The sequence below is a fragment of the Musca domestica genome, unplaced genomic scaffold (genome assembly GCF_030504385.1).
Source record: "Musca domestica strain aabys unplaced genomic scaffold, Musca_domestica.polishedcontigs.V.1.1 3, whole genome shotgun sequence".
Lineage (NCBI taxonomy): Eukaryota > Metazoa > Arthropoda > Insecta > Diptera > Muscidae > Musca > Musca domestica.
The window spans coordinates 16,433,507-16,547,375 of NW_026712299.1; the positions used below are offsets into that span (position 1 = coordinate 16,433,507).

General features: G+C 36.3%; 2 protein-coding genes across 6 annotated transcripts in view; one reads left to right on the plus strand and one right to left on the minus strand.

Annotated features, from left to right (window-relative positions):
* Nucleotides 1–6,707, minus strand: part of LOC101893008 (protein grindelwald) — a 17,440-nt gene extending 10,733 nt beyond the window's left edge. The window contains exons 1-2 of the mRNA XM_005179679.4: nucleotides 6,690–6,707; nucleotides 5,551–6,388 (exon numbers count right to left, since the gene is read on the minus strand). Coding sequence (XP_005179736.1) covers nucleotides 5,551–5,803 — 253 coding nt within the window. The 5' untranslated portion in view covers nucleotides 5,804–6,388; nucleotides 6,690–6,707. The remainder of the gene's footprint in view (nucleotides 1–5,550; nucleotides 6,389–6,689) is intronic.
* Nucleotides 6,708–14,511: 7,804 nt separating this feature from the next.
* Nucleotides 14,512–106,055, plus strand: LOC101893188 (putative mediator of RNA polymerase II transcription subunit 26). Of its 5 annotated transcripts, XM_059124564.1 has the most exons (11): nucleotides 14,512–16,446; nucleotides 97,987–98,049; nucleotides 98,109–98,247; nucleotides 98,313–98,424; nucleotides 98,511–98,828; nucleotides 98,910–99,680; nucleotides 99,838–99,957; nucleotides 102,690–102,830; nucleotides 104,243–104,769; nucleotides 104,835–104,919; nucleotides 104,989–106,055. In XM_059124564.1, exons 1-11 carry the CDS (start codon nucleotides 16,368–16,370, stop codon nucleotides 105,118–105,120), a joined length of 2,487 nt encoding a protein of 828 aa, XP_058980547.1. In that variant the 5' UTR covers nucleotides 14,512–16,367; the 3' UTR covers nucleotides 105,121–106,055. The 5 variants fall into 5 exon arrangements, with proteins under 5 accessions (XP_058980547.1, XP_058980545.1, XP_058980546.1 ...); XM_059124562.1 differs by having other exon boundaries at nucleotides 98,511–99,680; XM_059124563.1 differs by having other exon boundaries at nucleotides 98,511–99,680; nucleotides 104,835–104,911.
* The last annotated feature ends 7,814 nt before the right edge of the window (nucleotides 106,056–113,869 follow it).

A 113,869-nucleotide genomic window follows, 5' to 3' on the forward strand; every position in this document is an offset into this window, starting at 1 on the left:
ATGAAACGGAAACCAGTTCCAGCTAAATTCATGCAAAATGAACAAGTCAATAATAATTTGCAATACCATTCAATATTTACAACTCGAAATAAGTGAATGCAATGAATGAAACTAGTAATGACGTCATTGCAAAGCTGAGTAGCAGCAAGTTAAAATAAAAAACACCAACAACAATTAAATGGGCAATGTAATTGGAGAGAGAAAAAATAATTTCATTGAATCGAAGCTAAAATCCAAACAAGCATCACCTGAACTTTGATTCGGTAAATATGGGAAAGTTTTAGTTTTTCAATTTTGTTATCTAAGACCACAAAATTAATAATATTATTTAAAAAAAATACAAATTAAGTAAATAATAAAAACAAACATTTATAAAACTCGATAATATGTAAGGATTGGAAACGTTTAGAACCGACATTGAGGCACCTCCCCAACAAAATGCTGTATGAACCGATTAACCCATTAAAGGGTAGTGTTAGCAAAGTACATTCTACAATACCAAAACCATTAAAGAAAGTCTAAAGGTTGGGCGAAGCCCACTTTATGATACCCTACATCCCTTTGCATATTTAGTAGAGCTTCATATAAAAAATAAAAAAATTTAACAAATCGGATGAACAATATCTATCGGATTTTCACAAATTTTGTCATACTTGTTTCTAGACTCAATTTTATCGTTAGTGCCAAATTCCATCCAATTTGGGCTAATATGACAATATATATGGGAGCAATAGCTATATCTGAACCGATTTCGATCAAATTTGGTGTATTTATTTCCAAGCTTAATTTGGTCGTATATGCAAAATTCCATACTATTTTGGCTGATATTACACGTTTGGTGCACAAAAAAAGGCAAATCTGACGAAGGTATATATGGAAGCTATATCTAAATTTTGACCGATCATCTCCAGTTTCAATAAGATTCGTCCATGGGTCAAACAAATTACTTGTGCAGTATTTCATCTAAATCAGGCAATAAATGCGACCCTTTATTTTTTTACAAAAATACATGGACGAACTGAAATGAATAAATTGACTAAGAATGTGATTCTATGCAGATCATCAAAACTAACTATGGGTCTATCTCGTTTCCTTTTGCCTGTAACGAACAAATACACAAAGACATAATACCCTGACCACCTTGTGGTGAAGGGTATAAAAATAAGTACTTACATGCCCTCGGAGAAATAATGACTTAGTATGTTGATTTGTAGGTAATTACGATTGCCAAAAATTGAGAGCAATACTCTCTTTCTTTCAAGGATTTGAGAATATTCGTGGATTTTAGGGGCAAACTAAAGAATGTTTCGACAAAACTCGAAGATTTTAAGGGTTAAATTTGGGAAACGATAATCATTGATTGTTAAAAGGGTATATTTTAGCACCGAAGTACACCCTAAAAAAATTACCAATTCGGATGGGCCAGGGCGGCCCCCTGCCTGGCCGCGTCTATGAGTTTTAGTGACCAAATTTTCAGGTGCAACTTCGAGCTTTTTGCTTTTTCAAAAAATATTTTACTGCGAAGAAAAATAAAGGATAATCCGATTTTCCTCCAACTTTGCAAATTCTAATATTTGCATCAGTGCTATGTTAGGTGCATAAATCGACAATACCGGTCCTCTCCACTAAGTACCTCCCCCACAAAGGGTCGAAATTTTTAATAATTACAACTCTTATAAAATGTTATATAAGAGGCCGATTGCCTTCAAATTACACACATCACAATATTTTTATTAACCCAAGGTGGTGTGAAGATGAAATATATCGGTCCACTCCTTCTGGTACCTCCCCCTCAAAAGGTCGAAATTAAAAAAAAATGTTTTTTTTTTTGTACAGAAAGAGAAACGTTGATCCGATTTTGCTCCAACTTTGCAAATCGTAATATTTTTATCAGTGATACGCCAGGTAAAATGGACAATATCGGTCCACTGCATCAAGTACCTCTCCCACAAAGAGTCAACATTTTGAATAATTACAACTCTTATAAAATTTGATTTAAGAGTCCGATTGTCTTAAATTTTCACACATCGCAATAATTTTATTAACCCAAGGTCTGGTGTGAAGATTTAAGAGTCCGATTGTCTTAAATTTTCACACATCGCAATAATTTTATTAACCCAAGGTCTGGTGTGAAGATGGGATACATCGGTCCACTCATTCTGATACCTCACCCACAAAAGTTCAAAATTTTCAAAAATAAAAAAAAAAAAAACAAAAAAGAAACATTTTCTGCACAGAAAGATAAGCAATAATCCGATTTTGCTCTAACTTTGTAAATCCTAATATTTGCGTCAGGTCTGGTGTAAAAATGAATAATATCGATCCACTCCATCAAGTCCTTCTGGTACCTCTCCCACAAAGGGTCAAATTTTTGAATAACCAAAAGTTTTATAAAATCAGAAATAAGCATCATGTTCTCTTTATATTTCACACATCCCATTATTTTCACTAACATTCAAGATCTGTTGTGAAGATGGGATATATCGGTCCACTTCTTCTGGTACCTCCCCCTCAAAGAAAGCGAAATAAGCATTAAACTCTCCTCAAATTTCACAAATACAAACATTTTTGGTAATACAATATATGTTGTGCAGATGATATACATCTGTGAACCCCTTTTGGTACCTCATTTACAAAGGGTCAACATTTTCAATATTTTTATCTGTCATAATTTGCGAAACAAGTCAGCGATTCTTTACAACTTGCTATATCTAAATATATCTCTCTCTTTGCCAGAATCCTGAGGCGAATATGGAATTTATGATTTTCCATAAATTGGATATAAATGTTCGATTATCTGGGAATTTTGCCCATACCAATAATTTTATCTGTATTAGATGAAGCATGAAAATGGAATGCTTCAATCGACTATATCTGGTAGAACGTTAACATTTTCTAAAAATTATCATATATGTCATGTATAATGAAGGAAGTTACCAATGTAGTCCAAACCTGGCACGTCGCAATATTTATTTCATATTAATTTAGGTCCGATACAAAATGGTCAATATTGGCCCATTCTTTCGGAACCTACTCCATAGAAGGTCAACAATTTGAATAACCATACCAGAAGTCAAAATATATTTAAAACAAGTAAGCAAAGGCTACAGTCGAGCGGTGCCGACCGTTGAATACCCTACAACACTATAATAAACGATACAGTTTATATAGGCGAGATACTCGAAAGAATTCCACAAGATATTGTGACAAATAATAAAAGAAAACCATCAGGTTTCGTTCTCTAATTTTCCAATAATAGCAACTTAAACTAATTTGCTCATTTCCAATTTATTGGTAGATGTTACACGTAAATGGTCTTCCTAGATCTGGAACCAATATTTCCCAAAGACCTATAATCTCTCAGAAGTGGCAAAAGATTAACATTTATTATTGGTTTTTGACTGAAACGCATCTATATGAGATTCTTCATCGAAATCAGCGTTAACGAAATAGTCAGAAGTGTGTCCTTCCTGTATTTGTGAATTCTCCAAAAAGTCACCGGAATGGACATTTTCGTATTTTGTCTACAAAAGTTGGCAAACTATTTCACACATTGAATATTTTTGGATGGCCATCCAAAACTGCTTGGCTTTTGCAATGTCCGGTAACCCCCATTCAAATGTGCGTGAGGATCGGACGATAATTACGACCTGCAGACAATTTTGCACTTTTTGGTCCATTTCAACCCCTAAATATATGGCGATCATCTCCAAAAAGAGTAGGCTTCTATTCTGACCCTCATCTTATCCCCATGCAAAATTTCGTATGGATCGGGAAATAAATTCGGTCCGTATATGATATCCTGAAATCCTAACTACTTAGTTTTGTTAGCTGTAGAAACATTACCAAATGTTTAATTCAAAATGAAAATATGCCAAAAATATGACAAAATTGAAAAAATATGAGAAAATGTTAGAAAATCAATATTTTCATCTTTAGAGAGATATTTTTATGCGATTTTTTTAGACGTTTTTTCTTTCCTGCCAAGAGGCCATTCTGAATTAATGAGAACTGTGGAAATCAGTTCAGTCGTTCTCGACATATAAGAGATTTTTGAAGCATATCTTCTTTGATAAACATATATATCGCACATATTTTGCTATATATCCGTTTTGTTGGATGTTAACATCAATGTAACGGTCAGAAGTAACCTTGTCATGGCTTTGTGATTTCGCCGGGATTTAAAATATTCGCGGTTTAATGAAAAATTTTTAATTTTTCAACACAAAAGATATGGTATATATATTTTACCCGCTAAATATTATCCGATGACCACCCAAATTAGTAGGCTTCTTCCCCGCCCTAAACTCGAGCTACATGCGAAAATCGTCGATTGGTCTATAATTGCAACCTGTATAGCTACTGCAAAATCCGACATTTTTTCAGTATTTGGTCTATTTCAACCCTTAACATTTGGCAATCATCTCCAAAAGAAATAGGCTTCTGTTCTGACCCTAACCCCACCTTCGTGCAAAATTTCGTAAGGATCGGGCAATAATTGCGACCTGTAGCGTGATTACAAATTAACATGGACAGACGGACGGACGAACATACATAGCTAAATCGACTCAGCTCGGCGAGCTAGGAAGATCCATATAAACTTTCCTATATGGGAAACCAATATTTCGAGGTGTTACATAAATTCTGGCCCAATCAAACTTATAATACCCCCAACACATAGTGTTGTAGGGTATAAAAACGAACATTTTCTGAGGTTATACAACTGTCAGGTAAACCGACTGATACCTTTTAACCCTCCACCATAGCATGGAGGGTATATTAAGTGTGTCATTCCGTTTGTAACACCTTGAAATATACGTTTTAGACTTCACAAAGTATATATATTCTTGATCAACATAAAATTCTATGTCGATTTCGCTATGTCCGTCCCTAGAAATAACTCTAGCTTCAGAACGAAATGAAGTAGGTTGATAACATTTTATTCAAATGTATATTATGTCTGCAGGACTTTTGGTATAGAAAATGGGCCAGGTAGGTGCACGTTTTGGTATAGCCCCCATATAACGGTACCTCCCGATATTCGATATTTTCATAATTTTAACAACATTATTCACTGGAATTGTATCAAATTTGGTATTGGAAATTCGTAATGAGTACTACAATCTGTGAAAGAAAATTGTCTGTGCAGGTCCACGTCTAGATATAGCCCCCATATTACGGTACCTCCCGATATTGGGTATTTAGATGATTTTAGCGACATTAATCACCGGAATTGTTTTAAATTTGGTATTGGAAATTCGTAATGGATACTACAGTCTATGACAAAAAATTGTCTGTGCAGATCCACGTCTTCATATAGCCCCCATGGAACGGTACCTCCCTATATTCGGTATTTTGATGATTTTAGCTACATTATTCACCGAATTTTTTTTATTCAAGTTTCGCATTTGAATATTGTAATGACAAAAGTTTTTTTTTTTTGTTAAATCTTCCATTAAAAGAAAATACCTTCGGAAGGTATCATCCCCGTATGATGTTCTTTCATAGCTCTTTGTATGTCTTATCAACCATATCATCTAATCAACTTACCCCCACATTCCCTTGTACATTCCACCGGTTTATAATTCAAATCTTGTGGATCACAGGCCGTCGAACAATTTACACAGGCAACTTCAAAGTGAGAGCAAAATTGTTCCACTGGATTGCATACTTGGCCGTGGCAGTCGGTGCCAGTTGCCGCTGAGTCGGCCGTCATTGCTAGAGCGTCAACGGTTTTGTGTAGAGCTGCGGGAAGGGTTAAAATTGTGGCGGCAGTTGTTCTCAAGGCGCTAAAGTTGAACATTTTCTTTGTATGGCGTTTGATTTTCGTTTTTTTTTTTTTTCTTTTTCAAAAAATTGCAGTCGTTACAAAAAAGGTTTGGAACGTGATTTAATTGAAAAATTCAGTTTTTGTTGTCATTCACACCAACGTGGAGAATATCTGAGTGGTGAAGTAGAATTTTTATTTTTTATTAAATTGGAAAAATTGTTGCTATTTGTTTGTGCGTTTTTTTTAAATAAATTTCTTTAGTTTTTTTTCATTTGTTGTTAACTTCTTTGATTGTTCAACTGTTTTAGGCCATGAGAAGTTGTTGATGACTCATCTGGTATCTCTACCAATTGACGACGTTGGCTCTCAAAAGATCCCGTATTGCTGTTGTTGCTGTTGCTTTAACTCTTCTTTGCGTGTTGTTGTTGTTGTCGAAGATTGTTTTGTTGGCCAAGACGCCAGTCGTCGTCAGTTCATAACATTTGTGGCTAATTTTTCTGGTTATTATTGGAATGGGTTGGTCGGTTCCGTGGTTGATTGGTAGCTGCTTTGTGCCTCAGAAACAGGTTTTCACTGGGTTGATGTTTCTCCTTTTTGTTTTGTTTTGCGCATTTAAGCCTTTACAAATTTTGTAAAATTAATTTTCTACTTTTTCTACATTAATTATTATTTTTATTGTTATTTCGAACGCAAAAAAAAACACTCTCATTCACACTGCAACCACAAAAAAATCAGTTATTTATTTTTAATTTGAGCTTTTTTCGAAGCAAGCCGTTTTGTGTGCGTTTTGTTTGTACCTATTTCTTTTAATAGACCATCACCTCAGTCAACGTTAACGGCTGTTCAAATAACCCAACCGAACTCTCGATATTCACAACTCATCCGCCTAACAAGCACTTAAACACTAAACTAAATTCACCCATTGCTCTGTGTGCATCTCTCCAGGCCAGAACAGCGGCCGTCACCAAGTCACTGCGTAAGAGCGTTCATAGCGAATGTACGAACCACCGACCGACTGACCGGTTCCACTGAAGTAAATAACCGCTGATATTCCCACCACAATTGTGAGCGAAGTGAGAGAGAGAAAATATCTTTTTTGAGTCATAGCTATGTTCTCTCCTTATTACCTGTTTCAGGTTGAGTGGTTGCTTGGAAAGGTTCAGGTGAGTTGTATGGCTTGGTGAGAGTTAGTAGTAAGCACGAATAAGGCTTTAACCCACTAAGGGGACTTCTGTGTGTAGACCCCCTGTAAATGGTAATGAATACATCTGCCAATCTATCTATAAAAGACCATTAATGGATATGAAGTCTATAGATGGCCCTGTTTTGATGGAAATCGTTTTGATACTTCTTTCAAAAGGTATACTATCTAAAAATGACCTGCAGGAAACTTTTATCAGTTGAAGACTTGCAAAATTTCGTTTTATTACTTTCTACCATAAATAGTATGGAGGGTATATTAAGTTCGTCATTCCGTTTGTGACTCATAGAAATAATTATTTAATACCTAACAAAGTACAAGGTGAGATGAAAAAACTGCAACCAACTTCAGACTGCTGTTATTTCTAAGCCACGCCCGACAGCTGTTGAAATTATTCCAGTGACAGTTCATTGCATTGTTTACAAGCATTTTAGTGCGATTTTTGCAGATAAAAAGTTATTCGTGATGGAATTCAAGCGTGATACTGTGATTTCTTTATATTTGGCTGGAAAACCACAAGTGGCTATCGTTAGAGCACTCCAGTATTTAAATGTGAATAAATCTTTTGTGTCTCGTACCATCGCTCGTTACCGTGATAATAGTTCGAAAAGTAAAGAAGCGATTTGATCGAAAACCGCGTCGCATTGGCCGGAAAATGGCTCGTGAGCTGAACATATCGCAATATTCCATTCGGTAAATATTAAAAAATGAGCTCGGGCTAAAGCCATTGAAATTCCAAAAAGTGCGAAAGAGGTCTAGTGAAAATGTCCACCTTCGGTTGGCCACCAGAACTCAAGCGCCGGCCATGGTGATGGTGTAGTCCGCCATAACAGCAGACCGTGGCATCAGAATAAATGCCGAATATTATCGTGAAAATATTCTGGAGGGTGTATGGACACGCAAGCATTTTTGCCGCAGACCTTGGACATTTCGACAGGACTCAGCACGCGCCACCCAATAATGGTTACAAAATGAGATTCTTCTTTCTTTCAGCGCACAATTGCCACCAAAATCTCCAGATACCAATGCGTTGGACTATTGTGTCTAGAGTATTTTGGAAAGCAAGGTTGGCACTAAAAAATACCAAAGTTTCGATCACCTCATGCAAGCGCTTCGCCGGGAATGGGCCAAAATACCGCAGAGCAACATTTTGGCAGAGTGTGACGGTTACATTGGCCGGTTGAACGCCTTAATTCGTGCCAAAGGTGACCAGTTCGAACAAATTTAAACTTATTCTAAAATTTGATTCTATTTCCGACATTTTTTCCTTTCATTAAAAAAAAATTAAAAAAAAGTGAAAATTATGGCGTTTGACTTTGTTGCAGTTTTTTATCTCATCCTGTAGCCTGCATTCCCCGTTTTACTTTTACATTTAACGGACCTTCATATATTTGGTATTTTACAAATTTATATTTATAGTTCGTAATGGGTTCTATCTTCCGTAGCTGAACATTGTATATGTAGGTCCACGTTTTTCTACAGCGCCCATATTACGATATCTCCCGGTATTCGGTATTTTAATGATTTTAGCGATATCAATCACCGGAATTTTTTTAATTTTCCTATTTCAAATTCCTGATGGGTGCTACAGCCTGAGACAAAAAATTGACTATGCAGGTCCACGTCTTCGAATAGCCCCCTTATAACGGTAACTTTCAGTATTCGGTATTTTGCCGACATTATTCATCGAAATTGTTTAATTTGTTTAATGATTATTTATGATTTGTTGTAATGATTCTAGTTCTATAAGTATATAATTCCGCTCATAAACAGTTATGCCTTTCGAAACCATTTTAGTGGGTGGTTTTAACCGATTAAAATAATAGACTTTCAAGCTCCTCAGCATAAGATGGCACCATGTCTTTCAATATATCACGATACATAAAACGATCCAGAATTCTGTCAATTTTATTTATCAGTCCAATTCCTTGTCCCAAGCCATTATGCTGCCGCCTCCATGTTTTACAGTGCCTTTGCAATATTTAGGATTTAAACGTTAGAAATTTAGTCTACGTATATGTTTATGCCATTCTGAACTCTTTAAATTGAACTTAGATTCATCGGCAATCAGCACAATCCTCCATTTTTGAACACTCAAGTTGAGATGAGCCTAGGCGAATTTAAATCTGAATTTTTTTGGCTGGACTTCGACTGAATAACTTGTCCTTTAGTACTTTTCTGTGAATCGTTCTTTATCTAATTGTTCAATGTAAGCAATTTTAAATCTGACTATAACATGCTGTAGAATGATCACTACTACTGCTTCAAGAAGCTTCCCACAAAAGGTAACATTTTCAATAAGAACTCTCGTAATACTTGAGATTACTGTCGATTTATTTTCAAACATTGCACCTTTTATTATTTTGTGGTGTGGAGTGTACAAATCAGATATATCGGTCCACTCTTTCTGCTACCTCCCCCAAACCTCAAGAATAAATATAAATAAATAGAAACATCAACATCTCATTTTGAGAGAAGAGAGGGCACTCGATCTTAATATTTCGATAAAACTTAGGTCAGGTGAAAAATTGGACTCCACTTATTCATGTACTACCCCATAAAAGATCTATATTTTTAAAGAAAGCCAAAAAGAGGATAGGAGTTCGTCCAAACTTAGTACATCTTAATATTTTAATTAGCCTTAGATCATTTATAGGTTGATGGTTGACAAAGCGACATCTACATTTTGTACTGTAGACTATGATATACTGGTGTATGTCTGTAATACTCCCCCCAATAAAACTTGGCATCACCTAAAATGTGTTTCAAAACGTTATTTATATGGACAATTTTTTGCTATCTTGTTAGGTTAGCAGCATTTTAAGCAAAATCAAGTCAAGCCAGATTTAAGACGGGCAACAGACAGAGTAATAAGTAATATAATATATATAATATAAGAGTAATAACAAGTTAGAAATGATCAGCCGATTTTGCGTTACGATTATTTAAATGTTGTTGTTGGGTTGGTACCCAAGGAATGTGCCAATATTTCCCAAATATTTTTGAATATTACAACATGCCAGATTTGGACTATATCAAGTACTTCCTGCATTTGAAATATTTGATAATTTTTGTAAAATGCTGAAATATTCTTGATGTTGCAGATATAGTGGACCGATGTATTAATTTCCTCTAATACTGATAAAAGTATTGAGATGTACAAAATTTAAAGAAATAATCGCCGACTGCTTTCGCAAGTTATGACAGATATAAGTATTAAAAATTGTAACCCTTAGTGGGCAAGGTACCAGTAGGGGTTGCCAGATATATATCATCCTCACAATAGATCTTGTGTCAGCAAATAAATTTGGATGTCGAAAATTGGAAGAGAGTTGGATGCTTATTTCACGTTCTTTGAGCGTTTTCTTTTTCAAAAATCATGAACCCTATGTGGGAAGGTAGAACGATATATCCTATTTTCACACCAGACCTTGGGTTCATAAAAATATTGTGATGTGTGTAATTTAAAGAGAACCGGATGCATTTCGAATTTTATAATCGTTTTTTTTTTTTTATTCAAAACTTTGACCCTCTGTGGGGGAGGTATCAAAAGAAATGGTCCGATCTGTACCATCTTATTAACAAGTCCTGCGTTTATGGTAATATTGAGATGTGCCAAGTCTGAATGAAGTCGGATGTTAATATCGTGCTTCTTGAATATTTAAAATACCCTTTGTGGGGGAGATACCAGAAGCAGTGGACCGATATATCCCAACTTCACACCAGATCTTGGGTTAATAAAAATACTGTGATGTGTGTAATTTGAAGACAATCGGACACCAGCATCACATTTTATAAGAGTTATAATTATTCAAAATTTTGACCCTTTGTAGGGGAGGTACTTGATGAAGTGGACCGATATTGTCCATTTTTCGCACCTGACCTAACACTGACGCGAATATTATTATTTGTAACGTTGGAGCAAAATCGGTGTATCCTTTCTCTTTCTGTGCAGTAAATTATTTTCTTTGAAATATTTGACATTTTGTGGGGGAGATACAAGATGGAGTGGACCGATATTTTTCATCCAGAGCACGACCTAAATTTGACAATAATATTACATTGCTAGATCGACTCTAAATGTCCTTAAAAGTATATGATCCAAAGAGGCCTAGGGTCTAAAACCATTATTTCGATGAGTCACGTTTTCGATTTTGCGGGAAGGTACCAGAAGGAGTGGACCGATATTGGCCATCTCTGAACACAATCTAAGTTTGACAATAATATCACATCGCTAGGTCGATTCCAAATGTCCTGAAACGGACATGGCCCAAAGAGACCTAGCGTCTAAACCCATTATTTCAATGAGTCACGTTTTGGCCTTATCAAAAGATATATACCCTCTTTAACCCTATCTAAAGGGGATAAATATTAGGTTTTGCCAAGTTTGAACAAAATCTGTTGCGGCTTTCTCTTTGTATGAGGTAAATTATTTCATTTACTTGTTTTTTTTTTTTTTTTTTTTTTTTTTTTTGAAAATTTTGACTTTTTGTGGGCGAGGTACCAAAAGGAGTTAAGCGATGTTGTCCATCTCCGAATTCGATCTAAGTTTGACAATAATATTACGATGCATTAAGTTTGGACCAAATCGGATACTCCCTTCGAGAGTTATTGTGCGCACTAGCCAGACAGACGGACCCCCTAGATCGACTCCAAGTGTCCTGAAATGGATTTGATCGAAACAGTGTATTAATATTTCTAAAACAGTTGTTGCAGGATTATTTCATAAATAAACATGTTATAATCGTTTGACCTTCGATTTTTCAAAAAAAAAAAAACTGTCTTATACGCAAATAAATGCTGTTTTTTGGCAATCCCAGTATTACAACAGTTTTTTTTAATTCTACTATTTAAAACTGGTTTATACTCATATTGGACTAAACAATTATGTTTCCAATTATGGACTTTCACAAAATTTAAATCTCAATATCTATGCAATTAAGATTTTCTCCCCTAGCAATGGCTTGGCCCTCGTATTTATGAAAAAAAGGTAATTTTCTTATTTGTATGCCAAGATTTAAAATATATTACATATTGAATAAATTAGCTATCGAAAATCCTATTGGTAATTTTTCTAGGGAAAAGTCATGGAAATTTCACCTAATTAATGTTACAAACGCTTGTAGCCACAAACATTTACCTGAAGTTGAAGAGGATCGGCATAATTGCGTGAATTGTGGGTTGTGGGGATTTCCCTACACAATTTATAACAAAATCCCAATAAATTTAATATGGAAATCCCTGGAAACAGGCAACGCATTTCTGGTTTTGTTAGGTTTTGTTGTCACTGTTTATATTCCTCTCTCTCTGACTCTTAGGGAGAGAAAAATGAGATAAATTTGCATCAAATATAGATAATAATGTCAATTTAGCGTTTTTACAGCAGAGGGCCTCAATTTAAATGGAAAAATATAATGTAATGTTTTTCATTTCTTTCTGTAAATTCGAATTACTATTATTATTAATAAATATGTCATTTAAAAGATATTTTATTTTTGCTCTTTGCTGAAAGATAGGATTTATAAGGTTAGACCGAAAATAAATACCACATTAACGACCAGGCGCTAAAAACTAAATTGAATTTTTCATTATAGACAATTATTTCAACAGGAATAGTGATAATGTAAACTTAAGCCAATTCCTTTATTTGATGTCCCATGAATCTCAAAAATTTTCAAAGGCCAATATTAATTAGAGCAATAGATATACCAGACCGAGTTTCACCCAATGGAAAAATTCGGTTGAATATAAAAAAATCTAAACAATTTGGGCTGAAATTACATATATGGTGGACAATAACCGTAAATACGGATGAAGATGTATGACGAAGGTATGTAAAAATCTGAATCGATCTCGATAAAATTTGGCAGAGGAATTTTCGAGTTGTATCTTATTTCCGGTATCAAATATCATTGTTGTAAAGTGCATATTACGCATGTTAGGGCCTTAAAAGCCCAAACAGGATGAAACATATACAGGGCGAGAAAAAAAACACTGCAACAAATTCAAACGCCATAATTTTTATTTATTTTTTTTTAATTTTATTAAACAAAATCAAAATATGTCGGAAATTGCTTCAAATTTTAGAATAAGTTTAGATTTGTTTGATTTGGTCACCTTTGACACGAATTAGGGCCTTCAAACGGCCAATGAAACCATCACACGCTCCCCGAATGATTCTCTGCGGTATTCTGGTCCATTCCCGGCGAAGCGCTTGCTTGAGGTGATCGAAACTTTCATATTTTTTAGTTCCAACCGTGCTTTCTAAAATACTCCAGACACCATAATCCAACGGATGGTATCCGGAGATTTTGGTTGCCATCGTGCCCTGGAAATGAAGCGAGGAACCTCATTTTGCAATCATTCTTGGGTGGCTCTTGCTGAATGCAATAGCGCTGAGTCCTGTTGGAATGTACAAGGTCTGCGGCCAAAATGTTTTGCGTCCCCAAAACATTAATATACCCTCCAGAATATTTTTGCGATTATATTCGGCATTTATTCTGATACCACGGTCGATTAAAACGAGCGGAGAGCGACCATCAGTTCTTATGGCGGCCTACACCATCACCATGGCCGGCGTTTGATTTCTGGTGGCCAACCGAAGGCCCACATTTGTTTGTTTACAAACTGCTGGACAACGAATATTTTCTCATCGGAGAAAACCACATTCGGTAGTTAACCACTTTCGGCCAAGCGAAGCCACTCTTTAACTCGTTTGAGTCTATTTTCTTTCTGTTGCGGTGTAAGTTCTTGCACTTTTGGGATTTCAATGACTTTACTCCAAGCTCATTTTTCAATATTTGCCGAACTAAATATTGCGATATGTTCAGCTCACGAGCCATTTTTCGGCACCTGCGACGCGATTTTCGATCAAGTCGCTTCTTTACTTTTCGAACCATTTCTGCTGTAGTTTCTGTTTTCTTCCACTCCACTTCCTTCGTCGGGCTACGCTATCAGTATCACGGTAACGCGCGATGGTACGAGACACAAAAGATTTATTTACATTTAAATGCTGGAGTCTCTAACGATAGTCACTTGTGATTTTCCAGCCACATATAAAGAAATCACACTATCACGCTTGAATTCCATCACGAATAACTTTTTTCTGGAAAATTCTCACCAAAAAGCTTTAGTGCGCTTGTAAACAATATAATGAACTGTCACTGGAATAATTTTAACAGCTGTCGGACGAATGGCTTGGAATTACAGCAGGTTGTAGTTGGTTGTAGTTTTTTCATCTCGACCTGTACAAATAAAATTAGGTATAGAAAAACGCAACACAACTGTCAATCTTTCTTTACAGAGATATTCCCGGAAAAAATATTTTTTTGCGATTTTTCCTCCGCCAAATTGACAACACTAACATTGAGATTCATGTTTACAGAATAAAATGTATCTGAGAGATACATTTGTGTATGGTATCCGCTAGCTCTCTCCCTCTCTCTTTTACACGCATACCAACACACCCATTCGTGTTGGTAGAAATAAGAAAACATGCATACACAGATACTTTTCTTGTTGCAGCGGCAAATTTCGGTCTTAGCTCAAATGCCGATTTTGTTTTCAATGAGCAGCGAAAGCATGCGAACGTGAGCGGAGAAATAAAATTTCAATTAGACGAGCAGTAATAACGGAACGGTACGGTGTTACGATAATGCGTTTTGCGTTTTTCTTGTTACGGGACGGCACAAATTGAAATGAAATATTGAAAAGAATAAGAAAAGAAAAATTGTTTTCAATAAGAAAGTGTTGGTAGAATTTTCGATGGAAATTTGAAAAAGAAAAAAGTAAAAAGTGAAAATTTTTGGCAGAAAATTAAGTGTTAGAATATATTAATAAGTGATAATTTGTGTATTGATTTTCCTTTAAAGTGCAAAGAAGAAATTTTAAAAATTGAAACAAAATTAACTAAGGGATGGAAGTGAAAATCACCGGAACGCAGCATAATTTTTTGTATACGCTTGATAAATGAAGCATAAAAGGCCAGCAGCCAGCCAGCCAGCCTGTATGGAATACCCAATCAATATCTCATCCGTAGACGGCCATAATTGTTCATGAGCAAACCCACAAGAACACAAAAAAACAGTAGCAGCAAAAATTTCGAAAGGCCATTTGGAACTGCCGAACCACCAATTCGCTGAGGATTTTAGAACAAATGTTTGCATGTTTTTACAACAAGAGGGCATGAAATTACAATTATAAGCCCGGCACTTCAAGTGTAGACTTCCCCTTTTTTAAGCGACACAAAATAATTTAGTTCTCCTGCTGCAGCTGAAAAATGTTGATGAAATACCTTTGACAACTTTGAGAAAAAAAGATACACGACAAACGACATTCATCAGGGCAGCGGAATAGCTGATACATATTTTTCTTTGGGCCCGACCCCTACCTCATTTATCCTTCTTGCCCAACCGGCCTGTTAACCAAACAACCCAACCAGCCAGCCAGCCAACCTAACCAACTACATTCACAACATTACACATTCTCACAGATACAGATAATTGAGCTCTCCGGCTTAGCCACATACAAAAGTTGTACTGGCATCCGAACCAACCGACCACAAACCATAATTGAGAAGAAAAAAAAGGTTCAAGGAACAAACATACAACAATTTTGGTCAAAGATTACGGTACATTTTTTACCTCAACAAGTATTGTTTTCAAAAGTAAATCTCAAAAAAAAATCTACCGCTCCCCGAAAACTAAACAAGAGAATCAAAACAGAACCCAGAAAAAAGAACCACAACAAAAGATATTCGATATTTGATTTTGTCAGCAAAAATCAAAACAAACAACATAAATACAGGTTTGGCGAGCACTAAGAGCGACAACAACACAAATCTCAGAGTGCCAAATTTCGAGAGCAACCAAAAAGAAAACCACGACCTCTACGAGACAGCACCACTAGTTTGATGACAAACTCCGCAGGTTATCAGCGTCATTCTTAAAATCAACAACAACACCAACACCAGAACACCGAATTCCATCAGCGAACGAGACCTACGACGACAGCTGCATTTTCGTTTTTTGTCGTCCTTGAGTCACATACCGCACTCTATCTCTCACCCTAAGTGATACGTCCGTCCGGCTCTAAGACCTCAACATCAACAGCCTGATTCTTGTGAATTTGCAACAAACAAAACGATCAACGAGCAGAGCTGTTCGTACTTGAACAACAGCAACAACAAATAACTCTTTTTATTGTCTTAATCGGGTTTTTGTTCACAACGCTTATGTTGTTGTTTTTTTATTACGCTGCACATTTTTGAACCTGTTTTAATCTCCCCGTGTGTGTAAGCGCCCATAGTGCAGTCGTTCTCCGTACCCGCTGAAAGGTGACTGCTTTTGTTTTGTTTTTCTTGTCCAGTGGTGTTCGTCCAGTGCCGTTTCTGTTTCTATGAGTGCAAAAATGAATAATTTTCCAGCGGCGACAACAACAACTGAAACGCTACCAAAGAGTGGCCATGTCAATGAAGGTAAGTCACCGTTTTGTTTTATATTATAGTTTATCTTTCTCCTAAGTGTAATTACGGTGGGACCTCCATCAGCTGGAAAAGGTTTAAAGACGGGTACTCCACTAGGGCCGAGTTGTCATCTTTTTTGGACTGAACTCTAGCTTAGTAAAATCACTCGGATTTCTCAGAAATTGTTTCCAGAGGTAGATATTTGCATCCCTGATTCCGGGAAAGTATTTTTTTTTTTTTTTTTTTTTTTTTTTTTTTTTTTTGGGGACGGACACAAATACCCGGACTCGGTCAACGCGAAATAATGTCTTTTATACTCGTCCCGGTTCAAGGACCCATATCTCCGGATTCAAGAAAGATAATAATACATATTGTAGTATTTTGGAAAGGCTATAGTTTCGAATATAAATTAGCATGCATTTTATGGACTCCAAAAATTGGACTTTTTTGACTTTTGGTGGATTTTTTAAAAAATCCGGGTCCAAAAAAATCAATAATTTTGATACAACTTCGGAACCGTTTTATATAACCAACCGTGTGACCAGTTGTTGTATAGACATTGATATGATTGTCCATATCGGCTCAGGAGGTCCAGGACTTTGGTCAAATGTTCGGCTATCCGGGTCAGTCCTCTAAGAAAAAAATACTTTTCTGGAAAAAATGTCAAATAAATCTGTGAGTTTTTACTAAACTAGAGCTATTCCCTTTTTATACCCTCCACCATAGTATGGAGGGTATAATAAGTTTGTCATTCCGTTTGTAGCACCTCAAAATATACATTTTAGACCATACATATATATTCTTGATCTGCATAACATTCAATGTCGAATTAGGGATGTCCATGTATACGTCGGTGGAAACCACTCTAGCTTCCGAACGAAATTAAGTAGGTTGATAAAATTTAACTCAAATGTATATTATGTCTGCAGGACTTTTGGTATTAAAAATGGGTCATGTAGATCCACGTTTTGGTATAGCCCCCATATAATAGTACCTCCCAAATTTCGATTTAAACGACATTATTCACCGGAAATATTTCAAATTTGGTATTTGAAGTTCATAATGGATACTGCAGCCTTTGACAGAAAATTGTCTGTGCAGGTCTTCGTCCCCCCATATAACGGTACCTCCCGATATTCGGTATTTTGATTATTTTAGCGACATTATTCACCGAAATAGTTTCAAATTTGGTATTTGAAGTTCGTAATGGATTCTACAGCCTATGACACATTTTTTTTTTTCGTTCCAAACGGTGGAGGGTATCGGCCCGGCCGAACTTACAGCTTTCTTGCCTGTTTGCCATCAACTTTACAGGTCACAGTTATTATCCGACCCTCACGAAAATTTGCATGGAGTTAGGCTTAGAATCAAAATGAAAGCCAACTATGGAGATGTTCGCAAAATATTTAAAATATGATTTTATCCAAAAACAAAAATTTTTCCGACCAAAAATCAAAATTTTGTCAAAATTTTTAAAGCTGAAAGTCACATCTAGACGAAATTATACCAAAACAAGTATAAGAGTATCAGTCGGTTTTGCCGATAGATGTATATCTCCAGCCTTAAGTTATGACTATTCAAAATGTTGACCCTTTCGAAACAGTTGGGCAACATTCGAATCTGACCTAAGACTGATATAAATATTGCAACGTGACAGATTTAGACTATATCGACTACTTTCTTTACAAATTTTTCCTATGTGCACATTTTTGGAAAATGTGAAAATATGGGTGAGATAACAGATATAGCGGACCAAAGTATTCCAATTTCATACTTCATCTAATACAGATATATTAGACTGTGCAAAATTTGAAGGAAATCGAACATTTATATCCAATTTTATGCTAAATCATAAATTTCGATAAATTACATATTCATATCCGAAGTCTGGTTAAGAGAAATATTTAGATATATCAATTTGTAAAGAGTCGCTGACTTATTTCGCAAGTTCTGACAAACAAAAGAATTGAAAATTGTGACACTTTGTGGGTGAGGTAACAGAAGTGGTTCCCAGATATATATATATATATATATATATATATATATATATATATATATATATATATATATATATATATATATATATATATATATATATATATATATATATATATATATTGATAACACAAGAGATTTTGTGTTAGCAACAGTGTTTGTATTTGTGAAATTTGAAGATAGTTGAATGCTTATTTTGCTTTCTTTGAACGTTTTGTTTTTCAAAATCTTGAAGCCTATGTGGGGGAGGTATCAGAAGGATTGGTCCGATCTCTACAACCTTTATAGCAGATCTTGTGTTGATAAAAATATTGAGATGTACCAAGTCAAATGGAATCGGGTGATAATTTCATGTTTTATGAGTTTCATGAATATTCAAAATTGTGATCCTTTGTGGGGTAGGTACCAGAAGAAATGGAAAGATATATCCCATCTTCACAGCAGATCTTGTATTAGCAGAAGTATTGTGATGTTTGAAGAGAATCAGATGTTTATGTCGGATTTTATAATCGTTTTTGTTATTCAAAATTTTGACCGTTTGTGGGGAAGATTCCTTCTTGTACCTTCCAAACTACCTTCCAAAATATTCCATCTTCACACCAGACCTTGGGTCAATAAAAATATTGTGATGTGTGTAATTTGAAGATAATCGAACTCTTATATTACATTTTATAAAAGTTATAATTATTCAAAATTTTACCCATTTGTGGGGAGGTACTTGATGAAGTGGACCGATATTTTCCATTTCCGCACCTAGCACTGATGCAAATATCACGATTTGCAATGTTTGAACAAAATGAGATTATCCGTTCTCTTCCTATGACGTAAATTTTTATACCCTCCACCATACTATGGAGGGTATATTCATTTTGTCATTCCGTTTGTAACTCCTCGAAATACTCATGTCAGACCCAACAAAGTATATATATTCTTGATCAGCGTAAAATTCTAAGACGATTTAGCCATGTCCGTCCGTCTGTCTGTCTGTCCGTCTGTTGTAATCACGCTATCTTTCGAACGAATTGAGATAGAAGGCTAAAATTTTGCACACATGTATATTTTGCCAGTAGGCAGGTTAAGTTCGAAAATGGGCCATGTAGGTCCAAGTTATCATATAGCCCCCATATAATGGTACCTCCCGATATTCGGTATTTTGATGATTTTAGCGACATTATTCATCGGAATTGTTTCAAATTTGGCATTTGAAGTTCGTAATGGATACTACATCGTAAGTCAAAAAATGAGCCATGTAGATCCACGTCTTAATATAGTCCCCATATAACGGTACCCCCCGATATTCGGGATTTTAATGATTTTAGCGACATTGTTTACCGGAATCGTTTCAAATTTGGTATTCGAAGTTTGTAATGGATACTAAATCCTAAGTCAAAAAATGAGCCATGTAGGTCCACGTCTTCGTATAGCCCCCATATAAGGGTACCCCCCGATTTTCGGTATTTTGATGATTTAAGCGACATTATTTAGCGAAATCGTTCCAAATTTGGTATTTGAAGTTCGTAATGGATACTACGGCTTAAGACAGAAAATTTTCTGTGCAGGTTCACATCTTCATATAGCCCCATATACCCCCCGATATTCGGTATTTTGATGATTTTAGGGACATTATTTATTGTTTCAAATTTCGCATGTGAAGTTCGTAATGGATACTTCAGCCCATGCCAGAAAATTGTCTGTGCAGGTCCACGTTTTCGAATAGCCCCCATATAACGGTACCCCCCCCCCCCCCCCCATATTCGGTATTTTAATGATTTTAACTACATTATAAACAGATTTTTCTTCAAGTTTCACATTTAAATTATTGTAACAACTTATGACAAAATATGCCTATGCAGGCCCACGTCATCGTATAAGCACTCGGTATTCTTAAGATTTTAAAAGAATTTTTAACGGATTTTATTTTTTGGAAATTGCCAAATTTGTACCAAATGGTGGAGGGTATTAAAAGTTCGGCCCGGTCGAACTTACAGCTTTTTTACTTGTTTTCTATGAAAATGTTGACCTTCTGTGGGGGAGGTAAAAGAAGGAGTGGACCGATATCACGATGTAGCAAATTTCTACAAAATCCTATACGCTCTTCAGCACCAGCCAGGAAGACAGACGGACGGATCGACTCCAAAGAGACCTAGGGTCTAAAACCGTTTGTACTTATCAAATGATACATACCCACTTTAGCTGACGGTATTTTTATGCTGGAGGATTGTCGCCGAATTTATTTTATCTAGTCTTTTGAAAGTCCCTCTCGTTTACATTTAAAAATATCTTCGTGTAAATGTTATCAAAACGAAAACGTAAACCTGGATAGATAATTGCCTATTTCGAATTGAAAATACCAACTTTGAGAAAGATTACCAGTTTTTAACTAGGATGTTTTCTGTCGCGGGAACTCAAACTGCCGGTTTAAGAATATGACTAAAATCCCAAAAATACCTTAAATCTGGTCTTACCGTTATAAGGGGGCTATAAAATATCGTGGACCAAAAAATTCTTCGGACCTAATATATATTTCAATAAAATTTCATACACCTATTTTTAGAGAGCTGGAGTGATTTTCACAGACAGGCAGATAAATAGTAGGACGAACATGCCTAAATCAATATTAGATTTTATCCTGTAACATTATACTTTCTTGGGTCTAAAATGCCTATTTCGAGGAGTTACAAACAGAGGAGTTACATATTTAGTTTTGGAGGACATACAAAAGTAGACAATAAGTGGGGGTAAACGATCTGGATACCCAATAAAAATAATCGATAGCTACCTAGAAAATCAAGTTCTGGCGACACTGACTTGAAAGTTATTTTACTTACAAATAGTTATTTAAAGATTGAGATGATTTAAAAAAAAATTGAAATGGTCTTCTGTCTACAGAATTTCTTTGTGCCATTTGTTAGGAAAACATAGATAACATAACATTTAAAAGGTCTTCTCTTTATGGTATATTTGAAAGGTTTTCTCTATCAAAGACATTTACAGACTACCTTCCAGTAGAGAATACCTAATGACATGTATGTGAAATGTCAATCAAGCAATCATTATTTGCAGAACCATAAATATAACCCATAGACTTTATAATCTGTATCGTTATGTTAGTCTGCCACAAATTTGAAAAACTCAAACTCAAATTCATAAAGCAAACAATTTTGAAAATTGCAAAACTATTAGAGTCTTGCAGGTTTTAGAACAGAGATCAGTGTAAAACTGAAGCTAACGAAATAGCTTCGTGTTATATTGGTAACGAGTTTTGCAAATTTTCTTTTCTGTCCACCCAACATTTTCTTAATTTCCCACCCAACATGTCTGTATATATGTATTTATGTTTTATTCTCTAGTTAAGATTAACTACAGCCTCAATTAAATAACCTAGAATTTAAAACCTAGGCAATGGACGTGTGAAATATTTTAGACCATAGTAAAGATTTTGTCTTTCAAAACAAGAATTTAAATTTAAAAGAACATTTGACATTTAATTACCATGCTAGAATATGTATTACCAGTTTTTTTAGACAATGAAATGTGTTTTACTGGTCTACTGGATTGTGGTTTATTCTTGTTTGTGATTCAAAACTGTTGGGTAAATTTTTAACATTTCGCAACATCAACTTGATTTTCCCAAAAATTTACTACAAATATGAGCATGGGATGTACCTTTAGTAGCTAGGAAATTTTTATACCCTACACCAAAAAAAGTATGGAGGGTCATTCCGTTTGTAACTCATCGAAATAATCATTTTAGACCCAACAAAGTATATATATTCTTGATCAGCGTAAAATTCTAAGAAGATTTAGGCCTGTCCGTCCGTCTGTCCGTCTGTTGTATTCACGCTACAGTCTAAACGAATTAAGATAGGAAGCTAAAATTTTGCACAGATCTATCTTTTGTCTGCAGGCAGGTTAAGTTCGAAGATGGGCTATATCGGTCCACGATATCGTATATCCCTCATATTCGGTATTTTGATGTTTTTAGCCATTTTTTTTCAACGGAATGGTCACAAGGGGTTCTTTGTGAGCACTTTACCTCCCGACAGAGAATTCTCTATATAGGTTAACGATATCGTATAGCTCCCATATAACGGTACCCCGAGATATTCGGTATTTTGATGATTTTAGCCACATTTTCCAATCGATTTGTCTGAAAATCCACACACGGAGTTCTTTGTGAGCACTTTACCCCTGAAACGGAATTGTCTATATAGGTCCACAATATCGTATATCCCCCATATAACGGTACTCCCCTATATTCGGTATTTTAATGATTTTAGAGACTTTTTCCAATGGAATTATCTGAAAATCCACACAAGGAGTTCCTTGTGAGTACTTTACACGCAGACATAGATTTGACTTTATAGGTCCACAATATCGTATATCCCCCCATATATCGGCACCTTCCTATATTAGATATTTTAAAGATTTTAAAAGAATTTTTAATGGATTTTATTTTTTTGAAAATTTTCTAATTCGTTCCAAATGGTGGAGGGTATTCAAAGTTCGGCCCATCCAAACTTACTGCTTTTTTACTTGTTTGCTCTTCTTTCTATTTTTAACGACATTTTTATGCGTTCCTCCATTATACAATGAAAACAGTGAAAAATGTGACCGAATGCATCCTTTTCAATTTTTTTTTTTATTTGAAAAATATAAAAATTTGGCGCAACTTTAATGAAGACGAACGGACATCCCTAAATCGACATAGCATTTATGCTGATCAAGAATATCTATACTTTCTTTATATTTTTATCTGGAAAACCACAAGTGGCTGTCGTTAGAGCACTCCAGCATTTAAATGTGAATAAATCTTTTATGTCTCGTACCATCGCTCGTTACCGTGATACTGGTAGCGTAGCCCGACACCAAGGAAGTGGACGAAAGAAAACAGCAACATCAGCAGAAATAGTTCGAAAAGTAAAGAAGCGACTTGATCGAACCCCTCGTCGCTGTGGCCGAAAAAAGGCTCGTGAGCTGAACACATCGCAATATTCCATTTGGCGAATATTGAAAAATGACCTCGGGGTAAAGCCATTAAAATTTCAAAAAATTGCAAGAACTTTCACCGCAACAGAAAGAAAATAAACTCAAAAGAGCTAAAGAGTTGCTTCGCTTGGCCGAAAGTGGTGAACTGCCGAATTTCGTTTTTTCCGATGAGAAAACATTCGTAGTCCAGCAGTTTGTAAACAAACAAAATGATCGTGTTTACTTGCCAAAGAGGTCAGCTGAAAATGTGCACCTTCGGTTGGCCACCTTAAAAGCCAATGGTCGCTCTTGGGCACGCAAACATCATGGCCACAGACCTTGCACATTCTAATAGGACTCAGCAACTTCGCACTCAGCGTCAGCGCCACCCAAGAATGGTTACAAAATGAGATACCAGCGCACAATGGCCAACAAAATCTCCGGATACCAAACCGTTGGACTATTGTGTCTGGAGTATTTTGGAAAGCAAGGTTGGCACTTAAAAATACCAAAGTGTCGATCACCTCTAGTAAGCGCTTCGCTGGGAATGGATTTAAATACCGCAGAGCAACATTCGGGCAGCTTGTGACGGTTTCATTGGCCTTTTGAAGGCCATAATTCGTGCCAAAGTGGCCAATTCGAACAAATCTAAACTTATTCTAAAATTTGATGCTGTTTCCGACAATTTTTGCTTTCATTCAATGAAATTAAAAAAATGTAAATATAATGGCGTTTGACTTAGTTGCAGTTTTTTTTATCTCATCCTGTACGTCTGCGTGTTCGTCCGTCTGTCTGTTGAGATCAGGTTTAGGTTAGTCCCCATTTAAGGGTATCTCCTTATTTTCTGTAGTTTGAAGGTCTCTATCACAACTTCGGACCAAATTAGCTGAAACTTGACAAGGTTGAGGTTCTCAGTAGGTCAGTTCTCTCTTTGACAAAATATTATCTACAGGTTCATTAACTAGTATGATCCCCAGGTTTCTGCCACAATTTCCAACCAAATTAGATGAAACTTGACGAGTATAAAATGGAAAAAATCGGGCTGGGTCTACCTTATTGGTCTAATAAATCTATCAAAACGTGGTGCAGTTTCAATCCTCGTTAATCTCATGAATAATATATTTAAAGTCTTCAATCGACGTTGATCTACTTTTTCGCGTGGCGCCCAAGAACTGGATTCCGGTGGCCAATTGTGATCATATTTCCCAATTTCCTAATTTTGGAGGAAGTTAAAAGTTCGAATTGAACCATATTTTTACCTACTCTGGTTAGGTCCATATTTTTGCTATCTCGACTTTGTGACACCCGTTTTCGTGTATGTCGTTAATAGGCAGAAATCACACTTTCCAGCCCCGTTCTAGCTTGGTCTTTTTATTTGTTGTTATTGTTACAATAAAATTATTTTCGTATGTGAACAAATGTCATTCATTTCCCCTCCCTTTGATTGATTCCCCAATTCAATTGGCCACTCTTATATTGATTGACATGGAATTAATGTCACCTGCTGTTGGTGAGTGATTCATGTTTGCATGCATTTTCCCTTTCAAATTGAGTTTTCAACCACCCCCCTCCATTAAGGTTCTAATCAAATTGTATGGAATTTTCTATCTAGTGCAGCTGCAGCCGGAGCACCCCGTAAATGATATTTAAATAACTTCTTATGTTGCGTTTTTTGTCGTTTCTCTTTTTTTCTTCTTTACAAAAAAAGAGGTCACATTTCAAAGGAGTCTGCTGCTGCTGCTGTTGTGTCCCAACGAGGCAACCATCCACCATCATCTGAAACAAAGATGTCTCAGTATCGGCCATTGTGTGCGAGTGCGTGTATCCAACATTCTAATGCACTTTTTCCTCGTGTGTGTGTTTGTGTAGCCTATACCACTTACAATTTAGCCAAGGTGGATGGGAGCCGAAACAACAAAGGCGTCTAAGTTCCTGTGGTCCATTTAGGATGACAGTCTGTTTCTTCTTCCCTGTATTCGGTGGAAAAGGGTGTTTTGCTGCTTTTATTGCAGTTTCTTTAATGAATCATCCCGATTCCAGATGATGATGATGATGGAAGTGATGATGATGGTAATCATCAACTAACACCAACATCATTATCATCTTCTCCATTGCCATAAAATAAGTCCCTATATTTTGTTGTTGTTCTTGTTTTTTTTTTTTTCTCCGTTCTACAATAAAAATGAACTCAAACTGTCATTCAAACGTCAGTGAATGTTTTGTTGGTGTGTGTGCGTTTTTTTTCTCCTGAAGTTCTTTCCCTTTTTTTGTTGGGCATTCTGCACATTTTAGTTGTTGCAAATATAACTGCAACACCAGCACAGTCATACACACACACACATTTAATTTATAGTCTAGAGATGTGAAATGGTAAAGTCGGGTATAATAGCAAGAGTTTCCATGGGCGTGGCTAGTTTTCGTTTTTTAAGGGGATTTTAGGGAGAAAATCTTCGTTCCATCCTTCTCGGACACAGGTATTCCATAGATAGAAGACCTTCCACAAGTCTTTCATATATAGAATACCTGTCTCATGTCTTTGGTAGATAAAAGACCGTCCACAGGTCTTCTACTGATAGAAGACCTTCCACAGGACTTCTATAGATAGAAGACCTTCCACAGGTCTTCTATAGATAGAAGAGATCTTCTATAGACGGAAGACCTTCCACGGGTCTCCTATAGATAAAAGACCTTCCACAGGTCTTCTTTAGTTAGAAAACCGTCCGAAGGTCTTCTATAGACAGAAGATTTTCCACAGGTCTTCTTTAGATAGAAGACCCTCCACAGGTCTTCTATAGACGGAAGACCTTCCACAGGTCTTCTTTAGATAGAAGACCTTCCACAGGTCTTCTTTAGATAGAAGACCGTCCACAGGTCTTCTATAGACAGAAGACCTTCCACAGTTCTTCTTTTGTTAGAAAACCGTCCACAGGTCTTCTATAGACAGAAGACTTTCCACAGGTCTTCTATAGATATAAGACCTTCCACTGGCCTTCTATAGATAGAAGACCTTCCATAGGTCTTCTATATATAGAAAACCTTCCACAGGTCATCTATAGATAGAAGAGATCTTCTATAGACGGAAGACCTTCCACAGGTCTCCTATAGATAGAAGACCTTCCACAGATGTTCCATAGACAGAAGACCTTCCACAGATGTTCTATAGACATAAGACCTTCCACAGAAGTTCTATAGACAGAAGACTTTCCACAGGTTTTCTATAGATAGAAGAGGTCTTCTATAGACGGAGGACCTTCCACAGATGTTCTATAGACAGAAGACCCTCCACAGATGTTCTATAGACAGAAGACCTTTCACAGGTCTTCTATAGACGGAAGACCTTCCACAGGTCTTCTATAGATAGAATATCGTCCACAGGTCTTCTATAGATAGAATACCGTCCATAGGTCTTCTATAGATAGAAGACCTTCCACAGGTCTTCCATAGATAGAAGAGGTCTTCTATAGACGGAAGACCTTCCACAGATGTTCTATAGACAGAAGACCTTCCACAGATGATCTATAGACAGAAGACCTTCCACAGGTTTTCCATAGACGGAAGACCTTCCACAGGTCTTCTATAGACGGAAGACTTTCCACAGGTCTTCTATAGAGAGAAGACCGTCCACAGGTCTTCTTTAGATAAAAGATCTTCTACAGGTCTTCCATAGATAGAAGAGGTCTTCTATAGACGGAAGACCTTCCACAGATGTTCTATAGACAGAAGACCTTCCACAGATGATCTATAGACAGAAGACCTTCCACAGGTTTTCCATAGACGGAAGACCTTCCACCGGTCTTCTATAGACGGAAGACTTTCCACAGGTCTTCTATAGAGAAAAGACCGTCCACAGGTCTTCTTTAGATAAAAGATCTTCTACAGGTCTTTTATAGATAGAAGACCTTCTACAGGTCTTCTATAGATAGAAGACCTTCCACAGGTCTTCTATAGAGAGAAAACCTTCCACAGGTCTTCTATAGATCGAAGACCGTCCATAGGTCTTCTATATATAGACGACCTTCCGCAGGTATTCTAAAGATAAGAGACCTTTCTCAGGTCTTCCATAGATAAAGAACCTTGCGCAGGTTTTTTTGTAGATGGAAGACGTCCACTAGTCTTTTATAGATGGAAGACCTGTCACAAGGCTTCTATAGACAGGAGACCTACCACAGGTCTTTAAAAATACTTTCAACAGCTCTTGTGAATAGAATGCTTTCCACAGGACACCTGTGGATGGAATACCTGACACTGGTTTTCTGTGGGTAGAAACCTTCCACAGTTCTTTGGTGGACATAATGTCTTCCACAGGCCTTCTACGGATAGAGTGTCTCCCACAGATATGCTGGATATTTATCACAAGTCTTCTGTTGATGAAATATGTCTTATAGAAATAGAAAACCTTCCACGGGAAGAATACCTGGATAGAACGACTTCCACATGTTTTTTTGCGAATACAACCCTCCCCCTCACCTCTCCAACCTTCTTTGAATAGTCTCCTTCAATACCTACGCCACTGTAAATCCTGCGTCTGTATATGCCCTGTATTGAATAGAGGTGATCATCACTTTGCGGCGGCCAGGCAACTCTGAGCGAAATAGAAGAAGAAGAAAGCATTGCCTGCTTCCTGTAAACGGAAAAAAGGAATCATGGAACAAATATTTACATTACAAGCTTACTCATTCTCGTGTTTGACACAATGATGTAGAGATACAGTAGCACATTTGTGTGTTCTTTGTTGTTGCGTGTGCTTTTATTTTTTGTTCGAATGGATATAAAAGGTGCAGGGCATTGCATTGGAAATAAAATGGAACTGGATTTTCTGTACACTTAACGAAAAAATGTTCCTAAAGACAGCTAAAAATAAGTTCGGAAAAAATAATTCCACCTCTCGTTCTAAATATATTTCAAGTCATTTCGAAATTATTCTTGGGGTAAGTAGCGATATCATTGCCTTTTAAAGGAATTAAAATTGTCCTTTTTGTAATGGGAAATGAGTTGTATATCTGAGTAACTAATAAACATATGTAATCGAAACTTCGATTCTTCCGTATAAAATAGTTGGCTAAACTCTTCCAACTTAACAACACCCCAAATATGTCCTAAGTTCATTTTATCAGGACCCTTGTATAAATAGTTTTCTTGGTGTGTAAGTGTGTGCGTATATCCACAAAATACATGCGAAGCATGATTATAGGCTACATGCCAAATGGAAGGAAAGGAACTGCCAAGCAACCAACTAACCATCTGGTGGACTGACTAAGAAGGGACTGCATGCCAAAAGCAATCATGCCACCAACCGCCAGGCATATGGCACAACATTGTGTACTAAAATAGGGGTCTGGGGAACATCAACATCAGCGGCAACGTCACCATTGCCGTCATCATCATCTTCTGCATCTGCATCGTCATTATGATAAACACTGAACACCGTCCGACGACCGGCAGCAGCGAGCATTATCGTCTCCTTGGCATGCATATTTTGCAACAAATCAAGCATCTGCTGTACTTGTAAAACCAGCGCCTCTTTTTGTTGTTTCACATTTTAAGTTGTTATTCTTGCGTTGTGCTAAAGGAGAAGAAACAAAATTGGCTTAAAAAAAAAAATTTACAAAAAAAAAAAAAATACTAACAATCGGCAATCCATCTCCAAGCAAGAAGGGAGGTATGCCAGGCATGCAGGGTTTCTTTATTTTAAAATGTGATTTTTTTTGTTCTTTTTTTAAATTCGCCTGGCCTGGACCTGTTCATGTGGTCAAGTTTGACAAAACAGTTATTATCGTGACCCAAATGATTCAATTCCGAGAAAGTGATTCCCTTCAATGGAATCTTATGAAATATGACACTTAATTTCTCAATAATGGGCCACTTTCCATTCTCTCCGCTCGAAACGGAGAAAACCAGAGTAAGGAGAAATGGTGATTCATGTTAGGTTTTTTCCAGGGCATTAAAAAGAGGTCAGGTTTTATAAGGCATAAACAAAGAATTGGAGTTTAAGTGAAATGAGGACTAATTTTAGGAAATTATAAAAAATTGGATAAAATCCGCAAGTCAATAAATGAAACAAAAGTAGGAATTAATGTTTGCCAAGTAGCGTTCCAATCAAGGACATTACCGGCAAAGCCAGGGATGGTCTTGAACTCGGTTCCCCTTTATTTTTTTTCAAAATTTTACAATTCAGGCCATTGGTTAAAGAGAGAATCGTGGACAAATATGACCTATTTTCGGTATCAACAAGTAAAAAAGTATCAGTCGGCTTTGCCGACAGATGTATACCCTCAGCCCTCTTCACCCTCTATGGAGTAGGTTTTAAAAGAATGGGTCAATATTGTCAATTTCGTATCGGACCTACATAAATATGATATAATGTGTCTCTTTGTGGTTGAGGTACCAGAAGGTGTTCGCAGATATATAGGATCATCTTCAAAACAGATCTGGTGTTAGCAAAAATAATTTGTATGTGTGAAATTTGAAAAGAGTTGAATCCTTTTTTCGCTTTCTTTGAGCGTTATGTTTTTCAAAATTAGATTATTGCTTCCTTTCTGTGCAGAAAATATATATCTCAAATTTTCGACCATTTGTGGGGGAGGTACCATAAGATGTGGACCGATATACTTCATCTTAACACCAGAGCATGGGTTAATATAAATATTGGGATGTGCGCCATTTGAAGACAATCGGACTCATACATCACATTTTATGAGAGTTGTAATTATTCAAAATTTTGACCATTTGTGGGGGAGGTACTTGAAGGAGTGAACCGATATTGTCCATTTTTAGACCTAACGTAGAACTGACGCAAATATTAGGATTTGCAAAGTGAGAGCAAAATCGGATTATCCTTTCTCTTTTTGTGCAAAAAATATATTTTTTGCAAATTTCGACCTTTTGTGGGGGAGGTACCAGAAGGAGTGGACCGATATATTCCATCTTAACATCAGGTCTTGGGTTAATATAAATATTGGGATGTGTGAAATTTCAAGACAATCAGACTCTTACATCACATTTTATGAGAGTTGTGATTATTTAAAGTTTTGACCCTTTGTGGGGTAGGTACCAGAAAGAGTGGACCGATATTCTCCATTTTCGCACCAGACCAAGCAATGATGCAAATATTAGGATTTGCAAAGTTGGAGCAAAATCGGACTATAATTTCTCTTTCTGTGCAAAAAATAATTTTTTTTGAAAATTTCGAACTTTTGCGGGGGAGGTACCAGAAGGAGTGGACCGATATTGCCCATCTCCGAACTCGATCTAAGTTTGACAAAAATTTTACGATGTACCAAGTTTGGACCAAATTGGATTGTCCCTTCGAGAGTTATCGTGCGCACCAGCCAGCCAGACAGACAGACAGACGGACGGACATCGCTAGATCGACTCCAAATGTTCTGAAACGGATTTTGGTCCAAAGAGACCTAGGGTCTAAAACCGTTATTTCGACTAGGCACGTTTTGACCGTATCGAATGATATATACCCTCTGTAGCCAGATGGCTGAGGGTATAAAAATTCTATGGACCTTAAACTTATTTGAGTAGAATTTTATTAAACTACTTTATTTTGCATGGAAGCTGGAGAGACAGGCAGTCGGAAGGATGGATGGACTGGCATGGCTAAATCGACATATAATTTTATGCTGATCAAAATACCTTATAGGCGGATTTGGATTCAGAGCCAAGGCTATTCTGATCATATATTTTGGAATTATTCACATTACATCTGAGTTCGTCACTTTCTCTCAATTATCACATGAACATCGATTGTTGCCGCAATCGATGCAGATGTATATATTTCGAACTTTTGCAATGTTTTTGTGTGTTTTATTTGCAATTTGTTTCTTTTTCCTCAGGCTGGTGCTAATATATTGTGCACGTACCACTTATGTACTTAGGCAAATGCAAATGGAAGTTTCAACGCACAAAAAATGTGTATTGAAAGAAAAACTTAAAATAATTTAGGATTCAAAGGCAGTACACGTAGAAAAACAACAAGTAAAAAAGAAGCTAAGTTCGGCCGGGCCAACGTTTTTATACCCTCCACCATTTGGAAGAAACTTGAAAATTTTCAAAAAAAAAACCGTCAAAAAAATCCGTCTCTCAAATGAAAACCATTATACGGGGGCTTTACGAAGAAATGGTTCTGCATAAGTAATTTGTGTCATAGGCTGTAGTAACCGTCCAATAGGGAATATATGATATGGTGGACCTATACAGGGTGAGATAAAAAAAACTGCAACAAAGTCAAAAGCCATAATTTTTACATTTTTTTAAATTTTATTGAATGAAAGCAAAAAATGTCGGAAATAGTATCAAATTTTTGAGTACGTTTAGATTTGTTCGAATTTGTCACCTTTGACACAAATTATGGCCTTCAAACGACCAATGAAACCGTCACATGTTGCCCCGCAGTATTTTGGCCCATTCCCGGCGAAGCGCTTGCTTCAGGTGATCGACACTTTGGTATTTTTTAGTGCCAACCTTGCTTTCCATAATACTCCAGACACAATTGTGCCCTGGAACTAAAGCGAGGTGCCTCATTTTCGTCTTGGGTGGCTCGCGCTGATTGCGGTGGTGCTGAGTCCTGTTGGAATGTACAAGGTCTGCGGCCAAAATGTTTGAGTGCCCACCCTACACCCTCCAGAATATTTTCGCCATAATATTCGGCATTTATTCTGATGCCACGATCGATTAAAACGAGCGGATAGCGACCATCGGCGATTATGGCGGCCCACACCATCATCATGGCCGGCGCTTGAGTTCTGGTGGCCAACCGAAGGTGCACATTTTCAGCTGACCTCTTTGGCAAGTAAACACGATAATTTTGTTTGTTTACAAACTGCTAGACAACGAATGTTTTCTCATCGGACAAAATCAAATTCGGCAGTTCACCACTTTCGGCCAAGCGAAGCAACTCTTTAGCTCTTTTGAGTCCATTTTCTTTCTGTTGCGGTTTAAGTTCCTGCACTTTTTGGAATTTCAATGGCTTTACCCCCAGCTTATTTTTCAATACTTGCAGAATGGAATATTGCGATATGTTCAGCTCACTAGTCATTTTTCGGCCACTGCGAACTTCCTTGACGTCGGACTACGCTACCAGTAACTCACGGTAACGAGCGATGGTACGAGAGAGATTTATTCACATTCACTCTAACGATAGCCACTTGTGGATTTCCAGCCAAATATAAAGAAATCACACTATCAGGCTTGAATTCCATCACGAATAACTTTATTTTCTGCAGAATTCTCACCAAAGTGCTTTTGTACGCTTGTAAACAATATAATGAGCTGTCACTGGAATAATTTTAACAGGTGTCGGACGAGTGGCTTAGAAATGACAGCAGTCTGAAGTTGGTTGCGGTTTTTCATCTCAACCTGTATAGACAATTCTCTTCCAGGGAGTAATGTTCTCACAAGGAACTCCTTGTGTGGATTTTAAGAAAATACCGAATATCGGGGGTACCTTTATATGGGGGCTATACCTTATCGTGGACGTAGATAAACAATTCTCTTCCAGGTGATAAAGTACTCACAATGAACTCCTTGTGTGAATTTGCAGACAATTCCGTTGGAAAATGTCGGGGGGTATATAGACCAGCTAAAGGCAGAGCCTCTAAAGACCTGCTGAATTCGGAGCCTCTATAGACCAGCTGAAGGCGGAGCCTCTATAGACCAGCTGAAGGTGGAGTCTCTATAGATGAGCTGAAGGCCGAGTCTCTATAGACGTGAGCTGAAGGCCTAGTCTCTATAGACGTGAGCTGAAGGCCGAGTGTCTCTATAGACGTGAGCTGAAGGCCGAGTCTCTATAGACCTGAGCTGAAGGCCGAGGCTCTATAGACCTGAGCTGAAGGCCGAGTCTCTATAGACGATCTGAAGGCGGAGTCTCTATAGACGAGCTGAAGGCGGAGTCTCTATAGACGATCTGAAGGCGGAGTCTCTATAGACGATCTGAAGGCGGAGTCTCTATAGACGATCTGAAGGCGGAGTCTCTATAGACGATCTGAAGGCGGAGTCTCTATAGACGATCTGAAGGCGGAGTCTCTATAGACGATCTGAAGGCGGAGTCTCTATAGACGATCTGAAGGCGGAGTCTCTATAGACGAGCTGAAGGCGGAGTCTCTATAGACGAGCTGAAGGCGGAGTCTCTATAGACGAGCTGAAGGCGGAGTCTCTATAGACGAGCTGAAGGCGGAGTCTCTATAGACGAGCTGAAGGACGAGCTATAGACGAGCTGAAGGCGGAGTCTCTATGGACGAGCTGAAGGCGGAGCCTCTATAGACGAGCTGAAGGCGGAGCCTCTATAGACGAACTGAAGGCCGAGTCTCTATAGACGTGAGCTGAAGGCCGAGTCTCTATAGACGTGAGCTGAAGGCTGAGTCTCTATAGACGAGTTCTGAAGGCCGAGTCTCTATAGACGAGTGCTGAAGGCCGAGTCTCTATAGACGTGAGCTGAAAGCCGAGTCCCTATAGACGTGAGCTAAAAGCCGAGTCCCTATAGACGTGAGCTGAAAGCCGAGTCCCTATAGACGAGTTCTGTAGGCCGAGTCTATGTAGACGAGTGCTGAAGGCCGAGTCCCTATAGACCAGCTGAAGGCTGCCGTCTCTATAGACCAGCTGAAGGCCGCCGTCTCTAATAACGAGCTTTTTATCTTTATTTTTTTTTTTTTTTTTTGATTATATAGCTCATGGCATGGTGCCTTCCCCTTCCGATTATTGCAATTTAACTGAAGGTAACATTAATTTTAATATAGCAATTAATTGATAATTTTTTTGTAATATTTTGTTGAAATTTAATTTCGAATTATTAAAACTAATTGAGTAATTATCAAATTTGCTTTCACCTAATGGGCATTGTAATGAAAAATTATCTACACAAATTTTACTATAACACAATTTTGTTTTGATAACATTTCGTTTGGAAATATTTTTAGCTTTCAAAATCCAAAAAACTGCTACTTCAGCTGTTCAACAGCTGGAAAACTTTTTCATCAATGTTAGTTGACGGCTGGAGCACAACGCCAGACGTCGTGTTTTGTTTTGGTTGTTTCTTTTTTTCGACACACACACACACACTGTCAATAGACTTTCTTGCTTTCTTTCTTCTTGGCGTTTTCATTGAGGATGGCTCCCAATGTTACGTTATGCTACTCTGGAGGCAACAACAACCCCAACATTTGTGGTATTGTTGCTGTCAGATGTTGATCTCTTTTTTGTTTGTTTTCCAAAAAAAATAACAGCACCAATGGAAATTGGCTATATGGCTGTTATGGCCACCACCACTAATACTGATGCTACCATAAACATATTGCTGTTCCCCATGTCTGCTCTTGATGTTTTTGGTTAAAAGATATCAAATATTTTTATTTCGAAGTTAGCGGCGCACACGAAGTGTGTTATGTCTGAAACTTTCAAATGATGGACAGGGGGATCTGGAGGCGGATTATAAACAAATTTTATGAAATATTTTGGAAAAAGTTTCAAACAGGCTGTAGAGCTTGTAGTTCAAAAATTTTTTTATGGTTCAAAACAAATCTGTTTTCCAATTTTCTTATTTTTAACCACTGTTCAAGGCGATGAGCAGCAAATTTCTTTTGTTTTTGTTTAAATGTGTTTTTTTTTTTTTTGGAATTTCTTGGTTTTTACATGATGTTGTTTTAATTTTTTTTAAGTTTTTTTTTTTTTTTTGAAACTTCAAATGCATAGCTCTTGCAACGGAGAAAATTTCGATTTTCTTCTCTTTGACAGCCAGAGATTTCATTAACATTTCCTTTTAGATGCGAGGTGTGAAAAATGTGTGAAAGTTTGTTTGGCATTTATTTTAAGACGAATATATTTTTTATCTTTTACATTTCCTTGCTGCGATAATTTTAGATTTCATGTCAGCTGTTAGGTTATCGTCTCGCCCTACGCCCTCAGATTTAATGTGCGGATGATTGGTGGTATTTAAGGCAAAATAGCAATACTCACGTGGCTGGGATTATTCATAATCTGTCAGGTATTTTGTCATTTCCTAATGTTGGATATTAAAAGGCAAAGGGAGGGGGAGAGGAGGGGGGGGGGGAAGGAAGGGAAGTTTCTACAGATGAGCTGAGGAAAGTCTTCATAGACCAGCTAAGCGAAGTCGCATTAGACGAGTTAGAGGGAGTCTCTTTAGACGATGCAAAGGGAGTCTCCTGGCTAAAAGTTGAGTCTCTATAGACGAGCTGAAGACGGAGTCTCCATAGACTAGAGCTGAAGGCCGAGTTTCAATAGACGAGAGCTGAGAGCTGAGTCTCTATGGACGAGAGCTGAAGGCTGAGTATCGATAGACGAGAGGTGAAGGCTAAGTCTTTATAGACGAGAGCTGAAGGCCGAGTCTCTATGGACGAGAGCTGAAGGCTGAGTCTTGATAGACGAGATGTGAAGGCTGAGTCTCTATAGACGAGAGCTGAAGGGCGAGTCTCTATATACGAGAGCTGAAGACCGAGTCTCTATAGACGAGAGCTGAAGGCCGAGTCTCTATAGACGAGAGCTGAAGGCTGAGTCTCTATAGACTAGAGCTAAAGGCCGAGTCTCTATAGACGAGAGATGAAGGCTGAGTCTCTATAGACGAGCTGAAGGCTGAGACTCGATAGACGAGAGGTGAAGGCTGAGTCTCTATAGACTACAGCTGAAGACGGAGTCTCTATAGACTAGAGCTGAAGGCTGAGTTTTTATAGACGAGAGCTGAAGGCCGAGTCTCTATGGACGAGAGCTGAAGGCAGAGTCTCTGTAGACGTGAGCTGAAGGCCGAGTCTCTATAGACGAGAGCTGAAGGCCGAGTCTCTATAGACTAGAGCTGAAGGCCGAGTCACTATAGACGAGAGCTGAAGGCCGAGTCTCTATAGACGAGCTGAAGGCGTAGTCTCTATAGACAAGAGCTGAAGGCCGAATCTGTATAGACAAGAGCTGAAGACCGATTCTATATAGATGAGAGCTGAAGGCTGAGTCTCGATAGACTAGAGCTGAAGGCCGACTAGAGCTGAAGGCGAAGTCTCTATAGACTAGAGTTGAAGGCAAAGTCTCTATAGACCTAAAAGTTGTCCCTATAGTCGGCCTAAAGCGGTCTATATAGATGACCTGAAGGCGACCTCTATAGACAGCCTAAAGGCAGATTCTCTATAGATGGCCTGAAGACAGAGGCTCTGTAGACGGCCTGAAGACAAACTCTCCTTAGATGGCCTGAAGGCGGTATCTTTAATTTCTTTGTTTTTCTGCTTCCCGCTACAAATATTACTTCCTCTACACACTCATAAGGTGTCAAAAATCGACCTGCCCACAGCAGTGTTTGCTTGTCTATCTTGTGGCACAACTTTTGCGTTTTATTTGTCATGTTATGTGTTCAACTTCCTTCTTCTTTCTCAAACATGTATGTTGTTTGATTGTAAATTTTGTGTGAAAACAAGACTGACAACACATTTGCGTAACTAGCGGAATCATCAAAAACAACAAAAACTAACTGTGTGTAATAGAAATACGTGATTTTTGGGATTTTTGGACCGGAGGAGGAAAGCTATTAAAAACTACTAATTTTGGTTAAATAAAACACTGCTTATTAGGAGACTTATTACCTTAAGCGTATTAAGCGAGTAAAATTAAATGTATATTCATATTGTGTTGCTTCGTTAAATTTAATAAATGGGTTTACTTAACCAATTTTTGCATAAATATAAAAGCAAGTCAATAACATGTTAAGACACTACATAAGCAACATTTGTATGGGAACTCTATGGGAGCCTAGAGTTTGCATATTAAAAAAAATCTTATGATGAGATTAGAGGGATATTCAATATTCCTATTATTGCCACAGAACTCTAAACCATAAATAATTGCTTGATATGACAATTTCAATCATATAAAAATTATGAGGCAACAAAATCAGAAGATTTACGACACCTCACAACAAATAGATTTTTTATTATTTTTAAATCAGCTGCTGCTGTGCATGAAATTGATTTCTTTATTTTTTTCACAATTCACTTTCGTTTTTTATTAAATTTTTTTCTTTGAAAGTAACACCTTGGACGCCATTAATTGCTGCATTATAATGGAACACAGTGGTTAGAGAAAGATGGAGAGCAATAAAATAAACATAAAAACAACATTGATTCAGCTCTCGTCTATAGAGACTCGGCCTTCAGCTCTCGTCTATAGAGAATCGACCTTCAGCTCTCGCCTATAGAGACTTGGCCTTCAGCTCTCGTCTATAGAGACTTGGCCTTCAGCTCTCGTCCACAGAGACTTGGCCTTCAGCTCTTGTCCACAGAGACTTGGCCTTCAGCTCTCGTCCACAGAGACTCGACCTTCAGCTCTCGTCCACAGACACTTGGCCTTCAGCTCTCGTCCACAGAGACTTGGCCTTCAGCTCTCGTCCACAGAGACTCGACCTTCAGCTTCCGTCTATAGAGACTCGACCTTCAACTCCCGTCTATAGAGACTCGACATTCAGCTCTCGTCTACAGTGACTCGACCTTCAGCTCTCGTCTATAGAGACGGCAGCCTTCAGCTGGTCTATAGAGACGGCAGCCTTCAGCTGGTCTATAGAGACGGCAGCCTTCTGCTGGTCTATAGAGACTCGGCCTTCAGCTATCGTCTATAGAGACTCGGCCTTCAGCTCACGTCTATAGAGACTCGGCCTTCAGCTCACGTCTATAGAGACTCGGCCTTCAGCTCACGTCTATAGAGACTCGGCCTTCAGCTCACGTCTATAGAGACTCGGCCTTCAGCTCACGTCTATAGAGACTCGGCCTTCAGCTCACGTCCACAGAGACTCGACCTTCAGCTCACGTCCACAGAGACTCGACCTTCAGCTCTCGTCTATAGAGACTCGGACTTCAGCTCTCGTCTATAGAGACGTCGGCCTTCAGCTCTCGTCTATAGAGACTCGGCCATCAGCTCGTCTATAAAGACTCGGCCTTCAGTTCGTATATAAAGTCTCAGCCTTTAGCTCGTCTATAAAGACTCGATCTTTATCTCGTCTATAAAGACTCGGCCTTCAGGTCGTCTTTAAATACTTAGCCTTCAGCTCTAGTCTATAGAGACTTGGCCTTCAGCTCGTCTGTGGGGACTCTTGTCAGCTCGCTGTGGAGACTTCCTTCAGCTCGTCTATAGCGAGTTCCTTTCTCTAGTCGATAGGGGTTTCGCCCAACTTTTCCACATAGAATACTTTCATCTGCAAGGTTTTTAAAAAAAAATGCACCACTAACTCTTATAATTTTTGTGAAAACCCTCGATAATAGATCGGAAATTTCTTTTACTAATTAAAAGATATTCATAAAATATTCAAAATTATGGTCCAACATATTTTAAAAAAATTCACCATTTTTTTAATGAACCCAAAATTATGACTCAAAAATTAACGTTTATAGCTCAAAAATATGTTTTAAGAAATCGAAAGACTACACTGTGCGACCAAATTCAATTTGTTCTCAATAATTACAGGGGCAATCCAGAAGATTATGAAAATACAGGGTGAGATAAAAAAAAGACTGCAACAAAGTCAAACGCCATAATTATGGCGGCTGTTATGACGGCCCATACAATCACCATGGCCGGCGCTTGAGTTCTGGTGGCCAACCGAAAGTATACATTTACAGCAAGTAAACCCGATCATTTTGTTTGTTTACAAATTGCTGGACAGCGAATGTTTTCTCATCGGAGAAAACCAAATCTGGTGGTTCACCACTTTCGGCCAAGCGAAGCAAATCTTTAGCTCTTTTGAGTCTATTTTTCTTCAGTTGCTGTGTAAGTTCTTTCAATTTCAATTCTCACAAAAATGCTTTTGTACGCTTGTAAACAATATAAAGAGTTCTCGCTGGAATAATTTTAACAGCTGTCGGACGAGTGGCTTAGAAATGACAGCAGTCTGAAGTTGGTTGCAGTTTTTTCATCTCACTCTGTATTTTATATCTACTGTACAAAAGATTTTTTCTTGAAATTTCCGATCTTAAAAATCAAAAGTATTGAGCAAAAAATGATCTGCAGATTAATTCTAAAAAAAAGTTCTAATAAAATCCACGATTCTATATTTGTATACTAGATATACTACCTTTCAAAATTGTTATCCACTGTGCTTCTGCAGCTATGGTATTCATGGTATCATTCTGCACCCATTGTCCATTCATTGATTTACATTTCATATGCAGTTCATTAATGTATTATCATCATCAGCAGTCAAGCGTATCGGATTAACAACAGATGATAACAGAAAAAAAATCATAAATTTTTTATTGTTTAAATAAATCTTTTATACCCAATCAACCAACCATATATCCAGACATCCAGCCAACAATTTGTTGTGAATCCATTGAAGGCAAGCAAAATTTTGAAATTGTATATCCCAAAACAAAAACTGAAAGCCAAGTTTGTTTTCATTCATTTAGCCTCATAGATGACCATGCCATCAGCCATCGAGCCAACATTGTGATCCGCTGTCCCTATCGATTGGAAACCTTTCAAACGCATTTTCATGTCGTCGTCGCTCTCTGTCTATCTGTCTGCTTGATGGCGAAAAAAATCCATTCTCATATGCGTCTGTCTATCACAGAGAAAAAAATTGTATTTGCAGCCGGTTAAATTTACCGTCGCCGTTGCCTTCCTATTGTCCATCCATCCATCGTCGTCGTCTCTTCTTTTCATTTTTGTTATGTTTTGTGTTTCTTTTTTTTTTGTTTGATTTTGATTTACTACCTTCGAGCGTTGTTGTGAATTTTTAAATAGATTTTTTTTTTTTGGTTTTACAAATTTCTGGAAGCTATGAATGTCCGAGGCATTATTGTTTATCCGGGTTTTAATGGTTTCTAGTCTTTTAGGTAGCTACGAGTGTGGATATCATCTTGCAATAATTATGGAAAACTGATTTTAATACAGAAAGGCCTCTAAAGGAGTTATTATTTATTGGAGATCTATTAATATATCCTATATTATCAATTATGGAAGTCTCCTATTAAGCGATGACCCACTAAGCTCTTTTTTCGACCTACAGACCAGAGGGCTGCAACGAGTATGCAAAATTTCAAGCATACTCGGTTTCTTACCTGATTTTTGTTGATGCAGTCATTTAGTTTGATCTGAATGAAATGACCGTTTTCGCTTCGGATCGAATCGAACGCTCAGTTTGAATCACTTCACTCACAATCAAACATGAGCGTTCGAGACGGTTTGATGTGTTCAGCAACGTGAGTTGATCGAACACATGAATGTAAATGAGCAATCACAACCGTGATTGTCTTCTTTGAATCGAGTTCGCTCAGCGTCATTGTTTATTCAACCATTTAATCAAGTTAGGACAGTTTATTTTGACTTTTTTAATATTTGAAATGGAAGAATATTGTGATAGTGCGAACGAAATTGTTGCAAGTAGAAACTACACAGGTGTAGGTAAACGAAGAGGTCGAAGTTTGTGAAAAATCTTGACCAATATTGTAAAATAAAAAAAATATTTAAACATTTTTAGTTTTCTAAATACCAATGATGTGTTTCTTTATTAAAAAATTTAATTTTGTTTTTTTTTTTTTTTCAAATAAGTCACTGAAGTCTTACACACCAAAAAACCAAATAAAACGAAAACATTGTTTAAATATAATTTGCACCAATTTTTTATGGGGACAGCTTTTAGTTATGAAATCCTTTGTAAAATTACAATCATGATTTCGCTCAGTTTCGAACATTTGTGTTTTAATCAAATCAAATCACTCACTTAACTGGGATGAATCAAACCGACAAGACTCCTCATAGATGATCGACCCGTTATGAACAATTCAACATAAGTTCGTAAACAAATAACTCATGTGAGCTGTTTGATTGCGATCACAAAACTTCGATCAATACATGTTTGATCACAACTTTTTCGTTTGGCTTGAGTAACTCGAATGAACATGTTGCATCTTACCGACTGATTGAGTTTGATTGTATTTCCACTGTGTGTGATCAAGCCTACTCGATCATACTCATTGCAGCCCTCTGCTACAGACTATATGGAGGGCTCACTGCTATACCGAACCAAGTCATGAAAAATAAAAATGCCGAAACTAGTGCCAATGTCCCCGCATATGGCAACTCTGTTTACTCTGTAAAGCACAATGTCAAAAAGTGTTTCGTTCCAAAGATAACGTTAAAAAACCTAAGTCCACGACTCTCATTTTCGTTTTTATTCAAAGCAAAAATGAACCAAGTCAGTGTGTTTCACTTTGAATCAGCGTATATATAGATATCAGCAATGATTCAATGTCGATTTAGTGATGTCCATCCGTCTGTCTGTCCATCTGTGGAAATCACTCTAGCTTCCGAGGCGTTTGTAGTAGGTTGATAAAATTTACTCAGATGTGTGTTTGGTCTACAGGGCTTTTGTTATTGGAAATGATCGTTATTTTGATGACTTTAATGACATTATTCACCAATTTTTTTCATATTTCGTATTCGGTATTATGATGTTTTTGCGATATTATTTACCGGATTTTTTCAAGTTTCCTATTTGAATATTGTAATGGACTATGACAAAACTTGGCTGTGCAGGTCCACATTTTCGTATATACCCCCATATTACGATAACTCTCTATATTCGGTATTTTTATAATTTTTAAAAGTATTTTTTAATATCCAAATCCTTTCCAAATACCCTCTAATTCAAAGCTCGGTCCGACCGAACTTACTGCTTTTTTATTTGATATACTTTTTCCTAATACACATTAAATATTAGTATGGGCACAATTACAAGAAAATCGTACATTATTCCATATTCATCTCATGTTTCTGGTTGAGAGAAATATTTAGATATAGCAAGTTGTAAAGAATCATCGACTTGTTTCGCAAGTTATGACAGATAAAGGCATTGAAAATTGTGACCCCTTGTGGGTGATGTACCGGATTGGGTTCGCAGATATATTCCATCTTCACAACAAATATTGTGTTAGCGAAAATGTTTGTATGTGTGAAATCTAAAGGGAGTTGGATGATTAATCGTTTTCTTTCAGTTTTGTTTTTCAAAATCTTGAACCCTGTGTGGGAAGGTACCAGAAGAAATGGTCCGATCTCTACCATCTTTATAACAGATCTTGTGTTGAAGGAAATTTTGAAATGTACCCAATCTGAATGAAATCGAATAATATCGCGTCTTATGAGCTTCATGGATATTCAAAATGTTGACCCTTTGTGGGGATGATACCAGAGGTAGTGGAGCGATATATTCCATATTCACAGCAGAGCGTGGGTTAATAAAAATATTCTGATCTGTGTAATTTGAACACAATCGGAAAATTTCATCACATTTTATAAGAGTTATAATTATTCAAAATTTTTACCCTTTGTGGGGGAGGTACTTGTTGGAATGGACCACTGGAGCAACTATATTTAGTCATAAAATGAACAATTTATTTATTTTTTTGACTTGGTTCGCTTTAGCTGTAAAACCTTCAAATTTTATTCAGAGTAATAACGAACCAAAGCATGTTTTTTGTTTTTGAATATTTTTTTAGTAATATATTTAAATTATTTTTCTTTTAACTTTATATCATTAGTTAATTTTGAATATAGACTTTTACATTTTCTTTTGGTAGACTAAAATATTGCTTCCAGAAATTAATTGCAGTACATTTACTTTACCTCTAAATATCTTGGAATTATGTTTTTATGACTTAGTTCGGTATAGCTGTGAGCCCTTCATATTATCTGAGTTTTTTTTCTATTAAAGACCAGTTAGAGGTATTTTACTGTAGGTTAGCTCTCAATGTGTCAATTACACGCAGCAGAACAAACGGGGTAGACTTTTAGGAGATATTTTATTTTGGGAGATATGTTTTTAACCAAAAAAGGACATCCTTAAAGATGTTCTATTAATAGGACTCTTCATGGCTCATTTATTTATAGAAGCCATCTAATGGAGGCTTCTATTAATTGAAGATCATTAAAGTGCTTTTACCAATTGTAGGCTTCATATGTAGAACCGCTTATGGTATTTTATCAATAGATGAGCTTTGGTACCTTCCATATATAGATAACTTCCTGATGGTTTTCTATTATAGAAATCTTCTTAAGGAATATTCATCCTAAACAGTCTTATTAAGAGGCTTATAAAACTCCCTCAAGAGGTATTTTATATTGAGATATACAGGGTTGCCCATATTCGACGGACCCATGTTTTTTTTAAAAAATCAAAGAAAAAAATAAAAATTTGGCGGTTGGCAATGTTAATCATTTAATTTGTTCCAAGTATATCAATCCAATGATATCTCTCAAATGGCCGCCTCTGGCGTTGATGACGTGTTGTGCCCTTTTTGCTGCGTTTTACATCGTTTTTGCCAACATTTCGGCCGGAATAGCAGCTATTTCTTCACGAATGTTGTCCTTGAGCTCTTCTACGGTCCTTGGCTTGTTAACGTAAACCTTTGACTTCAAATATCCCCACAAGAAGAAGTCAGGCGGCGTCAAATCGGGCGAACGCGGTGGCCAGTCCAAATCACCACTTTTCGACATCAAACGGCCCGGAAACAAATTCTTCAGAAAATCGATTGTTATACGACTTGTGTGCGGTGGAGCGCCGTCTTTTTGAAACCAGAACTCCCTTATACGCTTTCGACGAATAATTGGCATCACAAAATTGGTCATCATGTCGCGAAGATCTACTGATTGATGGTAGCAGCATGGCCATTTTCATTTTGGAAGAAAAACGGCCCAATGACCGCACTAACGCCGCACCAAACTGTGACTTTTTCGTCATGAAGAGGCACTTCTTGAATCTCCTGAGGATTTTCAATGGCGTAAAACGGCAATTTTGCTTATTTAAGGTCATATTCAATGTGAAATGGGCTTCATCGGTTCCAAAATTTCTCGTCATCTTCGGTCATTTCGATGACTCTTTGGACCCATTCCAATCGACGTGGCTTGTCCGCAGGCAACATTCTTTGCGTCAATTGAATTTTGTACGGGATCAAATGCAAATCAATGCGAATAATCCGTTGTAAAGTGGACCGAGCCATGCCCAACTGCGTTTTTGGGATGTTCTTGGGGACCTCTCAACACTGGCTCGTACGGCAGCGATATTCTCGGCCGATCGCCTTGGTCGACTTTTATATGGCCTCTTCGGATTAGAAAGAGACTTACCAGTCGAAAATTTTTCGTATAAACGCTTAATGGTGTTCTTAGAAGGCGCACTTCTCACATTTTTTAATGTGTTAAAAACACGTTGAGTTTTCACAATTGACTTCTTCTGTTGAATGTAAATTTCAACTATTTCAGAGCGCTCGCGTGGCGTGTATTGGTTCATGGTAAAAATCTGCTTGGACTGACGCTTCAAACGCGGTAAGTCATTAAGCGATGTGACATCTCTGTCAAAAGTTATGGCGTTGCCAGATGGGTCCGTCGAATATGGGCAACCCTGTACTCTCTCTCGCCATCAAGTAATCCTCTAGTTTTATTCGGTTTACATTTCAATTGAGGCCAAAATCCCCCACCAAACCGATATTTATATGGCGTCGAAGATTCAGATGAATTCCAACTCAATATGTTCAGCTCTGCGACTGCAGATTTATTAAGAAAAATTGCCTAGGAACAGACCGCCGAAAAGTTCCTTCGAATTCGAGTAAAGCGTGAAACTCGCTCGAAGTCAAGCGGGAGATTTCCTGGAAGTTTAAGAACAAAACGAGCAAAACTCTTTTATCGGTTTGCTCGTTTTCGAATGGAAGCAAAATTCGTTGAAAATGAGCAGTTCCTACTCATGCCTAAAAAAGGCTTATGAAGGGGGGCCTACAGAACCCCATGCAAAGGGGTATTGCATATTAAGACATTTACTCAAGAAGTTTTCTATTTGTAGAGACCTCTCAAGAAATCCTTTATATATAGAAGACATTTTAACGGGTTTTCCGAAGCTCCGAAAAACTCGTTGAAATTCGAATAAATTGACAAACTTGAAGTCGAACAGGACGAGCACGAGTCAAAGTTGAAAAAGCAATGCGAGCAAAAGTCTATTTTCGGGTTTCGCTCGAGCATACTTTGCTCGTTTTTGAGTGGGAGCAGAATTCGTTCAAAAATTCGCCAAAGTTGAAAAAGCAATGCGAGCAAAAGTCTATTTTCGGGTTTCGCTCGAGCATACTTTGCTCGTTTTTGAGTGGGAGCAGAATTCGTTCAAAAACGAACATATTCTACTCCTATCTAAAGAAAGCTAAGAAGGGGCTTATATAACCCCTACAAAAAGGTACTACATACGACTGGTAAGGCTCTTTCTAATCCGAAGAGGCCATGTAAAAGTCGACCAAGGCGATCGGCCGAGAATATCGCTGCCGTACGAGCCAAAAACGCCGTTCTCAGCAGTTGTGCATGGCTCGGTCCACTTTACAACGGATTATTCGCATTGATTTGCATTTGTTCCCGTACAAAATTCAATTGACGCAAAGAATGTTGCCTGCGGACAAGCCTCGTCGATTGAAATGGGCCCAAAGGTCCTCACTGAACATGTTTTCACAGAAACACTTGATTTCGCTCTCAGAGAAAATTTTCACTCTATTTCGAGCGATTCTCCTCCCACTATATTTTTTCAAGCAAGAGTGACTCGGGGGCTCTCCCACATAAAAGTAAAGAGTGAGGAATAAACTCTATGTAAAACTCCAAATCTTCGAGCAATCCCGCTCGTTAGCAAGTTTCAGTACCGAGTAACAACCAACGAATTTGTGTTCTTCTTGTATCCACAGAGTGGTTATACTCTCTACAAAAACTCTCTTAAGGGTCTTCCACTAATATACGCTCACGCTATTCTGTCACTAAAAGTCAGTATAGAAAAACTCTTATGAAGCTCTTCCATTTACACCTCTATAGGGTTATTATGTTCAACCCCCTACCAAAATGTTAATTTTAGCCATGTTCCACTGTAGCAAATCGTGGAATTTTTTGGAATCTTCCGTAAAAGGTACTAAAAAATGCATTTCCTTGTTTGTTTCTTACACTATGGCTAACTGAGTGTGCCTGCATTAGCGGTCATAGTTGCAGCGACTATTCCCTTACGTGTCTTTTTTGTATTCTTTTTTTTTTTTTTTGGGACAAGGCCTTGCGCTTTGCTTTGTGTGGTTGCACACAATAATATGCCATGTAATTCCCCGTTTATTGTCTTTGTATTTGAAAACATGGAAAATAAATATGGAACGTTGTTGCTTTGTGAAATTCAATAGGCTTGTGTCAAATTAGTCATTTCGGTATTTTAAAGGTAAATTCAAACACCAATCCCCATTTGAGTAATTGGGGGGTAGCACGGGAGTGGCTACTGTGATAATGGGTGAATACTGAATTAAATCATAAAAAATATGATACATCAATAATTTTCAAAGGGTGAAAGGTTTGAAATTATAACAAAATCTTCCTCCATAAAAATGTACATACTTCCAAAGTCATAATTCTGAAAGGTCTCCAATGTTTGGTGAAAAAAATCCACGACAGATATGAAATAACTAATTGGCCGAGAATCAACGTGCAGGTGAAACGGCACAAGCTAGAATCTTGACATTTTCAAAAAGGTCAGTTACGGTGCATGTCCGTGTTATAAGACTGGGTTTTTGAAAATTCGTGCTACAAGGGTATGAAAAGTACTTAAATGTACTAAAAATTAAATATTTCGTATTGAACAAAACGGAATGAGCTAGAATTTTTAAACTTGGAATGGGAGTCACTGATGGAATGCGGATAATAGTACCAAAGGGCTTTTGGAAATTCGAACTTTTAAGTAAAGAAAAAGTTCTAAAATGGTTCGAAACTTCTAAGATGTTACCATTTGATATTATGCGAACGGATAGAGCTAAAAACTTAAAATTTGGTATGAGAATAAAGGTTTTAAAGCAAGTTTAAAATATTAGGTTTGTTTTGGAAATGTGTACTAAGTACAGGGTTGCCCATATTCGACGGCCCCATCTGGCAACGCCATAACTTTTGACAGAGATGTCACATCGCTTAATGACATACCGCGTTTGAAGCGTCAGTCCAAGCAGATTTTTACCATGAACCAATACACGCGAGCGCTCTGAAATTTACATTCAACAGAAGAAGTCAATTGTGAAAACTGCTTTTAAAACATTAAAAAATGTGAGAAGTGCGCCTTCTAAGAAGACTGGTAAGGCTCTTTCTAATCCGAAGAGGCCATATAAAAGTCGACCAAGGCGATCGGCCGAGAATATCGCTGCCGTACGAGCCAGTGTTGAGAGGTCCCCAAGAACATCCCAAAAACGCCGTTCTCAGCAGTTGGGCATGGCTCGGTCCACTTTACAACGGATTATTCGCATTGATTTGATTGACGCAAAGAATGATGCCTGCGGACAAGCCTCGTCGATTGGAATGGGCCCAAAGAGTCATCGAAATGGCCGAAGATGACGACATGGGTCCGTCGAATATGGGCAACCCTGTATACGAACTGTACCAAAGGGTAATAAATTGTGTATTCGGGTCCCTGTTGGTGGTGGGTTTATGATAAAGAGGTGGTTTTGGAAATATATACTACAAGTGCATGATAAGTACTAAATAGCACTATATTTCATAAAATTTGGTAGTGTGTGGACAGATAGTGATTGAAGTCTGAAATTTGGTATTAGGTGTGGCTCTTGTGTAGCCTGGGCATATGGAGGTGGTTCCAGAGATGTATTCTATATTTGTACGAAAAGTACTAAATGATACTAAATTTGGTATTGGGTGGAGGTATAGAGATAAAATACCGAAATTTGATATTTAGATTACTGATGGTATCTGTGTTTGAGATTCGGGAGTGGCTGGAAAATGCGTCCTATATTTGTACGAAAAGTACTAAAAAATCGTACTATATTTGATACAGTTTTGTATTGGGGGAAAGGGTAGTGCTTGAAATCTTAAATTTGGTATAAGGGTCCCTGCTCATGTGTAGCCTGAACATATGGATGTGATTTCGGAAATGTGCACTATAGTTGTACCGAAAAGTACTGAATGGTACAATATTTGATATTGATATTCTGATATTTGATATTTAGATTACTGATGGTATCCGTGTTTGAGATTTGGCAGTGGCTTGGAAATGTGTACTATAACTGTATGAAAAATACTAAATGCCCCTAAATTTGGTATTGGGTGAATGGATTCGACTGGGTTCTCGAAATTTGATATTGTCGTCTCTTTTGGTATCTGGGATTAAGATATGGACATAATTGTACGAAAAGTACTAAGAAACACTATATTTGGTACAATTTGGTAAATGAATAGAGCTGAAATCCTGAAATTTGAGATGGTTAAGATATGGAGATGTGTTTTTGTTGGAAATGTGTGCTATATTTGTACGAAAAGAACTAAATTGTAAAAAAATTGGTATAAGGTGAAGGGATAGGGCTGGAATCCCGAAATTTGATATTGAGATCTCTGTTGGTATCTGGTGTTAAGATCTGTTGGTGGTCTTGTTAATGAGTACTATAATTATTCGGAAAGAACTAATAGTACTAAATTTGGTACTGGCAGAAGGAATAGAGCTGACACACAGAAGAAAGAGGAGAGGTATCAAAAGATTCCTTTTCTCACCTGACCTAGCACTGATGAAAAAATTGGAATTTGCAAATTTTGCACAAAATCGAATGGTTCCTTCCGATTCTATGGTGAGAAGTACAGGGTGAGATAAAAAAAACTGCAACCAACTTCAGACTGCTGTCATTTACAGGGTTGCCCATATTCGACGGACCAATCTGGCAACGCCATAACTTTTGACTGAGATGTCACATCGCTTAATGACATACCGCGTTTGAAGCGTCAGTCCAAGCAGATTTTTACCATGAACCAATACATGCCACGCGAGTGCTCTGAAATAGTTGAAATTCACATTCAACAGAAGAAGTCAATTGTGAAAACTCAACGTGCTTTTAAAACATTAAAAAATGTGAGAAGTGCGCCTTCTAAGAACACCATTAAGCGTTTATACGAACAATTTTCGACTGGTAAGGCTCTTTCTAATCCGATGAGGCCATATAAAAGTCGACCAAGGCGATCGGCCGAGAATATCGCTGCCGTACGAGCCAGTGTTGAGAGGTCCCCAAGAACATCCCAAAAACGCCGTTCTCAGCAGTTGAGCATGGCTCGGTCCACTTTACAATGGATTATTCGCATTGATTTGCATTTGTTCCCGTACAAAATTCAATTGACGCAAAGAATGTTGCCTGCGGACAAGCCTCGTCGATTGGAATGGGCCCAAAGAGTCATCGAAAAAAAAACATGGGTCCGTCGAATATGGGGAACCCTGTATAGGCCACTCCTCCGACAGCTGTTAAAATTATTCCATTGACCGAAAAATGGCTCGTGAGCTGAACATATCGCAATATTCCACTTGGCAAATACTGAAAAATGAGCTCGGGGTAAAGCCATTGAAATTCCAAAAAGTGCAAGAACTTACACCGCAACAGAAAGACAATAGACTCAAAAGAGCTAAAGAGTTGCATAGCTTGGCCGAAGGTGGTGAACTGCCGAATTGGGTTTGGTGGTCTTCGATGTCCAACAGTTTGTAAACAAACAAAATGATCGTGTTTACTTGCCAAGGAGGTCAGCTGAAAATGTGCGCCTTCGGTTGGCCACCAGAACTCAAGCGCCGGCCATGGTGATGGTGTGGGCCGTCATAACAGCCGATGGTCCGCTCTCCGCTCGTATTAGCGACCGTGGCATCAGAATAAATGCCGAATATCATCGCGAAAATATTCTGAAGGGTGGCACGCAAACATTTTAGCCGCAGACCTTGGACATTCCACCAGGGCTCTGCACCCTCGCACTTAGCACGCGCGCCACCCAAGAATGGTTACAAAATGAGGTTCCTCCCTTCATTTCATTAATACAAAACATTAAAAAACAAGTCTTGATTTTAGCTCTCTGGTCATTCTTGGAAAATTGATTTCATATCTTTGAAACATTTCATATCTAAAATGTTTCTCAAAAAATCAATTAATCAATCTCCAATAATTACTAAAATTTTACCTCGAGCGTACCAAAAAAAAAACAAAATTTTGGAAAAATAGGCAGTAGCCGTTGAAAAAAAAAATTAATGCAAAGCAATAAATTAAATAAAATTGAAAAAAACTCACAAGTTTTGAATAGATGGATGACCTGCCTGCCTCTTTCTTTCATCCATAATATTTTATTATCGTTTCAGAGAGATGTGAACAAAAGAAATGACAGCAACAACAACGAACACAAAGTTATACAACAATTTGTTGTACAAGTTTTTAGTTTCGTGTGTGTTGTCGGTTATGGATCCGGCGGTGGTGGTGTTGTTGTTGTAATTAATAATCATTTTTCGATTGTCATGGAAATTAGAAAGTATTTTAATGTTGTTCATCGCACAAGTTGTTGTTGTTGCCATTGTGTCGTTTTCCGATCTTCGAGCCAAAAATAATCTATGAATTTTTGTTTTGGGCTGCCAATGTACAACAACTCCTCCTTTTCTTCCACAAGGCCTAGAGGTGGTGTTGAAAGATAAATTCAAAATGCGCCATATATCACCAACCGTCTGTCAGGCTGTGTGTCTTCCAGCAAAACTTGAAAGACAACCCAAAAAAAAATAGCAACAAAAACACCAACCAACAAAACCATTGCTGGCTGGTGCTGCTGCTCATCGAAATGCCTGAAAATCTTTTGCAATGAAAGTGGAAAAACCAGACTCAAGGCTGTTGCCATTGTTGTTGGTGGTGGTGCTTGGTTGGTTGTTGTTGTTATTGTTATTGTCGCTGTCATTATCATTACCAGTTGGTGTGTTTTTGACTGGCGTCTTTCTAACATTTCCGCCATGGCAGGCAATGAAAATGGCCATAATGACGTTAAGATGTTGTTTACCAACATCTTCATTATCGTCATCAAATCTCAACTCAAAATTGGTTGTTTTTTTCTTACAAAGAAAACATTGAACCCGACAACTACATGACAGTGTATTGGTGTGTGTGTGTGTGTGTGTGTGTGTGTGTGTGTGTGTGTGTGTGTGTGTGTGTGTGTGTGTGTGTGTGTGTGCACTTCTGATTGTTACATGCAACAAATTGGTTGCATGCCTGCATCATTACCGTAATTTCAATACAATTGCCTGTTGAGGTTCAAGGTCTTCAACAACAACAAAAAATAATGTAAATCTTTTGTTTGGCAACCTTTTGCGTGTGTGTATGTGTGTGCGGGTGTGTAATTGATCTCCTGTTGCGTTTACATTTCTCCATTTACAGGCTGAGGCAAATTCAAATTTTTATGAGGTTTATGACATTGTAGTTGGCACAGCGAGTGGCGTGCAAACAACCCTTGTTAGTAGTTGGTATAAAATGTAGGTTTGATAATTTTACCCTCATAATGTCAGTATTTTTGAACTGATAAGATCTCCTTACACCCTAACCCCTATTTGTCTGACTTACAAAATTGATAACAAATATTATTGCAGATGTCACTATTCTTTTTGGTCATATGTCATTTAATCCTTACTGAGGGATAACACTGATTTCAATTTCAAATTTGTCAGTAGATCCTTAACCGTCCCTTATCGGTCCATATGTTCCAATATTGTGGCTAGTGTGTCCAACAATACTTTTTAATCAAATTTGGTAGGGAATTTCATCTGTTGAATAAACTTTCCACACAATTGAGCAACATATAAGAGGTATCCAAATCTAAGATGAATATTTCATACAATTTTGCATTTACAACTATCAGCTGTCCAAATCCAACCTCAAATTATTTAAAAATCCAATTTTAACAATCCTAAAAATATTCCTAATATTCTAAAATATATAGATCCACGATCTCATAATGTAGGCAAATATTCTTAAGTAACAAAATAAAAAGTACCAGTGTAAGACCATTCTTGTACTCAAAATGCACAATTTGTTCAGATTGACAAACATATGTCATCAAATAAATCGTAATAAATTTTCAGACTTTCAGGATATCATATGTTATTCAAGTTTTTCCTTTTGGAAACAATCCCCATTTTTTCAAAATACTTCATTTTAAAGTTTACCGAGGAGGATATCAGTAAAATCATTGCACATTGGATCCACATCCAATTTTTCTGTCCAAAAATATGTCAACGTCTCCCTATGTAAACCCAAGGAACCAAACAGTGACCTCAATATCAAATTTCAAAATTACAGCCGTATCCCTTCAATCAATACCAAATTTTGTAACACTTACTACGCATATCCCAAACTATCCACATCTCACTAACCTAGACACCAACATTGCTCTAAAATTAGTACCATTTGGTACTTTAAGAACGATTATTATTGGCACACCAAAATACCAAGAGAGACCTCAATATCAAATTTCGAAATTCCAGCTTTATACATTCACTCAACACCCAATTTAGTACCAATTAGTACTTTTTCGTACAATTATGGTTTCAATTTCCAAACCACCTCCATATCTCAATTCCGCATACCAACAGAGACCTCAATATCATATTTTTGGATTTTAGCTCTAAATTTAGTACCATTTAGCGCTTTTCGAACAATTTCGAAACACAGAAAAGAACAGAGACCTCATAATAAAATTTGACAATTCTAGTCCTATCCCTTCGCTCAATACCAAATTTAGTACCATTTAGTACTTCTCAGACACATATATGCCGCATTTCCAAAACCACCACCTCTTATCTACAGACACCAACAGACATCTTAATATTAAATTTCAGAATTTCAGGTCTATTCCTTTACCCAATACCAAATTTAGTACTTTTTATACCCTCCACCATACTATGGAGGGTATATTAACTTTGTCATTCCGTTTGTAACTCCTCGAAATACTCATATCAGACCCAACAAAGTTTATATATTCTTGATCAGCATAGAATTCTAAGTCGATTTAGCGATGTCCGTCTGTCTGTCTGTCTGTCTGTTTGTCTTTCTGTCCGTCTGTCTGTTGTAATCACGCTATCTTTCGAATGAATTGAGATAGATGGCTAAAATTTTGCACACATGTTTATTTTTCCAGTAGGCAGGTTAAGTTCGTAAATGGGCATTGTAGGTCCACGTTTTCATATAGCCCCCATAAAACGGTACCTCCCTATATTCGGTATTTTGATGATTTTAGCGACATTATTCTCGGGAATTGTTTCAAATTTGGTATTTGAAGTTCAAAATGGATACCACACCCTAAGACGGAAAATTGTCTGTGCAGGTCCACGTCTTCGTATAGCCCCCATATAACGGTACCTCCCTATATTCGGTATTTTGATGATTTTAGCGACATTATTCACCGGAATTGTTTCAAAATTTGTATTTGAAGTTCGTTATGGGAACTACAGTCTGTGACAGAAAATTGTCTGTGCGGGTCCAGGTCTTTGTATAGACCCCATATATCAGTACCTCCCTATATTCGGTATTTTGACGATTTTAGGCGAATACCCATCGAAATTGTTTGAGATGTGGTATTTGAAGTTCGTAATTCATGCTACAGCCTGTGACAGAAAATTGTCTATGCTGGTCCAGGTCTTCGCACAGCTCCAATTTAACGGCACCTCCTTATATACGATATTTTGATGATTTTAGCTACATTATTCACCGTTCATTTCAAGTTTCGAATTTGAATATGGTAATGGCTTATGACAAACAATGCCTATGTATGTCCATGTCGCATAGACCCCAATATAACGGCTATATTGGGTATTTGTAAAATTTTAACAGAATTTTTTAAGGATTTTATTTTTTAAAAATTTCCAAATTCGTTGCAAATGGTGGAGGGTATTAAAAGTTCGGCCCGGCCGAACTTACTGCCTCTTAACTTGTTACCACTTTACTTGTACAAATTTTCAAAACCACCGCCAAATCTAAAATCGGATACCATTAGCAATCGAAATAACCAATTTTAAAATTGTACCTCTATCCCTTCACCCAATAACAAATATGGTACCATTCAGTATTTTTCGTACAATTATGGTACACATCTACAAAGCCACCTTCATATCTCAATATCTGATACCAATAGAGCCCTCTATATTAATATTGAGTATTGCATTCCTATCCTTTAGTACTATTTAGTACTTTTCGTACAAAAATAAGCCGCATTTTCAAACCACCATCATATCTCAAACACAGATACCATCAGTAATCTAAATATCAAATTCCAGAATTTTATTTTTATCCCTTCAACCAATACCAAATATAGTATCATTCAGTACTTTTCGTACAATTATAGCAGACATTTCCAAAACCACCGCCATATCTCAATTCCAGATACTCAACACCAAATTTGAGGATTCCAGCCTTATCCCTTTACCCAACACCAAATTTAGTACCATATATTTTTTTCGTACAAATGTTAGACGCACTTCCGAAACCAGGAACACATGAGCAACGACCCTAATACTTCATATCATATTTCAAGCACTAATTGTCCACCCAATACCAAGTTGTAGCAAATAAAGTACTTTTTAGTACTTCTCGTACACTTGTAGCACACATTTCCAAAACCATCTCTATATCACAAACTTACCACCAATAAGGACCCCAATACAAAATGCAAAATGTCGGCGTCATCCGTTCATCCTAATCCAAATTGATCCAAATATAGTACCATTTAGTACAGTTTGCACATTTGGTACCAAAATTATCTTTATATACAGGGTTGCCCATATTCGACGGACCTTTGGGCCCATTCCAATCGACGAGGCTTGTCCGCTGGCAACATTCTTTGCGTCAATTGAATTTTGTACGGGAACAAATGCAAATCAATGCGAATAATCCGTTGTAAAGTGGACCGAGCCATGCCCAACTGCTAAGAACGGCGTTTTTGGGATGTTCTTGGGGACATCTCTGTCAAAAGTTATGGCGTTGCCAGATGGGTCCGTCGAATATGGGCAACCCTGTATGAAACTTACTTGATAACAAATATCAAGTAGTTAGCTCTATCCAAAGCCAAATGGTACCATTTTCTAACTTTTCGTAACCTTAAAGTTCGAATTTCCAAAAACTCTTTGGTACGTCTATCTGGCACTCCATCAGTAACTCTCACACCAAATTTCACAATTCAGTACATTCATTTTAGTACTGTTCATAACCTTTTAGTACGAATTTCCTAAAAAACTTTTGTACATCTGTCCTGTACTCCATCAGTAGCTCTCATTCTAAATTTCATTAAAGCTCATTCCATTTGCACAATACAAGCTATTCAATATTAGTCCATTGTAGTACTTTTCGTACTCTTTTATTACGAATTTCCAAATTATCACACGCCTACGCACCAAGACTGACACTCGTGTCAAAATTTCAAGGTTCTAGCCTGGGCGTTGATATTCTGTCAGTCAGTCAGTTATATCACTACTCTTTTATATGCATACATGAGAGTTTTCCACGGCCGCTGCCCAAAGTTCGGGTGTTACTCCAACCAGCATTGGTAGAGTGGTTTGGAAAGCTTAGGTTTACTGTTCGGCAATTAATGTATTTAACTCTTAAGACTTCTTTTGAGTTCTCAATCGGGTTGTCGTAATACAACACTCCGCCGACGATCTCAGAAATTCATTTCGGTCTTTATTTTAAGAATATGCTTTGAAAATTTTGAGGTTTGAACCGGACCATGTCTTATAATATTGATAAAAGCTGACCAATTATCAACTCAACACCATCGCCATCATAGACCAGTTTGTTAGCTGGTCGAAAATCACAAGTTCTCATTCTATAAAAACAGGATTTTTAATTTTTTTTCAACAACCAAAATTAATCCTCGGTAGCTCAGTGGCAACGTAACAATAAACCTCTCTGACAATAATGTGTCATATTTTAAAACTATCTTCCTTATCTTCTCTGCTTTCAACATAAACTCATTAGAAGCTTTCAGCCATCGCTATCCATTAAGTCTCGATTAACCATGCCATGATTCATTCAATTTCAATATGTATTTTACTTTCATTCCGGACACAACTCTTCTGCGGTCATTATCTTTATGGCTATCATAACATTAACAGATAGACAAGTCAGCCAAGTATCCGATTCATTTTTATTTCATCATTTTCGATACTGAAGCCAAAAGAAGACAAAAAAAAAACTGGAAAACGTACGATTTAGTCAGGTTATGCGTTCTTTTTTGCTATTTTCTCGATTTGTGTGTGCTTCCTCAATTACGGCTTCAAATCACGACAGACTTCTAGCCAAATAGCCAACACAAATGGTGGATGATGAAAGAATGCCAAGACAAATAGTGGAAGAAGACAGAGCAGAAAAGAATTGCGAATTGTGCTCGGGACAGACTTGGATGGGTTGGTCTCAGGTCTTGGCAGTTGAATGTGTGACTGACAAACTTTATGCTAAATAAATACGCTGCGTCATACGATTGATTTTGTTGATATGACGACGCAGACGACAACGAAACTCAAACATTCTGGCAGTCAGTCAGTTCATATATCAACATTTTAAATGTTTACGTTTGCATTTTAAGACCTTTTTTGCGTTTTTTTCTGTTTTTTTTTTCTGGCTGAATATTAACAACTTGGCAAAATTTTATTTGAAAAAGAAACGTGTTCAAATTTGTGCTGGAACTGTGATGAATAAGTAGGGTGACCCGAAAAGGGATAATTTCTCTGGAATTAAATTCTTTTGTATTCGAAAAAATTTTCTTAGGAACTGATATAATACTAAATTTAGTACCATTCTGTACTTTTCGTACAATTGTAGTACACATTTCCGAAACAACCTCCATATGCCCAGACTACACATGAACAAGGACCCTAATACCAAATTTCAGATTTCAAGCACTATTTGTTCACCCCTCACCGGATTGTAGCAAATATAGTACTTTTTAGTACTTTCCGAGCACTTGTAATACACATTTCCAAAAACTACCACCAACGGGGAACCATCAACAAAATTTCAACTACATTCGTTCACCCTAAGCCAAACTGTTCGAAATTTAGTACCATATAGTACAGTTCGCACTCTTATGGAGACTAAAGCTAAAATTCCTGAAATTTGGCACGAGGTTCAGTCTTGGTGTGTAGGCGTGTGGTACGGCTGGGTTTTTGAAAATACGTACTAAAACGATACAAAAAGTACTAAAAATTTAATATCTGGTGCTGCACAAACGGAATGAACTAAATTTCTGAAATTGTGAATTAGAGTCACTGATGCAGCGCAGGATAGAGGTACAGAAGAGTTTTTGGAAATTCGAACTTTAAGCTTACGAAAAGTTAAAAAATGGTACTAAACTTCTAAAATGGTACCATTGGGCATTATGTGAACGAATAGAGCTAAAAACTTGAAATTTGGTATAAGAAACTTGGTTGGAAAATAAATTTGAACTATGGAGGTAGTTTTGGAATTTTTTTACTACGTTTTCGAACTGAATTAAATTGTATCAAATTTGGAATAGTTTGGTTTAGGGTGAACGGATGAAGCTGGAATTTTGAAATTTTGTATTGGGGTCACTTTTGGTGATAGGTTTTAGATAAAGAGGTGGAGGTTGGTTACTACAACTGCACGAAGAGTGCTAAATAGTGCTTTATTCTGTTCAATTTGGTAATGGGTGAACAGATAGTGCTTGAAATTCGAAATTTTGTATTAGGGTCGCTGTTCACATGTTGCCTGTACATATGGAGGTGGTTTCGGAATGAGTACTATAATTGTACGAAAAGTACAAAATGGTACTAAATTTGGTATTGGGTAAAGGGATAGGAAAAAAATTCTTAAACTTGATACTAAAATTACTGATCGAATTTGTGTGGTGGTTGTGGCAGTGGTTTGGAAATGTGTACTATAATTGTACGAAAAGTACTAAATGATACTATATTTGGTACCTGTTAAAGAAATAGAGCTGAAATCCTCAAATTTGAGATTGGGGTCTCTGTTGGTATCTGGAATCTAGATGTGGAGGTGGTTTGAAATGTGCACTATAATTGTACGAAAAGTACTAAATCGTACTAAATTTGGCATTGGATGATGAGATATTGCAGGGATCGTCAAATTTGATATGGATATCACTGTTTGTGTTTAAAATATGAAGGTGGCTTCGGAAATGCGGCGTATATTTGTACGAAAAGTACTAAATGATACTAAATTTGCTGTTGGGAGAAGTGGTAATATTAAGGGCTCTGTTGATGCCTGTGGTTAAAATATTTAGGTAGTTTTGGAAATGTTTCTTATATTTGTACGAAAAATACTAAATGGTACAAAATTTGGTATTGGGCAAAAGTACTAAATGGCACTAAATATTTTATTGGGTGAAGGGATTAAAAAGAAACCCGAAACTTGATATTGAGGTCTCTTTTGGTATGTAGAATTGAGATGTGGAGGAGGTTTGGAAATGTGCACTATAATTGTACGAAAATGCCTAATTGGTACTAAATTTCGTATCGGGTAAAAAGACAGATCTGGAATCCTGAAATTTCATATTGAGGTCTGTGTTGGTATCTAGAATTGAGATATGGAAGTGGTTTTGGAAATGCGTCTTATATTTGAACGATGGTACTAAATTTGGTATTAAGTGAATGTTTGGAGCTGAAATCCCGAAATTTGATATAAATGTTGGATCTGGTGGTGTTTTTTAAATTCGGCCTATATTTATACGAAAAGTAGTAAATGGTACTAAATTTGGCATTGGGTGAAGGGATAGATCTGAATTCCCAAAATTTGATATTGAGGTCTCTGTTAGTGTCTTTGGTTAAGATATGGAGGTGGTTTTGGAAATGCGTCCTATATTTGTATGAAGAGGACTAAATGGTACTAAACTCAGTATTGGGTGAGGTGGTAGAGCCGGATTCGTCATATTTGATATTGAGGAATCTGTTGATATCTGTAGTTAAAATATGGAGGTGGTTTTGGAAATGCGTCCTATTATTGTTCGAAAAGTAGTAAAGTTTGGAGCTGAAATCCCGAAATTTGAGATCTGGTGGTGTTTTGGAAATGCGGAAATGCTATATTTGCTCGAAAAGTACTAAATGGAACTAAATTTGGTATTGAGTGAAGGGGTAGGGCTGGAATCCCGAAATTTGATATTGAGTTCTCTGTTCGCGTCTGTGTTTAAAATATGGAGGGCACATTCCAGAAATGTGCACTGTTCGAAAAGTACTAAATGGTGCTAAATTTGGTATTGGGTGAAGTAATATAACTGAAACTCTGAAAAATGGTATAGATGCCACTGTGGGTATCTGGGGTTGAGATCTGGTGGAGGTTTTTCAAATGCGTTCGTTTTTGTTCGTAGGATGGAAAGATGTAGATTGTTTTAGATATGCGTTCTAAATGTTTGTAAATTTTGTGTTGGGTGATGGAATATAGCTGAAATTCTGAAATTTTATAATGAAGTCACTGTGGATTTCTAGGATTTGGAGACGTTGAAATAGTTGTGTAAGAAATATTGAATGTGAGTCCATTGTGCATTTTTACTAATACCCTACTCTGTTCCCTTCAAAATGAAAGATTTCAATGGCTTCTGAATGTAACATTTTCTTATTATTCTTTCTGAAAACGGAAATACTTGAATAATATATAAAAGCTTAAAAGTTTGAAAATTTAGTAAAAATTTGTGCATTTTGAGTACTAAAAAGGCCTTACACGAACTGTTGGAACTAATCTAACTAATCTGGAAGTAGTGGACACTTGATATTTTCTATAAAATAAGAATTCCTCATGAACTGACATTTTTCAAAACCAAAAAAAAATTCTCAACAGATTAAGTATCCTCCTAATCGCCTCACCCTTTTTTAGAATGCCAGTAGCTAACCACAAATTCAATGTTTATTGCGATTGTAATTGTAGATATGCCGTTTTTTGTTATTCCTGTTCGCTTCTAATGTATATTTACTGTAGAATGTCGTTTGGTATGAAATAAAATGTGTTGATTTAAGATGTCTGATGGGAATTCAAAGTTGAAAGAAAAATAAATCGTCTGTTAGTTTCAAATATATGTTGCTACTACGAAGGAAGCAGAAGGAAATCAGAACCTGAGCAGTTGTTAATTGATAAAAAAAGAGCGCAGAGCAAAAAAGTCAAGCAATGGAAGAGAAATAATTATATCAGCAAATTCCACGACACATTTTCTGGTTAACCACAGAAAAAGCAAAAAAAAAAAAAAAAACATAAACAAAATGATTTACAAAACGTTTATCAAACCAAAAGCAAAATATGAACAATTTCCTGTATTGGTTAAAATGAGGAGGGGAAGTACAAGCTAATCACCTTCCCTGCCTGCATCTTTTCATAATTGTGTCTACATTTCTAGTGATCCATGTTGTTTTTACTCTTTTGTTTTCCCCTCCCTTCGAAATCATCATGAGAAATGGCTGAAGTTAGGAATAATTTGATCCACTTATGTAGAATAGCTGCAAAATTATCTATTTTCCTTTTGGAGTGTAATCATTTGTCTATCAGACAATGAGATGATTACATCTCTCTAGACTTCAATACATACACACACACATATGTAAATATATATGTTTGGAAGAAAATTTGCAATTGTCTATAGACGTATGTTTGTTCCTCTATAATTAAGGTCGTGACTGGGAAAATCATCATGCTAATGTTCTGCATGCAAATCTACAATCGAAACAGACAAATTATCTTTGGATATGGGTGGGGTAATAATCACCTGGATATGTAATGCAGTTGGGAAATTCAAATTATGACAATGGATGGTATGTGTAAATGACTTTGGATTAAATACGTTGTCTACAGAGTGGGGTCAGACTTTCAAGGGACCTCTAAAATCTGGGTCAGTGGAAACTGAGATATTGCTCATAAATTTTTTATAGAGAATCCTTAGCTGTATTGAAATATATATTGATTCATATGCATTTTCAGTAACTAATGTTTTGCTTTCTCTATTTTCAGGTATGTGCAAATTTCATTGTGAAAAAAAAGTATATCCTGCAAGGTATAATAGAAAATAGTATAATTACTTCGAATGCGGAAAAAGCAATTTGTATTAAGCGAATTTATAGTAAAAAATCACTCTAATCGAAAGTTTTAATAAAATACCGCCACAAATTCCGCCACAACTTTCATATTTCATTGAAATTGGTGCGTCAAATATGTGAAATCGGCCGAGAATATATATGGGAGCTATATCCAAATCTTAACTAATTTCCAATTAATTTATCACATTTATTATTGTAACCAAATTCCGCCACACATTCTGAATTTCATTGGAATCGGTCATACATATCGTGTTCGCTACATAACATGTATGAAGTCGGCCGAAATATATATGTTAGCTATACCCAAACCTCAACCGATTTCAATATAATTTGGCAATTTTTTTCTGGTGCCAGATTTCGTCTCTCTCGCTTTGGGTGCATCAAATATGTGAAATCGGCCGAGAATATATACGGGAGCTATAATCAAATCTGAGCGAATTTGAATATAATTCGTCAAATTTATTTTTGTACCAAATTTAGTCACTCATGGCGAATTTCATTGGAATCGGAAATACGTATCGTGTTTTGTGCACCAAATATGTGAAATCGGCGGAAAATATATGGAACTATATCCAAATCTGAACCGATTTTAATATAATTTGATACATAGCGTGTTTGGTGCATCAAATGCTTGAAATCGGCCGAAAAATATATATGGGAGCTATATCCAAATCTGAACCGATTTTAATATAATTTGGCAAATTTATTTTTATTCCAAACTCCGTTACGCATTCCAAATTTGGAGACTGTATCTGTAATCGATCAATAGATATGTGCATACAAAATCTAAATTTTTGAGAGGTACCTCCGATTCTGATGCTATATCTCCACTTCCAAGTGAAATTTCAAAAATGTATATAGTCTATGTTACTTTCAGGCGATGTTGCAGTTTTCATGTAAATTTTCAGGAAAATCTGTTCAGCGGTTTTCGAGTCCATAAATTACAAACAAACAAAAATACAAACATTTTCCTGTTTTATAGATATAGATACTATGGCGTATGGAAGGTACTATAAATTTGTCACTCCGTTTGTAACACCTCGAAATATACATTTTAGACCCCAAAAAGCATAAAATTATATGTCGATTTGAAAACGACCGTCCGTCTGTCTGACTGTCCGTCTGTGGAAACACTCTAGCTTCCGAAAGAATTGAAGTAGGTTGACAAAATTTTACTCAAATGTGTGTTCGTTTGCAGGACTTTTGGTATTGAAAATGAGCTATATACAGGGTAAAAAAAGCTGCAACAAAGTCATACGCCATAATTTTTACATTTTTCTTTTAAATTTTATTGAATGAAAGCAAAAAATGTCGGAAATAGCTTCAAATTTTAGAATAACTTTAGATTTGTTCGAATTTGTCACCTTTGACACGAATTATGGCCTTCAAACGGCCAATGAAACCGTCAAACGCTGTCCGAATGTTGCTCTGCGGTATTTTGACCCATTCCCGGCGAAGCGCTTGCTTGAGGTTATCAACACTTTGGTATTTTTTAGTGCCAACCTTGCTTTCCAAAATACTCCAGACACAATAGTCCAACGGATTGGTATCCGGAAATTTTGGTGGCCATTGTGCGCTGGAAATGAAGCGAGGAACCTCATTTTGTAACCATTCTTGGGTGGCGCTTGCGAGTGCGATGGTGCTGAGTCTTGTTGGAATATCCAAGGTCTGTGGCCAAAATGTTTGCGCGCCCAAGACTTTAATACTTTAATTTTCGCGATAATATTCGGCATTTATTCTGATGCCACAGTCGATTAATACGAGCGAAAAGCGACCATCGGCTGTTATGGCATCCCACACCATCACCATGGCCTGCGCTTGAGTTCTGGTGCACAACCGAAGATGCACATTTTCAGCTGACCTCTTTGCAAGTAAACACGATATTTTTGTTTGTTTGCAAACTGCTGGACAACGAATGTTTTCTCATCGGAGAAAACCAAATGCGGCAGTTCACCACTTTCGGCCAAGCGAAGCAACCCTTTAGCCCTTTTGAGTCTAGTTTCTTTCTGTTGCGGTGTAAGTTCTCAGCTCTCAGCCCCGAGCTCAGTTTTCAGTATTTGCCGAATTGAATATTGCGATATGTTCAGCTCACGAGCCATTTTTCAGCCACTGCGACGCGGGTTTCGATCAAGTCGCTTCTTTACTTTTCGAACAATTTCTGCTGATGTTGCTGTTTTCTTCCCTCCACTTCCTTGACGTCGGAGACACAAAAGATTTATTCACATTTAAATACTGGTGTGCTCTAAAGATAGCAACTTGTGGTTTTCTTACCAAATATAAAGAAATCACACTATCACGCCTAAATTTCATCACGAAATTTTTTTTATTCAGGAAAAGTCTCACCAAAATGCTTTTGTACGCTTGTAAGCAATATAATGAGCTGTCACTGGAATAATTTGAAAACCGACAGCTTAGAAATGAGAACAGTCTGAAGTTGGTTGCAGTTTTTTCATCTCACCCTGTAGTGGAACCAACAAGACTCAGTCATAATTCTCCAGAGGTTATTAATCATGTGATGCTTCTAAAAAAGCGGACTTATCGAAATAACGGTTTTAGACCCTAGGTCTCTTTGGACAGATCTGTTTCAGGACATTTGGTTTCGATTTAGTGTTGTCTGTCCGTCCGTCTGGTTGGCTGGTGCACACGATACCTCACATTGGAAATGCTCGCTATCTGAGTTCGGAAATGGGCAATATCGGACCACTCCCTCTGGTACCTCCCCCACAAAACGTAAACATTCACAAAGAACATATTTTACTTCAAATAATTAAAAAAAAATATCAGACCGCTCCTTTTGCAACCCTTCCCCTCAAAGGGTCAACAAATTTGAAAAATTGTATCTGTCATGGAATGAGAAATTTCAAAATTTTACACATCTTAATATTTTTACTAACGCAAGATCTGGAAATTGGCAATATCGATTCACTCTTTCTGGTACCTCTTGCACAAAATGTAAAAACTAGATCTAGTATAAAAAAAGGTCTAGTGTGAAGGTGGAATATGTCGGACCTCTTCTTTAGATACCTCGCCAAAACAGATCAAAATTTAGAATAATTATATCACTTATGAAATGCGAAAAAAAATCCTGCGATTCTCCTAAAATTGTACACACTGTAATGTTTTTACCAACACAAGTTCCAAGGTGAAGATGGAGCACATCGGTCTACTCATTCTGGTACCTCCCCCACAAAGAAGTTACAATTTCGAATAATGAAAACTTTCATAATATGCGAAATAAAAATCCGACTTAATATGCGAAATAAGAATCCGACTAGAGTCTAGTGTTTTAGGAATATCTCATAATTTTGAACCTGCTGGTATGATAGCTAACAAAACTGACACATATTTTCGTGGCAATAAAATCATCAGTGAAAATTGTTCGGCTAAACTCAGAAGAATTATAAGAGGACACCGATCCATTTGTGTCAAGTTCGATAATATGCTGGTCATGCCTATATTGAAAATCTCCAGATTTTACATTTTCTTCCAATTTTAAACACTGTGCAATTAAAAATATACAACTTTAATTTCCATTTGTTTCCACTTTGCGTAACGTATTAAATATTTGTGCTGAATACATGAAGTGCAAGGAAAAATATCAACTCAATTATATGCATAAATGCATACAAATACATATGTGTGTATCAACGTTTGTCTGCATAGTATGTATATTTCAAGCAATCACATTTTCATATTCATAACACGTTTTGTAAAATTTTAAGTAGTTTCATATGCTACTATTGTTGTTGTTGTTTCGCTTTTTCGAATCCACTTGGTTGTGAGTGGGAGTCGAGCACTAATAATTTGTTACTGGCTAGCTGACGGTTTGGCTGGATGGCTTGTCGGCTGTCCGATTAGCTAGCTGTACGTTTATTTGAATTTTGTATAATTAGCAATTTACAGAAAACCATTGTTGTTGGCTTTTTCCTTCCTCCTCCGCCATGCGACGACAGCTACTTTTTAGATGAGAAGGTTATTAACTTATCGTCAAGTTGTAATTTATTTCATTTTGTTTTTTTTTTTTTTCTTTCTTCTCCAACTGAATGGCTTTGGAAGTGGTGCGCCTGGTCGGCTAGTTTGTCGTAATGAAATTATAATTAGATTTTAAGGCTTGTGATTTTTTTTAAGAAATGGAAATTTAAATAATTAATAAAGAGAAAGGAAATTTAAATAAATAATATGAACGGAACTGTGTTAAACTACTGGAAGTGATTGTGTGATAAGAAGTTCAATAGATTTTCTTTGAAGAGGGGAGGCCGCGGGACTGTTATGTGTTTTATGTAGGTCTTTATAAATATTCTGTAGATCTTCCAAACACAAATAGCTTTTTAGAAGTTATCGGATGAACGAAAACTTAGGTAGGTCAAAAGGTCGTAGTACTTCTATATATAAAATTATTCTCAAAGAGGTCACCACCTATCATAGCTGAATTTCTGTGCAAGATTAAGCATGGTTTTATTTTATTATGTCATATTTTATTTATGTCAAAGTAAAAAAAAAACTATTATTTCTTGAGTTCTTCAACATAAGAATTTGATAAAAAGATAATGTTATATTCGTAAAAAATAGAAATTGTTACCTAAAACCCCCTTTTTTTGAGTGACCCTTGAGGCGTTCCATAAAAAATACCTCTTTCAGGCCTTTTGTGGATTGAATATTTGCAAGCCTTCTTTAGATAGAATCCCTATTTCAGATCTCCCGAAGTAGCAGTATTCTATATGATGCAATGAAACAAGTACCCTCCGGTTGCTGAAACCACGGTCTCTCACAGAAATGTATAAAAACGATACTTTGAGAGAGTATGAACAGTGAGTAGTTCGAATTTCTAAATCAAAAAGTTGTCTTTAATTGGACCGCATTAAGATTTAAATGTACTGTTAATGTTTATATATCCTTCCGAAAGTGGCATGGCTAAATTCATCGTAATTTACTCCTTGACATTAGTTTGGAGTCGACCTGGTCAATTTCGCTTAATTCCCCAAAAACTTGCTTTATTTTATGTTCTCGAAAGTGACCTGACAACGTCAACCGACACCTTCTTGTTGCAAGAAATCTGTATCTTCTACGAGTACTATGCCACTAAAAGTTATTTTCCTAGCAAGTAAGTCCTACGTATGGTTCTACAAGGGCAACGAAGAAATTCTAGGAGTTCCTGGCAGGTTAATATTCGATCCAAGAAATGCAGACTCCTCAAGGTTATAATATAGACCCAAGACTCATGTACTTCCCATAGTGATTCCTGACGGGTTAATATCCGGGGGACCCAAAAGATATGAACTCCCTAAATGAATTTTAGGCGTGTCAACAATCATAAAAATGCCGAATATCTGGGGGTAACGTTATATGGGATCTATACCATATCGTGGACCGATATAGCCCATCTTCGAACCTGACCTGCCTTTTTTTGAAATTATAACATTACGATAATTATTTTGACCGAAAGTGTTAACGCTTAAGTGATCCACAAAGGGAATTGGTGGTTCTTTTTTTTGCAAAATAGGCTTGACAACACCCTCTATACAGGATCATAGCAAGTCAAAATATTCTACAAACATTTTTGCAGTAAACTTCTTTATAGGACCTGAATACGTCAACATTTAACTCCTGATATGCATAGATGTAAAAAACAAATTATACGAGTTTATGCAAAATTCTCCTACAATACATCGTTTTCGAAGAAAGATATCAAAGACAAACTTATTCTTCGTCAAATTTCACTATGAGTCACCGAAGAAAAGAAATTTCTATTTTCATTATATATCAAGAAAATATCGGGTATCAATGTTGGCAAAAAACTTGAAAATATTTATTAATTTTTTATTCATTTTTCCTCGGCCTTTTTTCGACTAGATGCCTGAAAGTAACATAAAATTTCGTTTTAGAGAGAAACTGTCAAAAGAAGAAATATTATACACAAAATTTCACTCTTAATCTCAGAATAAACCATATATCTAGGTTTTATAGGTGTTAAGAAAATTCCATTCGAAAATTGTATATTACAAGTGAATATTACGTGTTTACGCTTTTTGCTGCTAATTTAACAGTATTCCATTCTTAGTCAAAATCTTCCTTAAAACTGCATTTTTCGGGTAAAAAATCAAAGGAGGAAATTTTCTAAACCAAATTTTATTGCAAGTCTCTGAACAGAAGAAATATGTACACTTAATATGTACCATAAAAAATACCAGTTTTTCTTTATAGTTAATGATCTGTGCATTACCACAATATTTTTGTAGGTGTCCACATACACTTGACTTTCCATTGGTTTTTCTTAGGTAAAATACCTTAAATGCGAAGGAAAGAGATGTGACGGATCTTCAAATCTACAAATTTGCATAACCTTTTTTGAAACATTCATTAATATAAATTTAAAAAAATTAACTTAATATTTATGTTGTGTGGGTTGTTGTTGATCCACCACAAAAGACAAGCGTGAGAATATTTTGAAAACCATCACCACGCTTATTGACCATGAAGATAACTCACTAATGAAATTATCTCATCGAATTGAATAATCTTCAATGAAATTTAGTTCTTTTGAATAAATTTTCTAAATTTATGGCTTAATGTGTGTTACAATTTTGAATATTCAATGAATCTATTATGACCATATTTTGTTATCTACTTTTGGCAATTTTGAAACAGGTGATTTTGATGAGAGATAAAATTATGTTAATTTTGATTTTTTTTATAAAGTTATCTTTCGCCACACAAATAAAGTATTAATTTTAATTACACTATACGACAAATTTTATTATTTTTAATTATGGGAACAATCCAGTAGATTACGAAAATAGAGCTAAAAATAGAAGAAACTTGTATAGATAGAAAGGAAACCTAATTTGAGGAGGCAGGTTCTCTCTTCTTCCAGATTTTTTTATACCGTCCACCATACTGTGGAGGGTATATTAACTTTATCATTCCGTTTGTATCTCCTCGAAATACTCATGTCAGACACAACAAAGTATATACATTCTTGATCAGCGTAAAATTCTAAGTCGATTTAGCGATGTCTGTCTGTCTGTCTGTCTTTTGTAATCACGCTATCTTTTGAATGAATTGAGATACAAGGCTAAAATTTTGCACACAGGTTTATTTTTACAGTAGGCAGGTTAAGTTCGTAAATGGGTCATGTAGGTCCACGTTTTCATATAGCCCCCATATAATGGTACCTCCCGATATTCGATATTTTGATGATTTTAGCGACATTATTCACAGGAATTGTTTCAAATTTGGTATTTGAAGTTCAAAATGGATACTACAGCCTGAGACAGAAAATTGTTTGTGCAGGTCCACGTCTTCGTATAGCCCCCATATAACTGTACCTCCCGATATTTGGTATTTTCATGATTTTAGCGACATTATTAATCGGAATTGTTCAAAATTTGGTATTTGAAGTTCGCAATAGATACTACAGCCTAAGACAGAAAATTGTCTGTTCAGGTCTACGTCTTCGTATAGCCCCCATATAACGGTACCTCCCTATATTCGGTATTTTGGTGATTTTAGCGTCTTTATTTACCAAATTTTTTTCAAATTACGCATTTAGAGTTCGTAATGGAAACTCCAGTCTGTGACAAAAAATTGTCTATGCAGGTCCAGGTCTTCGTATAAGCCCCATATACCAGTACCCCCCTATATTCGGTATTTTGACGAGTTTAGGTACAATACTCACCGAAGTTGTTTGAAATGTCGTATTTGAAGTTCGTAATGGATGCTGCAGAATATGACAAAAAAATTGTCTACGCAGGTTCAGGTCTTCCCCCAACTCCGATATAACGGTACCTCCCTATATTCTATACTTTGATGATTTTAGCTACATTATTCGCGTTTATTTCAAGTTCCGAATTTGAATTTGGTAATGACAAATAATGCCTGTGTGGGTCCACGTCGTATAGGCACCAATATAACGGCAATATTCGGTATTTTTAAAATTTTACTAAAATTTTTTCAGGATTCGTTCCAAATGGTGGAGGGTATTCAAAGTTCGGCCCGGCCGAACTTACTGCTTTTTAACTTGTTTATTTTATTTTTTTATTTATTTATTTTTTTTTTGTTTTTTGACATTCAGGACCTTTTTTTTGGCAATATTTCCAAAATTATTAGGAGATTATTGTAGTTTAACCCTTAAGCTTCTCACCAAAGGGTTTTTTTGGTTATTTTTTAAAATATACTTACAACTCGATTTAAACGATATCGTAACAATACCAAATATCCTACAAAATTATTTGTCATAAAATACTTCTATAGGTTCTAGAATACATCAAAAGCCTAAATCTTATCCAAATGGAATTGAACCACATTCAAGAAAGAAAGAAAGATGAAAGCAAAAAATGTCGGAAATAGCATCAAATTTTAGAATAAGTTTAGATTTGTTCGAATTTGTCACCTTTGCAAGAATTATGGCCTTCAAACGGCCAATGAAACCGTCGCACGCTGACCGAATGTTGTTCTGCGGTATTTTTGCCCATTCCCGGCGAAGCGCTTGCTTGAGGTGATCGATACTTTGGTATTTTTTAGTGCCAACCTTGATTTTCAAAATACTCCAGACACAATAGTCCAACGGATTGGTATCCGGAGGTTTTGGTGGCCATTGTGCGCTGGAAATGAAGCGAGGAACCTTATTTTGTAACAATTCTTTGGTGGCGCATGCTGAGTGCGATGGTGCTGAGTCCTGTTGGAATGTCCAAGGTCTGCGGCCAAAATGTTTGCGTGCCCAAGACTTTAATACACCCTCTAGAATATTTTCACGGTAATATTCGGCATTTATATTGATGCCCCGGTCGATAAGTACGAGCGGAGAGCGACCGTCGGCGCTTGAGTTCTGGTGGCCAACCGAAGGTGCACATTTTCAGCTGACCTCTTCGGCAAGAAAACACGATCATTTTGTTTGTTTACTAACAGCTGGACAACGAATGTTTTCTCATCGGAGAAAACCCAATTCGGCCGTTCACCACTTTCGGCCAAGCGAAAAAATTCTTTAGCTCTTTTGAGTCTATTTTCTTTCTGTTGCGGTATAAGTTCTTGTACTTTTTTGGAATTTCAATGGCTTTACCCCGAACTCATTTTTCAATATTTGTCGAATGGAATATTGCGATATGTTCAGCTCACGAGCCATTTTTCGACCACTGCGATGCCGGTTTCGATCAAGTCGTTTCTTTACTTTTCGAACCATTTCTGAAGCTTTTGCTGTTTTCTTCCGTCCACTTACTTGATGTCGGACTACGAGACACAAAAGACTTATTCACAATTAAATGCGGGAGTGCTCTAACGATATCCACTTGTGGTTTTCCAGCCAAATATAAAGAAATCACACTATGACGCTTGAATTCCAAAACGAATAACTTTTTTTCTGGAAAATTCTCACAAAAAATGCTTTTGAACGCTTGCAAGCAATATAATGAGCTGTCACTGGAATAATTTTAACAGCTGTCGGACGAGTGGCTTAGAAATGACAGCAGTCTGAACTTAGTTACAGTTTTTTTATCTCATCCTGTATATTTGGTATTTTGATGATTTTACTGAAATTATTCTCCGCAAAGTCTTTGAAGTTCCTAATGGGTAATACAGCCTGTGACAGAAAATTGCATATGCAATTCCACGTCTTAGTATAGACACCTGTATTCGATTTTTTTTAATATTTTAACAGAATTTTTAACAGATTCCATTTTATTATTTTTTGAAAATTTCCAAATTCGTTCCAAATGGGAACCTCCGTACAACTGCAATCCCCATCAGTAGTTGTAATTTTTTATGGTTTGTATGGCACTTCTGTGTGCCAAAAGACACAACAACAACAAATTGAAGAACGTGACTAAAGTGAGTTGATAACAAAAACAAAAAATCTACAATTCCATTCATACGTACATACATATTCCATACGCAATGAACTGAACTGGCAATGTGTTAGGTCTGTATAAATAAGTACTTATTTACCGGACTGTCTGTCATATTTAAATTGTAACCATATGGCCGAACGGTCTGGCTTGAAATTTCCAACATTCAGTCCATCCAGAACTATAAAACAAATAAACAAAAAAAAAAAAAACGATGGTCGTAAACAAAGACGAAAAGTACCCTCCATTATATTTGTGATTTTGTAGAAATGACCGAGATTTAAACAAAAAGAAAAATAAATGTTGGAAATTTATTTATTTTCTTTATTTGTGTGTTTGATTTTTTGCAAATCTGTAAATAAAATCATCAAACAAACTTCATGATTTAAAATCGCATTTTTTGGAAAGTTGCTATTGTTGGCAAGATGGAAGGTAAACAATCGACAAAAATCCCCCTAAAACCATAAACTCCTCTCACATGGAATTCATTCAACTTTCGGCATCCATTGCACGACCCTACAACACTCGCTCACTACTCATATGCCAAAAAGTTGGGTAAATAAAAGAATATCTCTTTTGGCATGTCCCTTCATAACATATACATACATACATACGTGTGTATGTATGTATGTTTGGGCGTATGCATATATGAAACATTTAAAATTCCTGGCTTAGCAAATCTATCTTCTTTTTTGGTTTTGTTTGATTTTTTTCTTTCACTTAAGTGCAACGATGTAGACAACGGATAGGGGTTGCCAGTAAGGAATTTAGAATCTGCAAGGTATGGAAAAAATGGAAAATGGAAAAAATTTGGTCGGTTTTCGATTTATTCTCATTTGATTCCTTGGTCCATAATGACTTAAAAAATAGCAGTCGGTTTTGCCGACAGATGTATACCCTAAGCCAATGTTCGATTATTTAAATATATGTTGACATCTGTTATGATTATTCAAATTGTTGACCCTCTGTGGAGTAGGTCAACATTGTCCATTTCGAGTCGTACTTAAATAAATATGAGATAAATATTGCGAAGTGCCAGGTTTGGACTATATTGGTTACTTCTTTCACTTTTTATGAGATATGTGATAATTTTTAGAAAATGTTAAAATGTCAAACGCCACAATTTTTACATTTTTTTTAAATTTTATTGAATGAAAGCAAAAAATGTCGGAAATAGCATCGGATTAGATTTGTTCGAATTGGTCACCTTTGACACGAATTATGGCCTTAAAACGGCCAATGAAACCGTCACGCTGCCAGAATGATGCTCTGCGGTATTTTGGCCCATTCCTGGCGAAGCACTTGCGTGATCGACACTTCGGTATTTGTTAGTGGCAACCTTGCTTTCCAAAGCACTGCAGACACAATAGTCCTATAGATTGGTATCCGGAGATATTGGTTGCCATTGTGCGCTGGAAATGAAGCGAGGAACCTCATTTTCTAACCATTCTAGGGTGGCGCGTGCTGAGTCCTGTTGGAATGTCCAAGGTCTGCGGCCAAAATGTTTGCGTGCCCAAGGCTTTAATACACCCTCCAGAATATTTTCGCGATAGTATTCGGCATTTATTTTGATGTCACGGTCGATTAATACGAGCGGAGAGCGACTATCGGCTGTTATGGCGGCCCACACTATCACCATGGCCGGCGCTTGTGTCCTAGTGCCCAACTGAAGGTGCACATTTTCAGCAAGTAAACACGATCATTTTGTTTGTTTAGAAACTGCTGGACAACGAATGTTTTCTCATCGGAGAAAACCAAATTCGGCAGTTCACGACTTTCGGCCAAGCGAAGCAACTCTTTAGATCTTTTGAGTCTATTTGCTTTCCGTTGCGGTTCATGCATTTTTAAAAATTTTTAATGGCTTTACCCTGAGCTAATTTTTTAATATTTTCCGAATGGAATATTCCGATATGTTCAGCTCACGAACAATTTTTCGGTCACTGCTATGCGGGCTTCGATCAAGTCGCTTCTTTACCCTTCGAACCATTTCTGCTGATGTTGCTGTTTTCTTCCGTCCACTTCCTTGACGTCGGGCTACGCTACCAGTATCACGGTAACGAGCGATGGTGCGAAACACAAACGATTTATTCACATTTAAATGTTGGAGTGCTCTAACGATAGCCACTCGATTTCTAGTCAAATAAATCACACTATCACGCTTGAATTCCATCACAAATAAATTTTTTTCTGGAAAATTTTCGCCAAAATGCTTTTGTACAAGACCTTGGCTAAATAAAAATATTGTGTTGTGTGAAATATTTAGAGAACCGGATGCTTATTTCGGATTTTATAATAATTTTAGTTATTCAATACTATAACCCTTTGTGGGGGAGGTACCAGAAGGAATAGTCTCTACCATATTTATAACAGATCTTGTGTTGATAGAAATATTGAGATTTGTTAAGTCTGAATGGAATCGGATGTTTATTTTGGGTTTGATGAGCTTCATGGATATTCAAAATTTTAATGCTTTGTGGGGAAGGCACCAGAAGGAGTGAACCGAATTATTCCATCTTTACACCAGACCTTGGTTTAGTAAAAATATTGTGATGTGTATTATTTAACGCAGTCGAACTCTTAAACCATTTGTATGAATAAAAATATAATTATTAAGAAATTTTGACCATTTTTGGAGGAGGTACTTGATGGAGTGAACCGATATTGTTCATTTTCGCCCTAGCACTGATGTAAATATTAGAATTTGCAGCAAAATCGAATTATCCTTTCCCTTTCTGCAGGATTTTTTTTTTTTTTTTTTGAACATTTTGGCTTTTTGTGGGAGAGGAACAGGAGGAGTGGACCGGTATTGCCCATCTCCGAACTCGACCTAAGATAATAATATTGCGATGTACCAAGTTTGGACCCAATCGGATACTCCCTTCGAGAGACGGACGGACAGACGCACATCGCTAGATCGACTCCAAATGACCTGAAACGGATTTGGTCTCAAGAGACCTAGGGTCTAAACCCGTTATTTCGATGAGGCACGTTTTGGCCATATCTAATGATAAATACCCTCTCTAGTCATATGACTGAGGGTATAAAAAGAAGCCAAGTTCAACCGGTTCGAACTTTTAGTATTATCCACCACTTGGAGGAAATTTAAAAAATGAAAAAAAAAAATCGTCGAGAAATACAACTCAAAAGAAAACCATAATGTGTGACGTATACGAAGACGTGGACCTGCATAGTAATTTTCCGTCATAGGTTGTAGTGCCCATCACGAACTTCAAATACGAAATTTAAAACAATTCCGGTGATTAATGTCGCTAAAATTATGAAAATTGCGGAATATTGGGAGTTATCACTATATGGAGGCTAAACCAAAACGTGGACCTATATAGGTCATTTTCAATACCAAAAGTTCTGCAGACCAAACACATCTGAGTGAAATTTCATCAACATACTTCAATTCGTTCGGAAGCTAGAGTGATTTCCACAGACCGAACCAACTACTATTCCAACTACGAACTTAACCTGCCAACTGGCAAAATACATATGTGTGCAAAATTGTAGCCTTCTATATCAATTTGTCCAAAGATAGCGGATTACAACTGACAAACACACAGAAAGAGAGACATCGCTAAAATTTTTTACGCTGATCCAGTATTTCGAGGAGTTACAAGCCACAGTATGGTGGAGGTTATAAAAAGAGGATTTTATAAAATTGAAAATTAACTTTGAAAACAAAACAAATGCGTCTTCTAAATATTTTGACTTTAGTGGCAAATAATTAGTGCTTATTTCGGTCGATATGTCCTTGTAACAATGGGTTAGTAGGTGACTTTGTAAGGGGATACGACTACCCAAATTGGCTGGAAACCCAGGAAATATTGGGCAGACTTATGTGCCATTTTAAAAATCCTAGTAATGACCAACAAATCCCCTAGGTCATACAAGTATCAAAGAAATAATGGCAACTACATACCCTCAGCACTACCTGTCACCTAAAAAATAATGAATTATTATACCCTACAACACTATGTTTTGGGGGTATTATAAGTTTGATTGGGCCAGAATTTATGTAACACCTCGAAATATTGGTTTCCCATATAGGAAAGTATATATGGATCTTCCTAGCTCGCCGAGCTGAGTCGATCTAGCTATGTATGTCCGTCTGTCCGTCTATCCATGTTAATTTGTAATCACGCTACAGGTCGCAATTATGGCCCGATCCTAACGAAATTTTGCACGAAGGTGGGGTTAGGGTCAGAATAGAAGCCTATTTCTTTTGGTCGCTAAACGTTTAGGGGTTGAAATGGACCAAATACTGAAAAAATGTCGGATTTTGCAGTAGGTATACAGGTCGAATTTCGCATGTAGCTAGAGTTTAGGGCGGGGAAGAAGCCTACCAAATTGGGTGTTCATCGGATAATATTTAGCGGGTAAAATAGACCTTATATTTTGTGTTGAAAAAATTCAAAATTTTTCATTAAACCGCGAATATTTTAAATCCCGGCGAAATCACAAAGCCATGACTAGGTTACTTCTGATCTTTACATTGATATTAACATCCAAAAAATCGGATATATAGCAAAATATGTGCGATATATATGTCTATCAAAGAAGATATGCTTGAAAGATCTCTTATATGTCGAGAATGGCTGAACTGATTTCAACAGTTCTCATTAATTCAGAATGGCCTCTTGGCAGGAAAGAAAAAAACGCGTAAAAAATCGCATAAAATATCTCTATGAAGATGAAAATATTGATTTTGTAAAATTTTCTCATATTTTTTTCAATTTTGTCAAATTTTTGGCATATTTTCATTTTGAATTAAACATTTGGTAATATTTCTACAGCTAATAAAACTAAGTAGTTAGGATATCAGGATATCATATACAGATCGCATTTATGGCCCGATCCTTACGAAATTTTGCATGGGGATAAGATGAGGATCAGAATAGAAGCCTACTCTTTATGGAGATGATCGCCATATGCAAAATTGTCAGCAGGTCATAATTATCGCCCGATCCTCACGCACGTTTGAATGGGGGTTACTGGACATTGCAAAAGCCAAGAAGTTTTGGATGGCCATCCAAAAATGTTCAATGTGTGAAATAGTTTGACAACTTTTGTAGACAAAATACGAAAATGCCCATTCCAGTGACTTTTTGGAGAATTCACAAATACAGGAAAGACGCACTTCTGACTATTTCGTTAACGCTGATTTCGTTGAAGAATATAGTCAAATGTGTGTATCTCATATAGATGCGTTTCAGTCAAAAACCAATAATAAATGTTAATCTTTTGCCACTTCTGAGAGATTATAGGTCTTTGGGAAATATTGGTTCCAGATCTAGGAAGACCATTTACGTGCAACATCTACCAATAAATTGGAAATGAGCAAATTAGTTTAAGTTGCTATTATTCGAAAATTAGAGAACGAAACCTTATGGTTTTCTTTTATTATTTGTCACAATATCTTGTGGAATTCTTTCGAGTATCTCGCCTATATAAACTGTATGGTTTATTATAGTGTTGTAGGGTATTCAACGGTAGGCCCCGCTCGACTGTAGCCTTTGCTTATTTGTTTTGACTTAGGATTTATAGTCAGGCAAATTATATGGTTTGATGAAAGTTATTTATTTATTAATTTTTTTTTTTTTTGTTCTGGAATAACTCATTATTTCTTAACTCACCGGTAATGCAGAGGGTATGTTGTTGTCATTACATTTGGCATTTTGGTAGATCAGAGTCATAAGTCACTTTTGTCATTACTAATAATGCAAAATGGGCTATTATGACTACCAAATATTTGGTCTAATCCCACCTTGATGATAATTCGTTATAATTTCACATACATAACTATATGTTTGGTACAAAAAAATCCATGTAGTATGGCAACACTTGCCGCCAAGGAAACAACATCATCACTGACAATAAAACAATATAAAATAACAACAGCAACAACAATGAGCGAAAATGAAGAACAATAAAACTGAATATTTGTTTGTTCCTCCAGAAGCGGCAACAACAGCAGCAGTAGTAGAATTTAGGTCAAAACAAATGACTGTTGCAGAATTTCATTTCATTTCTTTTGTGTGTGTGTGTGGTTGGCTGTCTGAAAATGAAACAAAACCAAACGAAACAAAAACGTTCTATACAACAAAATTTCAAGACAAGGGAAACAACAGCAACAAAAAAAATCAACAACGAAAAATTTCAACCATGCAATTTAATTTTGTTGAGAAGAAACAAAGAGAACAAAAACTCTGAAACATTTAAAGTAAACCACATTCGAAAGTTGGTAGTTGGTAGCATTTTTGGGTATAACATCGCAATTATCACACTAATTGGTCATAGGAGACCACATGATGGGCGCTACAACTTCAACTACCTGGCATCACACATATGTTCTTGTTTCGTTGCTGGTTTGTTTATCTGGGGATTTCGATGGCACTATTTTTCTACTGCATGGCTTCGAATTGCGACAGATGTTACGCTTCATTTGACAACCAGCCATAACTAAGTATCGTAAATTTGATGTTGAAGAAGTGATTATTTAGTGCTAACACGGGGTAGGTGGTCCTTTGGGGGAAGGGATCATTTAGGATTATTGCTGGTATTTAAGGAAGATAATATTTTTTTTTTGTTATATACTTATGGGATAAATACGAATGTGGTGGAGCGTATTATTTTTTCTGTTTTTAGTTTTGTTTATGCTATGGAGGGAGATGTAGTGAAAAGCAGAGAGGGGAAGTTGCCCATTAAGAGACAAATGGAGGAAAACATATCTCAGCTAGTCCCAAGGAACTATTTATACTCTCCACCACACATACAGGGTGAGATAAAAAAAAACTGCAACAAAGTCAAACGCCATAATTTTTACATTTTTTATACCCTCCGCCATACTATGTAGGGTATATTAACTTTGTCATTCCGTTTGTAACTCCTCGAAATACTCATGTCAGACCCAACAAAGTATATATATTCTTGGTCAGCGTAAAATTCTAAGTCGATTTAGCGATGTCCGCCTGTCTGTTGTAATCACGCTTTCGAATGAATTGAGATAGAAGGCTACAATTTTGCACACATGTTTATTTTTCCAGTAGGCAGATTAAGTTCGTAAATGGGCCATGTAAGTTCACGTTTTCATATAGCCCCCATCTAACGATATTCGGTATTTTGACGATTTTAGCGACACTATTCACCGGAATTGTTTCAAATTTGGTATTTGAAGTTCGAAATGGATACCACACACTAAAACAGAAAATTGTCTGTGCAGGTCCACGTCTTCGTATGGCCCTCATATAACGGTACCTCCCAATATTCGGTATTTTTACGATTTTAGGTACAATACCCACCGAAATTGTTTGAGATGAGGTAACTTCAAATATTATTCAAATATAATGGATGCTATAGCCTGTGACAGAAAATTGTTTATGCAGGTCCAACCCTATATACGATATTTTGATGATTTTAGCTACATTATTCACTATTTATTTCAAGTTTCGAATTTGAATATGGTAATGGCTTATGACAAATAATGCCTATGTAGGTCCACGTCGTACAGACCTAATATAACGGCTATATTTGGTATTTCCTAAATTTTGACGGAATTTTTTAAGAATTTTTTTGTTTTTTAAAAATTTCCAAATTCGTTCCAAATGGTGGAGGGTATTCAAAGTTCGGCACGGGCGAACTTACTGCTTTTTAACTGTTTTTTATTATTATTATGTTTTTAATTTTATTGAATGAAAGCAAAAAATGTCGGAAATAGCATCAAATTTTAGAATAAGTTTAGATTTGTCGAATTTGTGATTTGTGACCTTTGGCACGAATTATTCAACCGGCCAATGAAACCGTCACACGCTGCCCGAAGGTTGCTCTGCGGTATTTTGGCCCATTACCGGCGAAGCGATTGCTTGAGGTGATCGACACTTTGGTATTTTTTAGTGCCAACCTTGCTTTCCAAAATACTCCAGCCACAATAGTCCAACGGATTGATATCCGGAGATTTTGGTGTCCGTTGTGCGCTGGAAATGAATCGGGGAACTTCATTTTGTAGCCATTCTTGGGTGACATCGTGCTGAGTGCGATGGTGTTAAGTCCTGTTAGAATGTCCAAGGTCTGCGGCCAATATGTTTGCGTGCTCCAGAATATTTTCGTCATAATATTTGGCATTTATCTGCTATTACAGCGGCCCACACCATCCCATGGCCAGCGCTTGAGTTCTGGTGGCCAGCCGTAGGTGCACATTTCCAGCTGACCTCTTTGGCAAGTAAACACGATCATTTTGTTTGTTTACAAACTGCTGGACAACGAATGTTCTCTCATCGGAGACCGCCAAACCAAATTCGGCAATTCACCACTTTCGGCCAAACGAAGCAACTCTTTAGCTCTTTGAGTTTATCTTCTTTCTTTAGCGGTGTAAGTTCTTGTACTTTTTGGTATTTCAACGGCTTTACCCCGAGCTCATTTTTCAATATTTGCGGAATGGAATATTGCGATATGTTCAGCTCACGAGCCTTTTTTCGGCCACTGAGACGCGGCTTTCGATGATGTCGCTTCTTTAATTTTCGCACCACATCTGCTGATGTTGCTGTTTTCTTCCGTCTACTTCCTTGACGTCGTCCAGTATCACGGTAACGGGCGATTGTACGAGACACAAAAGATTTATTCACATTTAAATGCTGGAGTGCTCTAACGATAGCCACTTGTGGTTTTCCAGCCAAATATAAAGAAATCGCACTATCACGCTTGAATTTCAGCACGAATAATTATTTTTCTGTAAAATTTTCCCCAAAATGGTCTTGTACGCTTGTAAACAATACAAGATTGCCCATATTCGACGGACCCATGTTTTTTTTTTTTAAATCAAAGAGTGGAGCGCCGTCTTGTTGAAACCAGAACTGCCTCATACGCTTTCGACGAATAATTGGCATCCAAAATTGGTCATCATGTCGCGATAACGCTCCTGATTGATGGTAACAGCATGGCCATTTTCATTTTGGAAGAAAAACGGCCCAATGACCGCACCAAACTGTGACTTTTTCGTCATGAAGAGGCACTTCTTGAATCTCCTGAGGATTTTCAGTGGCGTAAAAACGGCCGACTTTTATATGGGCTCTTCGGATTAGAAAGAGCTCTCTCTGTCAAAAGTTATGGCGTTGCCAGATGGGTCCGTCGAATATGGGCAACCCTGGACCGCTGGACTGATTTCCACAATTCTCATAAATTCAGAATGGTTTCTTGCCAGAAAAGAAGAGCAGGTCACAATTGAAAACCAATCGACACGGAATTTAGCATGAAAAGAGAGTATAGACCAGGGAAGAAGTCTAGCATTTTGGATTATATTTAGCTGTAAAATGGATCACAACTTTCGTGTGAAATTGTTTTGAATAAATACCTAACAACACGACGCAGAGCATAAATATTGGCAAATACAAAATCTAAGGGTAACATCTGGGCAGGGCTCTATGGCATTATTTCAAAAATGAAAGCTTCTAAAATGGATTTGGGAATAAGGGGGCTTCCAACATATAGTGTAGTGTTGTAGGGTATCACATGCACGACTATAGCCTTTGCTTAATTGTTTTAATATCAAATAAAATAATTTCGACATATTGTCGACATAGGACCTATCATGGTACAATAATGAGGTAGAACAGCTTCGTATAACTATAAAAATACAGCTCTGAGGCTATGCCCGCTTCCTGTCAGAAATATTCAAAATTATATCCGACAAGTTGTTTTCATTTATTTGATATTTTTTGTTAATTTCTAAAATGAGTCAAATAGCGCGAAAGATGAATGAAATGTCTGAATGTTCTCTCAAATATATGATCCTAAGTGTTCAATCTTTCAATCCCATGGCAAATCTGGTTAATATTTTTAATGCGTGCCCCGCAATTTAAGTTTCTTTCAATCATTGATTTTGAAAATATTTTGTTTTTATTTTTCAAAACAACAAATATAATACACAAAATTGGCAGAAGTCGGGCACACTTAGAAAAAAATTGTAATCAGCTGGGAGCTCTACCTTACCTTTTTATTGTGCCATGGGACCTATACTATTTTTACAATTTTTTAATTGAATATTATTTCACAATATTATCCCGTTATTTCAATACATTTCACTTTAAAAACCCCACTTGGAATCGACAAGACGTATACTTGTCAGTAGTTATTCCCTTTTGTCATTCTGTGGGTAACACTTCCCCATTGTTGTACTTTTACGCCATGGGGTGCCCCAGACATCATTAACCTTAAATAAGAGTATCATTTAGACCACATATCTGTCTTCATCTCCAAACGTGTATGTAGATTAGACAATGAGCGGAAAACGACAACAATATTAACAACAAACACCATCACCACCGCCAACAACAACAGCAGAAATACTAGTAATGAAAGCATTAAAAACACGGTCACCTAACAAACGTCATCATCTGCTACAGCTCATTCTTCTTATCGGCGGCACATTCAGGTTCATTGTAATACAAATAAAAAACCAAACAAAACACACACAAAACAAAACGTATGTAAAGCTTAACAAAGTTTGCCGCAGCCACAGCGGCAGCAGCAACAGTAGAAAATGAGGTGAAAACAATAACAAAACCAACACCAGACCAACAACAATAATGAGAATGATAAATATGTTAACTAGCGCATGCGTCACTTTATTTCTACGTAAAGTGCTTGAAGCAACAAAATTTCGTGTTAAATAAATAACAAAGCGAGCAGGGAGAGAGATCTAAAGATTTTCTCTGAGAGGGGGTTAGTGTAAAAAGTTTGGTCAATACGTTGCAAGATGAAACCATGTTTGGGTCAAATTGAAAAGGTATGGGAATGAAGGTTTCCATGGAAAAACTTCAATTCAACCGGGGCAGAAAGATGTTTCCATAGGGAAACTTCAATTCAACCCTGGGCTGAATGGATTTTTCCAAAGGAAATATTTCCATAGAAAAGCTTCAATTCAGCCCGGGGCTGAATGGATGTGGCTTCCATAAGAAAACCTTCAATTCAGCCCGGTGCCGGTTCAATTCAGCATCTCTGTAGCAACTCCTTGCATACCCTCCTCAAAATTATGCCACAAACAGACCGCTTTCAACAGCTGTGTTTGATTAGCTAGGTAGTGACTCAACATGAAAATTGCTGATAAGAAGCAAACATACATTTTAGGATTTCTTGGCTTAGTTATTCAATGGCTCACCCAGAAGATATGGGTTTCTTTGTAAAATGCGGTAATTTTTCTTTCCGTCACAAAATACCTTTCAAAACGTGTCAATTTCCTGCAACGTTTTTTTATACTGCCATCATTTGACACGGCCAAAACGTGAATCATCGAAATAACGGCTTAAGACCCTAGGTCTCTTTGGACCAAATCCGCTTCAAGAAATTTGGAAGCGATCTAGCGATGTCCGTCCGTCCATCTGGTTGGTGCGCATGTTAATTCTCGAAGAAAGTATCCGATTTTGGTCCAAACATGGTACATCGTAATATTATTATCAAATTTATATTGAGTTCGGAGATGGGCAATATCGGTCTCCTCTTTCTGGTACCTCCTGGTAAAAGGTCGAACTTTTCAAAGAAAATATTTTACAGCACAGAAAGAGAAAGGATAATCCAAATTTTCTCCTAATATTTGCATCAGTGCTAGGTCAGGTGCTAAAATGAACAATATTGGTCCACTCCATCAAGTACCTTCCCCTTCAAATTACACACATCACAATATTTTTATTAACTCAAGGTGTGGTGTGATGGAATATATCGGTCCACTCCTTCCGGTACCTTCCCCACAAAGGGTCAAAAAAATGAATATCCATGACGGTCATAAATCGAGAAACTAACATCCGATTCCATTCAGACGTGGTACATCTCATTATTTCCATCAACACAAGATCTGTTATGAAGTTGGTAGGGATTGGACCATTCCTTCCCCACAAGAGGTCGAAATGTTCAAAAAATAATTTACTGAACATATAGCGAAAGGATGATTCTATTTTGCGCCATCTTTGCAAATCCTAACATTTACAGGAGATGCGAAAGTGGACAATATCGGCCTACTGCGTCAAGTACCTGCCCCAAAGGGTCAAAATTTTGAATAATTATAATTCTTACAAAATGCGATGTAAGAGTCCGATTGTCTTCAAATTACACACATCACAATATTTTTTATTAACCCTAGTTATAGATTGAAAATGGAATATATCGGTCCACTCCTTCTGGTACCTCACCCACAAAGGGTCAAAATTTTGAATATCCCAGAAGCTCATAAAACATCCGATTTCATTCAGACTTGGTACATCTCAAAATTTCCATCAACAGAAATTATGTTATAAAGATGGTAGACATCGCACCATTCCTTCTGGTACCTCACCACAAAGGCACAAAGATTTGAATAACCAAAACGATTATGAAATTCGAAATATGCATCCAGTTCTCTTCATATTTTACACATCCCATTAATTTCAACTAACGCACGATCCGCTATGAAGATTGGATAGACCGGTCCACTCCTTCTGGTACCTCTCCCGCAAAGACGTCAATATTTTGAATAGTCATGAATCTCAGAAAAACGTGAAATTAACATCCAATTCCATTCAAACTTTGTACACCTCAATATTTCCATCAATGCTAAATCTCTTATAAATATGGGAGGGATCGGACCATATCTTCTGGTACCAACAACAACGTGGTATATCTAAATATTTTTCTCAACCAGGAACCTGAGATGAATATGGAATTTATAATTTCGCATAAAATTGGATTGAAATTGGACCAGTCTTTTTATCTGTATTAGATGAAGTATGAAAATAGAATACTTCGGTCGGCTATATCTGGAACTTCACTCACTTTTTAAGATTTTCTAAAAATATCAAGTGAAGGTAGTAGTCGATATAGTCCAAACCTAACACGTCGCAATATGTATATCATATTTATTTAGGTCCGATACGAAATGGAAAATATTGGCCCATAGAGGGTCAACAATTTTAATAATCATAGCAGGAGTCAAAATATATTAAAATAATCGAACATTGGCTGAGGGTATACATCTGTCGGTAAAACTGACTAATACTTTTTACCTTTCCATTTTTTTTTTGCAAAAACGAAACTAATTAATTGGTTTAAAATGGATTTGCGAAAGACTGAAGAAGAGCAACGTCTTAATCGCTTGTCAAATTACTAGTTCACAGTAGGCTAATGAATGGGGAGGGAAGAGCTAAGTAAACTATTATTATGAATATATTTGGTATTATTTAAACCATTATCTTGCATTAGATTATTAATTATTTCATTTAAAATTTATAATTTTGCTGAATACCTTTTTATAGGAAATCTCCCAGATGAACAGGTCAACTTCAATTCAGCCTGGCAAAATGTTTTTTTTTTATAACAAGCCTGGCTGTGTGGATTTTCCAAAATGCCTTTTTTTAAAGGCATTCAATATTAGTTTTATAGCTTCTTTAACGAAAACTGATAAGAACATTTATTTTTTCTTAAAATAAAATTATTATTGAACAACATCAATAAATTTCCAACCAAATTCCTCAACCGCAGAAATACAAAACAATCGAATTAACCTTTTCTTCTACGAACGAAGAATAATGGGTCTTTTCACATCTTCGCACGTATCGTTTATGGGCTGCCATAAAATAAATTATTTTCTGAAAAAAACGAAAGAAAATGCTTTACAAAACATAAATAATAGACAAAAATTCCAAACATTATAGGCTGAATGTATGTTTGTGTGTGCAGGGAGGCTTATAAAGAACCAATGACACATCCAGAAAGCCGTAAATAATAAAAATAAAATAAATTTAATTACCCTATTAGATGCAATGGATTGGAGAGGAAGGGAAGCCACACGCTCAGACCATAAGCGATGCATCTTCGTCCACACTCGGAGACCAAGTTCACACTCGGAGACCAAGAGTCACGCATTGCACCATCCCGCCACTGCGTTACTGCACCACCGTCACAGACAATGATGCCACTAAATCAACCACCAAACAACCCAATTTCCCGGACAAAGAGTTCAGCAGAGGTTCTTTGGAAAAAGACAAAAACAAAAACGCTTTTTAAACGACAATTTATGAAGATCATTAAAACAACTTTAACGATCTGAAAACAAAACTTTTACACGGTCCAATCTAAATGGAATCCTAGGGAAAAATTATTGTTGTGTGAGCTGAAAGCTGGAAAATAATGTGAAAACGCATTGTCACACCGAAGTTGATAAAAAGAAAATTACAATAAAACGATTCAAGAGAAAATACTGGAAATTGTGGGAAAATGGTACTGGACATGGAAATTAAGAAAAATGAAACGCTGTCACTTCAGTTCATCCAGGGTGATTAGAGTTTTCTTTAAGAAAACCCTAATTCAGCCTGTCTTAATAGAGTTTCCTTTAAGAAAACTTTAATTCAGTCTGGCGGAATAATGTTTCCTTTTGAAAAACTCATACTCGTTCTCTGGGAAAACCCATACTAACTGAATAGGAGTTTCCTTTAGGAAGACTTCCATTCAGACTGGATAAATAGGGGTTTATTTTAATAAATCTCCTCAAGATGGGTGAATAGGGGTTTCCTTTAGGAAAACTTCTATTCAGCCTGGCTGAATAGGGGTTTCCTTTAGGAAAACTTCTATTCAGCCTGGCTGAATAGGGGTTTCCTTTAGGAAAACTTCTATTCAGCCTGGCTGAATAGGGGTTTCCTTTAGGAAAACTTCTATTCAGCCTGGCTGAAACTTCTATTCAGCCTGGCTGAATAGGGGTTTCCTTTAGGAAAACTTCTATTCAGCCTGGCTGAATAGGGGTTTCCTTTAGGAAAACTTCTATTCAGACTGGCTGAATAGAGGTTTCCTTTAGGAAAACTTCTATTCAGCCTGGCTGAATAGGGGTTTCCTTTAGGAAAACTTCTATTCAGCCTGGCTGAATAGGGGTTTCCTTTAGGAAAACTTCTATTCAGCCTGGCTGAATAGGGGTTTCCTTTAGGAAAACTTCAATTCAGCCTGGCTGAATGGGGGTTTCCATAGGAAAACTTCTATTCAGCCTGGCTGAATAGGAGTTTCCTTTAGGAAGACTTCCATTCAGACTGGATAAATAGGGGTTTATTTTAATAAATCTCCTCAAGATGGGTAAATAGGGGTTTCCTTAGGAAAACTTCTATTCAGCCTGGCTGAATAAGGGTTTCCTATAGGAAAACTTCTATTCATCCTGGCTGAATAGGGGGTTCCTTTAGGAAAACTTCTATGCAGCCTGGCTGAATAGGGGTTTCCTTTAGGAAAACTTCTATTCAGCCTGGCTGAATAGGGGTTTCCTTTAGGAAAACTTCTATTCAGCCTGGCTGAATAGGGGTTTCCTTTAGGAAAACTTCTATTCAGCCTGGCTGAATAGGGGTTTCCTTTAGGAAAACTTCTATTCAGCCTGGCTGAATAGGGGTTTCCTTTAGGAAAACTTCTATTCAGCCTGGCTGAATAGGGGTTTCCTTTAGGAAAACTTCTATTCAGCCTGGCTGAATAGGGGTTTCCTTTAGGAAAACTTCTATTCAGCCTGGCTGAATAGGGGTTTCCTTTAGGAAAACTTCAATTCAGCCTGGCTGAATGGGGGTTTCCATAGGAAAACTTCAGTTCAGCCTGGCTGAATGGGGGTTTCCATAGGAAAACTTAAATTCAGCTTAAACTTCTATTCAGCAGGGGTCAGTCGGGGTTCCCCTTTGGAAAACTTCTATTCAGCCTGGCTAAAAGTGTCTCATCTCCTATTATAATCTATACATAAATGTGTCAACCTCACAAATAATAAGGAAATATCAATGTTGTTGAAGCAAATTACTCGAAACTGCCAAAGAATTACATATTTCCTTTAAACATAACCCCAAATCAACCAAATTGATAATTGGAATGAAATTTCGAAACGGATATGAATAAAAACCACAAACGTGTTGCAACACTAAAATGACTAATCGAGCGGCAGATGGTGTCAAACAGCAAATGACAATAATGCTGATGAAGAAGACGATGATGATGATGCTGATCATCATCATTATCATAACGATCATCGTGGCTAATGTAATTATGTCTTCTAAGGAAATTGGAGTAGAGTTTTAATTGGTCGCCACAATGACCCTTAACACACGCAACCGAAACCCACACGCACGCACAGCCGATCGTTAGTTTACTTTGTGCCACCACTTCTTAGGGATTATTTTTCAAATGTGTTGTGTTGATGCATCTTCAGAAGTTACCAGAGCTGCAAGCGATGTGTGGAGTCACAAAATCCCTGGGCACACGCAGCAGCGTTTCAAAGATTGTTTTTTTTCTCTTTTGCTGGCGACACGATGTTGTCGGCGGCAGTGAATGATTAGTTCGGGGGAAATATTTATGTATTTATTTGTGGCATTTGTTGTTGTTGTTTTTTGGCTTCATATGTTTTTTGTTAGTTTTACTTCTTCTTTTCTTTTGGGCCATTGGTATTTTGTGATTAAAGCCCTATAATTTGTAAGGCAGGTACATCTTGTGTTTTTTTTTTTTTTTGGCTTCTTTGACGTTGTTTGATGGACTGCCTTTTTCTTTTTTTTTTTGAAGTATTTTACGCCAAACGCAAAAACATAACAAACATGCTTTGATCGCCATCAATCTATATAGTCTGTATGTATTTTATAGATCCTCAAGAACATTTCGAAAATAATGTGGTTATGAAATAATTGAAATTAAAAATCTGTTTTCCTATGGAAATCCCCATTCAGCCAGGCTGAATTGAAGTTTTCCTATGGAAACCCCCATTCAGCCAGGCTGAATTGAAGTTTTCCTATGGAAACCCCCATTCAGCCAGGCTGAATTTAAGTTTACCTATGGAAACCCCCATTCAGCCAGGCTGGATTGAAGATTTCCTATAGAAACCTTCTATTCAGCCGGGCTGAATTTAAGTTTCCTTTTCTTATGGAAAAACACCTATTCGGCCAGACTGAAGGTTCTCTCATGGAAACCCCCTTTCAGCTAGGACAAAGCCTTTACCTGATGTAATTACAAATCAAATACAAACCTTTCCTGAAGAATTTCTTTGTGATTAGTCACTTCCTGCACAATTTTCAAGAAGACTCCATTGAATATCACAAAAGTCATTGAACCCTAATCAAGCGAGCATAATCTAAATGCAACAAAAACAACGACAACAACAACAACAACTAGAATCTCTTGTTTGTCTTTTCAATCTGATAAATCTGCATCATTCATTCCGACAAACCTCCTCCTTCTCTAAGCGGCTCGAGTGAAGTCAGAAGATCACTTCAAATCAGTGACCATAGAAAACGAGATCTTCTCATTTTTAGAAAGAACGGTGAGGGGGGAAGTGACTCATCATTGACTCGAAAAAAAAAAAAACAAAACAAAACTGAAGTACGGTCGGTGATCTTCAACATTAATCATGGCATAAATGTTAATTACGATGACGATGAAGATAATGGCCATTAGTATTAAAAAAAAACAAGAACAACAACCACTGGCTGGCCCTTTCCATGATCCGATCCGCTTACATCAAGTTCGACGGCAACGCTTGAATTATTTTTCATTTGGATTTTCATGCATTCGTATTGTTTGCCGATTGTAAATCAATTTATCATGGATATTGAATTTCTTTTATGTCAATATTTGTCAAAAGTATTTCATATCAATTGGCGTTGTAATAATAACAGCAACAACAATAGCAGCTTGGAATTCCATAACAGTACTTGACAGATGGTTTCTTCTTTCCGAAATGCAAAGGGCTTCGGTAATGTTATGTGTCGGTCATTTAAGCATGGCACAGTGGAACAGTTCATGAAAAATTTTAGAAATACCTCTGACAAAATGTATCACTTCATATTTGGATATAGCTCCCATAAAAAATCTTCAACCGAATTTGGGTTAATTGTGCACCAAATGACCAATATCATTCGAAATATCCTGAATTTAAGCACATCCGACCGAATCAGTCTAGAAGTAAGTACATCAAATTTGGGAGAGTTAAAAAAACTGCCAACTGCCAAAAACGCCATCATTTTTAATTTTTTTTTTTAAGTTTTATTGAATGAAAGCAAAAAATGTTGGAAATAGCATCAACTTTTAGAATAAGTTTAGATTTGTTCGAATTTGTCACCTTTGAAACGAATTATGGCCTTCAAACTGCCAATGAGACCGTCACACGCTGTCCGAATGTTGCTCTGCGGTATTATGGGCCATTCCTGGCGAAGCTTTTGCTTGAGGTGATCGACACTTTGGTATTTTTTTAGTGCCAAACTCGCTTTCCTAAATACTCCAGACACAATAGTCCAACGGATTGGTATCCGGAGATTTTGGTGGCCATTGTGCGCTAGAAATGAAGCGAGGAACCTCATTTTGTAACCATTCTTGTGTGGTGCGTGCTAAGTGCGATGGTGTTGAGTCCGGTTGGAATGTTCAAGGTCTGCGGCCAAAATGTTTGCCTTCCCAAGGCTTTAATACACCCTCCAGAATATTTTCGCGATAATTTTTATTCTGATGCCTCGGTCGATTAATACGATCGGAGAGTGATCATCTGCTGTTATGGCGGCCTACACCATCACCTTTGCCGATGCCTGAGTTCTGGTAGCCAACTGAAGGTGCACATTTCCAGCTGACCTCTTTGGCAAGTAAACACGACCATTTTGTTTGTTTACAAACTGCTGGACAACGAATGTTTTCTTATCGGAGAAAACCAAATTCGGCAGTTAACTACTTTCGGTCAAGCGAAGCAACTCTTTAGCTCTTTGGAGTCTATTTTCTTTCTCTTGCGGTGTAAGTTCCTGCACTTTTTGGAATTTCAATGGCTGTATCCCGAGTTCATTTTTCAATATTTGCCGAATGGAATATTGCGATATGTTCAGCTCACGAGCCATTTTTCGGCCACTGTGACGCGGGTTTCGATCAAGTCGCTTCTTTACTTTTCGAACCATTTCTGCTGAAGTTGTTCTTTTCTTCCGTGCACTTCCTTGTCGTCGGGTTACGCTACCAGTATCACGGCAACGGGCGATGTTACGCGACACAAAAGATTTATTTACATTTAAATGCTGGAGTGCTCTAACGATAGCCACTTGTGGTTTTCCAGCCACATATAAAATCACGCTGGAATTCCATCACGAATAACTTTTTTTCTGGAAAACTCTCACCAAAATGCTTTTGTACACTTATAAACAATATAATGAGCTGTCACTGGAATAATTTTAACAGCTGTCGGACGAGTGGCTTAGAAATGACAGTAGTCTGAAATTGGTTGCAGTTTTTTTTCATCTTACTCCTAGACTAAATTCAGTCGGAAGTGTAAAAATGCAGCCCATTTGGGCTGATATTACCTGAACATATACAAGGTTTCATTCGATTTGGTGCTAAAGTACCTCACATGCGTAATATGCACTCTGCATGAATTTTATTGGGTATCAGATAACTTATGGAGCTCAAAAATACATGTGTCAAATTTTATCAAGATCGGTTCAGATTTGGTTTTAGCTCCCATATATATCTTTATCCGATATCAGACTTATTTTTATCACCAAATGGATAATATCAGCCCAAATGGACTGGATTTTTTGCACTTCCGACCGAATTCAGTCTAGGAGTAACTACTTCAAATTTGGTGAAAATCGGTTTAGATATAGCTTTAGCTCACATATATATGATTCATCCGACTTGGGGTTTAAGTCCCTCACATTCCTAATATGCACTCCACAAGAATGATATTTACTACCAGATATCAATTACAGCCCAGAAATAACTCTGACAAAAAATAACTCTGACAAGTTCAGATTTGGATGTAGCTCCCGTATATATATCTTCAACCGATTTCGGGTTAATCGTGCACCAAATGGCGAATATTAATCTAAATGACCTGAATTTTGGCACATCCGAGTGGTGTAGGGTATCACATAGTCGGCACCCCCCGACTTTTGACCTTTCCTTACTCTTTCTTTTTTTTTTGTAATTTAATTAAAATTTGTAACTCTTTTAGCCCACTGTGCCATATGGTGCAATGGAGTGCAACACAAAAAAATGTAACCAACAACAACAAAAATCGTAGACAATGTTGCTTTGTTTTTTTTTTTTTTTTTTTTTTTTTTTTTTGTTGCCCATTCCTAATATCGAATGGTGTTAATCAATTCCAATAATTTCCACGTTGGAGTGGCGTTCAATTGTGTCGTCCCCTTTCAAGTGCAATGACCAAGCAGCGAGCGACCTCTTGAAGATCGAATTTACTTCATCTAAGGCCGTACTTATGAGCTGCTAATAATTGGTTGGCGTATTGTTGTTGGTGTGGGTTTTTTTTCTCTCCAAATACGTTTGTCGAGCATTTTGTATCGAATTTCTTGGATCCCAATTTTTAAATGAATTTGTTTTTTTTTGTTTACTTTTTTGTTGGTGTTTCTTTGTCATATCCACTGTTCCACTCTGCAATCAATATAAATTAGCATGCCGAATGAATATAAATGACGTTTACTTATGGCAGTTGTTGTTGTTGATGAGTTTTTTTTTTAAACGCCCACTTTGTCTCATACCCCTCCTCCTCTTTCTTCTTTTTTTATTTCCAATTAGAACAATTGTGTCGCTTTTTTTCCTGTCCTAATTTTTAGCCTTATCATTTAATGAAGAATATCATCCATCGATCGTCACAGAAAAAAACGTGAGGGAGGGCTATTTTTTTTTTTTTTTTTGCTTTTTTTTGGAAACATTTCCATTTGTTATTCTATTCTTTACCAAAAAGAAACCGCATTTGATAGAGGTTTTCTAGATTGTAATTGTGACAGATCCATTGTGTTATTAATTATTAGCAATTGTAATAAATACTTCTAAATACTCACATGATCGTTGGCAGTTTGATATGTATGTCATTGTTAATTGAAATTATCTGTATTTAATTGTTTGAAAATAATTTATTTGAGAAGATGCTATTGAATTTGGACTTTGAAGTTTGAAGTAAGACACAGTAATATGTAAAACAATAAAGCCAACCATATTTGTATTAAATCTTGATTATGTTTCCAAATCTTCAACAAAAGTTGTTTAAATTGTCTTAAAAAATAGTTTAAATTAACTTCTGAACATAGTTCACGATTTTAAATTTAAATTGTCTTCTAAAAATTATTACAAAATTCCAGGAGAGTAGATTTAGAAAAGTCTTCAAAAATAGTTTTAAATTGCTTTTTCAAAAAACTTGGAAATAATTGTGAATTACGTCCAAAAAACTTTTTAACAAATTCTAATTTCAAAGAACTAAATAAATCAGTCGAAAATAATGACAAAGGTCTGAAAAGATGTTCAAGATATATTTATAAAAATCCACAATTTTGAGGTCCATAAAAATATTCTTAAAATAATTCGAGATTATGGGTTTGAAAGTTATTAATAAAATATTTATAATGAGCCGCAATTACCAATTTTAAACTATAAATTTTAAAATTGCTACATCAATCAATAATAGGCAGTGTACTAAAAAATTATAGGAATTTAGAAAAAGTTTTAAACAATTTGTTTAAAAGCCCATGATTATAGGTTGAGATGAAAAAACTGCAACTAACTTCAGACTGCTGTCATTTCTAAGCCACTCGTTCGACAGCTGTTAAAATTATTCCAGTGACTGCTCATTATATTGTTTACAAGCGTACGAAAGCATTTTGGAGAGAATTTTCCAGAAAAAATGTTATTCGTGATGGAATTCAAGCGTGATAGTGTGATTTCTTTATATTTGGCTGGAAAACCACAAGTGGCTATTGTTAGAGCACTCCAGCACTTAAATGTGAATAAATCTTTTGTGTCGCGTACTATCGCTCGTTACCGGGACACTGCTAGCGTGGCCTGACGTCAAGGAAGTGGACGGAAGAAAACAGCAACATCAGCAGAAATAGTTTGAAAAGTAAAGAAGCGACTTGATCGAAACCCGCGTCACAGTGCCCGAAAAATGGCTCGTGACCTGAACATATCGCAATATTCCATTCGGCAAATATTGAAAAATGAACTTGGGGTAAAGCCATTGAAATTCCAAAAAGTGCAAGAACTTACACCGCAACAGAAAGAAAAGAGACTCAAAGAGCTAAAGAATTGCTTCGCTTGGCCGAAAGTGGTAAACTGCCGAATTTGGTTTTCTCCGATGAGAAAACATTCGTTGTCCAGCAGTTTGTAAAAGAAAACAAAATGATCGTGTTACTTGCCAAAGAGGTCAGCTGAAAATGTGCACCTTCGGTTGACCACCAGAACTCAAGCGCCGGCCATGGTGATGATGTGGGCCGCCATAATAGCCGATGGTCGCTCTCCGCTCGTATTAATCGTCCGTGGCATCAGAATAAATGCCGAATATTATCGCGAAAATATTCTGGAGGCCGTATTAAAGCCTTGGGCATGCAAACATTTTGGCTGCAGAAATTGGACATTCCAACAGGACTCAACACCATCGCATTCAACACGCGCCACCCAAAATTGGTTACAAAATGGGGTTCCTCGCTTCATTTTCAGCACACAATGGCCACCAAAATCTGCGGATACTAATCCGTTGGACTTTTGTGTTTGAAGTATTTTGGAAAGCGAGTTTGGCACTAAAAAATACCAAAGTGTCGATCACCTCAAGCAAGTGCTTCGCCGGGAATAGGCCAAAATACCGCAGAGCAACATTCGAGCAGCGTGTGACGGTTTCCTTGGTCGTTTGAAGGCCATAATTCGTGCCAAAGGTGGCCAATTCGAACAAATCTAAATTTATTCTAAAATTTGATGCTATTTCCGACATTTTTTGCTTTCATTCAATAAAATTTATAAAATTTTAAAATTATGGTGTTTGACTTTTTTGCAGTTTTTTTATATCGCCCTGTATTATTATTCAAAAATCCACAAGAGCCCTTTAAAATCATTAGCGAAAATCCACGACTACAGCTGTGCTAGTCTCTGAGGAAATATTATTTAAAAAATTATTATTAACCCCCTGACAGTACTTGTAAAAATATTCCTAAAAAATCCATTGTTATATCTGTAACAGTCCTTCAAAATATTTCTTAATAACTCCATACCAATAATACTTCAGGATAGACCTTTGATAAATAAAATAAAAAATAATAAATAAATAAAAAAATAAATAAAATAAAAAATAAAACGAAATAATTGATAGTTCTATACCATTTTCTTTTATCTACGATTTTGAAATCTGATAACCTTTAAAAAATTTTGTAAAAAATTTGCTCTAAAATATATTTTTTAGTCTTATCTATATATATAAATGTAAGTTGTGTTAGTTACTACGCTTATAACTCAAGAACCGCTGATCTGATTTTAACGATTCATACAAATTCTGAATTGTCTCTTTTCCGAAAAGGATAATATTCAAAAAAATCGCGTAAAAATGTGATATATTAACATTTTCATTTTGACTTCTGAAATGTACAATCGTAATGTTTTATTTTGTATGTTTTTTTTCCATTTTGACTTACATTTTTCGAATGTACATTTGTAGTGTTTTTTATAATATTTTTTTTTCTTTTTGATTCGAATATTAATACCAATTTATTTTGACTCGATTTCTTGAGAACTGAAATAGAAGCCGGGTTACATTGAAGTGTAGTACCAAATTATGTGGTGGCGAAACGAAATAGATGTTATCGAAATAATTTAACGCGGTCACACCAAATTTAAGTCAAAATTTCTAAAAATCTTGAAAAAAGAGATCTCATTGCAAAAATTCTCAAATCGGGGTAAAATTACATAAGGTATAACTAAAAAACGGCTTGACAATTTATACAATTTTGGAATGGTATCCAATAAAAATATTAAAAAAAAAATTTCTTTTTGGTGTGATTTGTTTCAATTTGACATACTATATTGAAGTAGAGCGAATTGGACATTTAGGAAAAAAGAAAGAAATTCTTCCTAAACTTTCAAGATTTTGCAGGTCATGATATATGACCCCCGGATAAGGGTACAACCCTATTTCAAGTATTGTTTACATTTTAACCACATTTTTCTTAACTCATTTTAATTTGATAAGAAACCATCCTCGCAAAATATGATCATGTTTTGGTATAACCATCATATAATTTAAGCCATGTTCGGGGTCTTCGACATTTTTTTCATCTTTAAGCCTTTATTTGGCATCTTTGTTTCTAAGGGTGTAAAAACCTTTTCTCATAACATTTTCAATTTTCGGAGTAGAGTCCATCTTGGTCTTGACCACATTCATCAATTGATTTGGCTAAAAAATTGTATTTAGGCAACTCTAGGGTAGAGAATCGTCCCTCAGATAATTGTCCACATAGGCATTTATTCGAATATAGTTCTCACATTAGTGTCCCACAAATCCGCTTTCCTAACCAATGTTTGGTCAGAAAAGAAAATTTGATATACTATTGAATTTGAAACTCCAAAGAGAATATTGGTTGGGAACGTAGATGTGGGATTAACATCTACATGCCATAAACTCCGAAATATCAAATTGTGGCAGAAACATTAAAAAATCACGAATATTAATTTTTTTGTTCGTTATTGAATTATACTATGATGAAAAATATGGACTTTATGGGTTCTCCAACTCACAATTTAAATGACAAAAATAAATTAATTAATATTTCACGGTAATGGGTGTAAAAAATCAATTATCTTTGACTATTTTGAAATCATTCCGCCCTCAATTATGAGGTGGACAAAACTAAATACCACGCAGCACGGTATTCTTAACATTGGAAATTCAATACCAAAAATTTAGCTGAGTTTTCACATGGGGCTATTATAGAAGTTCTATATCATACAGGTTTTTAACACTCAATTATAGCCTTAGGCTGAAAAATAAGATCAGGCTATTCAAAATATCTAAAACCGACGGTAGATTATTATCTATTATAATTTTTCCCATGAATGTTTATTTCTATTTAGAAATTACTATGGAGTTATTTTACTTATAATAAAAATTGTACCGCTTTCATAATTCTATAATGCTTAAAAAAATATGCATTATAGACTAAAAGTAGGGGCCGGCAACGCGGACCGGGCCAGCTAGTTATATATATAAAAGAAAGTTGTGTTAGTTACTACGCTTATAACTTAAGAACCGCTGGATTGATTTTAACGATTCATACAAATTCGGAATTGTCTCCTCTCCGAAAAGGATAATATCCAAAAAAATCGCGTAAAAATGTGATATATTAACATTTTCATTTTGACTTTTGAAATGTACAATAGTAATGTTTTATTTTGCATGATTTTTTTCCATTTTGACTTACTTTTTTCTAATGTACATTTGTAGTGTTTTTTATATTTTATTTTTGAATTCAAATATTAATACCAATTTATTTAATTGACTTGATTTTTTGAGAAATGAAATTGATGGCGAGTTACATGGAAGTGTAGTACCGAATTATGTGGTGGCGAAACGGAATAGATGATGTCGAAATAATTTAATGGAATCGAATTTTAAAATAGAAGTACATTCTATTGACAAACTATATAAGGATCTTTAAACATTTGCTGTAAAAAATCAGCGAACAGGTTGAAGATTTTTAAAATGTGTTATTCTTCTTTTGTAATTTTTTTTTTTCAATTTGTATTATCTAATTGAATTCAGTAAATTTTTTGTGAACAAAATAAAGAATAATTTTTCACTATATATAAATTTTCACCAAAAAATGATATAAGTGGGAAGTACGATGTTAACTGACATCTACCTTTCAACTCCAGGGCCGACATTGTGGTTCAGCTCGAAGATGCGAACACATTTGAACAAACAAAAATTACGGAAAAAGCCTAATGGGGCTTATTTCAAAGCGTGGAACTACTTCTTTCCTGTCACAATAATCCGTCCAATGTACATTCAGAAGAATACCAAATATAAAGGGTGGAAAATAGTAGAGCGAATGGGACTCTTAGTAAGAAAAGGATTTCTATCCTTCCAGAAATTCTTCCCAAACATTCAAGATACCTTAAATCGCTTTTGCAGGTCATGATATCGATCATAACCCACGGATAAGGGTACAACCCGATTTCATATTTATATAACCATCGTATGATTTAAGCTATTTTTGGTGTCTTGGTCACTTTATTAATATTTTTGCCATTATTTGGCATCTTTGTTTCTAAGGAGCTAGAGAACCTCTTCGCATAAAGTTTGAAATTTTCAGAGTAGGGCCCATTTTGGTCTTGACCACATTCATTAATTGATTTGGCTAAAAATTGTATTTATGCTACTCTGGGGTAGGGAACCATCATACAGATAATTGCCACATAAGAATTTATTTAAGTAAAGTCCCCACATTGGAATATCCCCAAGTCCACTTTCACATCTAATTGGTGGTCAGAAAAGAAAATTTTGTTTTCTTTTGAATTTGTAACCCCCAAGAGAATATTGGTTGGGCCACGGTTTTGGTATAACCCTTATATAAATGTATCCCTGATTTCAGCTGTAACCGTGGTCTTGGCCACGTTTTTCAACTGATTGGCCATTATTTGCTGTATTTAGGCTACTTTGTGAGTAGAGAACCATCTTACAGAAAAATGTCAACATACGTAAATATTTTGGAACAGTCGCGAGGCCCGCCGATATATAGTGATGTTTACCGATTGGCGGACAACAACGCGGGTATTGTTTAATCGTCATTGAATTTTACTATGAACAAGAACATAGACTTTTGGGGACTCTAATGCGCAATTTGAGGTGCTATGGTAATGGGTGTAAAAGCGTAATTAACTTTGACTATTCAGAAATTATTTTGCCCTCCTTCCATAGTTATTTATTTCTATTTAGTCAAATCAATATTTATATTAAAATTTGTTCACCTTTATGAGCTAGATTTGTGAAATATTATGCTATGCAAAATTTGCATTAAAGACTAAAAATAAGGGCCGGCAACGCGGACCGGGCCAGCTAGTATTATATATTTTTTAGTTTTAGCAGTTACAGAATGTTGTCTTCTATTCATAAAAACTAATTTTGTAATTTTTTTTCTATTTTTCGCTTTACAGTTTGCAAAGAATGGCTTGTACGTGAGGACGGTGCCTTGGCCTATAAACTTCAATCCCAAGAGAGTAAGTACCACCACATAACATAGACCAATTCTTAGAAATAATGCCGTTTCTCTTCATAGTCACCGATTTCTATAAGGGCAATCGTATACGCAATGCTGTGGTAAGAGAAGATTTTCCCACAGCCTTGCAGGAGCAAATTAAGGAAAAGGAGACGGCTGAAAAACAAGCCGAGGCCTATAGGCGTAAATTGAAGGAACAGTAAGTATCTGAAACCCTTAGAAAATTAACATAAATTGTCAATCTGAAATCTCATTTACCTGCAGGGAAGAGTATGACAAACGTGTGGCCAAAGAAATTGCCGAAAAACTGGAAAGAGATTTACAAGAGCAACGCTTGAGAGAATTGGAAAGTGAAAGAATTGCACAGGATATGCAGGTAGGTTACACACTCTCTTATTCCGCACCCTTTTTCTTCTTTGTAAATATGTATATTATTTTTATTGAAACATATCTATGTTTCAGGCAATCTATGTAAATTTACCACCTGTACCCCCACCATCGGCACGCGACAAAAACAAGGTACCACCACCCAGACCAGCTAAAAGCTCCACTTTGTTACAAACCCAACAGCAACAACACCAGTCCATATCACCACCCAGTGGCCATCGCAATCCACTAACGCAACAACAACAACAACACAGTCCACAATTCCCAATACAATTGCAACAGCATCATTTCACATCCAATGCCCCGGATGGTTGTTATGTTGGTCTAGCATTGCATGCTACCCCAGCACAACAGCAGAGATCGCCAACCAACACCTGTAGTAGTAATTTAGTGGTAGGTGGTGATAGTAAATTGTCACCAACTCAGCTAATCTCGAAACATCAACAACAACAACAATTACACTTTCATTCACAGCCCAACAACAGTCAGTCATCACCATCACCAACATCCTCATCGTCGCCATCGTTTACATATCGCGCTGGAGCACCACCAAAGGGAGGATCACCCATGAACTCATTGTGCTCATCGTCGTCCGCTTCGTGGCGTCATGTAATTGAGAGTCAACTAAATATGCCGCAACCCCTAACACCCACAAGTCCACACACACCACTCACGCCCAAAACACCCAATACACACGCCTTTATGCACACTCCACCACCACTGTCATTGAATGGCAACGGCGGCACACCACCTCACATTTCCTTCCAACATCCCGATGTTGAGGAAATTATTGAATACTCCGATGTTGCGGACAGCATCAGACGTTATGACATGAACAAATCCTCGACGGATACCCTTGATTCGCACAAATCACACAATAGCGCCTCATCATCATCACCAGCACATTCGCACTCGCATCATCACTCGCAATCGTACATGCACAATGCTAGCAAAATTTCCATGTCCAGTCGCCTAATGTCTCCCTCTAATGAAAATTTGCTAAAGAATGAGCATAAATTTCAGAAACTCTCTCCCGAGAAATATGACAGTCTGGTGGGTAACAATAATCTGCAGCAGCAGCAGCAGCAAGGTGCCGTTGCCAAAGAACGTCAACTTCAGGATCATGCCGATGATATTGAGTTGTATGTAGATCCATGTGATTATAAAGAACTAAAGGAAATTGGTTTGCCCATGGGCGAAATAAAGGAGCTAAATGCCAAAATAAAACAGGAACAAAAAGATGAGGTAAGTAGCAAGTTACTGCCCTTAGGCCATGAATTATTCGTACGATGGAAAAATGTATTAACTCAGTTCATTTGCTAAAATCGTACTAATATTTTGTAGCCGTGATAGTTGTTTGTGTATAAGTCAGCAACCTAATGTTTAATTTGTTTTATCACAGCTCTTAGCTCGCCGCTTACAAGAAATGGAAGTTAGCGATGGCATGACTCTGGAAGAACGTGATCGCATGCTGGCCATAGAAGCTCAAGACAAAGAATTGGCTAAAATGTTGCAAGAAAGGGTGAGTTCATCTGAAGTTTTCGAAAATGTGTCGATAATCATGCTACGCCGCTACATAAATTCCACTAAACATTTGAACACTTTATATAGTAACATCAATGACGCATTGTTCGGAAAGACGTAGTAGGGGGTATTATTACTTTTTAGAAAAATATATCTTCCAAGAATATTTGTTTCTTGAGCATGTTAGATAAATAATTTATTAGCACACAGGTCATTGACAATTAGCAAAAACTACCTTAACTACTTTAGTTTGTCTGAGCTTCATTGTGGAAAATGATAAATTCTTGAGCATACTTTTAGGCGCTAATGAACAATTACTAAATCTTAATAGTAATAAGTTTTTATCAAGGTTTTTAATTTATAAATTAGAAAAAAGGTTTCGGAGAGGTACTAAAATATGCTGCGATAGTGGTTCATATTATCCTTATCACAGTGGACTTCAATATTTAAACTGCCGAATATAAACATATGTAAAATGGGGACCTGCGAAGTCTTAAAATGGATATTTTCCTGTAGAGGCAGGCTCAAATTTCAGTTTATTTATTCGTATGAAATTATTCCGTCAAAAAGAAAAGAAAACATTTTGATAAGCAAAAAGTAGAAAAGCCGGTTTTATGGTGTACATGATAAAGGTGATAAGGGAAAACTAGTACAATCCAATTAAAGCTAAAATCAATCAGAGTAAAATATTCGATGATGACATAATAATTGATTCTACAATATTTTTTAAAGCCTTTTACTTGGGAATATTTTTGAAAAAACTAGCTGTCCTAAAATTCTAAGTCGATTTCATTCTCCCGTCTGCCTATCGGTCAACGTTTTCGTGTAGTCGCCATATAAAGGTACCCCCCGATATTTGATATTTTATCGATTCAGCCACATTTTCTTACGGAATAACTTAAAATTTGGTATTTGGAGTTAGTAATAGGTTCTACCTTATGTGGCATAATATTGTCAATATACCTCCACGTTTTGCTATAGACCCCATATGAAGGGACCTCCCAAAATTCGATATTTTGACGATTTTAGTCACACTTTTCTAAGCAAATGTATAAAATTCGGTATTTAGATTTCCTAATCAATTTTATTTTCTGGTGCAGAACATTGCCTACGTAGGTCTTCCCATATGAAGGTACCTTCCCATATCCGGTATTTTGATGATTTTACTAACGTAATAACTAAAAATTCGGTAATTAAAGTTAACAATGGATTCTACCTCCTGCAGCAGAATATTGACTGTACAGGTCCACGTTTTCCCATAGCTCCCATATAAAGTATCTTCCTGTTTTTCGGGATTTTCCCAAATTTAGAAGTGGCGCATACCTCCTGGAATTTCGGCATTTACTACAGATATATTTTCACATGAGTTACTTTCCAAATGGTGGAGGGTATAAAAAATTCGGTCCAGCCGAAATTAACTGTTTTTTTTTACGTATTTGTATTTAGAAGGTTTCCGTCACAATTTCTTATTGAATGGTATGTAATTTCCTCTATTTAATTTTCATTGAATAAAAATTCGACGTCTATTATTCAACATCGATTCCCATTAAGCAGCGATAGCGACCTTTTTTAAACGTCTTGAAAGCCCTGGACACATATCCAACAAAAATGGCTGCAATTTTATGTTTTGAAATCAATTTTTAGGCACTTACGACTGGTATTCAAGGATTGTAAGGATTTATCAGAACTACAGTCATGGGTAGAATATTAGATGGCCTTGAAAATGTAATTCAATACATTTAGTTTCATTTGTAATTCTAGAATTTCATTTTTAGTTCGAAATATATCAATTGAAATTCGAGATTCTTATGTCTAATTTTATTTGATCTTTTCACAGATATATTTACCTAACCCATAGAGCCATGAACGGTTCCAAATACATCTATACATGGACTACTCTAACCATATATTATTACAATATATTTAAAATAAAATTAAACATTAAAACAAATTATGGAATGAAAATAAAAAATAACAATTGATTGGATAATTAGGGGACCCATTGAAATTATTTACCACAAGAAAACCATGACAGTTAAAAAAAGTATACCATAATGATGAAATTTTATCTTCCAAAGCCATTATATCACCATGAGGCCCAAAAGCAATACAAATAAAAAAAAAACACTGTTAATAACAATAACACCACAAAAACATATTCGACAATTCCAAAAGATCTTCCCCTAATTTTATTTAAAATTATACTCCATATTAAAATTTCAAATAAAATTAAATTTTCGAATTACAAGTGAAATGTTACAAATTGCACATGGAATTCTCGTGTCAAAAATTAAAATGAAATGAAAAATTATATCTGAAAACGGGGTAGAATTGCAGATTTTTTATGAATATTTGAAGTTCGAAAGTTTTTAGAAATTGACATTTTTGGCAAAAGAAAAGTCTGATATCTTCTTACGGTAGTTTCCACAAATCACATCATGTTTGAAGAAGTAGGGTCCAATGATGATGCACCCTTTACTCAGATGACATTCACATGGTCATTCAACCACCCCATTGTTAAGTTTATGTTGTACGATAGAATCCATATAGACCCATATTGTTCACTTAAGAGTCCAAAACATTCAAAGCATTTCCCATTATTAGCATATTATTATTAGCATTATATGCTTCACTTATCGGTTATATTTCTATATCTATCTCCATATGCTAATCCTATGTTCTACTTTTTAAATTTTATCCTTAATGCTTTACTACCTCTATTCCAACAAGATGGATTATACTACGTGGGATATACTGAGACCCGGTGTAGTAACAATTAATCGGGGTTTTAGTTTTTCTCGTGCCATATCCGATTTATGTTTAGAACCACTAACGGGAATATTTCCAAGGGATACGTCGACTAGAATATGGGTGTGTGTGTTTTAGATGTGGTGTAGTTATTTGATAAATAGAATTGTAAGCAGAACTGTGGAGTTCGATCTTCATTTTGTATATATTTATGATTGAAAAAAAAAACAGCAGGAAAATCAAGGCCTATGCAAGGTCGAACAGTAAACCCATATGGAGATCAAGTTTTCTGCAAAAAAAAACCTATTGTGATTTGAAATGGAAAGAAGCTCAATTCACTAAATTTATCGTCAAATTATTGTCATACATGCCTTGAGCATGGCCTATATAAGGTCAGCCAGTAAGCCCATCTAACAATCGAGTTTGCTATCAAAAGACAATATTCCAATTTATGAAAAAACAGCAAGAAGATCAATGCCTATAGAAATCGGCCATTAACCTATCTGACTACCAAGTATGCTGTCAAAAAAACCTATTATGACTTGAAAATCAAAGAATGCCTTATAGAGGCCTTAATGAAAATAATTTAAAATTTATGATTTTTTAAAAAATATTATATATAGTTTTCATTTTAAACAAGTAAAAAAGCTGCAAATTCGGCCGGGCCGATCTTTGAATACCCTCCACCATGTGGAACTATTTTGACAACTTTAAAAAAAATAAAATTCGTTAAAAATTCTGTTAAAATCTTAATAATACCGAATATTGCTGTTATATTAGGGTCCATACATCGACGAGGACCTGCATAGGCAACTTTTGTCCTAAACCATTACAATATTCAAAAACGAAACTTGAATAAAAAATTCGGTGAATAATGTAGCTAAAATCATCAAAATACCGAATAATGAGGGGTACCTTCATATGGGGGCTATACGAAGACGTGGACCTGCACATACAATTTTCTGTCATACGCTGTAGTATCCGTTACAAACTTCAAATACCAAATTTGAAACAATTCCGGTGAATAATGTCGCTTAAATCACCAAAATATTGTAAAAGTGAGGTACCATTATATGGGGGCTATACCAAAACGTGGACCTACATGGCCCATTTTCAATACCAAATGTCTTGAAGACATAATATACATTTGAGTAAAATTTTATCAAACTACTTCATTCCGTTCGGAAGTTAGAGTGATTTCCACAGACGGACGGACATCGCTAAATCGACATAGAATTTTATGCTGATCAAGAATATATTTACTTTGTGGGGTCTAAAATGTATAACGGAATTGTTATAAACGGAATGACAAACTTAATATATCCTCCATGCTATGGTGGAGGGTATAAAGACGTATTGAAAAAAACTTCCAGAATTAAATGAGTTTATAATAATTTTTAATAGAATCGACTCCACAGTCCTGACTACGAGTACTGGTAGTGGATTATTTATGTACCCTATTAATGGAAACCCCTTTGATTTTCCTTTTTATATAACAACAGTCTAATATATTATTTCTTTTTTCCCACTTACAGGAAAAAGCCAAAGCAAAACGTGCCAAAGAGAAGGCAAGACAACGCAAGAGTCAACAGGGCAAGGAACCACAATTATTACAGCCCCATCTAGCGAATGGCAATGGTGTTCACTTTCCACATCCAGACAACGTTATGCAGACATCGACAAGTAGTTCAGTCCGACAAAGTCACATGTCATCCATGGATAATAGCCCACAACAATATCATCAGCAAGATCAAGAAGATCCCTTGGATTTGGAAGCCTATTCCAGTCCCATCGATGTGCTCAAACACACACAACGCACACAAAATGGCTGTCTAACCAATGGTAGTCTTCAACGTGATATTGTCAGTCAACAGGCTCGGGTTGCTAGTTTGGCAAAGGATGATGATATTTATACACTGCCCGTCGATAGTTGCCGCCCGGGACCAACACAACCTCTGGCGACTAGTACAAGTTTAAGGCCAGCATCCATGAATGTTTGTGGCGAGACGATTCAAACAAATGGGGTGCACAGTGGGGGATATTCCCAAAACTCAATGACAAGGTATGAGTGATTTTGTGTTCCGCGATAAAAATAACTTATGTAATTTTTTCTTCCTTCCTTTTCAGATCTGAAAACTATTCCATACACTCACATGACTCGGTTAATTCACGTCACAGCTCCACATCCAAAACACAAGCCTTTGGTATATATGTATAATACTTCCTACATGTGATCCATGAGATTTAACTAACATTCTCTTTTTTTGATTTTCATTTACAGATCAAAACTCAAGCCCCACACCTCCTTACATGCCAATTCAAGGTACGCGACGATCGAATTCAAGTGAAGATCGTAAAAAGAAATCCAAGGACAATAAATGTACCCATCAGTAAAGAAAATCACCCCATCTAAGAAGAATGGTGGTGGTATAAATGGCCAAAGTAAAATTATAATTATTATCACAGAGATGAAACCCTATCTCGAAGAGAGCAAAACAAGTCCATAACAATTAAATTGTTATTGAAGAAAAGAAAGTTTTTTTTTTTTTTGTTAAATTCGCTTAAGAAATCGTTAAGAATCTTTAGGAAAGAAAAGTAAACAAAACTAAGTCAAGATTTTTGAGAGAAAATTAAAAAGCAGAACATTATTTGGAATGAAGGAGAACTCATCTCAACTGGTGGTTAGGAAAAGCAAACAGGAAGAATGCTGAACCCACCACAAACAAAACTGCTTCAATCACTGCAAAACAAAAAGACTCCTGGAAATAGCATCCTTCTTAAGAATTCCCAACCCCAACATAGTATAAATGTTACATAACAACCTCTCCATTTTTGGTAACTTCGTCCAAAGACAGAACAAACAAAACACAAAACTTGTTGGTTAGCTGTTTCCATAGTTAAATTAAAAACTAACTATCTGCTGAATTTATTCTGATATCAAAAAAACGTGAAAAACTTTAAACTGATTTTTTATAGTTATTCTAATCTAGGCATAGTTTTATTATCACTTAATAACGACGACTATCGTCGTACATACAGACATGAGAATATACCTTATATTAATTTATAGTATTCGAATATAAAACTAAATTATATCTACATACATAAATACACATACATTATATACTTACATACCTAAACACACACACATATAGAATTCATAATCAAAACTTTAAGTATCCAATATTTAAGGGTATTTTCTATGATCTACTATATATACATACATACTTATATATCTAGTACATACAAACGTATCTACGTGCTTACACATATACATTATATATCTATACAATTTTTTTTCGTAATATTTAAGCTTTGAAAATAAATAATTCTTAGGAAAATTGAAAAGAGTTTATTTAATTGTTTGTTGGAAATGTTTATTGTTGTTATTACAGTTATATGTTAAGTATGAATTTGTAAAATCATATTTAAGGTATGATGTCCACACAAAATACATTTAATATGCACAAAACACCTAAGGGTAGTAGTCAAATCCTCCATTCTGCTGTAGTAACTCTGGCTTTCATAATAGGTATAGATACGCCATTCTTGTAGCACATCCAGTACACAATTCCAAACGTGGTTTTTTTTATTTTTTTTTTGAGCTAAATGAGAAATTAAAACCAGTAAAGAAAGTTTTATAGTCAGGCGGGGCCGACTTTATGATACCCTACAACACTTTACATATTTATTAGAGCTTCACATAACAAAAAAAGTTTTTTTTATGGGAATTTGTGAGAATTAAATCATATCAATTATGTTTATAGTTATAACTTATAGTCCAAAGGAACTTATATATGAGAGGAATATCCTCCTCTGAATCAATTTCTACTAAATTTGCCGAGGCATGGGCATGGGAGCTATATCCAAATCTGCAAAGATCTCAATAAAAATTGCAAATGAATTTCTGAGCTGTATTTTATGTATTTCTCCGAATATCTTTACTACGGAGTACATATTGCGGCTATGCAGGACAAATTCAACAAATAATATAAAAATATATACGGGAGATATAGCTATATCTCAACCGATTTTCACCAAATTTGACTCAATTTGGTCGTAAGTGCCAAATTCCATCCCATTGGGGCTAATATTACACGTTTGGTGCACAACAAAAGGCAAATCGGTCGAAGATATATATGACAGCTATATCCAGATCTGAACCGATCTCGATAAAATTTAGCAAAGGTATTTCTGAGTTGTATTTGATATATTTCCCCAAATATCGTTGTTACAGAGCGCCTAACAAATAACAAATCGGATGAACAATATATATGGGAGCTATAGCTATATCTGAACCGATTTCTATAAAATTTGGCATACTTATTTTCAGGCCTAATTTGGTCGTGTGTGCAAAATTCCATACTATTTTGGCTGATATTACACGTTTGGTGCACAATAAAAGACAAATCGGACGAAGATATGTCTAAATTTTGTCCGATTATCTCCAATTTCAATAGGGTTCGTCCTTGGATTAAACCAATTATTTTTGAACAATTTCATCTGGATCGGGCAATAAATGCGACCTGTACTTTGTTTACAAAAATACATGGGTAGACGGACGGAGGGACATGCATAAATCGATTCAGAATGTGATTCTATGCAGATCATCAAAAGGATCTATTGGTCTATCTCGTTTCCTTTGCCTGTTATAAACAAATGCATAAGAAACATAATACCCTGACCACCTTGTGGTGTATGGTATTAAAACATTCCCGATTTGTGGGTCATATAGGATTGTGGGGTTCTGGTCCCAAATCTCCGGAAAACTAATCTCGTGCTCCCGCAAAAAAACAACTTCTTCCGTAACTGATTTACTTTTACATTTTCGGTGTATTATTATTTATTGCCAAATTTCTCAAGAAACCAATAAATAATTTAGAGGAGCGTACCTAAAATATTATGGGAAATTAATTTTTTTAGGAGGTTTCTTGTGGTAATTATTTTCATGTCTCAGAAATGTAGGGCGGTTGATAATCAATTTAGAAGAATGAAATATTCCACAAAAACTCCATACGATCTGAGTGAATGTTCGACTCACGGCGAATCTGATCATCAGATTTCTTAATATGCGAAGCAAGACCTTATATTCCCAAAAGGATTTTTCTATGCCATAGTGTTATCAGATATCTATATCCCTCTCAATTCTGTATGTTAAAGGGGATTCAAACCTGTCCCAGACCTTGGACCAAATTTTCGCATTATATATCGATATTGACAACCACATGATACGCTAAAACACTATAATATTTTTGAAACCTCCCAATTTAGGTTGATTTTTTTTTTAAATAATGCGACATAGTCCTGCAAAAATTTGTCCGTTTTTAGCATTGGCCCTATATATAAGCATTCTGTCTTGCATATAGGCATTCAAGTTGTGGTCCATTTTGTCCGCTAAATATTATCCCATGTCCATCCAAACAGCAAGTATTCTGTGCTGTCCTAAAGTATAACCTCATGCGAATTGGTCTTTAATTAAGACCTGCAGAGCGACTGCAAAATCTGAACATTTTCCAGTTTTTGGTACATTTGAACCCCTGAATATATCGCGAACATCATCGGCCTGGGACCAATATTTCGAGGGCCAATCAAACTTACAATACCACCAACACATATGATTGTAGGGTATAAAAATAAAATAAGTGGAGACTCCCTGCTAGACAGAGAGTTAGAGTTTTTAACCCCTATCTACCTTCAGAATGAATATTCTTAGATTGCATTCCGAATAAAATTCCAAACTGTACAACAAAATTTCCGAACTAACTGCACAAAGATATGAGCTTTGCAAAAATTGACTAATTTTAAGGCTTCGATACAAAAAAGAGTAAGTTGCGAAAGCATCTTGCGAAAATTGATACTAATTGAAAGATAATATCTAGGATTGTGATAATTTGCTACAAACTATACACCATGGTAGAAGAATATAGGTAGACGCGTCGACACAGCTGCTGGGACAATGAACTGTCAAACCAATTTTGGAACTGAAAATGTTGAATGAAAAATTATATAAATTTGCAAAAATTGTTGAAAAACACGGATTATAATAACCTTCGAATGATGTAGTATAAGAAAACATATAAAAATCTACTTATATTTGAAAAAACATTTAATTTTTTTCGACATATAAATGCTCCCAAGCGTTGATGCATCTACCCATGGTACAATGATATCAAGGTAGGGCTATGATACAATATGATTTTAATTTTTTTTATTTTCTTGGCTTAATATGTCATCTTATTTGTTTATGTATTTGTTTTCGTTTCAGTAATAAAAAATTGTTCAGAAAATATTCAAATTCGGGTGTTTTCAAAATGTTTTTTTTAACGTATGCATCGACAAAATCTAGAGTTTTTGTAGCGAAATAATCCTTTAGAGATATATAGAACCTGCTTTTGAAAAGAAGTGTTGACCTTTCATTCAGTTTTCGCGGTTTTCAATTATTTATTCAAAATAAATGCAACAAGTTGTTTGATTTTTTATTTTTTTGATACCAATTCTGACATTACAAGCCAAACAGGCAAGTCTCTATACTTGCAATTTTTTCAACCTTCTCTTCATTGTACCATGGTACCATGCATCTACCTGTATTCTTCTGCCATGCTATACACCAGACCATAATGAAAACCAGTAAAGAAAGTCTTCAAGTCGGGCGGGGCCGACTTTATGATACCCTACACCACTTTGCTAATTAAGTAGAGCTCCACATAACAATTAAAAGTTTTTATGGGAAAATTCAATCATACACGCTATGATTATAATTTAAAGTTCAAAGGACTAAATATGCCGAAGCATTTGTATCTTTTAAATTCGGAATTGTATTGCCCATTTGGTGCACAATTAATTTGAAATCGGATAAAGATATATGTGGGAGCTATATCCAAATCTGAACCGATCTCGATAAAATTTGGCAAAGATATTTCTGAGCTGTATTTGATATATTTCCCTGAATATCGTTGTTACGGAGTGCATATTACGGTTGTGGGTAACAAATATAACAAATCGGATGAATAATATATATGGAAGCTATAGCTATATCTGAACCGATCTTCACCAAATTTGACATACTAGCTTATAGACTCAATTCGGTCGTAAGTGCCAAATTCCATCCCATTTGGACAAATATTAGACGTTTGGTGCACAATAAAAGGTAAATCGGACGAAGTTATATATGGGAGCTATATCCAAATCTGAACCGATCTCGATAAAATTTAGCAAAGGTATTTCTGAGCTGCATTTGATATATTTCCCCAAATATTGTTGTTACAGAGTGCATATTACGGCGGCGGTGGACAAAAATAACAAATCGGATGAAAAATATATATGGGAGCTATAGCTATATCTGAACCGATTTCGATCAAATTTGGCACACATATTTTCAGGCCTAATTTGGGTGTATATGCAAAATTCCATACAATTCGAGCTGATATTACACGTTTGGTGCACAATAAAAGGCAAATCGGACGAAGATATATATGGGAGCTATATCTAAATTTTGACCGATTATCTCCAATTTCAATAGGGTTCGTCCTTGGGCCAAACAAAAGATCTTTGCAAAATTTCATCTGGATCGGGCAATAAATGCGACCTGTACTTTGTTTACAAAAATACATGGACAGACCGACGGACGGACAGACGGACATGCATAAATCGACTCAAAATGTGATTTTATGCAGATCATCAAAAGGAACTATGGGTCTATCTCGTTTCCTTCTGCCTGTTACAAACAAATGCACAAAGACATAATACCCTGACCACCTTGTGGTGTAGGGTATAATTATTCCTCTTTGTTTCTACAATACGTCAAACTGGTCGACCATCATCATGGTTTCCCTCTGTTAATGTAACACAACCCATTATCTGTTATCGCGCCATCTACCTTTGATTTAACGAACAGATTATTGACACATGGTGCTAAGATTGGCTAATATAACAAAAAATGTCAGCCCAGTTGTTTATGTTACATTTCCAAATGTAGAGGCGCGCATGTACGCGAAATAAACTTTCAGTTGTCAAGTGTAGATGTCGCTTCACAATAACACTCAGGTGTGTTGTTAACAGAAATGTTATTGTAGATGGTGAAAAGAGGTTCGCAGCAGTCCGCTGGCCATCACAATTTAATACCCATCCAAATGTATGCTATTTTGTCAATAGGAAAAATGAAATAACAGTGGTTAATAGCATACAACTAGCACCCGATTTAGATGAGTCCTATTACCATTACATTGTGAAACAAAATCCACATAAGAATTAGAAAACAAAACAAAATATAAAATAAAATGTGTTCATCGCACTTGCATCTGAATCGGATGTCGATACATTTCGAACCTATCCAGCCTTCGCTTACAATGTCAGTAGATTTCGGACCAATCCAACATTCGCTTACATTGTCGGTACATTTTGGACTCGTCTGACGGCCTAGGCCATCGTTGTGTGGAAATGTAAGTAGAAGTTGTATACAGGCTTTGGATGAGTCGCATCTACATTGTCAGTGGTCTCAGTTGGATGATGTATGTGCAAAAAATCCACTGGGTTCATACAATTGTTAGTCTGCAGATTTTATAGAACTGTAGCGAAAGACTTTCTTCAAGTGAGTGTATGAGCTGGGTCCGGATATAAAGATAATTTTTATTTATGGTGCAACAGGTAGTAGAAACAGGCACGAAAAAACTGCAAAAATAATAAGCCCGAAGTATGTTCCACTTTCTTTAACAATTATTTAATATTTTGCCTCGATTTTAAAATAAACAAAATTGCCAACAAAAAAATGAAATTCCCATATTTTTTTCAAAACTGTATGCCACACATCTCTCTGTTTATGGCAAAAAGTCAAAATTGTATAAGATAATAATTTATCTTATAGAAAGGAAAAGAATCAATGCTAGTTCAGGCGACAAAAAACCGACATGTGGTCTACATATTGATTAACTAAAATCCTCCTATATGCCTGCAGGACTTTTGAGATTGAAAATGGGTGACGTAGGTCAACATTTTGGTATAGCTCCCATATAAAGATACCCCTGATATTCGACATTTTTATGATTTCAGCTGGATTACACAGGAATTGTTTTAAATTTAGTATTTGAAGTTCGAAATGGATACTTCAGCCTAAGACGGAAAATTGTCTGCAGGTCCACGTCTTCGTATAGCCCTCATATAACGGTACGTCCCTATATTCGGTATTTTGATGATTTTAGCGACATTATTCGCCGGTACTTGAAGTTCGTGATGGATACTACAGCCTAAGACAAAAAATTCTCTGTGCAGGTCCACATCTTTAAATAGATCCCCTATTACGGTAACTCCCCATATTCGGTATTTTGATTATTTTTTTTATTTTTCATCGGAATTATTTCATTTATTATTTATTTAATTTTTTCATGTTTTGCATATAAATATTGTTATGGCTTATGACAAAAGTTGCCCATGCAGATCCACGTCATCGTTTAGACCCTAATATGTTGGCTACATTTGGTATTTTTAAGATTTTAACAGAATTTTTAAAGGATTTTTTTTTTTTTTTGAAAATTACCAAATTTATTCCATATGGTGGAGGGTATTTAAAGTTCAGCCCGGCCGAACTTACAGCTTTTTTTGATAGTTCTGTGATAGTCTTACGGAATAGTCCTTACAAAATCTTCTTTAAAAAACTTTATTTAAAAATCCAAAATTATAGCTTTATTATTCCTCCTAAATATTTGTCTAACAAAGCAAGATTATAGCCGTGATAGTCCTTCAAATATATTTTTTTAAATCCACGATAATGGCTGTGAGATCCTTAAAAAGCTCTGTCAACTCGCATGATTACAACTTTGAAGGTCCTTAAAATTTCCATAAAAATCAAATATTAAAGGTAGTTGTATATAATTTTTCAAAAAAAAAAAACTTCCTGCGAGAGTCCTTCAAAACACTTCCACTCAAAATTCAGGGTTACCGCTGTGATAATCACTTGAACCCTTTATTAAAATTCCACTATTATAGCTGTTATAGTCTTTAAAAAATATTCTTTACATTTCCACGATTATATATCTGACAGTTCTTCAACAAATCTTTTTAAGATCCAGGATTATAATTGATATAGTCTTTAAAGATATTCTTAAAAATCCATTATAATAGATGTGACAGTTCCTCAAATAACTTTCTTCAAAAGTCCACAATTTTAGCTGTGATTGCTCTTCAAAATATAATGGGATAATCCTTAAACAAATGTTAAAAAATTATAGCTGTAGTAACCCATAATCCTTAAACATTTGCTTAAACATTGCTTAAAAATGTACGATTATGGCTATGAAAAAATATTAATAAAAATCAACGGTTATGAGAGTCCTTGTAAAATATTGCTAAAAAACAAAATAGTTAAGTATCCGATAATTCTTCAAAATCTGGAAATCTTCAATTTTAGCTCTGGTATTCCTTCAAAAATGTGCCTTTATAATCCAATCAGAAATAGTTTAAAAATGTGAAAACACGTTATCCCCAACCGATCTCTATTGGATTAAAACTAAGCATGCACGGATTTTAATGACTTTACTTTTATTATACATACCTTATTAGAATATGCCATATTAAAATATATTGAGGTTATGTAGCAATAGTAAAAATATTTTCTGTATTTTCAAATTAACTTTAATTTTATAAAAAGTTGGGGATTTTTAATAAAAATATTTACAAAAGTAAACAAAATAGTTTAACAAAATATTTGTTTTTTTTTTGGATTTTTCTCTAAACAAATTCAGAAAAAAGAACATTGCAAAAAATTTTAAACAGTAAGCTTGCGGCCAATACCGGAGATCAAAACTTGTGAAACTGTGATAATAAGTCACAAGTTAGGGTCTCAGGGAATCAGCCATACAAACATTCCATACTATTTTCTAGTAAAAATAAATGTGTTTTTGTTGCTTTATTTTATTGAATTTATTTTTTTTTTTAATATTTTGAAAAAAAAAAATTTTAACGCACAACCACAGACACACACACATACATAATGGCAATAAAATTTTATCAACAAGAAATTACAACACCAAAATCTCAACAATAAACTCATGATAACATTAACTAAATATAAATATTTATTAATTTTGTTTGAACTTATGAACCACTCCACGCCACATACACGCTCGTACACACACACACACATTAGGGGTATTCACTGGTCCATTGAATTC

Coding starts and splice junctions, on each gene's coding strand:
- LOC101893188 (XM_059124562.1), top strand. CDS start 16,368: ATGAGTGCAAAAATGAATAATTTTCCAGCGGCGACAACAACAACTGAA. Junction 98,248..98,312: donor AGGCGTAAATTGAAGGAACA/GTAAGTATCTGA, acceptor ATTTACCTGCAG/GGAAGAGTATGACAAACGTG. Junction 104,920..104,988: donor CACAAGCCTTTGGTATATAT/GTATAATACTTC, acceptor TTTCATTTACAG/ATCAAAACTCAAGCCCCACA.